The sequence below is a fragment of the Mustela putorius genome, unplaced genomic scaffold (assembly GCF_011764305.1).
Source record: "Mustela putorius furo isolate JIRA1106 unplaced genomic scaffold, ASM1176430v1.1 tig00001618_pilon_pilon_pilon, whole genome shotgun sequence".
Classification (NCBI taxonomy): domain Eukaryota; kingdom Metazoa; phylum Chordata; class Mammalia; order Carnivora; family Mustelidae; genus Mustela; species Mustela putorius.
Window position 1 is genome coordinate 1,222,825 of NW_025421819.1, and position 141,732 is coordinate 1,364,556.

The 141,732-nt window shown below is 50.3% G+C and overlaps 3 protein-coding genes across 8 annotated transcripts; 2 read left to right on the forward strand and 1 right to left on the reverse strand.

Annotated features, from left to right (window-relative positions):
- Positions 1 to 19,887: 19,887 nt before the first annotated feature.
- On the forward strand, positions 19,888 to 28,194 carry ALKAL2 (ALK and LTK ligand 2). The gene is made up of 6 exons (XM_004745710.3): positions 19,888 to 20,236; positions 20,932 to 21,227; positions 22,523 to 22,576; positions 22,656 to 22,736; positions 25,374 to 25,439; positions 27,499 to 28,194. The coding sequence occupies exons 2-5, from the start codon at positions 20,975 to 20,977 to the stop codon at positions 25,436 to 25,438; spliced, it is 453 nt and encodes a 150-aa protein (XP_004745767.1). The 5' UTR covers positions 19,888 to 20,236; positions 20,932 to 20,974; the 3' UTR covers position 25,439; positions 27,499 to 28,194.
- Positions 28,195 to 30,154: 1,960 nt separating this feature from the next.
- ACP1 (acid phosphatase 1) lies at positions 30,155 to 45,608 on the reverse strand. Of its 3 annotated transcripts, none has more exons than XM_045087927.1 (6): positions 45,473 to 45,608; positions 39,631 to 39,704; positions 39,269 to 39,382; positions 32,638 to 32,699; positions 30,551 to 30,656; positions 30,155 to 30,408 (listed from the first exon to the last, which is right to left on the reverse strand). In XM_045087927.1, the coding sequence occupies exons 1-6, from the start codon at positions 45,513 to 45,515 to the stop codon at positions 30,331 to 30,333; spliced, it is 477 nt and encodes a 158-aa protein (XP_044943862.1). In that variant the 5' UTR covers positions 45,516 to 45,608; the 3' UTR covers positions 30,155 to 30,330. The 3 variants fall into 3 exon arrangements, 2 of the variants coding, with proteins under 2 accessions (XP_044943862.1, XP_044943863.1); XM_045087928.1 differs by lacking the exon at positions 39,269 to 39,382 and adding an exon at positions 39,430 to 39,543; XR_006608931.1 differs by lacking the exon at positions 30,155 to 30,408 and having other exon boundaries at positions 30,582 to 30,656; positions 39,269 to 39,543.
- A 553-nt stretch (positions 45,609 to 46,161) lies between these two features.
- On the forward strand, positions 46,162 to 80,191 carry SH3YL1 (SH3 and SYLF domain containing 1). Of its 4 annotated transcripts, XR_006608930.1 has the most exons (11): positions 46,189 to 46,268; positions 60,216 to 60,326; positions 62,820 to 62,933; positions 66,098 to 66,162; positions 68,745 to 68,857; positions 69,808 to 69,936; positions 71,326 to 71,524; positions 72,495 to 72,558; positions 74,075 to 74,131; positions 76,852 to 77,826; positions 79,982 to 80,191. XR_006608930.1 is itself a non-coding variant. In XM_045087926.1 (10 exons), coding segments are annotated over exons 1-10 (1,044 nt in total). In that variant the 5' UTR covers positions 46,162 to 46,267; the 3' UTR covers positions 80,173 to 80,191. The 4 variants fall into 4 exon arrangements, 3 of the variants coding, with proteins under 3 accessions (XP_044943861.1, XP_044943859.1, XP_044943860.1); XM_045087926.1 differs by lacking the exon at positions 76,852 to 77,826 and having other exon boundaries at positions 46,162 to 46,268; XM_045087924.1 differs by lacking the exon at positions 76,852 to 77,826 and having other exon boundaries at positions 71,326 to 71,494.
- Positions 80,192 to 141,732: the final 61,541 nt, after the last annotated feature.

The window sequence follows — 141,732 nt, forward strand, 5'->3', positions numbered from 1 at the left end:
CATTAAGTTAAAATATTTTCCAACTTTCCTAGTTTTTTCCTCCCTTACCCCTGAATTATTTAGAAATTTATTAATTTTTAAGCATTTGAAGACTTTTCTTTTTTTTTGTAGTTGATTTTTTTCATTTGATTCTATTTTGATCAGAGAACAGAAACTGTAAGATTTCAGGCTTTCAAAGGGTATTGAGATTTATTTTATGATCTAGCATATGGTCTAACTTGGCAAATATTTCAGCTGAACTTGAAAAGCATGTCTACTCCCTAGCTGTGTGGAATGTTCTATAAAAGTAAATTGAAAAGAAAAAAGTGAATTGAATCAAGTTAGTTGATAGCATTGTTCAAATTTTCCATATCCTCACTGGATTTTTTCCTAGTTGTTCTATCAATTATGAAGAAAGGGGTGTGAAAATCAGCAACTGTGATTTTACAGTTGTCTATTTCTCTCTCTCATTCTATCAGTTTTCTTTTCATGCACTTTGAGGCTCTTTTGAGGTATTTGGATACCTGCACATAACAATTACTATGTTTTCCTGAAAAAATGACCAATTTGCTATTGTGAAATGTCCCTCTGTATCTCTGGTAACAATCCCCGTTTTTAAGTCTACGTCGTCTGCTACTAAGTCGCCCACATCAAGTCTCCTACATTCATTGCACGGTACATCTTTTTCCATCGTTTTACTTTCTACCTATTTGTTATATTTAAAATCTCACGTAGCCTTATTTTCTATCTAGTCTATTTAGACAATCACTGCATTTTAATTGGAATATTTGGCCCATTTATATTTAACGCAATTACTGACAAGGCTGGATTCACATCTTGGAATCCTAAGTCTGTCATGCTAATGAGGCTAAGCTACACTGATAAATGAAAAACTAGATAGAGAAGAGCTAAAGAACTTCAGCTAATCATCAGCTAGCCCTTGGCCACCAGCAGACGTCATCTCTCCACAGATGAAAGATGGCCTTTCAGAGATAACTACCTCAGGCCAGAAGAACCACCCAGTAACCCACAGAATAGTGAGCTAAATAAAATGGCTATTGTTTTAACTACTAAGTTTTGAGGCCATTTGTTAACAGCCAAAACTAACTGATATACTATCTCACTGAGCACTGTTCACTTAATTAGCTGCTTGACGTGTACCTCCTCTTGTCTTTCCATTTCTAAATTAGTCCAATTGTCTCTTTGCTTGACAGTTTTCTCATGTTGTTAAACACACTTTGGGCAAAACAAAACAAAACAACGACAACAACAAAAACTTCTGCTAAATTTATTCACTGAATTATTTCATTTGACTATGTTTGACTTCTAAGATCTCTTCTCGCCGTCAGAAAGTGACGTGTTTTTTTAGGTCATCCCAGTTTGCTCACCTACATTTTCATTCTGATGAGGAGCCCTACTTTTTCAATATATTTACCCATTCTTGACTTAGCCCTTCTTTCAAAAATAAAGATCTCCAATAACCCATCAGTTATAGTTCCTTCTCCAAGCAGCCAAAAATATCTCCTATGTTTGTTTTTGAATGCTGTTATTGAATCAGCATATAGGTAGAAGTTATAATGTCCCTGTGAAAAAAATTAATGGTGCTAAAAATAAAAATATATAGAAATACATAAAATATATAAACTATATAAAATAAAAATATATAAAAATAAATATATCTGTATATTTAAATATGATGTCATGAGGTTGCTTTAGCAGAGAATAAAACTATATCTGGGAAAGAGTAAGACCTATCAAAAACGCTATTGGTCATTAATCCAAAAACCTCTTAAATATAACAAGTTTTTTAATATATCTCATGGGTGCACCATCAATGTGTATCACTGAGGAAATAAGTAAATAAATAAATAAACCTGAAACTCACTCCCATCATACAGCTGAGTCAGGATATGAATCCAAACTCTGCCACAGCATGTGAGGGGGCACTATGTTGTGGTCATGCTTCTGATACCTGTGGGAGTTCCCATGCTCTTACTTATTACTGTAGGGAGCAAGAAGATTTTACATATAAATATTTTAAGACTTCATGTATAAATGAAAAATTCAGTTGGTAACCTTTTGGAACCCTAAATTATTTTCTGGTATAAAAATCAGGGTTCCTAAGAAACAACCCAGGAGACTAGAATATTAGGTACTGCTTTTGGCTAAACTCTATCTGTTTTCATGCCCTCACATTCTCAAAGCACAATGTTTTATTTATGGGAACTCTATATAAAACTTGGAAAATTGAACAAAAACAAACAGATATGGTTTGTCTTTTGAGTCATGAGAATTCAAAACTTACCAGTTCAACAGTGTGTTCACAGGACCTTCTAGACAACATCAGGGTAGACAGAGCCAAGATGGGCAACTCACGCCATTGTCACTCCTCACCTGCGCCACAGAGTTGTTGTCACAGACCTGACGTTGTCAGGAACTCTGAGTCCAGTTTCAGCAGGAGGCATCCCAAGGGTGTGGAAAATAAGATTTCTGGCTTGTGGGTCCTGGATCCGTACACCATGAAACTTGGAACATCTGGACACATTGAGTCGTGTGTTGCAAGACCGCGGTGGAGGAGACGACGGGGCTCTGCGAGCCGCTGCCAGCCAGCTCGGCTCAGCAAGGACTCGCGCCTTGTCCATCTCCGGCCCGTGAGAGCTGCCAGCGTCACCGCAGAACTCCAGGACTCAGGCCGGCGTTAGCAACGAAGAGTTGTTTTTCACACTCACCCCTGTAGACAGTGCTCTGCAGGGTCTGTGGACACGCACACGAGGGCTGCGGGCACTGCGCGTCCCTCAGACAAGCACAGTCGCCCACACCATGTGTAGTGCTTGTGCTAGGAACGAAAGGCCAAGCCGCGGGACTCTCGCCAGGCATGAGAACTCGTGGTTAGGCAACAACTAATACCACAAACAAAACAAAGGCTTAATTTAAAGCAAAAGTGTTTCCCACGGCCACTGTCCTCCAAGCTGAGCTGCCGGGCTCCCGCGTGCAGCCTCCCACTCCCTCACGCTTGCGCTTCTCGGAACACCTGTCTCGTCCTCCGAGCCTGCGGGACATCTGAGGAACCAGAGGGGCAGTCACAGATCGACGCGGACTCCGGGACATGCAGAGGATGGAAACAAACACTCCGTCCTTCACAAGAATCCCCACGACGTTCTCAGGTCAGGGGCTTCCTCCTGGCCACGCCACGCTCCTGCTTCGGGACTAGAAACAGCGGCTGCCCTGGTGCCAGAACCATGCCACGATGCCGGGGCTCTGAAGGTCAGGCCGGTCTGCTCCTACCCCCACCAAAAACTCTGAATATCCCTGGGACTCCAAAAAAAACCTAGTTCAAAGTGAATAGACTAGGGTTCTAAGGCTCCTTTACTGCCCTAAGGGTTTCTCCTCTCAAACTCTGTGGCTTCAACCCTGCCTTGGGGGCAGGGAGGAACCTGGGACAACCCAGAGCCTGGCATCCCATGGTGACACGAGGTCTGAATGCCTTTTCACTGCAGCTTCATCACTGAAAGAGCCATGAGATGCCTTCCCTGTCCCAGCCCGGATTCAGCACTGACCATTTGTTGAAAAGGACTTGGTAATTCTGGGGGAAGCTCATGGAATCAGTGCACAAAGCTGCTGTGCCGTGATCCGAAAAAGCAAAGGCCCACGCTGGCCAGCGACAAAGCCAGGGGTTCAGTAAACCGCAGCTTCGAACCCCCCCCCCCACACCACTGCGGGCTGATGGGTCTGACTCCAACAGAAAGTCACGCAGTTGAGAAGTGAAAAATGCCCTTTACCTGAGTGAGTGGTGACTCATCAGAAGACACCGTCAACGGGGTCCCGAGAGATGTTCCAGTTTTACTTTCTGATTTCACGGTAGAGCACAGAGGCCAAAGAGGGAAAGCTGCTGGTCAGGGCCAGAAGCTAATTAGTGACTCTGGGACCCACACCTGGGCCTGCGTGTGGTGACCCCTGTCCCGCAGCCGCCCACACCTGAGACCAGCAGCTCAGAACACACGGACCTGGTGTCTGCCTTCTCGCCCAGGCTCCGTCCCACGACAATGAAGAGCCGTGTTCGGCTGAACGTGCTCCGAGTCCACGGCTCCTTCAACACTCTCAGCCCCGAGATGCGTGGTTCGGAGAACATCCAGGGCTTGGGGCGGCTGGGCGGCTCCGTCGGCTATGTGTCCAGCTCTTGGTTCCGGCTTGGGTCATGATCGGAGGGTCCTGGGGTCGAGCCCAGTCTCGGGCTCCGCGCTGGGCGCAGAGTCTGCTTGAGACGCCGCCCACCTCTGCCCTCCCCACCCTGCTCTCTCTCTCTCTCTCTCTGTCTGTCTCTCAGACAAACAAACTAAATCATCCAGCTTTCTCCTGCTGATCTGGATTGAAGTTTCCTACGATTCTCAAACTCGGGCGGGTGGTAAAGGGCCGGAACCCTTGAGCACGCACCGTCCCTACTCTGTGCACATCTGCTCCATGATGAGCCCGAAATGCATCTGAACACGATGAGGTACTATTGAAAGGACAAGCCCTAACCTCGACGCTCGGCATTCCTTCCGTGTCGTGCAGAGCACCCAGTTTGGTCCCCCACGAGAAATACACAATAGGGGCCCACGGTACCTTTCGGGTCAGCTCCTGCCGCAGCCCCCGGCCCGGGAGAACCCTCGTCTTCAGACACTGACTGCGGCCGTGATTCATCTGGCCCGTCTGGATAATCTTTCTGCGAGATCCTCCGTGACTCTACGTGAACGGCCTCTTCTTAGATCAGGACAGCACTGCCCGTTTCCCCTGGGTAAGCTCTTGGGGTTTGAAATGAATTAAAAGTCTAAAAATGTCCACTCTTGGTGGTTGAACTGAGGGAAGATAGCGATTGACTCAGTCACTCAGAAACGTTTATGGGGCGTCTCCTCTGTCCAAACATTCAGCTGAACATGGAACGGCCCTCAGAGAACAGAGCTGCTCCTGCCCTGAGTCCGCTCACAGTCCGGAGAGAAGCGCGGGTGGGCGCCCCCCACCATTTTCAGCCAGCTGCGGGCTCGCATCTCGGGTGCACACAAGCACGGTGGGTCGGCAACACCCCGTCCTTCGTGACCCCACACACCCCTGCAGGTGAGGGGTGATGGGCCAGAAACACGTACAGACGGGCACTCTGAGTTTTCCGGCCGGTCCCCAGCACGCCCCAAGCGTGGCCCGCTCTGCGGGGATCATGGACCCGGGGAAGTTGAGCAGGCCCCTTCCCAGCCCCACGGGAGCAGCCGCCCTCACTTCCCTGTGGTGGCTGCACCCCCACAAGCTTCTCGGGCAGAAGTTCATAACAAGGGTCACCACTGAGGCATCAGCTGACCTCAGGTTTACATGCAAAAGTTCATCCTTCCTCCTCCTCCCCTTCATTCAAAGACATCCTTTTTATAAAGCGCAAGGGGAGAAATCAAGCCGACGTTAAACAAACACACATGGAAGCAAAAGATGAAGAGGGAGACCCAGTGACATCCTGGGGGTCGTGGCCGTGACATCAGAGACGCCCCTGGGAGGGCCGGATGGGGCTGGGCTCGCGGATTGCAGATCCCAGCAGCAGACACCCGTCAGGAAGCTCGGCTTGCTGGTGGCCCTCTCCAAGCCAGGCCTCTGGGCACCCCTCAGGGCGAGCAGAGATGGGGAGAGAGAAGCGGGTTGCAGCCCTGCCACGGCAGAGAAGGCCCAGCTGGAAGCCTGGGCCCTGAGCCTGGCGACAGAGGAGGCGGGCAGGTGGGCACTCTGTGTCCTGCCCGCATGAACAGAAGCACCATGTCTTCCTCCTCCCGAGCCTGGGCCTCAGCAGCCCCTGCCATCTTTCTGTTTGCTCTGGACTCGTTTACGTGGAGGCTGCTAGCAATTTCGGAACAGCCCGAGAGGCCCCTTTCAGGAAGAGCTCTCCCAGGACCGGCACAGTCTCCAACAGCCAACTGCCTGGCCGACCCCTGCCCTGAAGATGTCCTACATGTAGGGTTTTTTTCCATCTGAATTCAATTCCAGATGTTTTACAAGCGATTGACTTTTGTGCTTTTCTGTGCTGTCCTCCCGTCAGAGGAGCGAGCCAGCAGATGGTGTGGGTGCCCGGCTCCGGCGCCCCCGAGTGGACCAAACGCAAACCATCCTCACGCACACGGCCTTCAGACGCGGGGGCGACGCAGCAGGACCATTGTCACAGCCTCTCTGTGACAAGTCACTGTCATGTGTCACTCGCCTTCTCAGGCCCTAACGCTCCCGCTAGACTCCCAGGGCCGGGTTTCCGTTCGGCTGCGGGCGGCCTAATGCACCAAGGGGCCGTGAGGGAGGCCTCAGGCCCGGGTTCCCGCGTCTCCACGTGGGGAGAATCAGAACACTGACTGCACGGAAGCCGAGGGAGAGCCCGTGACCCCGGCCGGCGGCACGCAGCCCTCTGTGTCTGGGCCCCCAGGATTCTGTCCCCCATGTGTCGTTTCCTCTTCTGTCCGTCACCGTTCCCCTCTCCCGCACGGGCAGACCCCACCGAGTCACTGCCGTGGTTCCAGCCCCCGGAGCAGGGCGCTCCATAAAGGTCTGTCGGATGAAGACGTGTCAGTCTGCAGCTCAGAGCAGCTGCGGGCACGCGGGCCACCCCCATGAGAGTCCAGGGCCGCGGAACGATGATGGGGTTCAGCCCCTACCCGGGCCAGGGGACCAGAGGCTCTCGCGCCGGTTACCCCAGGCCTCCATGACCTGCATCCGACCTGCATCCCCCCCTGCTGCATTAAGCTGTCCTCTGCACCTCGGTTCACCTCTGCTGCTGCTGCGGAGCCGGCCGGCTTAGTGGAAGCCCAGGCTTCCCGGCCGCGGGCGGCTTTGTTCTCTGCTCACAGCCGTCAGATGAAACCGTGGTCGACCTTCAACCTTGTCCTTGCTAGGAGAGCCCCCAGGCCATTCTGCGGGAGACCCCGCATATGGCTGCACTCTGGGGGGGGCCAGAGAGGGTGAAGGGGACCATGTCTGCTGAGGCCGTCCGTCGGTCCCATGCCCGGCCAACGTCTCTGACACGAATGGTCTTCAGAGCACATTTTAGTAAATTCCAATATTCTGCACCAAAGGTATCCTATAAATACTTGTTAATTGTTTCACATTAAAAAATACCATTCTCTGTTTCTATTTACAAATGAAAGAATAGACTGTATTTAGTTGAAGCAGAAAAGTAAGTCATCAGAAGGTACAGACTGTGGAAGTGTCTGCAGGACAGCCGGCCAGCCTCTCAGCTGTGCGCCTGGAGAGCCCCTTCGAAGGCAAATGCTGCCCCCGGTCACCCGGCCTCCTGCCAGCAGGCGGGGTCTCAACGGCCCTCCGGGGTGGGTCGTCCGGGTCTCACTGAGATGCAGGATGCAGAGGGCGGCGCTCCAAGATGCCCACAACAAGGAGCAGTGCAGATGTGCCGCAGGAATCTAGAATTGGTGCCGGTTAAATTGCCCACTCCGCAGAGATCGTGGGCCACTCCTTACTCTCTACACGCTTTCAAGGCCTCGGCCACTGCTTTCTTACAAGAAGCCTGGTTCTGCAGTAGAAGTTCATCCTGATTCACAGCCAGAAACGCATCTGAACAGCGAGCCTCCAGCCACAATGTTACACGTGTGCTAAGGAAAGCTAAGAAAAAAGTCAGCCCAATAAATTATAGTAACTATTCGTTACTAAGTTACAGCAAAAGGATATCTGTCTCCCAACAAGACTGGCCTTTCCATCAGGAGGAAAGAAGGGAATGAAGCTGAGCACTTTGGGTTAGAACTTTTAAAAGAATCACTTTTTGGAGGCATATTCCTTTCACGTTTGTAATAACATTAGGTCATTAATAACTATGGCATTGAATTACACAGGACAGAGGCTGAGCAACCATGTGGCCACGCAGCGCTGAGAGCACAGCAAGGCGGTCGCTCGAAGACACAGCATCTACCCGTCAGCGGTCATCATCTCTCCGTCCCGGGGCATGTGTTCCAGCACAGGCGCAAGATCTCTGTCCTTGAGCTGACCTTGATTCTGCTGATGTGTACCTAGAAGGTCACCCTTAAGACTAACTCTGGCCAATCCTGATCCACTAAGGAAAACATCCCACCCTGTCCTTTTGGGGAAGGAGGCTCACCTTTTTGTTGAGAACAAATTGCTTTCTGTAACTACTGACTGTCTTGCGTGGAACTGGGAGGCAGAGCAGCGCCTCACGCCGACAGCAGTGCCGCCGCGCTCCCGAGGGAACCGCTTCACGTCCTCAAACCCATGGAATCACGTCAAGGCAACTGTTAGCATGGGGTGATTCATGCACTTATCATTTTATTATTTTTGTATTTTTATGGAATAATTTAAGGGACATTATAGCCTCTAGTAGAGGAAAATGTACATTAAAGATATATTCTTCAATTAAATAGTCAACTTGTCAACGTGGATTTTCAATCAGACTCTGAGTGACGGCCGGCCAAGGAAAACTGCTGATCTCTGGATAAGCAAGAAGCTTTCAGTAGAAACATTTAGGCAAAATAAAGGAGCTGTGTTTTATTTTAAAATGTACAAAAGGTTGAAGAGTTTATATTAGAGGGAGCAACAGAGAGAGCCAGGGCCAGAGAGCAAGCGAGCTGCCCCTGTCTCTCAGTTCACACGAAACGCGTCAAGACAAGGAGGGTTCTCCAAGCCAGGAGGCAAGCAGAGCAGGAAGGAGCACCGGGTTTATTCTGTATAAACACAAAGTGTGCTTTTCTTTAACAGTGAAAAGCAAAAAGAAATGCTATATCGTACTGTGCTTCTAGAGATACTATTAGTGAAAGTTAGCCATTCACATAGCACAATAACTGTTTAGCTGTTAAAAAAAAAAAAAAAAAAAAGGTTCAGGAAGGAAATGCTGAGCAGAGGAATGGTTGGCTCTGAACCCCGGACTCAAGCCTCCTGGCCAGCAGAAAGACGAAATTGAATGCTAATTAAAGCTCCATTTAACAGGGAGGATAAATTAACTGAGTGGTTACCATGGCAACGGAGGAAGTCTAAGGGATCAGAGTAACCTGCCTCAAAACCAGGTAGCATCATGTTGATGTTCTCCTTGAATAAATTTATCTTGACGATTCCTGCCCAGAGACTCCCCTGACCACGTGCTCTGTCTGGGTAGGACTGGGCCACACAGACCAAGGCATTTTTCATAAATTGCACTAAGAAATAAATCAACATAAAATACTAAGTATATGTAAGACGGTAATTTTTCTCGGCCACCAATGGGCACTGAGATTTCCCAGAAAACCTCGCTTGAAAATTCATTCATGTCACTGAATGTCAGTGACAAGGGACCTCCAGGGTGCACCAGGGCCTTGGGCGAGTGGGGTGGAGGGGCTGGGTCTCCGGACCCCGGTCAGGACAGCCCATGCGGCAAGGCTTGGGCTCTCACGTTCGCCTCACACTGCTTTGGTGGGGACAGGGCCCCTCGTCCGTCTTTCACGCAGCTGGTCCCCCAGGAGCACTGTTAACCAGTCAGACACCCAGTTCCTATTCTTCTTATAAAATAAGCCTATTTGCATGAGTACCTTTAAAAATTAGCATAAGAAACTATGGAGCCTAGTGGAAGGGGCACATCCAAAGCCTTGAATCTTGGCCTTGATTCTGCTCCTTAAGAAGCTGTGTGATCGGGGCGCCTGGGTGGCTCTGTTGTTGAGCATCTGCCCTCCGCTCGGGTCATGATCCCAGAGTCCTGGGATTGAGACCCTCAGCGGGAAGCCTGCTTCTCCCTCTCCCACTCCTCCTGCTTGTGTTCCCTCTCTCACTGTGTCTCTCTGTCAGATAAATAAATAAAATCCTTAAAAAAGAGAGAGAGAGAGAGAGAATTAAAAAAAAAAAAAAGAAGCTGTGTGATCATAAGAAACTTAACCTCTCTGAATAAATCTCCAAAGGGAGAACATGAGAATAGATCTGTAACTTTCAACTCTTATGAAGGAGTGAAACTTCCAAAATTTTCTGTGAAGTGTAAAATTAAACAGAAACTCAATTTAAAAATGAAACTAAATTAAAGGAGGGTTGGGGACCTAACACCAGAAGGTGCAGACTTCCCCGTAAATCATGCAGCTCCTTGGAGCACTGGTTCCAAGACAGTATTCTACGACCGATCAAAATCAGGAGTAACAAACAGAGATTTTCATACAAAGACATGTCATCTGCGCGCGCGCGCGCGCACACACACACACACACACACAGAGGCACGTCTGTAAAACGGAGATACCTCAGTTTCTGATGAAAGGCATAAAAGGCAAGAGTCAACTGTAATCTAGGTTCCTATTCACAGTACCAGCTCCAAGTCACCACCATTCATGCCTGGAGGGCAGGTTGGCTTACGGACCCATGAAAGTAATCTCTGACAGGGCTAGTTGTTGCATGGACCAGGGAGGCCAGCAGCTAAGTGGAGAAGTATTTCTGCGTAAACTAGGTCGGCCAGGGTTGCGCACCCACCCCTCAAACGCAAGCTCCCAGCACCACCACGGTCCCACGGCTTTTCTGCTTCACACATCCTGGATTTCACTTTTGCTTTAATGGCTTCAACTTGGATTTTTCTTGGAGCATAAGAAATAACGTGTGTAGCCACTCTCAGATGGGTGTCAGCTAGCAAGAAGCACAGGAGACTGTCTGACCTTCTGGCCGGCTCTGCAAACTTTTCTCCCTGTGTCTGCTCCAGTGGACTCAACGTAACCCACCTCGTGACCCCTTCCTTCCAGCTTCCAGCGAGGTCCAGCCAGGGGGAAGCCCAACAGAACAGCAGAGGGAGGGAGGCAAGTTCGGGGTGCTTACCAGCCCTGTGAAGTCCTCTCAAGGTGATTTTTCCTCCCACCAAAGGTCATACTCACTGTTCCCACCTTCAGGCCTTTGGGTCTGGAGGAGGGAGAAGCTCCTGGTACTACACGAGGCCTGTGATTTCCCTGTAACTTGTCCATAACTTGGTAAATAATCACAGTATCAAACTCTTCCCTCCAGATTCTAATGGCAAGTGAGTGAGTCAGTAAAGAGCTCCCCCAGCATGGGGTCCCTCCTGACCACCAGGTACCCATACGCATCCCTCCTCAGGACCTTTACAAAATTCTCACCTGCACGTTGCTTTCAGTCCAAAGTCCTCCTGAGGACTGTAAGCCTCCCCCACTCCAGAAACCCATTTGCTTAACAGACAAAATGAGCTGCCCTCCACATTCCCAACATGCGTCAGCAGCGGAGGAAGAGAACCAGCACTAGAGTACACAGTGACCCCCAGTCGCACAGATGACCCTTTACCTGCTCCTGGGAGAAAAAACCCTCAGTCTGAGGCAGCCAACTTGTGACCCTGATGAAACGTCCACTGGACAGCGGTGCTGGACCTCACATCCCCGAGGCACTGGTGAGCCCCAGAAGCTACCGGCTACCTTCTTGGGTGTGTGTGGCTGGGCATGGAGATGTACACATACTGGGACATTATGTGTGTGTGCGTCGTTAGCATATACACTTTCAAGCTACTTTTGAGTTTTCTGTACCTTATTATGAAAATCATCACTGAATCATTCTTTCTCAACTAGGTCAGCGAGAGCCCGAACACGATATTCTCACCGGTGGTACAACTTGTCCACCGTGAAAACAAACAGCAGAGGCCCAGCGCTGGAAGTGACAGGCGAGGGAAGGGGGCCCACATGTGCAGGGTGAGGAGTCGGTGATACGAGCCGTACTGAACCTGGGAGCGAGCTGTGTGTGCTCCGGACTTGGCAGTGGAGAAGAGAAAACAGAGAAATGCCACGTTCGCACTGGACAGAGTGGAGGGAGCTGCTGAGAATCTGCACCAGACCTGAAAGTCAATAGACATTATGTAACATCATCTAATGAAATTAAAATCAGGAACATCAGTGCTTCTAACCTTTCAGGGGAACAAGGTCTTAGGAAAAAAGCAGACGCGGAAACTCCAGGGGAGTGGAGCCGGGGGTCTGCATTTCCAACAGCTCCCAGAAGACATGGAGCTGGCCCATGACTTTGGGGAGTGAGGTCCCAGATGGCATCGGTGGCAGCTGGCAGCCCCCACCGCACAGTAGGAGCAGCTCCAAGAAGGGAGCAGCCCCTAGGTCCGCTGTGGGGTGTAAACAGCAGCAGGGTGTGTGTGTGTGGGCGCAGATTCCGTTTGACCCGACTGAGGCAAGTCAGCCCTTCTTGGGGAGAATGGTGTATGCATAGAGAATGTGTACGCAATGTAGGAGTAGTCTCTCCTTTCCAGAAGATTTCATAGAGCATGATGATGGTGATGGTGAGGGGAAAGATGCACCCTGCTTGAGTAACACTAGGGGTTACAGTAGTGTAACCCCTACAGTTACTCTTGCACGTTTTTCCAAAACCCCTTGCCCTTACTGCCCAAAGCCCTAGACCAAGCCTAGCTGGAGTCGGCTTGGTAGTGATGAGGCTTGGAAAAGCAGGGTTCTACAGCAGTAAATAACACATCGCTGTTTATCTGCAAACACAGATACAAAAGATACAATATACATACAACATTGTTCATACAGATATAAAAAAACAACGTTCTTATGCAGCTTATTATAACTTTAATATTAGTTTTAGGATAACTATTGTAAAATGAAAAGAAATAATCAAAATTATTCTAAAATAGCCACAAGTGTTTTAAAAATCCATCTCTACAGTGACATATATTTAAATTCACCAAAAAAAGAAGGAAAAAATGAATTTTCTTTATGAAGTGCTTATTTTCTTTAAAAATAAATTAACCACAGATTCTTTAAATAACAAACATCCTTAGCGTATTTAAGATTCAATCCGACTTAAATTTCACCCATATTCTCAGGGATATACATTAGTAATTACAAGCATATTCTCAGGGTCAGCTCTGCAAAAACACTTCATAAAAAATTGAGCCAGTCATTCGGGCAGAGTTTCTACAGATGCCAAACATTTGGAAGCATCTGAATGATTGATTCCATTTTTCATTTTTCATCTAAATGTTTTTGCATTTTGTGGAGTAGCTATTGCTAGAGTATACCTTAGTTTCTCAAAGTTCAATGTATTTTAAAGATGGAGGAACTTATAATTACCAAACCCTACATATGGGACTATACTTTCACAAACCTGCTAAATGTAAGGGTTCAAATAAAAGTCAAAAATGTAAAGAGCCTTTTACTTCTGTACATGCAAGTTATACTAGAAAACAGCTGCGCCCAGTGAAAGCTTTTGCATTGATTTAAATTTACATCCACTATATTCCATCAGTCCGTGATTTCAGCATGCTAACAATAAAAATGGACTTTCTTCCTATTGTGATGTGTGCCTCAAACCCCTCGTCAGAAGTGCTCTCAGGACTCGAGCGGCGGCGCGGTCGCAGGAAGCAAGAACTGCCGACCACGTCAGCACCGTCAGCAGCTCTCTGTGAATTTCAGCAGAACAGATCTCTTGAAACCCTGTATTGCTAACTCTTCAACTAGAAATGCTTTTTAAATGACACCAGTCAATTCCAGAAATGACTATTTCAATCCAGACTATCATTCGATTGGTTATATTTTCATTAGCATCGTGGTTATTGATAACGTTTGATGACATTTAGTAAGGGCCCTGCCTGAAGAATGTCAGATGTCAAGGGTTCTGCATAACGAAAGCCATACTTACTTCCTGCTGGTAGATACATTTGGATTTTATTTTATAATATAAATACAGCATAATATCAATTATTGAAATGTGCAAGGCAGGGGGTGTCTGGGTGGCCCAGCTAACTGGGGGTCCGACTCTTGATTTCAGCTCAGGTCATGATCTCAGGGCTGTGGGATCGAACCCCACACTGGCCTCTGTGCCTGGCTTGGAGTCTGCTTAATCTGCTTAAGATTCTCTCTCCCTCTCTCCCTTTCTCTCTCCTTCTCTAAAAAAAAAAAAAGAAAGAAAGGGAGGAAGAAAAAATAAAACGTTCAAGGCAGTTAAAATATATTTTGATCTTAGTAAAGTCATAGCAATTTAAGGACACACAAATGAAGTGCCCTTTTTAGAGACCGGCTCTCTTCTCAAACTCAAATGTTCCTACTCTGTGGGGAGAAAATAATCACCCGTTGCCATCTGCCAAAATCCTGCTGTACAAGATATTGTTTAATTTTTTCCTGAAACATCGTTACAATAGGTCCTTCTTATCCCTACTCGGATATCTCTTAATGCGTGCTTCTGTAAACATGAACTAATGGTTCCATGGGAGGTAGCAACAGTGAAACACAACGTATTAGATAATCACGGCAGCGGCTTCCCGTCAGCTCAAGCAAGCAGAGGTCAGGACCGCCAGTGGAGGCCCGCCAAGCCCCACTATGAGCCGGGTGTCCGCGGGGATGAGGGCGCAAAATATTGGCCTTAAGACGACTTCAGGTCTATAAACCATCTGAAAAGGATCCGTTACATGCACTGGAATTGCCGCCCGACTGGTCATTTGTCAACAGAGGGGAAGGTAGGCATCCAGGGCTCCTTCCATGTTGTGCCGCAGCACAGCAGGCGCAGACACTCCCAGGCCACTCGGTGGCATAATGTTCCAAATGTGCCAGGCTTGCACATGGATTCCCTCCCCGCCTCACCCCCTTCTCCACCCCTGCAGGCCTGCAGCTCCAGCTCCACACGCAGGCGAGCCCCGATCCCCTCGGCCCTGCGCTCACCGACGGGCAGCAGCACGGAGTCTCCGGGCAGAAAGCCTCCCCTGCCAGCCTGCATGCCAGGGATGAAAAACAGGAGCAGCCCAATGTGCGGGTGAGCGCAGGGCTCTCCGCAGGAGCTCTCCCCTCCTCGGGGAGGATGGAAGGTTTCCCTTTGCTGCCCTTTGGAACTCCAAGTTCCATCAGAGCCGGGGTCCGCCTGCTTCGGGTCGGTGCTGAGCATCCCAAGTCCTCTCTATTGGGCTGCACGATAACAGCGGCAGGGGATCAGAAGCAGCATTATTGCCATAGTCAGATGTTTCCATGATTCTAAGCAAGCGTGAGGTGAGCCAACTTGAGCCAACTGCGGATCAGGCGGACGAATTCGTATCCCTTGGCAACCACACATACCTCTCACCTTCACCCCGAAGCAGGCCGTGTGCTGCCTCACGGTCCAGCTAGCCGCAGCCCGCCCTCACTGGGGTGAGTCCCCACGCTGGTATGAACCCCCATTCACGGGCGGGGGTCCTCACTCACGGTCATGAACCTTCCCGCACTGGCGTGAACTCTCACACACCCCTCTGAGCCCTCACACTTGTGTGAACCCTCAGTCACTGGTGTGAGTCTTTGTTCACCGGCATGAGTCGTCCCTCACTGCCGTGAGCCTCTCCTACTGGTGTAAACCGGCACTCATGGGCGTAAGTTCTTACTCACGGGGTGAGCCCTCGCTCGGTGCCCTGAGATCTCACGACTCTGATTACTGGGTATGTGGATACTTAACAATCCAGAATATCTTAGTCCCCTTCCTAACTACAGATTCTCTGTGTAGCTTTGAATGAATTAAAATCATGCGGCCCCCGAAACTAGAGAGTACAGGTAATGCTCTTTTTTTATGAATTACAGTAAGAAATTATGAAATACAGAAAAAGACTTAATGAGACTATACACTATGAATGATTTAGTAATAGTTAGAAATGTTCAATCCGTTTTTTTAAGGCACTGAACTAAAAGGTGGACATACATTATTGTATTTATTATTCACAAAGCCCCTGACGTGATACTACTAGGTCATTTCCCTTCTAGGCATAAAGAACCTGGGCTCAGAGACACTGTCTTGCCCAAGTTCACAGGCTGCTACGTGGGAATAAGAACTCGGGCCCATGTCCGTGACCCACAGCCGCATTCATGCTCACTCTGTATGCTGCTCTCCTGAAGGAAAGTGGACACCAGACACCAGGACACTGTCTCTTCAAAGTGTGTCTGCCTCTCATTGCAGTCTGCTCTTGCGCACAGAGAACAAAGTCAAGCCCATGCTCCTTTTAAGCCTCATTAACAATCCTCCTCCTCTTGGCCATAGGGTAAGAAAACTGAGCGAGAGGAAACCAGTCATGTCACAGAGCATTCCAATCCTTCTTTTGTGACCTTTGTTTGGCTCCTGTCCCTGCTGGACTGGCACTGCAGTGTGGCTTTGCGGGTATAAAGCATGTATCGAGAAAGAAAAAAGAGGTGGAGGACCCCCACACCCTCGCCGAAGTGTGCTTCGTCTGCACAGGAGAGAGAGGACCGGGTAGAAGGTGTATTTCGTCCATCCAGAGTGCGCCACGGGACAGCAGGCGCACGTTATTGCCATCAGAGACTGCGCTGACGACACTGACCCCAGGAAGACTCACGCTGTTAGAAACCGTGTCTTCCTAAATGCTTCATACACTTTCTAGTGCATTCACAACGTGCTAACAATGTATCGATAACAATAACAGAGCTGATGAAAGGTAAGTATTTAGTAACATTTCTTTATAGCAACATAAAGTTGTTCTTGATGAAAGGTAATATTTTCCTCTCCAATACCACCTTAGTTAGTTAAATGATTAGTTAGTTAACTTAGTTAGTTAAATGATCAGCATAATGGTTGGACAAATATAATAACTCATTGAAAAACATGTAGCTAATATCTATTTTATCAGTGTTTGAAGGTAGTTAGTCATCTCAAATGAAATTTATACCTTTACAGGAAGAGTGAAAAGTCATTGTAATTGAAGCACTGGAGCTTTATACTATTTATAAGTTGGAAAAAAATAACTTGCCCATCTTACAACATAGATCTACAATAAAAGTGGGTTAAACACAACTTTCCCCTCTCTTGTTAATTTTCTTTCTATGATCTAACACAGCTTTCTCAAAAAGGAAACAAAACTAAATCAAATCTAGCAGAAGCTACTTTTGCCAATAGAACTTAGGGCCGTGTCACTGTCTTGTCTCTTTTGAACCCTTCACAGTAGAAGGCTGTTCTGACTAAAGAAGGGAATTAAATTATCTAAGATGAATGTATCACCTCTTCTTGCATGAAAACAGATGACGAAACTCATAGTGACTATTTTAGTGAATAGCTTCAGGTCTTTGCAGGAGTACTGCTTTTTTTGTTTTCTGACTTTTCCGTAACAGAGTTACTCAGCTTTAGATTTCAGACACCATCCAACCCCACCTCTCCACGTTACAGGAAAGAAGTGCAGAGCCCAAGCCGCTTGTCAAACATAACTCGTATTTTCACGTAAGCCCGTTTACACTTATTTTGCTTTGCCTGAACCAGCATAGACCATTAATTTAGCCAGTCGGAGTGTGCTAACAGTGGATGCATAACCCGTATTTCCGGTGGCTGGAGAACTCCAAGTGGCTCTTCCTGACAACACCATAAACTGAACAGTCAGCTGAGATGACAATTCAGTGCACTTTTTTAATTTCGTTGAGAAAGTCTGTAAAAATGGTTTATACAAACTGAGTGGCTCCTGGAATCATTTCAGAACAGAGCTTTGCAAAAATGAATGAATTAAAACATGATGGTCTGATCCCTAAGTTCCAGATCTCACGCATCTTGTGAAACTAAACACCAAACAAGCACCATTTCTGTGCTTCTTGTTTACGCGCCTAAGTATCTGATGAGTTGGGCTACAGAACTGCATATACGATTGGGTGATAGAATGGAGTCATTAAAAAAAATCCATTTGTCTGTCCCATTAAAAACCACCAAAGATGGGGCACCTGGGTGGCTCAGTTGGTTAAGCATCTGCCTTCAGCTCAGGTCATGATCCTGGGGTCCTGGGATCCAGTCCACATCCGCTCCCTGCTCGGCAGGGTGTCTGCTTCTCCTGCTGACCTCTCTCCGCTCAAGCTTGCTCTCTCAAATAAATTATAAAATCTTTTTTAAAAACCACAAAGGAAAAAAGGACAGTATTAATTACTATTCTTCCTTGGTTGGTAGAATTTATGGTGCGGGGGGAGTAGTTCTAATTGGTATTTTTTAGAAAAACCTAAATTTTAAAAATTAATTCTTAAAATTAATTTGTTATTTCTAATTGAAGCATAGTTGACATATAGTACTAGTTTCAGGTGTACAACATAGTAATTTCACACGACATATACTAGAAAACGCTCACCATAAGCGTAGTGACCATCTGTCCACACACGATTACAGTATGACCGGCTGTACTTCCCATCCCTGAGGCGTATTTATTTTATAACAGGAACTTTGTGCCTCTTAATCCTCTTCATTGATTTCACCTGATTTTGTAAAATAGTATTTAAAAGGAAAGACTCTATGTAATTAATTAATATGTGATTTAACTTTAATTAATATGTGATTAGGCTTGTTTTCTTTTTTTACTATAGAAATATATATACGTACAATATGTGTGTGTGTGTGTGTGTATTTATTTATTTATTTCCCAAAGACATTTTACACCAGAATGTTCTACAACAGAAGCTTCATGTGCCCCTTCTGCTGGGTGGGAAGGAGGCTTCCTGCACCAGCCACTGCAGGTCCCCACAGACGGGAGCTTTGTCACTAGGCGGCGCTTGGGCAACAGACGGGCACCCCTCCGTCAGGGGAAAGGGAAAAAGGAAAAAAAAATCCTACTTTATCTGAGCAAGAACTGTTTGATAAGAATCCCCCTCCCCTTGTTTTTGAGTATATCTTAGCAGAAACGTTCACATTTTAGTCATATGGCCTGCCAAAAGAAGGGCTCACTGAGAAATAAAACCATTTCCTTTTAAGGAGAGTGCAGTCTACACATCCCCCAAAGGTGTGGAGGGAATTTGGATGATCACATTTTAGTATCTTCTGTCTCTATTCTGTTTACCCCAGCTTCACTTTGACAAACACCTACAGAACTAGTGAGGGGAGACAGAGACAGAGACAAAGAGACAGAGACTGGGCCAGAGAGACAGCAGAGACAGAGACAGAAACAGAGACAGAGACTGAGACAGGGAGCAGAGACAGAGAGACAGCAGAGACAGACAGGGACACAAAGAGACACAGACTGAGAGAGTTCCTTCCCTGGGGGTCCGCGCCCCTGCGATCCGAGAGCACCCGCTCAGGGGTCCGCAGCGCCGGCCGCCGCATCTCCGCCGCGGCCCTGGGTGCTGGTTGCGTTAAGGGTGAGGCTTTTAGTTCCTGCGCGCACCCTCCCTTCTGGCGTCCTTCTGAGAACACCTTTCCCACTCAGATCGCTGAGTTGGAGGATGTCCAGCTCTTGCCCAGAAAGCGCCAATAAAATGGGAAAGCGCGCAGTTGATTGATAATACATTTTACAAGAAAAAAAAAAAAAAAGAAAGCAGATAAGCTGTGGAAGCCTCACAAATGTGCCTGCCTGTATCCAAAGAACCAAAACTTTCGGAAAGACAGGGCCGGAGGGAGGTGTCCCAAGGTCTGCCGCGGGCGTTTCCGAGGAAGGGGAGCGAGCGACTGGTCCCCAGAGCCCGGCGTGCGGGCCACTGTCCCCTGCGGGAGGGGCTTCGGCTCCTGCGTACGTGTTGGTTGGGGGGGTCTGGGGGGGGCTGCCACGTGTCCTGCCCGGTACCTGTGTGCATCCCCAAGTCATAGGGCCTTGCTCCTGTCCCGCCCTTAACCCAGCCCCCTGCCCTGGGGGCTGCCTGGCCTCGGGGACCTGGCCTTGGGCTCCAGACCCTGGGGCGGGGCCCACCTCCTGGGGTCTTGACAGTGGCCCCCAGCCGCGCCGGAAGATCCCTCCGAAAGGACAGACGCTAATTGAGTTATTAAATGTCGAGGCAATCAGGCAGCTCCTTTTTTAATAGCCCAAGATCTACATTTAGACAAAAACAGATCCGAGTTCCTGGTAAAGGCGTTTCTTCTCATCCTGTCACAAGTGACAGGAACGGAGGGAAACAGACTGAGGGAGCGCAGGGGGAGGGGAAGACCGAGGGGAGGGAGGCGCGCGGCGGGGGAGGGGAGAGGGGAGAGCCGGGGTGGGGAGGGAGGAGATGACGGAGGAGATGGGGGAGGGGAGAGCGCGGGGCGGGGGGAGGGGGACAGTCGGGGGTAGGGAGAGGAGGGGGGTGTCTGACGAAGATCCGCACCGGGGTACGGGCACTCGAGCGGCTTCTAATTAAAGCCCCGCGCGGAGCCCTCGGGGACCGGCCTGACGTCGGCGGGCGCGGGCATAAGAAGCGGCCGCGGCCGGAGCGCAGCCCAGGCAGCCGCGCGTCCAGCGCTCCGAGCGGCGGAGCCACCGCGTCTCCATCCCCGCGCGTCCTGTGCGCTCCGCACGCCGGGTCGCCGCGGGCCATGGAGTAGCGGGGCGCGCGGCGGCTCCGGGACGCGGGGACAGACGCCGGGACAGACGCCGAAGGACGCCCGCGGCGCCGGAACACGGGGACAGGTAAGCTGGCCGCGCTCCGTCGCGCAGGTGGCCCCGCGGGCGGCGCCGGGCAGGTGTGGGCCGGGGTCTGTCCCCTCCCCGAGGGCGGGCGGGGGCTCTAAAATCTGGCCCAGCGCGCGGCTGGCGCGAGGGTCCCGGGGCGCGGGGCCGTTTTGGGGGGACACCCGGCCGGGAGGAGGCGGCGACCACCACACAAAGGCAAACTTGAGCGCGGCCGCTCGGGCGGGGCGCGCGGCCCCCACTCCCCGCAGAGCGCAACGCCGGGGGTCGAGAGGAGAGAGGGGCCCGGGCAGGACCCTCCCCGCGTCCCCCGGCCGCCCGGGACCCGAGGGTGCGCGCCCGGCCCGCCGCGGAGTGGACGCGGCCGCGCCGCCGGGCTCGCGAGGTTGAGAAAGTTGTGGCGGTGGCGTGCGCCGCGGAGTGCGGGCGGGCGCGCGGCCCTCGGAAAGTTGGGAGGCCGGCGCGGAGGCGGGCCGGGCCGGGGGAGGCGCGCAGCGGGGCGGCGGCGCCCGAGGCCCGGCTCTCGGCTGCGCCGCGGCGGGGCCTGCGCGGGCCCCGGGGACACCGCGCCCCAGCCTCCGCCGCCGGCCCCTGGTCTGCGCGCGGGGGCGGGGGGCCGCGGGCTCCGCCGGAGGGGCCTCCCCCGCGCCCCGCCACCGCCCGCCGACTTTCTCCCCGGTCTCCCCCGCACGCAGCCCCTCCAGCGAGCCGAGCTCCCTCCGGCCGAGCGAGCGCACGATGCGCGGGCCCGGGCGCCCCCTCCTCCTGGGGCTGCTGCTGGTGCTGGGGGCGGCGGGGCCCGGGGTCGCCGAGCCCCGGGAGGCGGCCGACGGACAGACCGTGCTGCGGCTCATCGTGGAGATCCTCCAGGAGCTCAAGAAGTACCACTCGGGCGAGTCCAAGAGGCTGCAACTCCCGGGCCCGCACGACTACGCTCTGGGCCGCAGGGAGGTCCCGGACTACCCGGTTTATCCCGAGGAGCAGCGAGTGGGTGAGTGTCCTGGCGACGGGCTCGCGGACGGAGGGACCTGCGGGCGAGTGTGCGCTGGAGAGGGAACCCCCGCGCGTCTGCGTACCTGTCAGGTCTCAGCAGAACCTGAACTCGCGTTTGCTTGGAAACAGAACCGACTTTGAGAAAGCAGATGTGTTTTAATAAGATAAAACCGTTTCGAGTGCTTGGAAAAAACTAGGCTTTTTTTTTTTTTTTTTTTGAAAAAAATAGGTGGTGGGTACAGGCTGATGCCTGGCGTGTAACTGTCCCTACCCCACTTGCAAGACACGTGAGCTGTTACCTAGGTCGGGAGCTTTGGCACAGAACTGTCATCTGGTATTTAGGAAATGGAAATATTTTCAGCAAAGCACTTTCAGCCCAGACAGAAATGTTTCGGAGCCACCCCCTCCCCTCACCCTCTCTGCCAACGGCAGAGCCTTCCCAGAGTGGGTGCCCCATGGGAAATTTCCAGAGAAAGCGCGCAAGCTTTTAATGCTTTCCTGACACAATTAGGTCAAATGTGATAAGGTCAATTTCATACAGACTGACATTCGGGAGCGTCCTAGGAAATGTTGCCTCCTCAGATGAGCAGTGTTCGAGGTAGAACAAAGTGTGACCACACGCAGTCACCGCTCAAGTTACCACCCAGAACGAGTGTGTGAGAAATGCTTACAGGTGACTGCGAGGAAGAAAAACCACGCCCAGAAGCAGAAGGAATGAGAGCCTTGCTAGCTCCCAAGCAAAAACCGGGCGGTCTACGGTAATCTCACAAGCCAGTTAAATGTCTCTTTCCATGCATTTACACCAGCCTTCGTAACAGGTGGTTTTGAAGGCATTTAGTCCTTTTTCTAAGTATATACCTAGAAAAAAAGTCTTATGACAATTTTGTTTGTTTGAAGCATTGGGAACTTTAAGAGCTTGTATTTGATTACCAAGCTGTTCAAAATGAAAGCACCTAAACGCGATTTATAAATCAGGAGCTAACTATCAACCACACACACCCCCCACACACCTCTTCACCCTGATCTAACTTCATGGTCACTGTCCTCATACTAGTGGCAGAGACAAGACAATATTGAAGCTTTGTGAATAGCTAATACTTTATCTGAAGAAATTGGGATCTGATTACAAGTCTTCACACTGGGTCATGTACAGCGATTGGAGGCTTCGAAGTGTTTTACACAGTGCGGTGTGACTGGTTAATGAGGTTTCTGAGAACCGTCTTCAACATGGAGAGCACATGAAAAAATGCTTGTTTCAAGCAATGCGGTAACTAGCCTCTTTCCCTCAAACAGAAATTGTTCCTCGAGACCTGAGGATGAAGGACAAGTTCCTCAAACATCTTACAGGTAAGCGTCATTCCTTCGCCTGTGCCCAGGTCCTGGCCTCCTCAAGGCCTCACACTCTGCTTCTTCTTCCACGTTCCAGGTCCTCTTTACTTCAGTCCAAAGTGCAGCAAACACTTTCACAGACTTTACCACAACACCAGAGACTGCACCATCCCTGCGTGTAAGTGACTGCTTGGGAAGACCAGCGCGGGTCCATGTGTCTCTCGTGTCCCCCGCCCCTCCTTCTAAGTCTGCTCTTTGCCAATATATGTTCCCTTCTAACTGTGGGGTTAAGGGGTAGGGGGACCAGCCCGTAGAGGAAGGTGGCTGCGTTCTGCTAGTGCCGAAGGGGAAATTATTCACATTCACTGGAACTGACCAACTCTTGGAGTGGGCTCAACTCTTCCATTCACATTCTCGTTTGGCTTATGAACCGGCATGATGTCTGTGTTTGTGTCTATGACAAGCAGACGTTAAGAATGAGCCGCTGCCCAGGCTCCAGCGCAGGGGAAGGCTCTGCGGTAGCTGGGGCCGCCCCGCCCGGAGGACAGGCTGCTCTTCACCAGCCCCGGGGTGCAGGGCTCCGCTCTCTGTCCAGCACCCAGCTGTAGCTTTCTGGCTGTTGATCTGTAACAAAGTGTATTTTATTCCCCCAAAGAGGGTTGCTAGTGCTCCTCACAAAACACATAATGATGACAAGTGACTTACTGGCTACAGTGACACCACCTAGAGACCCGAGCCCGTTTCTCCTGGAGGGGCTACACCTTCCGTTTCGCGAGAGACTCCCGGAGGAAGGTGAGGCAGACACCCCAGATGTCTCACCAGCTGCTTTCAGAGACTACCCTGAGTGTCCAGACGAGACTTTCCTGCCCTGCCTTCAAAAAATGAGAAGTAAAAAAAATAAGGCACTTTCTATGAAGTGGAAGTTTTCTGCTCAGGCAGGAAGGTTGCCCCAAACCATTGGTGTTGCCGTGTGGTGCTCCTTGTCTGGGCGCACCGCCTTCCGCAGGGAGCTGGGGTGCTTGGCCTTCAAGCCCTCAGAGCTGCACAGGGTTCAGCCATGGCCAACAGCACGCACGTCCCACGGAGCTCGGATTAATTCCTCAGCACGGCCTCGGTCCTTCTCCTGTCTGTGCCCTGCCCTAACCCTAACCCCACTTCCTTCTGACATGGAATCATCTTCTGCCGGAGACTTCTTAACTATTTCAGGGGCCAAAAAACCTTCTCATTTTGATTGTTTAAATGTGTCTACACTTTTAAATACCATCTTACAATATAGGAGCAGAGATTCTAAATCTGAAAGTGGTCTCTGGGGGTCATTACTTCTAATCTTTTCATATATGGATGAGGAAACGGAAAACACGCTTCGGCTCCCTGTGCCCCAACACACAGACCCACACTCGACTCTGCCAACCCTCCCCCAGGACACCGTGCGTGCCCACACTCACTGCCTCCTTTTGCTCAGAGTGACTCACCCATACGCCACCCAGATCTCTGCTCACCCATTAGGAGAGGCGGCCACCAGGGCCCATCACAGCTCCCCTCAGGCCCCTCAGAAGCATGGAAGTCCGCAGGTGTGTGCACTGGGGGAGTGGATACTTACACTTTCCCATAGGGAGGTAGAGAGCCGAAGCTGGACCCCTTCTGTGTTGCTTTAGGCTGTATGGGAGAAAACTGGAATCCTGGGAGGTCAGGACGGGAAGGAACCAGAGCCTTCTCACTGAAAGCATGGTTCCCAAAGGCAGCTCTTGGGAAGAGCAGAACTTTGAAGTCTCCCCGGGCTGCACCTGGACAAGATCCCGATTGTTAGAGCTGGAGATATGCCAGGTTGGGGTGGGATGGGGGGGCTTGGTGGTCACCTTCATGGTCTCTGGATGTGCTTTACCTTGAACTCACATGACACGGCCTCCGCTGTACTCTATCGAGGAAAGCCGCATTCTAAAACATTTGGTGCAACCACGGAGAGGGGAAAAATCCCAGGAATCCAGATGACCCCGTCTCCAGCTGTCAGGCCACTCCCCCTCTGAACACAAACCATCATGTTGTGTAAATATCAGGAGCTGCGTTTTTGGAAGTAGAGGCTTGTCCGACATACTGTGCAAATTCACTGCTATCAGTTTACATTTTCATTCAGAATTTCAGCTAAGAGCATGAATTCTTCCATTTTTAAGTAGGATTCTGAGACTCTTGAGAAGTAAACGTCCGTAATTTATCAATTGCTGTAGCTTTCCACAGAACTTCAAACCGAGGAAACTCCTTTGTGGCCGTGAGGAGCGCCTCTGGGGCGGTGGAACAGGAAATTAGGTGACATATCCAGGAAAACCCATGTGTGCTCCAGAATGAGCACATTGTTTGCTCTCCCATCCAACCTGGGTCTTTCTGCTCTGTTACTTGTTGACCCACTTTCTTTACATTTTTATGCAGAGGGTTTTGTGTACGATCAACCCAAGCAGGGACCCAGCCTGCAGGAGCCCTGAAAGTTAAGTCCCATGGGGCGGGGGAGACGGTCTAGGGAGCAAAACCAGAGTCAACTGGATGAGCGTGAGGGGACACCGGGCAAGGAGACCCTGCACCTGCCCCTCCCCGCCCAGTGGCCAGTCCCATCACTGATCTCCTGCCAGGGCACCCGACAGGCCCTCAAGTAGCCTCAACGATTCAGTCAACAACTTAGAACCCATGATTTCAAATGACCGTCCGCGGCTCACTCCCAGGGAATTCAGAGTATTTAAAGAAATCAATGTCTTTAGCAGTTGATATAAAAATACTTCAGGGGTTGTTGATGTCACTGACAAGGGTCCACAATTTATGTTCCCTACAGACTATAAAAGATGTGCCCGGCTTCTTACACGGCTGGCTGTCAGTCCAATGTGCATGGAGGGCTAAGGTAAGCTGACCGCAGCCTTGCGGGGACACACACCATGGACCCAAATCCCGTAAGGGACATGAAAAATTCATGGGAGTTCAGAAATACTCCTTTGGCTTAAGTAGGCTTCCTTGGAGTAAGGTCGACCTGACACGCACGTGGGCCGTCAGTAAAAGGCGCCCCGCCAGCCTCTGCGCGGTGCCCCCGGCGGCGGCTGCAAGCGACTCCCGGGAGCACTGGGCGGGCAGAGGGCGCTTGCTGGAAGCGCATCCCCTGCTCGACTAATTTCAGCACATGACTTCATGCATAACGAAGACACAGCTGAAATCCTGCTTGTTCACTTTTAGGCTTTCATTCACTCACACTCATAAGTGAGTACATGACTAACCACACCCGTGCAACCTTCCAGACAGATCTGGCAAATGCGTGAGTTGGAATCTATCGTTATGCCGGAAGCTCATAAGGAACAGCCAAGAATAGCTCTTCTCGCTGTTTCTATCAGTTACTTTCCCACAGCCTCCAGCGGTAAAATATAAAAACATATTGAGTTTAGGAACTAAATTTTCAGCCTCGGCTTCTTGAGCGCTGATGCGCACCAATGACCAGCCGCGCAGCCGGCTGGCTGCGCTGACACAAAGGCGTGGGCTTCAGGCACGAAACGGTCACTTCATAATCTCACACTGACGATGTGTCTGGTGTGCGCAGGGCACTGAGAGAGGCCACGTTTACCCCCACAGATAAGACCCGCTTCTGGTCCTTGGTGGCCATTCCCGGGAAACCTACAGGCTGTCCAGAAACGTGAGCAGAGGGGACGTGATACCATGCAGGCCGTGGCTACCCCGTCCGCCTCGTGTGCGTGGGCGCGGGAGTCGTGTTCTTTCCACACAGACACGCTCGCTGTGGGAAAACCTGTGCCCATAAAGGTCTGGACAGTGCCCAGGGGACTGAGCCAAACCCCGGCTGCCGTCTGGGCACGCAGGCACAGCCAGTGCCGTTGCCAGCACCGCCTTCTCCCCGTCCAAGTCCCACCGCTAAGGACAGAAACGTGTGGTTTAGTGCAGGACCGTGAGGCTGGATCCCTGCAGGTTCACAGAAGCGTCCACGGCCTTGTCACGTGGGGGAGGTGAAAGCATGGCTTTTCACGCCAGAGCTGAGAAGTGCCGGGCACTACCTTGACCTCCACCTTCACCTCCCATCCGAGTCCTGTGTGGATTCTCTCACTGCCTACAAGGCACACAGAAAACCTCTTTCTAGAGCAAGGGCCGGATTCTCTTAAGTGTCTGAAGGTGACATGCTAGGGGAGGTGGGAATGTTCTTTTTCCTAAGCCCGCCTTCCTAGTGAGAGCACGGTTTCCAGAGATGAACCAGGCATATCCTCGGAAAAGAACGTCCATTTGCTTACAGGAGGGAAGACCAATGTTCTGCGGTCCCTTCCAAAGTAACTCTTGTTAACTGTCTCCAGCCAAAGAAACACTAGATTCCCAGCTTCTCCCCCAGACACACACACTCGGGACCTCTCGCACGCACCGCTTCATTGCCTAGACCTGCAGCTCAGTTAAGTTCAAAGGCTCAGGTAAGTTAGAAATGGAATTCTGAGTAACAAGTAGCCAGTTCAGTCCACAAAATGCAGCTTAAGTCCAGTGACCCCGGAGCTCACCAGGGTTTCTAATATTAACGAACAGTGTACCAGTGGTTCGGGCGTACTGCATGGGGCGCTAGAGGAAAGGGTTCATTCTTGGTGTTTAGTTTTGCAAATGCTCGTGCAGATGGAGGCATAAGGGCCACTGAGTGGTTTCTCAGGACTGCCAGACTGTCCGTCGCTGTGGCCCGAATCAGAGGACCCGCCAACACATGTCAGGACTGCGGGCTGCTCCTCAGACTTGAGGAGGAACCGAGTAGTGACCGTTCGGTTGCCCCAGTGATGGTTTTCATTCCTTCAGCACAGCAGGGGTGTCCCAATGGTAGAACTTGGTCATTCCCACAGGAAGACAGATGACACTTTGGAACAGAGAGAAATACACATGCAGACTGTGATCGCTTGTGTTTTCAGACACATTATGTTATATCCTTTGACACACAGGTCTTCTAGAATCGATAAGAAAGTGTGGAGTTCTACGAGACCAAATGTGTTTTTCAGCAGTGAGCAGAGCTGCAGAGGACCGAGAGCCCACGGACCATGAGAAGTGCCTTGGAGACCAACAGGGAGCAGAACCTGCTGCCTTCACGAACATGACCCCTGTGAACAAGAGATTTATTTTTGCAGACAGACTCTTCCATAGTCCCTTTAACTTGAGTTTTATAAGTTGTCGACACTGTTGGCAGATGCGTACTCAGTAGATCAGCGTCCCTGACGGTAACACCTGCCGTCCGTGCTGCTGGGAGAAGCGAGGGCTCCGCATCCAATGCGTAGTGCCATATCCGACAGACAAAGCTATTTCATCCTCCTCAGTAGGTGAAATCTCAAAGAGTATTTCTTTAGAAACATAAACAGAATCTGAAACTATATTTTCATACAGCATTTGGTATGATTTAATATTTTTGTTACTTTTACAATTAAATTCCCAGAGTATTATTTGGAACTGCATGGAAAACAAAAACAAAAACAACCCACAAAAAAACTTGTTGCGTTTTGGAGACAGTGGAGTGTAAGTCTGTGAACATATCCAGGCTAATTTCATTTGTCCTTTGTATCATAAATGTGAGATAGTATCCGGATATCTGTGCAATATGTAAATGCTGTAAAGAAAACAATAAACCAAGTGTTTGTGATAACCAAGTCTTCCAAGTGACTCTACTTCTAACAAGCTTACCAGTGGGAATTCATGACTTAACGGCCTATAACGAGATCCTAACACCGGCAGAACGTCATGGGATAGAAGAGCATCAACCCCTTCCCAATGAAAGGGGAAGGCTATGAGTCCTCCGAAGGGACAACTAAATTGGTGTTTTTAAAAGGAGAGCTACTGTGTCATGGCGGCCATGTGGTAAGACAGAGGCCAATACGGGGGTGAATACTTAAATGAGGCTGCCTCTGTATCTTCCTGTGTGACTGCGTGATCAAGAAAAAGCTAAGAGGTAAGACTTCTAAGCAGCTGATTTTGACAGGTGATACATTTTGAACAAATATGACTGCGTTCTATTTACGACAGGTGAATTCAACACTGAGCTTCTCGGCCCACAGGACCTCTCGTCTGGACACAGCTGCACGGCGAAAGCCGACACAACTCCCAGGAGAGGTCTGAGGTCCGTATTTGAGATACAGATGCAAACCGTAAGGAAAACCGACTTCGGGGATTTGTTCATGATCCTGAAGGGACAGACTATGGGGTTATCTTGAGAAGGACTGGGGCAGAGCTAACTTGGCCGTGCTCTTAGTCCTATTTCCTAATTACTTGATCTTTTCCACTCCGTTCTTCACTTTTTAGAACACCGTCACCAATTTCTCAATCCATGTGGCCTCTCACATTTCCCGCTCGGCTGCAGAGGTTTTCAGGTAGGCCTGTCTTTGGGAAATCCCACAGGGAGCCAGACACACGTCCTGGAGGGGTGCTGACAAAGTCATCACGATCACCCTCCAGGACTTAAAGCCCCCACCCCACCCCCCACCCAGGACCCCCAGGTTCTGAGGACAGGCAGCTCCACAACACCCAGAAGCAGCCATCCGGATGGGGCAGCCCTTCCTCCAAAGTCCTACTTCTGAGTAAGGATCCACTTGGGCTCTGGAGGACGGCGGCCCACACTCCTCCCTGGACTCTGGGCCAGTGGCTGGGAATGAGGAGGCAGACGGGGAGCACGGCAAGCTTTCGTTCACCTCCCAGGAAGGCCCAGCCTGGACAGCCAGCTCCAAGGAGGAGACTGCCGCACTCCCCAGATGGTGGGGTCAGCCAAGGACATGGGCATGGCCGCACGGGCCTCAAACTTCTTTCACAAAGCAGCAGAAGCAATGGACCTTTGTCCTTTGACTCCCTAACACTGAAGACAAACATACACACAGAAACTCACAGGTCATCGGAAACGGACAAGAGAGCCACTGTTTTCCAATTCTTCTTCACATATCAATAAGAAAGCAAGCAGACACCATACTTCGTAGTTGTATTTTTATAATATCCCCAGTTTATTTTTTCTGCCACAGTCTTTTCTGCCATATGGCCATATGAGTTTTAGATCAGTTATCTCAAAGTGCACAGAGATCACCTATTTGTCTGGACGCACTGATGAGAGAACACTTCCTGTCTCGATATTTAAGCATCCCAACATAAACTTTTCCCAACCTTTTAACTGTTTTTTCCCACTAAGCTAATCTCTATTTGGCATTTGAGTTCCACAGGCTTGAAAAGCAGACACGTTCCTCAAACTGACAGGAAGACCGACCAGCATACAGCTTCCTTCTTTCTGGCTGTACACTTCGAGGGGCAAAACGTCCGAATGCACTCAAGCTGGCGTCCTGATGAGCCGGACCGCGGGCAGGAAAGCTGCGCACCACCGCATGTAACCAGCGCACCGTGCGCACCGGCGAGTCTCGGCTGCGGGGCCGGCCGGTGCAGACAGCGGAGGCCACGGCCCCCATCGGTCGCGCACAACCTCAGGGAAGAGGTGGGGCTCGTGCGCCAGAGGGACGTGGGGTGTCCTCATGCCCTGGTGCCTGTGCTATTCTGTTTGCTCCACCGTTTCTGAAACTGGGACAAAGTGGGAGGCTCAACGGGTCTGAGAACACTTCACGTACCCCATACACCGTCTGCATGAAACATTTTTATTTATTTGTCTGTCAAACATAGTAACTGATTTCCATCTACAATGACTTAAGGTAAGCAACTGAGGGTCGAGTGGAGGAGGCATGCGGTGGAGGAGGCATGCGGCCTTCCAGGAGCGCCTGCGGGGCCCAGCGGGGCAGGAGGGAAGCGCGGGCGGGGCCTTAGCGGGCCTTCTCCAGGAAGGCCTTGCAGCACCTCACACACTGCTGGTAGACAGTCTCGAAGTCGGACTCATTCCCCTAAAAGCACAGGGAAGAAGAAAGAACAAAACCCACATAAGCCCACGCCCCGAGGAGAACTGGATCTGTCGCTGCGGGACACACAGCAAGTCCCCACACTGCCGCTCGCATCGTGCCGGACCGGAGGGAGAGGCGTACTTACATAATAGGGGTCTTCGATAATGAGTTGGTTTTGTGGATCATAGCTCCCAAGTAGCTCAATTTTAGCTTTGCAGTTTTTAATTTGATTACTTTTTCTATTCAAGTCTCTGTAAAATTGAAACATGAACTTAGTTTTCTGATCGATGGTTTCAGGTTAAACAGGGACATCTGCTAGGGTTTTATGAAACAGCCGTATCAGAATCCGGCAAGAGTGACCTGATTTACAAAGGAAACCAAACCCCTGTGGACCTGCGTGACCCTCGCACCACAGGTTTCCGAGACCAGCGAGAGGGTCTGTAATGGTGGCATGTTCTCATGCTTTTACCCAAAACACGCATCCCTCAGTCAGAGCAGAACTCTCTACCCTCTGCGAAGTGTACACGGAGACGATGACATCACAAAGCTCCTCTTCCAGACATTAGACAGGCGGCAGCACGGGACTCCGAGAGCCACGTGCAGTGAGGCCCGGAGGGCTGCCCATCCCATCCCCAGGCGTCCTGACACTGCATTTGGCGCCAGCCTCCCTGTGCCACGGCCGAGCGAGCTGCGGGCACAGCTCCTGCCCGCCACCCCTTCCCCCGCACGCGCTCAGCCGTGAGGAGAGCGCCAAACTCCTGGGCGGCCAAACCTCTGCGGAGCACCTCGGACACAGCAGACACTGCTGGTGCACGGGGAAGGCTGGCCAGGCCTCCGAGTTCCTGGACGCATCCCCCCGCCACCGGGGCAGACATGTGGACTCCAGCCGCTCTGCATGGAGACCCTGCTCGGGACGCCCTCCCACCCTGGAGACCCGGCTAAGAGAGGCCCCTGCTGACAATCCCCGCCTGTGAGAAAAGTGAGGATGAGGCAAACCAACAACTGAGAAACAAGAACAGAAATATAATAAATAAATAGAGAAAATGCATGTATTCGGTGACGTTCCTGATTCATAAAAGCAGAAGTGGAGCTAAACACGCCTACAAAGGCAGTTAAAAGCAGAAACAGTTTCTATTCATAAAACGCGTGGAGTCCTGTGAACTAGCACTGGTTCAGCGAGATCCCTGCAGTCACACCGGGGCACGTCCCGGGCCTCCTCTGCGCCGGCAGCGCGCGACCAGCCAGCGGGCAGGCAGCCGTCCTGCTTCCCCGCACGGCAGACCACACACGGCCGTGTGACAAAGGCACGCAGGGCCCCGGCCTTCCAACCGGAACCACTTCATACGATCTCTCGGGTCTCACCCGCAACAGCCCGACACCTGCCGCACACACCGCGTTCGCTGGCTCCTGGCACGACCACATGGTCTCACACCGTCAGGCAATTCTGGGCTAACGCGAGGAGACCACGCCAGCCTGCACACGTCAAGGGTGGGCAGAACAACAATTCCTCATCTGTGGGTCCCCACGTCTGCACTGTGCCAGGACACAAAGCTCACTCAAGAAATGCCACCAAGTTCCTTGTCACCCAAATGCACGTCCCCACGCAAGGTGACAGTGAGATGCACAGCAGGCTCTGCCTCACAAAGCCGAGGCTAAAATTCTGCCACACCAATCTGCTCCACGTGTAACGTGACCTCTCGTGCCTCTCTGATAAGATGCGGAACAAGGGTTAAGTGCTTTGGTGTGCAGAGCACCTAATACAGGCCAGGGCGCAGTCAGCCCGTCGCCGAAGAGTCGGGCCTGATCGGGTCTGTTTTGTGTCCATGAAGGCGAGCGACAATCCGGAGCGCCAAAAGCTTCCCTTTTCGCCCATCCTCCTCTTGGGGGCTGGGGCAGCAGTACCAGGATCCCACGGGAGACAACAGAACACCACAGGCCCAGGAATCACGGCGTCGCTCTCCTGTACAACCAACCCCAGCTTCCATGAAGTTGCTCACAGCCCGGCCGGTCCCCGGGCCGCACCGGCTCACCGGGCTCCCCCTCCCCTGAAAGCGTGTCTACTGCTGGGAGACAGTGCTCAGCGCCTCGCTGGTTTCTTACTACTCGAAACACAGAATTCTGTATGTTGTGACCATCACTGCTTTTAAAACTCCAAGATAATAAAAAAGTCATTTCGACAACAAACAACTGGCCTACTACTGAACTGGAAGTACCCTTTAAAAATGTGATTACCTCAGATTGCTTTCATCCATACACAGTATATAATCGAATGTGGCAAAGTCTTCCTTGGTAACCTAAAATTAAATAGAAGTAAAAACCACAGAGTTTATAACAACCAAACCTAGAGGATCCAAAGCAGTAAACAAAAAATTTGCTATATTTGAACCTGTTAACTGACTTAAGTTAAATAATTAACGGCATTTTAAAGTTAAAATAGAGTTAACCTATTTTGTGACACTGTACTGCAAAGAACTTTAATTAAGTTCCTTGGAATAACCCTAACAGCATACTATGTAAACACCAAGTTTATAATCCCCCGCAATTTCTTAGTAACAAAGTTTGATTCACTTAACATACTAAACTGTCCCACGTTTAACCCCCTCACTGTTCTACCCCGTTTTTCATTCTGCAAGAAGGGAACACCCTAGCCCCAGTGACAAACACCCAAAGAGCCGGGTGACCGTCCCTGGGGGCCTCCCCCCAGCACAGGGCAGGCAACGCCGGCACGGCCGTGTGAAGAGCCCGGGGGAGACGGGAAACAAAAATGTGACCAGGGTGTCCCCAGGAGTCCCCGGGAAGGGGAGGCAAGGCCTGGACGCGTGCTCCTTCCCTCCCCTGAGCACGCACAGTCTCAACACGACACGGAAGGGAAGGCCACTCAGTATTTTTACTGATTGGGTCAATTTGTTGACGTCACAGTTCATCAACATAAACCCACTAAAATGTTAAGTACGGAAATTACTTGATGATTTCTGCCTTCATAAACACTGGCAGAATCAGAAAGAAAGGAACGCAGACACGCCACATAATGGACGTAGAAATAATTTCTAACAATGTAATTTTCAGTAATAACCTTCCCCACTTAAAAAATCATCTAAAATACAGGAGTGCTAGGAAACTACAAAGAAGATATTGAAACTTTTTTTTTTTTTTAAAGATTTTATTTATTTGTCTGACAGAGAGAGACGCAGCTAGAGAAGGAACACAAGCAGAAGGCCTGGGTGGCTCAGTGGGTTAAGCCTCTGCCTTCAGCTCAGGTCACGATCCCAGGGTCCTGGGATCAAGCCCCGCATCGGGCTCTCTGCTCGGCGGGGAGCCTGTTTCCCTTCCTCTCTCTCTGTCTGCTGCTCTGCCTACTTGTGATCTCTCTCTCTGCCAAATAAATAATAATTTAAAAATAAATTAAATATATAAAGAAAGAAGGAATAAAGAAGGAACACAAGCAGGGCGAGTGGAAGAGAGGGAAGCAGGCTTCCTGTCGAGCAGAGAGCCTGATGCGGGGATGGATCCCGGGACCCGGAGATCATCACCTGAGCTGACGGCTCAGGCTTAACAGCTGAGCCCCCCAAGCGCCCCAGAACCCTTTTTCTTAAAATGAGTACTTTAAAAATTTTTTAATTTAACAGAGTACTGATACTATTTGTAATGATCAGTATAGCAAACGAATAATAACTATACTCATTGTTCTGTTAAAAATTTAACTGTGGCTCTTAACATACACTTGCAGGAGTTCTTAGTGAAGCACGTCCAAGTGCTGAGGACTGTATTTTGTTAACACTCTCAAGGCACTAGCTTATTTCAACATCTATTACAATACTATAAGCTATTTCCCCAGTTTATGAGAAACGTGCTAGGATTAACACTGTTTTTAATTTTAGAATTACTGCAATTACGGATCAAAAGACAGCCTTAGAACTGATAGCTACCTATAAAAACCATACATGATCTTTAGATATTAAAATGATTGAGAGGGGCACCTGGGAGGCTCAGTGAGTCAAAGCCTCTGCCTTCGGCTCAGGTCATGATCCCAGAGTCCTGGGATCGAGCCCCGCATCGGGCTGTCAGCTCGGCAGGGAGCCTGCTTCCTCCTCTTTCTGCCTGCCTCTGCCTACGTGTGATCTCTCTCTGTCAAATAGATAAATAAAATCTTTAAAAAATATATTAAAAAAAAAGGTTACTTGCAATACAGAGTAGGAAAAGAAAAATAGCTGTAAACTTTTATTACTCTGTTCCAGTCCACTGGTCAGCCTGACATTTTGAATGGATCCTTTACTCACGAATAATTTTGACCTCCTGGATACTTGGAGAATTTGAGGGCAGTGATTCTCAAAGTGGGGGCAGTTGGCAATGTCTGGAGACATCTCTGGTTGCTATGCTGGGGAGCAAAGGGGTGCTCCGCACCCAGCGGGAAGAGACAAGGGATGCTGCCAAACATTGCCCAGGGCCCAGGACAGCCCCACAACAGAGCACCACCAGAGGCAGGGCCAGCGGTGCCGAGGCCAAGCGCCTGCTCCAGAAGCCCGGGCACAGGGCCGCTGCTGGAAAAGAGAAGCTCCAGGGACCAGGTAGCAACCCCAAAGGCCGGAGAAGCAGGACATAAGGGCTGGTAGGACAGAGAGCCCGGCACTCACAAGCTTTCTTCTCAAACCATCTGCCAAGTTTGGGAACTACTCAGGGCAAAACGAAGAGGCCACGGGGAGGCTGCAGCAAGCCCGTGAGGGAGGAGGAGGAGCCCTGCTGGCGGCTCACGGGCTGCGGGGGATCCCCATGCAGGGGTCCTGGAAGACCCCGCCCAGGAGGGGGAACGGTCCAGCGCCACGGACACCCCCCGAGCCAGGACCAGCAGGCGGAAAGGAGGGAAAATGGAGAAGACAGCATCAGAGGTTTATGTCCAGACTACAGCGAAGTTGATCTCTGAAGAGAGCGCGAAGGAAAATACAAAAAGAAAACAACACAGACTTTTCCAAAACCGATGGAAACTATCCGGGTGCAAATTCAGGATGCATACTTGGGCTTCCCACAGTAAAACTGCTGGGAAAAGACAAGAAAAAGAATCCAAAAGAAAAGTGTAAAAACAGCAGAGAAAGTAAGGGCAATTTCAAGGAACAGCAGCAACTGATTCAATGACCCCTGCACAGCCATTAAAGCAGAAATACTGTCAGCGATCAACCAACTTCTTAAGAGAACAGAGAAAGAGGGAAATTTCTGACTGGTTTAATGAGGCCAACGCCCGACAGGTGCGACACCGGGTGTGCGTCCAGCAGAGCTGCACACAGGTGTACCCGCCACGGCTCTCAGCCCAAACAAGCAGCAGCCCAGTGTCCACCGGGTGAGGCACGGTGCGCCCGCGGCGGCCGGACTGGAGCAAGGTACTGAGAGCGGCTTCAGAGCAGGAGCTCCAAGACAGGCCACGGAGACTCTCAGAGAAAAACCAACAGAAAGAGTCACACACAAGGATTCCAAGGCCACACACTAAAAAGGCAGAAAGAATGTGAGTAGTGACCTCTGGAGAGGAGGGAGCGTGACTGGTCCCAAGACCCCACTGATGACACGTGCAGGTGTCAAAGGTTTGTGGACAAGAAGGACAGGGTAACACAGTGAACGTCTCCACAGAACTAACTGGCTGCAATCAGACACCCAAAACCCCTGATGCACCCTAAACATATTTTGTTTATCAAACCCAGGCTCAAGTAGTATTAGGAAAATTAAAATTAGGAAATTTTAAGAAATGTAACAGAATAGTTCCCTTATAAATTCTGACAACTGCTAAAGAGAAAGCCTGCATGGACCCCTGGGGGGGCTCGGTTAGTTAAGTGTCTGCCTTCAGCTCAGGTCATGATCTCAGGGTCCTGGGATCGAGCCCCACATGGGGGGCTGGGGGGGGGGGGGGGTCCCTGCTCAGTGGGGAGCCTGCTTCCTCCTCTCTCTCTGCCTACCTGTGTGTGATCTCTCTGTCAAATAAATAAAATCTTTTAAGAAAATATGATACTAACTTACAAAACATACTACCAGTTTTTTTTTCTTTTTAAGATTTTATTTATTTATTTGACAGAGAGAGAGAGATCACAAGTCGGCAGAGGCAGGCAAAGAGACAGAGAGCGAAGAAGGCTTCTGGCGAGCAGACAGCCCGATGCGGGGCTCGATCCCACCTGAGATCATGACCTGAGCTGAAGGCAGAGGCTTAACCCACTGAGCCACCCAGGCACCCCACCTTACCAGTGTTTTGAAAAGAAAAAAAAAAAAAGAACAAGAAATTTTTCGTAAAAGGAACAGGGAAAAAGAAACAGATTGTGTGGGAATATTCTAAAACCAACAACTACAACTGATCTCTAAAAATGAGAAGTTTCTAGCTAAAGACATGTGTATTTAAAATATTTCATTTTTGCCCAAATTATGTACTTCTGTACAAAAAACAATCTGATCCTAAAAACAGAAAACATGGAGGTGTAACTGAAATCTGAAATCATGAACTCCTGAGAATGAGTTCGCGTTCTCTAAGACAGAGGAAGTAGAAACGGACAAGGTGTGCAGCTCCTGGAGACGAGGACACGTGACCTACAAAATGTGCACTATTCTGTCCAATGAAGATTCGATGCTGGAACAGGTCTGGCCTCAAGGCAGCTAACTTAGTGAACATACAGTCATCTGACAGCCAGAAATGAGAAGTTCACAGATTCCAGAGTAAATTTATCTAAGCCAAAATAGCATGCGTCACTAGCTTCTGAGACATTGTTAACGCATCAGAAGTGTTTCGGTGGCACTTTTGTGAACTTCCTGGCTCACAACTATATATGTTTTTATTAAAACAATCAAATAAGCCTATGGTCAAATCCCAGTTTTATGCCTCTGAAGCTGGGTGACGTTTGATAATTTATACCTTTTCCCTCCAGAACTGTTCCTCCATGTGCAGAACAGGGTCACCAACGACTCCCTTCCCTAGCAAGGCAATGGAGGACAGAGGGAGACGATCAGAAACAGAAGCTCAACGCTCAGCGGCAGAGCAGTGGGAGATTTCGGGGAAGGTAACGGAGGTAACGACGACCTGTCTCTGTCCCTCCTCCACAAAGTTCTCGTGCGAACACTAAAACTACACTGTAGCTCGCACGCCGCCAGCCGTACCTCCGACCAGGTACAAATCTGACAACTGACTTCCAAGGCAGCCGGCGGCGTCTCCGCGTAAAGGCCTCTCATCCCTGGACACAGCCTGTTGCTTCTGATACCGACCCGCAGCCTTGCTTGGTCCTCAGACCCGCATATTTTGTGAGGCTGGACACAAAAGAAGTTAAAAGACTCTAACTTCTAACTAACTCTTTTCAAATGTTTCTGGAAGATTTATTTGAGAGAGTGAGCGAGTGAGAGAAGAGGCAGAGGGCGAGAAAGAGGGAGAGAAGCAGAGCCTGCTCAGTGGAGAGTCTGACATGGGGCTCGAACTCATGGCCTTAAGATCACGACCTGAGCTGCAGTCAAGAGCTGGACGCTTCACTGGGCTACCGGGCGCCCCGGCCGGGATTTGTAAACATCCAGCTGAGTATCCACAAAGTCGTGAGAGTGATAAACGTAACCTTCCTCGCATGACGGCCCACGAAGCACCCTGTGTCAGAAACGAAGCTCATCTCTTCAGCAGCCGGTCCCCGCGGTGACGGAAGGGGCCAGCGGCACTAGCGGCACTGGCGGCACGCTCCGAGCAATGGCGCTCTGCGGGCCTGCCCTGAGCTCTGGTGTCCCACGGAGGCTGCGGTGGCACAACCCTCACGCTCCCCGCGGCCGCTGCGTGTGAATCTTGGAACCACGCCGCCCACTGGGCGCCCACCAGATCCAGGCGGCTACTCAGGTAAGTTAACATGTGAACTTCAGTCCCTCCGCCCCACGGGCCGCACTGCGAGTACAGTGGAGCCACTAGTGGCTTCCACACTGAACGGAGCAGACCCAGTACACCTGCCTCATCCCACAATGTTCCTCTGCACAGCACGTCAGAATCCCACAGCCCAGAAGTCCCACTGCCGGCCTGCAGGACGTGCATCGCTAGTGGGACCAGGATACCCTGGGCTCCTACGTCACCTGACAGTTGAGACACACTTATTCTAGCAACAAACTTGCACCATAAGCAGACTAGTTACCAGGGCTTAAATGTTTCAGTCACAGACAGAAATGAAAAAAGAAGACTGTAACTCAGATCTCTAGGTCCTAGGCAGGGCTCTCACCAGGATCACTCATGTGACTATAAACGCATTTTAGCCTTTCTCTTTCCACCCTCTTGGGGCCTAGGGAGGCCTGCCGGGAGCTGCACTCCTAAAACGCCGAGTGTGTCTGGAAGGCTGTGGTCCGAGGCCATTTTTGCTGGCAGTAAGTGGGGTCTCCAAAACTAGAGGGAGCACACAACTCTTCTTAAAAACGGAAGGTGTTTATGCTCAAGATGAAACTGAATTCTAGACGGCAAGAGATGTGCTTCTGTGCACAAGGCAAACAACAGCACAGTGACTCCGGGCAGCAAGCCAAACAAAGCCACAGTAATCGGGGAAAAGTGACCGGAGCTCAAGGAAACAGTGGCTCCCATCAAACTGGCCCAGAATCCGTGTGAGGCTGAACCCCCAAGGATTTAAGCTTAATGAAAAGAAAATAAACAAAGGTGTCGATTTGTTCTCTTGTATTGTTTAAAAAATAAATAGATAAAATAAAAATAAGTCAATTCCCAGATCATGCCGACCTTTCAGAACTGTGAAACCAGCAATGAAACAAAATGGGGAACCCGTGGCTACGTCAATGGACCCAGAATAAACACTCGTTAGCCCGTCAGTGTGGTTAAGCTCACGAGTTCTCAAATTAGGGGACTCCAGGATTAGAAAGTAAATGAGATCTCTTCTACCTGTCTTGCCTTATGGGCCGTGTTAATGCCATGATTTCTGAGGCAGCTCAGAGTTCTTGGATCTGGTGACCGGCCCACGTTCCAGTCAGAAACAGCGCCGCTGTCAATGACCCACTGCAACACAGAACACACACGGGTAGCTTCAAGTTCCCGCACGGTACCTGCCGGGCAGTGTGACTCATGGGGATGCCATGCTTCTTCATGCAACTCTGCCCTCGGTAATCGGGAGGGTTTCCTATTTCGTACGTGGACGTCGCTGCACTGTCTATCCTCCACTGCAGGAGAAAAGAAGAATTTTTTTCGCGATTTCCTGCCACAAAGGCAGTCGGCTTGGCCTCTTTAATATGGAGAATGGTACTTACATGATCTGAAAGCTTTTGGTCAGTGACAAGTTTTCTGAACACTGCTTCCGCAATGGGTGACCGACAGATGTTACCTTGAAAAGAGGGGAAGGCAGAGCGGGTGTCAGGGCTGACGCTAGGGCAGAATCCAGCAACCACGTCACCCACGCGACACACAGCAACTGCACCTCCCTTAGGGGAGCGGGTCAGCTTCCCACCAGTGCGTGCACAGCAGGACCTCCGGAAACCGCTGACCAAACCCCCGCCCCATGACTCGACACCCGCTGCCCATGCGTTCAAAGTACGAAAAACCAAGAGGTAAAAAAATCAATTACAACTGCAATCACTGTTTTTTAGGTTGCTCTCAGTGACCCAGAAGTAACTCATGAAATCAATGAAGTGGGTTGCAATAAGCCTATTTTAAAATGAAATACAACAGGGTTAAAATATGTATTTTCAAGTTACACGTAACGATTAGTACTGTTTCATAAAATACACACACACACACACACACTTCAGGATGCAGTCTGTTGGGTCGTCGGCTGGCTGTATTAAGGGTGCTGCCCTCCAGGTCACCAAGTCTGCCCAGAACTTTCGACATCAGCTACAAGTTCAGGGAATCCCCAGGACCACCCTCACTTCGGAGCAGCAAGCTACGGATCCGTGAGTCCCCACACATTCAATAATTCTCTAGAAGAACATATAAAATTCAGGAAAATGCTAGACTTAGGATTATAGTTTTATCATAACAAAGAGATTCAAAGCAGATAGGGCAGATTCTGGAAGCGTTTTGAACCTGAAGCTCTTTGGTCCTCAGACACATGTCACCCTCGTCATCCAACAGGGACAGTACTCAGGGTACTGTGATCCAGGAGGCTCCCTAGAGCCCCAGTGCCAAGGGTTCACCGAGCTTCCTTAGGTAGGCGTGAGTGAGGGAATTATGGGTCTGCAGCTGAACTAACTCTCCAGCTCCCCTGTCCCCAGCGTGGGGCTCACAGACCCCACCCTGCCTCACCCTCCACGCATGAACACGTACAGACCTCCTGGAGTAATAAAACACTCCCATGACCCTAAGGAATCATGCTAAAATCAGAAACAAGTTAATGAGAAAGTTCCTCATCAGAAAAAAAGGGAGACTGGACCTGATCTCTTAGGGAGAGGATTCTGCTGGACATTTAAGTTAAGGGGTTGTAGGAACAAGCGACAAATGTGCACTGGTGGGTCTGGGTTACAGGAACCGTAACTGGGCCCAGAACGGGCACTCAGAGGGCCGAGTGGGAAAGGAATGTCCAGCATTCGGCAGGACGGCGCAGAAGCCCAGCACCGGGCAAGGTCTACAGAGACCATAAGGTAGGGACACTGAGGCCGGAGAGCCTGGAATCACAGGCGGAGACAGCCTACACAGGCCTACACAAATAACCCCAGGAATAGACACGAGCTGAGTTAAGAAGACACGGGTCAGTCTTGACTCACGCTCGAATCTTTGGGCTTGTGATACGCATGTGGAGCTGGATCTCCCAACGGGCTGTGAGACCCAACTGACGCGCTGTTACATGAACCCAACACTCACTCTACTGCTCAACTCTTCAGCTTCCACGTTAGTCTTGGGCCTTATAATGTATCTATAAAGGACTTGTCTTCCCCAGAGACCGTGGTTTCCACAGCAGGGAAGTCTATCAACCACTCAACCAGAAACGGACAGGAATTAATCCCAACGTCCTCTGTAAGCTCGTCTGTATTGTCAAGTTTCTTCCTACCACATTCTGAATTTCGGTTTAGTTTTTAAAATAAGTATTATCATCCCCGCTATGTTAATTACTGAAAGGCTCCAACAGATGTGTAACTCTTTTATCTGTCGCCATACACCCTGGGAATACTTTTATCTGCAACCACTCTGTTCAGTTTAAGACAACGGTTATTATTTTAAAACTCTAGAAAAGGGGCGCCTGGGTGGCTCAGGGGGTTAAGCCTCTGCCTTTGGCTCGGGTCATGATCTCAGGGTCCTGGGATCGAGCCCCACATTGGGCTCTCTCCTCGGCTGGGAGCCTGCTTCTCCCTCTCTCTCTGCCTGACTCTGCCTGCTCGTGATTTCTGTCAAATAAAAAAAAAAAAAAACTTAAAACTTCAGAATAAACACTTACAATCTCATAAAACTAGTTTCATCCCTTTAAAAATAATTATTAACTGCAAATAACAGCTTTCCCCACAAAACAAAAACTAGGTTTATTTACTGCCTTAAAGTCAAGGCATATTCATTCAGATAAATATTTTTTCCCAGATAGTTATATTTACAGCAAGATGCATGTTTAAGTTTAAGTAGAGATGGGAAGAAAAATTACTACTATAAAACTTGGAAGTGATACTACTTATGAAATTAGCAGAATCCTCCTTCCTTGTAACTTGATCTCTTGTTTTCAAAAGTTGGTATCACCAAATTAATGCAGTATTTAAAAACAGAGCTCATAGTAAAACACAGTAATCCAGTTTCCACCTTTGGAAAACTTAAAATGTCATCTTCAGATTTCTTTAGAAAAAAGCTCAATCTGTTAAGTCTCAGTTTGTTTCTTCCATATCAGGCAGCCTGATATGTACTCAGTACCTGAGCCTCACAAAGGGAAAAAACGAAATTCTCCAAGGGCTGGGGCTGTGTCTCTTACCCCACAAGGTGCAGCACATCTGAAGCACCGATGAGTACCGGTTAAGGAGTATCGGGTAACCTGGCAGCACTCACGGTTACCACGTCCTACCACACTGGCTGTGGCACAAACACCTGTGCCTTCAACAGGTCAGTGCATCTCTACGGCACAAAACCATGGGACGCTTCCAACGATCTTGCCAAAATGAGGAGAGCAGCTCTTTCCGGCCACTAGCCCTACCAAAGGAAAATATCAGAAACTCCTCTCTACACTTCAGTGTGAAAAGAGCCCAAATAAATGCTTTGAAGGAATATTTTTTTTTTTTTCATTTCAAAAAATACACCATTCTTACTGCTCTCTGTGTCTATAGGGTATCATGAGAACAGCACTCATGGACCCCTCAAACCTGCCCAACATAGGACCATTCAGCACTTCCACCCGTGGCGCCCTCTCGGACCCAGCACACACTCCTCTGCACCCTGGCCTCAACCCTGGGGCCTCACTCCTGCTCAGTCTAATCTCAACATAGCAGCTGAACACGTCTTTCGAAGTGCTCCACCTCTGATCAGTGGCTTCATCCCCCAGTGGTTATCTCCTTCCGAGTAAGCCCAAGCCCTCATGGGGACTCACCAGACATGTCCTCGACGGGCCCCAGAACAGCATCTGAAAACCATGATCCATGCTCACCACCTCTGTGTACGGCCCACAGAAGCAAAAATGATTCTTACCTTTCAAACAGCTGTAAAAACTTACAAGTAGAATAATATCTTGTGACATGAGAAAATCCCATGGAATTCAACCTGCAGTGTCCACACGTGAAGTCTACCGGGACACAGTCACGCGTTATTGTTTATGTTTTGTCTAGGTCTGCTTTCGCAAAGCACCAAATATTTACTTTCTAGTTCTTTACATAAGGAGCTCACAGACTCCTGCCCCAGCGTGTTCATTTTTACGTAAGGAACGAGCTTCCCTATGCACCTGGAACACTTCTAGTTATGTATTTATGGCAGCATCGACAAAAGTCACTCAAACTACCTTCGAGTTCAGGTACGAAGAAAGATCTCGCTGAAAAAGCTATTGGGTCTCTAGGCCAGGCCATAGCGGTTTCTCTGCCAGTACGAACCAGATCAGCACTCTCATTTCAAAACCGTTCACCCGCTTTCTTCCGAGTCCTGGACACCTTTCCAAAGACCCAAGGCTTTGCCTTCTCAACTCTCAAGTCTTTACCCAAATGTCACCTTGTAGGCAAGGCCATCCCTGACCGCTCTACTTACAAGTGCGTTCCACTCCCACTCCCTCCCCTGCTCTACTGTTCAAGACACAACACCAGCTTAGTGAGTAACCAAGGGCTTGGCTGTAGGTGACAGATCGTGAGCTGTGCAGAGGCAGAACTCCTGTTTTGCTCACTACCCATCCCTAGCACTCAGAAGAGTACCTGGTAATACAGCAGTTGCTTAAAAAGAAAAAAAAAACTGTACGGAAGATAAATACACATTATACACGGCACACATCCCCGCTAATAACCACCATGAGCATTATGTCCGCATAACGACAGCACTAAGTAAAATAAGGCAATGACCCCGTCAGACGCACAACATGAACTGAACAGCCACTGAACCAATCTGTTGATCCCGTGAGTCAGTCTTCCATGGGGAGCTTAAAAATCAGTGGATGCCCACTACCAAAGTGAAGCGAGGTGGCCCTTTTCCTTTCTCCCCTGACAAAAATTCAATTCTGCAAATACCTACTTGTCGTCACAAATTGTCTTCAAGCTGGAAATGCAGAAAAATAAGCCACAGTTACTGCCCTCAAGAGGGCTAATCCAGGTGTGACCCCAAGAGGCTATCAAGTAACATGAGAAACTGATATAAAGAAAGGTGTCCACAAAGGGTTATAGGTAAACTACTTCCACTCAGACGATCTGGGAAAAGCGAAGAGCATATCCGGCTCTAACCTTACGGAAAGTCTCCCCAAGGAACGCGCAATATGGGTTCCCAGAAACAACCACACGAAGGTGCCTTACGCCCCTGAACCGCGGGGACACAGAAATCACAAGGCACGGGCAGGGAAGGGTAGTGGAGAGGAAGCGGAAACATGGGGCAGACTCGCGTCTCTTCTCCAAGGGGCGAGCCCAGAAAGGAAGGGACACTTGGGTGCTCGGGAAATGCAGCCTCATCAGAAGACATGGAGGAACTGGACAACTGATGACCCAGACCTTCCTCTCTGGGGGACAGGGCGCGGACCCTGAGAAATACAACCCCGCGGCGCCACGCAAAGGAAGAATCCCGAACCCGAAGGGAAAGTGAGTTCTAATTTGGAAGGCGGGCACGCGTCCCGTGACACAGACACTGGAGAACCGGGTCTCCCCGGAGGAGGTCCAGCTCCTCGCCGTCCCGGCCGCCGGAGCTCACGCCGTCTGCAGGCGGGGACCGAGAGAACCAGCCAGCGAGCCGGGGCTGCGATGGGTCTGGGGGCACGCGCCGGCCCCGCGGCCTTGGTCCACTGGAGGAGGGAGAAACAGGGTGCTCGGCGGCAGCAGTGCGAAGGACCCCGGCTTGCGGGATCGGAGCCGCGGCTGAGGGCGGCGAGGTGCGCGGGCTGCGGTGACCGGGACCCCCGCGGGCTGCGGTGACGGGGACCCCCCCGGGGTGCGGTGACCGGGACCCCCGCGGGCTGCGGTGACGGGGACCCCCGCGGGCTGCGGTGACGGGGACCCCCGCGGGCTGCGGTGACCGGGACCCCCGCGGGCTGCGGTGACGGGGACCCCCGCGGGCTGCGGTGACGGGGACCCCGCGGGCTGCGGTGACCGGGACCCCCGCGGGCTGCGGTGACGGGGACCCCCGCGGGCTGCGGTGACGGGGACCCCCCCGGGCTGCGGTGACGGGGACCCCCCGGGCTGCGGTGACCGGGACCCCCGCGGGCTGCGGTGACCGGGACCCGCCCGCACAGGACTGCGCCGGGGAGTGGCACCGGCCCGGATGGGGCCGAGCGGGTGAGAGGACCCCCGTCCGCAAACGGGCAGGGGAGGCAGAAGCTCGCCCGGCGCGGGGAGCCGCCGGCAGGGGCGCGGGGCGGGAGAGCCGGGGCGCTCCACCCCAGCCTCCGGTTTCCCCGTCCCAGGCCTCCTCCGATCACCGTCCGTGGCCCAGCGGCGCGGCCCAAGACCCATGGGACGCGGCGCCAGCGTCTGGGGAAGCCGGAGCGGGGCTGGGCCAGCGCGGTCTCACCCAGACACACGAACAGCACCGACTTGGGCACCGGCTCAGCCATCTTCCCGCGCGCACGCCCAGGCGCCCGCGGAGCGCGTCGGCACGTTCCCTGCGCGACGCATGCGCACGTCCAGCGACCCGTCCCGCGCGCCTGCGCAGTACGGCCTCCGCGCTTCCTCGGGGCGCGCGTCCGGGCCTTGCGCCTGCGCAGTACTGAGACTGGGGGGACCGAGGTCCTCAGGAGGACCCAAGGCGCACCCGGGGAAAAGGGGCGGTGTAGGGGCGGGGCAAAGGGTCGGAGGTGGGAAGAGGGACCTTGGGGAGAGGGAGGTTCTTGGAGGAGAGGGTCGGCCAGGGGGCGGGGCCGTGAGTTAACTGAAAGGGGGCGGGCCCAGTGGGGGTTGGACTCGGGTCGCCTGAGGGCGGGGGAGGGCGCCCGGAGCCCGCCGTGGGGGTGCGCGTGGCGGGTGACCCATCCCCGAGGGCGGGGTCCCGGGCGGGTGCCCGAGTGTCAGGACTGTCCCCCGTCGCCCCGCACCGCGAGCCGGGGGTGAGCGGAGCGCGCCCGCGCCCCGAGAGCCCCGCCGGCCCCCCTGCCCGCAGCGGTCCGCTCGGGGCGGCGTCGGCCCGGCTGGGCCCAGTTCCGGGACGCGCGCTCGAGGCGGGACGGCGTCGCCTCACCCGCCCCCTCACCTGCCCAGGTGCGCCCCGCCCGCGCCGCCCTGCCCCGGGGGGCGGGCCCAGCGCGCAGCCCTTCCTGTCGGCGGCGGTTGTGCGCGGTCGGGGCGCCGAGGGCACCTGCTCGGGGTCGCCAGTGAGTACGGGTGTGGGCGAGGCCGGCGGCCCCCCGGACTGGGGTCGCCCCTTCCCCGTGAGCCGGGCCGCGGGGTCCCCCCGGACTGGGGTCGCCCCTTCCCCGTGAGCCGTCCGCGGGGTCCCCCCGGACTGGGGTCGCCCCTTCCCCGTGAGCCGGGCCGCGGGGTCCCCCCGGACTGGGGTCGCCCCTTCCCCCTGAGCCGGGCCGCGGGGCCGGCGGTCGGCGCGGGAGGGCGGGGGCCGGGGTGCGTCTGGGACGCGCGTCCGCTCGCAGGTCGCCCCGGACCGGAGTGACCGGCCCCCGCCCCGGACGCGGCCGCTGCGGCTCACGGACTTGAGACTCGCTCGTGACCGTCGAGGTCCGAGACCGTCTTTCCCCGTCGGTTTCGGGAAGGGACGCGGCGAGGCGGGCGCGCCGGACCGCGGGCGGGGACCGGCCAGGCTGGGGGGGGGGGCCCTGGGAGTGGACAGCCTCCGGGGGCACAAGGGGCGGGCGGGGTGGCCGCTCGGCGCCCGGGACGGCGGGGCTGTCGGGGCTGCGGCGGCTTCTCCGCGCTGGACCGGGCGACGGGCGCGCGGGGCCGGGGGTGGCGGCCAGGACAGGAGGCGCACCTGCGGCCGCGGGCGTTTCCCTTCGTTTCCACACGCGTGTCCGCGCCGTCCAGCCGCCGCCGGGCTGCGAGGGGAAGGAGGACCCGGCCCGGCCCCTGCGCCCGCGAGTCCGAGTCTGAGGGGCCCGGGACGATCTGGCGGGAGGGGACGGGGTTTCCGGGTTTTCTTCCGCCTCCCGGACACGCGTGTCCTGCATTCTCGTCGTCGGGGCTGTGGTCGTGGCCCGGGGCCCCCGATGAGCGCGGAGGTCAGTTAGGTCAGCGCCCTCCAGACGAAGCCGGTGGCCTGGAGCCTCCGTCCCTGGGGAGCTGCGCGGGACATGAGGGTAGCCGGGTGTCCTCGGCTCCCGCCGGGCCGCCTTGTTTATCCCGGGAACCGGCTGTGGGGTTCGCGAGTGTGAGCAGACTCCGTCCGAGAAAGCCCTCACCCTCACCCTCGTCTTGTGCGACACTCGGAAGCGCGTCCGTCTCTGCGGGTCCGGAGCCGTCCGGTGCCCACGTTCGCTGAAGACCGCGCGCCGGGGACGCTGGTGCGGTCCGGCGGCTCCGGTCTTAGACGTCCTCGACCCGCTGCCTTGTCGGCCAGTGTGTCAGGGTAGGACACGGTCCTGCGCGATTTAAAACCGAAGCACACGTTCTGTTTTTGGGAGAAGAGCCCATTGCTTGTACCTGCGGGTCAGACGTGCATGGCTTCCGGCCGTGAGCCAGGGTCGCTCCTCAGTTTGAGAAGATGAAGCGGGTGTAAATCGAGGGTCTCCACGCTGAAAGCTACGTCCTCTCCGCCCCATCTGCGCCTGGGGCCGGGGGGAGGACAGAATCGCAGGGCGCACTAATGTTTGGGGTTCAAACAGCCAAAAGTATGGACACACAAAAGTATGGACACTTTAAAGTAAGGACCAGGAAGGCTGCGGATGTGACCGGAGAGACTGGATTTGGTTTCTGGAACTGACCAGTCCCGTCCCCTAGAGTCAAAGGAAGTCGTTTAACCAAGGCCACAGAGAGCTCAGAATCGGCTTGAGAAACAGTGTCCCTCTGTGGGCAGTGGCAGGGGCACTCAGGACAGTAATGTTGTAACAAGGCTTCTGAGCGAAGGGCCATACACCAGAGCCTTCTTGAAAATTTCGTACATGTATGAAGTTTCCTTTGACTAAAATTTAATCTAATTGTTCTCTCTATTTCCTTAGCAGCATTCTAGTTCCTTTGATTTTGGTTAGGGTTTTATCAATTCAGTGAATTAACCTTTATTTCATGTAAGTTATAAGGCTTAATATTTTGGTCAATAATTAATGGGCATTTGGAAAACCATTTCTAAACTTTGAACTTTTTTCTGTAGGTGCCTCTCTCATAGCATTGTTGGTACTTGTTGATATGAAGGAAAATCTGGGGAGCCCTGGCCTTGAGAAGTGGGTGCAGGGTGCATAACTGAGGTCAGTTTCTCTCCCTAGGTGGCAAGTTGGCCCCAGCAACCCAGCACCTAGTTTACTGCCTATGATTAATATGTAAATCATTTCCCTAGCTTAAGCTCCTTTCAAGCTTTTCAGGTTTCCAAAGTAAAAATTTTCTTCCCAGTATTTTAGAAACTTAATTTAAAATAAAATTGTCTTATTAAGGACATTTTCAGATGTTTTAATCAATTTTTTAAAAAGATTTTATTTATTTGACAGAGATCACAAGTAGGCAGAGAGACAGGCAGAGAGAGAGGAGGAAGCAGGCTCCCTGCTGAGCAGAGAGCCCGATGCAGGGCTCCATCCCAGGACCCTGAGATGATGACCTGAGCTGAAGGCAGAGGCTTAACTCATTGAGCCACCCAGGCACCCTGTTTTAATCACTTTTTAAAGAAAATTTTAAGCTAAGTTTCTTAGCTCAAGGTTTGGCAATCATTCACTCTCAGGAGGAAACTTGGATATTCTTAGAGATTTGGCTTCACCTTGGGATTCCGAGACTCAAAACTTTTATGAATGTTCAGATGCTAACTATGATTTAAAAGTTAAAAGGCCTTTTTAGTAATGACCTGTATTTTCATAACTTCAGGGTCAGAGTGATGCCTCTGGAGCAGACGGTGCTGTCTGTATCCCTTATGGTGCAGGAGAGAAGTGGGTGGGCCATGATTTGATGCTGAGGACAGGAAACGGAGGGCCATGTCTAAATTGTTATTGCTATTTGCTGACTCTGACAGAGAAATTCACTGTAGTAGCTACGACCAGGCAATTTAATAAAGTCTGTGCTAAAACAAAGTATCTGGAGTCTCGTGTAGTCCAGCTGAACCTGAAGGCATCCTGGCCGTGACTGGGCTGCTGAACCCCCAGTGTACAGGGCTTTGAGACCCACTCTGTGGTGTGCAGGCCCTGCAGGCGAGATCTGAATTCCCAAGTCCCATAGCCCCCTTTCCGTGTTTACAAAAAAGGCTTCGACCTTTCTCCGCAGCAGGATGTTTGCAAGAGCAGCTCTCAGCTGTGGAATTTGCTTACTTGACTGGCTCAGTTCTGCTTGCTTGATAGGGTTCACAGCAGAAAGTCTTCGGGGATAAGATTTATGTACTATTTACCGAGTTTTAGTTGCTTGTGTCAGAAAATCTGATCCAAGTTGGCTTTAGCAGAAAGGGAAGCCGTGCTGGGCCAAGTGACTGGGCAGTTCCGCGCTGCAGTGGATTTAGCTGTTCCCTAGTCCTGGGCTCCAGCCGGGCCAGCAGAGCCCCACTCTCTCCGTAGCTCTGGGGCAGGGCCCTTCTGCATGGCTGTGCTCTCAGGCTCTCCCCTTGTGGTGACAAAGTCTTGGAGCAAGTCCAAAGGGACGTGCCTGGAAGAGAGGAATTCCAGCAGCTCTGCACAAGCCTTTGCTGAGATGCCGATGGTTCAGCTTTGGTTTGAAGCTCTGCTGTGGCCCAAGATTTATTCTGATTTGCACACTTGGGTCACCTGCTCCATTCCAGAGATGGCGTCCGTGAAAGAGGCGACCTGTGCTGGTTCTGAAATGAGACGGAGGCCTTCAGGAGGAGCAGGAACACATTTCTGCCCCAGTCTGCTAATCCGGTTCAGGATATTGTCGTGGGCGCCCAGACATATGCACGAGGCGCTGCAGGGCACAGATCAGTCAACCTCCTGCTTCTGGCCCGTGAGGCTTGTAGTTTAGTGGTGCGAAAAGAAAAAGTTGGGAGCACAAGGGAAGTAGGAAGAGAAGCTAGTGGGGCGTGTGAGCTTCAAATTACAAACTCAAGTGCTGAAAATATGGAAACGTGTCTTGAGCCCTGGTTTTCTGTCCGATTTGTGTGTCTGCCTTCTCCCTGGAGGAAGTCGTGTTTCAGGCCAACGCCAGGCCTGGGCTAGCACTGTCCACTCAGATTTGCTTTGGATCCTCAAGTGCTACTGACCCTGGGGACGCTGCCGAGCTGCCCCTTGCTGTATGCGCAAGGCTCTGACAGTCCTGGCCAAGAGGAGAGTGCAGTGTCCTCCTGCGGGCAGGACTGCCGGCTCTCCCATGCCTCCTGGGCCAGCAGGAGCTTCATGGGGTGAGCCCTGTTGGCCCTGGGCATGCAGGGGCTACAGTCCTGGTCCCATGGCCATCAGACCCCCTTGGGTCTCCTTCCCCATTCTCTTCCTCCCTTTCTTTAGAGGATGTGGGAAGGGCTCCTTGAAGGCACTGCACATGGACCTGTCCCTTTCTTCCCTCTGGCCCTCCTCTCTCATGAGGTTGGGGAAATATTATAACATCTGAGAGACAGAGAAATGTTCTATTACTCAGCACATTTTTTTTTCTAAATCCATTGGATTTTGTATGTATGTGAACTCCATCTAGTCCTCACAGGGATTTGACCTCTAATTTCCAAAAGCTGCATGTGTCGGGTGTCGGTGTCCAGCCTCGGCAGGTCCAGGTGTCCCGAGGGAGGGGCAGTGTCGGCAAGAGGAACGAGAGGCCAGACAGTGAGTTCTGGTCAGTGGTCAGGCACCTCCGGCTTATTGCCGCTCAGTGAGCGTCTTATGTAGGCAGCTTACTTGGGGCAGGGGGTTACCTTCATGCAAAGGACATCAGAGGACTCAAGCACTCATCAGACAATTTCTCTTTGTTCAGCACATGTCATTTAGTTAAGCTATAGTGGGTACAGGCTGGCGTCAGGGATAGGAGACAGGGTCTTGCTTCTTGAGTAATCATGTCCCTCAGAAAGCCATGGGAGGTAGCACAAATATGTGCTTTTTGGTAACTTATTCTGGGGTCTCCAGGAAAACAGGGTATAGGTTAATGGCAAACGAGAAGCTATCTGGAGAAGCTAAGTATATAGGAGAGAAGTAGGGCGAAAAGGCTTTCCCTTTGCAGCAGGCAGGGGGTGTATCAGTGGCTCGGCTGTGAAGGCCTTGGACAGACATCAGCCCAGGGAGGAAACATCTATCACAGTGCGCACCTAAAGTTCTGCAGTGTCCGAGGTGCAGAATAATTCTTCTCAAGGCTGCTCCGGCCTGCAAGCCCGAGAGATGTTTGTGGTCGATCAGCAAGGGGCTCTTTGAGAGAGAACCCAGGATGAGAGGAAAAGGCCAGAGACTATCAGGCCGTGCTTATCTGCCAGGCGATCCAGCCCTGGGCAAGATTAGGCCTGCATCAGTTCAAACCCGAAGCTAGTGGGGCAATGCCCTCGACCAGGCCTTCTGGCTCCCAAGTCGGCTGCTTTACCGTGTGTCATGATGGCGTGTGCTAGAGATGCCACAGGTAGTGAGATCGTCAGAGTACTTAACCCTCGTGCTTGCCTTGTGGTGGAAGAGACGTACAAGAAAGACTATGATAGGCAGACGGATGAGAGGGTGGACAGACAGATACGTAGATACAGACGACAGGAGTCCCTGGTTGGCAGATGTGACAGATACAGGTGCAGACAGATGTGTGCGGTTGACCTACAGCGTAAGGATATAGGCTGTGGTGCAGACTAAAGATGATGGGAAAACTCGGAGGTAAGCAATGGGGTGCCATTCTCTGAGCTGTTACTTAAATGGAACATTTCTGTGGAGAAGTGACCATAGGGGTTCAGGACGAGGAACCAAGAAACCGGGCAGGAGGCTTGGGGTAGCCGCCCGAGAACTGGTCACCTTTGGGCCAGGCTGGTGGTGAAGAGGAGGAGAAGGGTGGAGGCCGGGGGCCGGGGGACCTGGCGAGACTGAGGACGAGGCCCGGCCCCTGGCTCTTCACGCTTTCCTGCGGGTGCATCAAAGCCGTGCCAGCAGCCATGGTGGCTGCCGGGTCCTTGTGAGAACCCAGAAACCAGACCCAGGGGCAGGTTTGTCCCTGGGCTCCTCAGGTCCCTGCCTGGTTGGTGGGGGCCCCAGTGGAGGAGCTCTGCAGCCCCGGGAAGGACAGCCTCGGGGGCAGCCGGAGACGGAAGGCTGCCTCGTCGACCCACCGCCGCGTCCCTGCTCAGACGGCCCGTCGCCGCACTCAGCCCCGGCAGGAGCTCCGCGATCCCAGGGCTGTGCGGGATGGTTTCACTTAGAAGCAGCGTTTTAAGTTGGTCTTGACAAATGAGTTACATCTCAAGAGGCCAGAGGTTGCCCATGGTTTTCTTTAACGGGCCGGATAGTACGTATATTAGGGTAAACAAAATTTGAGGTTATATGTAGACACTTCCACAACAAGACAGAAAACAATGACCAGTTTTTTTAGTTGATAAAAAGTGAAGTACAGTGATTGAGCAATTTTCTTTGTAATGCAAGTCTTGTGAGGAGTCAGATGTGATTATGTGGAGAACATGTTGCTACTTGAGGTTCAAAGTTAACGTTCCTTCTCATCAAAGTAAATCACGCATGTTCAGCCAGAACTGATCTCACCGGTTACATCCATGAGGATGTGTTTTCACACAAAATATTATTATCCTTTTGATTTAATTTGTTTAGCTGGTAAAATGTAAGAGTCTTCTTACCTCCCTGCCCACAGGTGAATAGATGGTAGCTGGACTTGGCCCAGGGCTACCGCTGGCCGACCTCGAGGGGGTCCCCTTTCCCACTTCCTGCCCCTCAGCTCCCAGCGTGCCCTTCAGTGTGGGCTCCGGGATCAGCAGCAGCAGCCCTTAGAGGATGACTCCTTTCAGGCAGGCACAGGGACGACCTTCCCCAGTCGTGGCCGTGGGAGGGACATCACCAGAGACGGAAAAGGTCAGCTGTGTGGCGAGAGGACGCCGGTAGAGCCACCCAGCCGCAGGCCCAGGAGAGGCCCCTGTACTCAGAAACGAGAACTCACAGCTCCTGCCGGCGCCCAGACACCAACCACAGGCCCGTGCCAGGGGCTGCGGACGGCCTGTCCCCCCGAAGGTGGCCCACCAGCCCCAGAGCAGGTCCAGTCTGGGAGAACGTGGCTGTCCTCCCCAAGGAGTGTGCACCTCCCCCAAACCCGTCCTGGCTGAGCGCTCCCTCAACCCTGGGCGCATCCAGGGCGAGTCACTCTCACCGCCGACCGCCCTCGCAACCTGCTGCTCCCGTTCTTCCTCCCGGCTCACCCCGGGCTGAGCTCTGGCTCTGGAGGGCAGGGGGGTTGCCGCGGAGCTCAGGCGCCCGAGGACAGCACGGAGTAGGGCCCTAGAGCTGCCCGTCGCTTTCGGGGCACACTGAGAGGCGTTGGTGTGGAGAAGGTGCATCTTGTTACGTTTTACGTTTAATAGGCAAAGCTGCTGCTTGGCTCCTCTTAGAAGGACGTGCACTAGTGTGTGAGGAAACCCCGTAACCGAGCACGTTAGCGGAGGCCGGATCGTGCTCGGTGTCGGTGGTCACGTTCCCGCCTCTCCAGACCAGTGAGCGGACAGCACGGATGCAGGACAAGCCAAATTAAGTCCAGAATGAAAGTCGCAGGTTCTTCCCCACCATCTTTCTTCTTCGGAGAGCACAAGTGATGTTGGAAACGTGGTGATCGGGGTGATATTAGCTGCGGTAAGAAGCCTCCAGATCTCAGTCACTTAGCCCAGCAAGAGCCTCTCCTTCAGGGACCGCCGTCCAGTGTGCGCATTGGGTCCGGGCTGCTCTCCCCGGGCACTGACCCGGGGACGTTCTGTCCATCCCCCTTGGGGCTGTGACAGCGACAGGAGAGAGAGGGTGGAGAGAAGTGCCACGGGGACACAAGGACCCATGTGGGCAGGCGGCCGGCCAGCCCAGCCACACAGCCTGCGACACGGAACCTCTGGGCGCCGCTGGCCCGTCCCGTGAAAGGTGCGCTGCGCTGCCCGGTCTCCGGCAGCACAGGAGTGAGGAACTCAGACACCCGTCCGTTATGCTGCGAGGGACAGTGGGGCGTGTAACTTAGGGGCAGGCGGCTCTGTGGTAGTTCTCCAGTTCCATCTCCCGACTCACACCCCGTCTCCTCCTCAGCCACCAAGAGGGAGACGGAGCCACTGCTGTCACTGTGCGTGCTCACCTCGTGGCTTTTAACTCCTATCCGCTGGCCCCGTCCTGTGCAGGAGATGTGGAAAACTGGAGGCTGGAAACGCCCCTTGCCGTATATGTATTTTCTAGGTCACGGGGAATACATGAAACAATTGTGTGTCATTCGTGTGCCAGCTGGAGTCAGGGCTAAAAACTACCTCCATAAAATGGACTTTAAAGGAATTTTTCTAGTTTGTATTTTTTCTGAGACCCTCTAAATCCAAACTGTATAATCAAAGCATTAATAATAGGACAGATTTAAAGATTGCTAGTAAGTTGACATAATTTTGACGGCTGTCTGAAGATTGCTTCCCTGTGCTTCTGAAGATTCTTCTGTGTTCATTTCTGTGCTTAGAAGGAGCCATTGCCAATAAAAGGAGCCGTCCCAAAAGACTATCAGCTTTCAGTATCTCAGTACCGTCCTGAAGATGGGATAGTTTTATTTCTAAATAAGTACATGACTGAGAAGATGAGGAGTAACTCTCTGTGAGCTCCTAAAAGTTCAGATTCCAGAACTGTCCGTGTCATCCAAATGCAAACCACAACAAAGAAGTGTTTAGTGTACAGCTTCCCTCCCAGGCTCCCCTTAGAATTCTGCTCAGGCCTGTTGGCCTGTGTGTGCGGGGCCGGGGTGGGGTGGGGTCTCTGTGTGTGCACAGGAGTGTGTCAACGGGAAGCGCACAGTTTCTGCTTTTCCATGCCTCTTCATGCAACGAATGCCGTGGCCCTGCGAGGTCAGATTCGAAATGATAGACAACTTATGGGGTCATTACCTGTAATAGAAATGTTTACAGCAGGGTCATAAGGTGCCTCTAATATAGCAAATATTTAATTACATAATATTCCGCTTCTGCCGACCAGTCTTCATTATACAATATCTCAGACCCACAAGGGACTATTGAGGACAGCATAACCGACGCGCACGGCCCACTACACAGGGAAGGGAGGAAGATACAAGCCCCTCCAGACGCCTTCCCCAGGACCACCCACCCCCGGATCCAATAGCATTATACTTCGATTATACATATGTATATTGTATACATAAGTTTTACACACAAATATATGTATTTTGTTATAAATTCTGTATTTTGTACAAAACATATTTTTGCTTGTGCCTCAAAACGTTGCCGTGGACGTCACGATGCCCCGTGTGTCTTCGTGCAGCCGTTTTGCTTCTGTTGTTCCCATGTTCCCTCCGGCGTGTGTCTGCCAGTTGGTCGGTATCTATGGAGCACGGGCTTGAGGCCACACCGGACCGTGTTGATCAGCCTCTTCTTGAGGGAAATCGTCCTTCCTCGAATGTGTGTGTTTCTTCTTCGTTTGCTAGGGGAGCCCTGCCTCAGCGACCCCTCTGCACACGTGGTGCTGGTTCCGGGCGCTGCACACTGGCGGGAACTGATCTGCTCTGTGCAGGGCCAACCCCCTCCTAGGCCTGCGGGGCCCCTTCTCCTGGGCTCTCGGGCATGCGGGGCCCGGAGGTGCTCCACGGCCACTGTGCTCCCTCCTCTGTGCCCCACAAGAGATGTGTGTCCACATCTCTGATTCAGGTCCACCCACCCGGGTAGCCTAGGAGGAGCGCCCCTTGGGACCTTCGTTACATCTGCAAAGACCCTTTTTCCGCACAAGGTCCCATTCTCGGGGTTCAGGTGGACACGAATTTGGGGGCCAGAATTCAACTCACCACGGCCTCAGTGAGCACACCTGGGGACCTGTACTGGCGACTTCAGCGGGGAGCGAAGTACGCGGGTTGTAGGGACGGCCCCGCCTGCCGTCCTCCCTGGGGTCCTCCTCCTCCTGTCACGACCGCACACGCACCGGCAGACCGTCCCGCGCCTGCCGGCCCGGGGACTGAGCACTGGTGACTCACGATGGCCTTACGGGGCACGTCCAGCTTTTCAGGTGGTTGCTGGCCCCAGAGTTTCCCTCTTCTGTGAATCAGCTGATCGAATACTGTGCCCAGTTTTCCGTTGTGCTATGTGTGTTTTTACTGAATTTTAAAGATCTCTGTGCATTCTGAACCCTAGATAGCTGCCCTTTATTCATATGACAGATATCTTCCAACCTCTCCCTTGTATTTTATTTTCAAATGTATGTTGACACACTTTTTCTTGACTTTACTGTAGCTGAATATATCTGTAGTTTCCTATTATAGTTGTGCATTGTTTAGGGCAACCCTTCATTGCACAGAAAATAAAGATATTTTCGGTTACTTTTATTCTAAAAGTATTAAACTTTGCCTTTAGTATTAAGGCAATCATGTATTGAATTTTTTTGTATGATGTGATATTATAATATAAATTTATTTTGTTTTTATTTGAATGACCATTTGTTCCAGAATAATTTATTAAACTACCACATCATCTCTGTCATATATTTTTAAGTATGTGAGTAAATATATGAATATATTTTCCTTGCTTTTGTCAAGAAGGTGACACTTTTAAGTGCTGTGGATTATTCAGTAAGTTGTGTTGTGTATGTAAAAAATATGAGGTTCTTCCTATCCTATGCCAATGAAAGTTTGAGATGGACCAAATATTTAATGTAAAATAGAAGCTTGGGTAGAGAACGTGGAATATTGGCTGTATCAGTTTTGGTTTTGTTTTTGTTTTTAATCAAGGCCTTTAGTCACAGTAGTAGAAAGAAGAAAACAGTAGAAAACTCAGAGAAATATTGCCATATAAATTAAAAACAAATGCTGAAAACTCTAAATATTTTTTTTTTTTTTAAAGCAAGTTGAGACATAGACTTACAACATGATTAAAATTATGGGCAAAAGGAGTATGGAACCAGAAAAAGTCAAAGTATATGAACAGAAAATATGTGAAACAGGAAATATAATCAAACAAAAGGAAAATTTGCTAGTATTCAGGTAAATTCAAATAAAATTTGTCATCCTGTTTTTCTGATGTACAGACTTTGCCTTTCCCAGTGTCAGCCGTAACAGTGGAGTTTTTTATGGTGCTACTCAGTGGGGTATCAGCCAGTTAAACTTGGGTAGTATTTTGGGGGGACAGTTCGGCAGTTTAATAAACAGCTAACGGATCTTGAGTCTCTCTGATTGCTCAGTTCCAGCGTTTAGGGCCCTATCTGAAGACAGTCGCCAGTGAACGGCTCTATCTACAGAAGCTGGAAGTGGAAATAGGGCACACGTTCAGCAGCAGGGGTCAACGAGTGTCGGGCAGACAGTAGTGCGGTGGGTGCCCAGAGTCGGAGGGGCCGTTTCCCTCTGTGTTTGCATGTGTGTACGGTTCCCTTTTGGTTCACAGTATGCTTATGCCATAAGTTCTGATCATTTAAAAATATAGACTTTCTTTGGTCATACCTAGGCCTTTTGTACTATGAATTTGAAAAGTAATTCTCATGTAATTTCTGGTTCTTTCATGGTTTGATTTTGGGCATTTCAAGTCATTGATGAATTTGGAGTTTACAGCGGTCTGCTATATGAGGCAGTGGATGAATTTCCCCAGAGATCACCAGTTATTGTGTAATACAGCTTTTCTGCAATGATTTAAGGTGCTGTCTTTATTATGTAGTAAATTATTTTATATGTTCGAGTCAGTTTTTGAATTTTCTGTTTTGTAAAACTGGGTTTCCCGCCTCTTTTTGCCTCTACGGTACAATACGCAGGCATCACCGTACGTTGCAGCTTCTGGCAGAACTTGTCCCCCTCATTCTTCTTTTACATACTTTTTCTCTATATTCTCTTGTTTGTTTGTTTTTCCATATGAACTTGGGAATCATTTCGTTTAGTTAGAGACACTTGTAAAACTTAGAAGAGAAGGTGAACTTGATTTCATGAAGACAGAAGTAGAAAAACCATCATAAGGGGCAGCTGGGTGGCTCAGTCCGTTAAGCGTCTGAGTTTGACTCGGGTCGTGATCCCAGGGTCCTGGCCTTGAGCCCCACTCGGGCTTCCTGCTCGGCAGCAAGTCTGCTTCGCACTGTCCGCACCCCTCTGTCGAGTGAATGGATCTTTAAAAAAAAAATCTTAAAAATCTTTTTTTTTTTAAAAGATTTATTTATTTATTTATTTGAGAGCGAGACAGAGAGCATGAGCGAGGAGAAGGTCAGAGAGAGAAGCGGACTCCCCGTGGAGCTGGGAGCTCGATGTGGGACTCGATCCCGGGACTCCAGGATCATGACCTGAGCCAAAGGCAGTCGTCCAACCAACTGAGCCACCCAGGCGTCCCAAAAATCTTAAAAATCTTAAAAAAAAAAAAAAAAGAAGAAAAAACATCATAAGAAAATTCAAAAGAGAAATGGCAAACAGCAAATCAATATTTGTGACTTATTGTCTAGAAAAAGATTAATTTCCTTACTTTACAAATGAATACGAAACAGAACAGCGTTAAGAGACTTGACGGGACGCAAAGAGACTTCCCGTTACTCGGCCAGTAAAAGCTGGGGGGTTCGTGACAGAGAAACGCCCTGCCACTTTCTGTGAACCCTCGAAACTGGGCAAAAGAGAGCGGGTGTGTGCTTGCACCCGTGGGGTACCCGGTGAGCGTGGCTGGGACCTCGGAGGAGGCCAGAGCCAGGAGGCCGCCTCTTTTCCTGCCCGAAGGCACCTTCCCCGGCTGCTGGGCCAGGATGTGCTCTGGGGCCCGGGCTGCGCTGTGTGAGACACTCGTAGGCCCAGGGGGGCCAGGGCGAGGGCGAGCTCCGGCACTCTGCGAGGGGACCCCACAAATCCCTGTGAGTGCCGTGGAGCCAAGAGCCACCACCGAGGAGCCAGGATGTGACCAGTTTTCAGTTCAGCGCTGGAGGGGCCGCAGCTCCGGCACGGGGTGGCGGGGGGTGAGCACGTGAAGCCCCAGGACACTGGGAGAGCCCGGAGGGCCGCACCTGGCTGCAGGGCTCCGTCCCCAGCACACGACAGGCGCCCCGGCTCCCGCAAAAGCAGGCCTTGGGAAGACTGAGCTGACGCAGGGCTCCTGGCACTGCCTGCTGCCAAGGGCATCGGCCCCAGAGACGACGACAGAGTCTGGACCCAACATGCAGCGTATTCACTGGGTCCGGCAACCATCTGGTTTTGCCAGAAGTGGGTAGAAACAGGAAAATCTAACCCATAACGAGGAGAAAGATCTGTCAAAAGCAGATCCTGAAAGGCCAGAGATGATGCAATTATCAGACAAGGATAAAAAAACACCCTTTAAAATATGCTCAAGTATTTAAGGAACAACCAGCATCTATTGAGAACAGAAACGGAAAGAACCGAAGCAGGTGAACTTCTGAGCTGAAAACCTTGTCTTTGCAATAAAAAAGGCATTTGATGGCTTGAGCCACAGACTCGACATCTGCGCCTCGTGGGCTCCTTGGCTCTTCAGATCGCTTTTCCTGTGAGAAGGGCGATCTGTCCCCACAGACTTCGGGTCTGGGAGGGTTGTCTGTGCATTTTTGGGGACAAACACTGCTTGCGTGACTTGAGGACACCCAGGCAGGCCTGAAAGCTGGGGCTGTGCAAACACAGGAGTGGTCGCTCACTTCCCAAGTCTCAGAATTTTATTCACAAGGAGAATCTATGCAGATAGTTCAGTATTCTGACAAAAACATCCAGATAAATATTGTATTTTTTATTACACACAGTTGTAAGTTACATCTTTTGTTAATTCTTCAGATTTTAATGTCTTTTAACTAGTATTGAGGTGAGCTAAGAATTACAGAGAGCAGACACGTAATTAGGAGATTGGACCAGACTTTGTTTAAGATCTTTTAGAATCCCAGGATTTTATAATTTCTGGGGTTTTGAGAATGTAGGGTTTCCCAATCTCAGAGTGAATTGATGTTATCAGGAAAACAGAGATGAGACAATAATTTGAGGGTCTTCAGGTCACTTATTTTGTCTAGAAGGATGGAATCGGTCAATGCTCAGAAAAACTGAAACCATAATACATATCTAACTCCGTTTACTAGATTTTTTCATTAAAATCTCCTTTTTTAATCTTTCAGTGAATAATCCTATACCTTCCAATTTGAAATCGGAAGCAAAAAAGGCTGCTAAAATTCTGAGAGAATTCACGGAAATAACCTCCAGAAACGGACCTGATAAGATCATTCCTGGTAAATAAAATATGTGCCTCTCGTTTCTCTGGGTTGCGTGCGTTAGTTGCTGGGTGCACTCAGATGGAGGCCCCAGGGGCAGCAGGCCCGCAGAGCACTGCTTTCCTCCTGGTGGTCTGCCGGCTGGGCTCCTGGGGCACCCCCGCTCCCCGTAGAGACCCCTTCCGGCCTCCTCCTAGTTGTGTCCCGTTGGGCTTCCCCAAACTCCCCTGTCATCGTCGTCGGTTTCTGAAGCCTTTGCCAGCTTATCTTGCAGAATCACTAGCCAATCTCAGAAACCAATTTTAACTTTGGGTTTTCTTTTTTTGAGGTCAGGTATTTATGTTTTGTAGGGGTTGGGGAAGACATGAGTCAATCATTCCTAACCCAGCTGTGCATGAGATTCTTTGGATCATGAAAATAACAGCACCTCTACCAGCCCCCCCCCCAATCTGCCCCATACACCCTGGGAGCAGAGCGGCCTGGGCAGGAGCAGGAGGCCAGAGGCTCGGATGGGCTTCGGGGAACCGGCTGCTCCCAGTTACTCCTACTGTTCCTACGGCTGGTACCAGGAGCAAAGATTCCTACGCAAACTGGCTTGGGGGCTGCTTCAGGCTGCTTTCGCTCTTCATTAATCATGGGCCTGGGAAACAGATCCTGCATCACAAAACGGATTTAACTTCTTTTTTTAAAACTAGTTTAATTTCTTACACCAGATTTTTTTAAAGTTGTTTAGCAGAACTTTAAATGTTAAAAAAGTTTAATTTGCTGTTGTAATAATATTATTATATTTAATATATAATACTATATAAATATTATTATTATCATTATTTGGGTCTGGACACTACTACTGCCATCATGAAGACAGGCTCCGAGGAGCCTTGCTACCCCACGTGCAGACTGGACCAGCCACTGGACATCCCCTGGGTTCTTGTTAAAAACGCAAGACCTCAAGGCACCACTGAGGCCTAAGGGGTCAGAATCTGCATTTTTTCACAAGACCTCCAGTGATCTGTCCGCACATACCAGTTTGATAAGTACTGTGTTAGGGCCTGAAGAAAATTCAGCCAGAGAAACGGAGTCTTCAGTGGCGATATTCTGGAACAGGAGACAGCAGACATTTCTGACATGTGTCAGCTGTTTCAGCAAACACAGCCTGCTCGCCCAGTTTATGGGCAAACTGTATTTCCCGGCATAGCAACATCTGAGTATGGATCATTTATCAAGCAGTTAGTACAGTAAAATTCCATCAGGGAATCTGTAGTCAGTGCATCTATATTATAAATGAAAAGCTAATTCACAAATTATTTAGGCATTATTGGTATTTTAGTGTCCCTGAATTTGGATGGAAAATCTCTAAAAACAAACCTGACATTGAAAATATGTCCATCTACTTTTGTTCTGTCTAAATAGAGGCAGTCCTGACCGTACGGGCAGAGAGTGGAGAGTGAGTTGTAGGAGCAGATGTTCTGCCAACATGTGGCTGTAGAAATAGCCCTCTGTGACAGACAGTAAGGTTCCAGCCTCATACGGTGCACTTGGAGCCTCGCAGAGTCCCGGAGGAAGGCAGGCGCAGCCTCGTTTGCTGTTCGTTGCTGGGCTCTGAGGCTCCACATGTCCACGTGCAGACGTCATGCTTGTGAGCATGTTATCTCTGAGACACTGCCGTTGACATTTTGAATTGGCGTGCATAGTTACACGAGAAACGTCGTGTTTTCCAGAGCCTCCTCAAGAGCATTTCCTTGTATTTGAGTACAGGTCCAATGTGGCTTTCTTGGTGGAATATTTGACCAAGGACAGTACATCAAGCCATCTCCCCTTGTTATTGGGAGATGCAGTATTGTGTGGGGGAATCCGGGGGGGCAGTGTTTGGGGGGCGCGTGTGCTGATAACTCACTCTATGTGATGTAACCAAGTGTGTAATCTCTGTCCTCAGTGCACTGGGACGCACGTGGTACTTAAATACTTGAACGAAAGCTAAAACTCTTCTAAAGTGGCGAATCACTTCGTTTTTCTGTGCTCACATGTAATTTTCGTGTTGGTAAAAGGTGAACCAGCTGTGCGGCTCTGAGGCCCAGGTTCTGCCATGTGCAGGTCACCCTTGCTGGCTTTCTCCTTCGTACTTGGTTCCATATGGATTGCATTTCCTTTAACATAGTAACCTGTTTTTTATGGGTTATATTCTCAATTAATTGAAATTTCCAAATCATTTGTCCTGCTAGTACACGTCAACTAAAAGAATCTCATCACGAATCCCATCTGTTGCCCATTGTGGGCGTATCTGGGCGTTGGTTCTGTGGGTGTTGGAAACAGCACAGGGAAGGATGGGGCGGTGGGGCGATCGGGCCCCCGTGTCGCTGGCGAGTTGTTCTTTGGCCCACCGGTGCCACTGAGACGGTCCTGAGAAGCCTGGGGTCCTGCCCGTCAGAACTTCTGTGCATCCGTCTGCTTAACGTCGTCTGTTCAGGCAAGTCCACTCCAGACCTCACCTGCCTGATGTCTTTAATTTTGCAGCCCACGTCATCGCTAAAGCGAAGGGCCTTGCCATTTTGTCGGTGATAAAAGCTGGATTTCTAGTAACTGCTAGAGGAGGCAGTGGGGTCGTGCTGGCTCGTCTTCCGGACGGAAGTAAGTTGGCTGTCTTCATTTTGGACACCCCTGACTGCTGTCACCCTGGAATGTGCACTCTGCACGTCCCGTCCACAAGGCAGGGGTTTCCCGTTCTCTTCTCCTCTTAAAATGCTAGATGACACTTGCAGGCGTACATCTGCTTCGTCTTACGTACATTTTGTACTTCTTCCATGGAGCAAATACTGAATGTGACAATATCTGCATTTCTGGTGTTGAATATGAATCTTATTTTCAGCTTTGTGGTACAACTTTTATTTTGTTCTCTGGGAGTTGATAAGAAGATCAGAGCCATCTGGAAACTTCCTGCTATTCCTGTAGGAAACAATAAAACCTGAAAGTTTTGTTTAAAGCCTGTGCTTTAAAGGTGGAAGCAGGTCAGGACAATACAATTCGGCTTTACTTTCTGGGGTGGAGTCTACCATCTGGCCTGTCAGAGGTGAGGTCAAAACACACTTTACTTTCTGGGGTGGAGTCTACCATCTGGCCTGTCAGAGGTGAGGTCACAACACACTTTCCTTAATTCCCGAAGATTTAGCCGGCGTCTACAGCGACATCTAGAATGTACGCACATGCGCCATGACCGACTGAAATGCTTTTTATACTGATTTAACATTCTCATTTTGCTCATATAATTGAATATATTTCTCTCTTAATAGATTTTTTTGGTGTAGGTAAGTTAATTTTAATCTGGAAGAGAGTGTAGAAAGATGACCGTAGATACATCTGGGAGTATGTGGGGCGTGTGGCCACTGAACCTCGGTGGTCAGGTCCACTGTGTCCTATGATGTGTCCCCAGAGTAAGTTGGAATCTCTCCCCGAAGCTGTGGCCCAGCATTTCGTGGTTTAGTCCTTGCCGATGACCTGGAAACAACCAAGTTCCCTTCTTCTCGAGCACTGCACACACTTTCCTGAGAGACCTCCGGGTCACACCAGACAAAGTGGAGGCCCACTCAGAGGGTCTTCAGTGTCTGTGAGCTGTTACCCCCGGGGGTGGTCAGGGGCGCCATCTGCAGAGGGGGAGGCCTGACGACCTCCGGGGTCTCTCAGAACCTCAGGTGGCCTTTTTTTTAAAAATTATTTATTTATTTGTTTGTTTGTTTGTTTGTTTATTCATTTGACAGAGAGACACAGCGAGAGAGGTAACACAAGCAGGGGGAGTGGGAGAGGGAGAAGCAGGCTTCCTGCTGGGCAGGGAGACCGATGCAGGGCTGGATCCTGGGACCCTGGGATCATGACCTGAGCCTAAGGCAGATGCTTAACGACGGAGCCACCCAGGCGCCCCATAGGTGGCCCTTTCTCTCCATTCCCTCCCCGCCATCCTGAAGGCCAGCTGCTCCGTCTGTAATTGCCCGGATGAAACAGCAGATTCCCCAGATCCTGGCCAGATGGGCAGTCTTCAGACAGGGACTGTTCTTAGCATAGGAAATGGAAAACAACTTGGGATTATATGACACTAATTTCTGTAATCGAAACTCCCCTAAGCCTGGTGGATTAGTTCTGAATATATCCAAGCAATATCCTGTTATCTAGAAGACAAAATTAGGTTCGGAAGCCAAGAAGCCTTTCAGAAAGTCCTTTATCTACACAATCTCACACTCCCCCCATCAAATTAATTTTTTTCCCTAATTCAAGTGGAATTATTGTACTTAGTTTTCAAGTGTAAGGAAATTTATCTTGTTAAAATCTTAATAATCTTGAATTTGTAGGCTATTTCTTGTTCTACTAGGTACAAAAAGACCAGTTTTTGTCCTCAGAGATTTACAATAGAAACAGTTTATTATTGTGTTACCCTTAAAAGTGATTATAATAAACTTATCTTGACTCCTTTTGCTCTCTTATATCTATGATAAAGCTCTAACTAAAAAATAAAATTATACACCTCAATTATTTTGTAAAACTTATAAATATTGAAAGTTGCAAATGCTATATGTGTTCAGTACGGGAGGGTTCCACAGTTGGATGAATTACACACGTTTATAAAGATTAAGGGATGTGGATTTGTGAGTCTGTCAGCCTTAATATCTAATACCTTTCAAACATTTTTTTAAAGATTTTTTAATGATTTATTTGACAGAGAGAGATCACAAGCAGGCAGAGACACAGGCAGAGAGAGAGGGAGAAGCAGACTCCCCAATGAGCAGAGAGCCTGGGGTGCAATACGGGGCTCGATCCCAGGACCCTGAGATCATGACCTGAGCTGGTGGCAGAGACTTAACAGCTGAGCCACCCAGGTGCCCCAGCAATGTCACATTTCTTAAAGTTGTTTTGTCAACATTCTGTACATTGAATTTTGATGAAATAGATAATATCTTGTTCACAAATTTGTCTATGGTAATTGTCATAAAAATATACCTCTAGTTTCATAATTTATGTAGCAGTTGGTGAAGGAACTTTAAAAAGCTGCTTCATACCGCAGGAAACAATGACCCTTTGAACTTCACCCATGGTTTGTTCCTAGGTGCCGGGGGTCTGGAGGAGGGTGCTGTCTGTGTGCAACCTCTGAACAGAAACCCACCCGCAGAAATACGTTATTCTAATTCCGACCTTAGTACCTTTCAGTCAAAGCAAACGCAACTTGAATCAATTTTTTTCAGTAGTTTGACGACAGAAGGGTGAGTGTAGTAGATGAAAGCTCTTAGAAAGCTTTAAACCTGGGGGCATCTGGGTGGCTCAGTGGGTGAAGCCTCTGCCTTCGGCTCAGGTCATGATCTCAGGCTCCTGGGATCGAGTCCCACATCGGGCTCTCTGCTCAGCAGGGAGCCTGCTTCCCTTCCTCTCTCTCTGCCTGCCTCTCTGCCTACTTGTGATCTCTGTCTCTCTGTCAAATAAAGTCTTAAAAACAAAAAAGAAAGCTTTAAACCAAACTGTGGTCTTGTACCCTGATTTAATGGTGGTGTTGGCTCTTCCATGCATGTGGATCCTTCATTTGTAGACTTGCTCTGTGAAATGCTGCTGTGAATTGATATTATAATCAGTAAAATACTTTTAACCAGATATATATACTCTTATTAAGTAATATTAAAATTGCAGGGAGAAATGCCACAGTCTCATTATTTTTAAAAGAAACACTGTTCATTCTCACTGTAGCATTTTTCCTACCCATATTTGTGTGCCAAGGGGCTTTAATGTTAGAGTAACGTCCGTGTCTCTGTTTTTGTTAGAATGGTCTGCGCCTTCAGCCATTGGGATAGCGGGGCTCGGCGGAGGCTTCGAAGTGGGAATTGAGGTAAGTGTGGAAACACACAATTGCGGTTTTCTCTAAAACCAGCTGAAACTTACTGCACAGAACTGGCGAGAACCTCCTGTTCTCATTTCACCACCGACACAATCCGTATTTCATTTTCCGGAGAGATGCCCTCTTAGGACTGCCCGGTGTCTCCCATGTTCTTCATGGGGAGTAGAGCTCGGCCTGTCCATCCTGTGCTCTGTGCCCACCTTCCGCGCATCTCTGGAACAGATACGCCTCACAGAGACCACATTGTCCTTGGCCGCCTGTGGCTTGGGCTCGCAGGGCTGCTGATGTCCATGTTGGGCTGTAGAGCTCCGGCCCCGGGTGCACCAGGCTTCACACAGTCTGCCTTCAGGTTCGGTAGCCCCACGGTTGTGCCCCGTCTGGCCTGCAGATTACTTCAAATGCCCACTTTGCATGGTTTCGTTTTGTGACTTGGCTCCTGGTGATGACGGCCTCTCGGGTGGGCTCCCGGCCACAGCACCCTGTTCCTGGGGGTCGTCTGGGGTTAGCATGCCTCCGCCAGCTTCTCCTGCAGGGGGATCGGGCTTGCTTCTTTCTTTAACGAAAGGGTTAAATTTAACGGCAGAGCTGGCATCTTACTCAGTGACACCTCACTGCAGACCTCCTAGGAAAGCTGACCCCGTTTCCGGGTGTCTGTCTTACACTGTCTACTTGCTCTCTTGCCAGTTTTCTTTCAGGGAATCTGTTTGCTTTTCCTCTAAGTTGTGGAAATGAACCTAGAGTCTGGCCCCTCTCCCACCTCTGTGGAGCTTTGACCTGGTTCCCTCATAAGCGACATCACCAAGGAACACAGGGTCATTTTACTCTTCTTCAGAGAGAGCTGAATTGAGGTGACCCAGAAAATTAAAGGGTCATTTTTTTTTTTTCTTAAACTGACTTTTAGAGTTTTCCCTTAATTATACTGCGATGCCACAGGTGCAGAGGACAGTACCAGTCAGGTATTCACACGGTCGGGGCCAGAGCTGTGCGCTCTCTGCGTGTGTACACACCAAGCACTGTGCAAAACAATTTTATATGTATTACTTGAAAATGCACGTAAGAGATAGCTCACACAATCATGGGAAAAATTACTTAATTTTGCTTAAAAATGCTAGGTAATTCTGTATTATTTGACCCTGCAGTCTTTAGAAACTGTCCACATGTGCGCTGGAAATAACAGTTCATAGGACTCACGGTGAAGTATTTCCTGGAGGTCAGTTTGCTGGTGTACTTAGTTCATGCTGTGGAACTCAACTGTATTTTTTTTTTATAAAATGATCCAAATTAAGCATTTTTAAAAGAATCTACTTGTGCGGTCTCTTTTGGTGGTATCTTCTGTAGGTCCCATGAAAAATTGATTTGAAAACATTAGAAAACATTAAAGAACTATATGAACTAAGTAATCTTTGAAACACCAGTTTGTTTGGCCTTTTCATGTTTTATTGAGTTGTGGTGAACACACCAGGCTTTACAGAGGATTTCAGCTAACCCTTTACACATCCGTACGCGTGTCTCTGCACGTGCCTGCGTGTATGCAGAGTCTACGTACGGACGTGGCTCCTGTTATCATACCCACCTTAAAACAGAGGAATGAGCTAAGGTTTCAAGATGCTCAATTGTTTGCCTAAGATCCCATGATGTGCAAGAGGCAGAAGTTGAATTCACACCCAAACAGCTAGATTTTTAGCCCAAATTCTTAGCCTCAGTCAGTATGCCTTTCCTTTTCTAGGGTGTATGTGACACACACCCTCGGTCTTCAGAGGGTAAGTGAGTGTGCGCAGGAACAGGTGAGAGGTGCAGAGTGGTCAGAACGCCGCGGGTCAACCAGCTCTCCAGGAGGGGGCCGGACCGGGCTCGGGCCTCCAGCCCCGAGGGCTCTCCACACTTCTGGGCTCGCACTGGGCTCTGTGCAGTGGTGGGGAGCACCTCCTCCATGCTGGCTCGTCTGGGGCATTATTCCCACATTCTGACTTTTGCTTTTACTTAGAGAATTAAGTCAGTAGGGGCATGAACTAATAGTTAACTAGCTTCCTTCTGTTATTCTGAATTTCTGCCCCTAAAAGAAAGTGGACAACATGCTCTTTATCAGTGTAGACACGTGACCTTGCCAGGGACTTCAGTGTGGAAATGTCACTGAGGACCCTGGATCTTACGCCCTGAGTCCTAGCTGGTTGCCTTTCTTGGCATGTGTAGTCGAAGGGAGTACTTGTAATCTTCCTGACAACCTCTGTCGGATCTCTTCCGGCTCTCACCGTGACAGTCCAGTCACCTCACTAGACCTCTGTCACTGCCTACATCACAAGCCTGCCGAGGACCGGGAATGTGCACGGAGCCCCCCAGTATGGGTTTGGTGCATAGTGAATGCTCAGCGGTGTTTGCTGTGCTAACCCGTGGAAAGAGCCATGGCTTACGTCCTCTGCTCAAAACAAAAATGATTCTTCTTTCTTTTTCTTTCACTGTCTACACTGAAATTCTTGCTACATCATATGGTATATATTTTGAGTTTTAATCAGCATATATTTTAAATGACATTTGTGCATAATTATTTTTAAAGAAATGGGTCTCTTCATTTTCAGGTATCAGATTTGGTAATAATTTTGAATTATGACAGAGCAGTAGAAGCTTTTGCAAAAGGTGGTAACCTGACCCTTGGAGGGAATTTTACTGTGGCAGTTGGGCCCCTGGGAAGGTGAGTACCATAAAGTACTTTCTGGACAGCTGTTGGATAGTAATGGTTTAAAGATTATACATGGTTTTGCCCTAAGAAGAAGCTTCAATTGAAACGAAACTGGTTTATGGTTTATATATGTTCTGGAGGGTTTGAGGTTGTTTGGAAATAAGAAATTTGTAAAGTACAGCCAGTGTGATAAAATGAGAAAATCTGAAACTGGAACAAACAAAAAAAACTGAATACTTCAGAAACGTAGGCCATTATATCGACCGGGATGGAACATAAAATTTACCTTTAAGCTCTGAAGGAACTAAGTCCAATTTAATTAACTGGTAAAAGGCAGCATTGATCAAGAAAGAAAAAAGACTTTCTTCAGACTGAATTATGGAAAATTGGAAATAGAAGCTTTTCACTAGAGTAGTATGTATAGTACATAGAGTGCATTTTACCCCTCTGTTAATGGAGTTTGCTGGTGTACTTAGTTACAACTAAGTAGTTGCAACTAAGTAGTGTACAACTATTTGGGGGTCATTCAAGCAATATAGAAATGCTGAAAACTCAGAACATGCAGTCTTCTAGAAAGGTTTCTAAATTCCATGAAAATACTCAGTGTAAGAAGAACCCACAGACCTTAGTACTCTTAAAAGGTACATTCCTGTTTCAAGAAAGGGAGACAAAGTTGGAAAGTATCGGCCTTTCCATGTGTTTGGTACAATGTAGTCCTCGGAATCAGCACGGCCTTTTATAATGGTTTTACATACCGTGCCCTCTCCCATGCCCTGTCCCTGCTCTAGCCCACGCTAAGCACGAGTAGCCCAGGAGAGCAGGAAGGACAACAGAAAGGCACGTGACGGACGGACAGGACAAGATCTGTCCTTTGAGCGAAGTGACCTGCAGTGCAGTGCTGCGCATGCCATCTTAGGGCCCAGCCCGCCGGACTCCAGGACGCAAAACCTTCTCTTTTGCAGGAATTTAGAAGGAAACGTTGCCCTGAGAAGCTCTGCCGCTGTCTTTACGTACTGCAAATCAAGAGGGCTCTTTGCTGGCGTATCTTTAGAGGGCAGTTGTTTGATCGAAAGGAAAGACACTAATCGGAAGTAAGTCAGGCCAAGTAATTCTCACCGGTTTCAGGAAAGCGTGATGAGAAGAGTGACCCCTCCGAGGTCTGTGTCGTGGCTCAGAGTTTACAGAGTAACCTTGTGTGTTCGTTTTTAACACAGCATTCGACTCCAACTGTGCATTTATTTATTTAAAGATTCGATATGAAGTAACATGTACTTAAGAAAATATAGAAGAGACAAAAAATTATTTAAAAAAAAAAGCCATTCTACTTTTTTAAGAGTAACATGACTCACTTTTAGCTTTATTGCCTTACAGTGTTTTCCTGAGCATCCGTTCCCCTTGTTTGGCCACATACGATTCTGGTCACAACAATTACGAGTCCTTTTCTTTCCCACTTAGCGGTAGAAGAATCTTAAATATGAGTCGGTGGCTCCATAATATTCACCAAGTTTGTTTCATGCACCTTGTAGGTCAGTCAGATGTTCCTAATAGGAGAGGCTGTCTGCTATGACGCTTTGTCTTTCTTGCATAAAACTGAGACGAATTCTGATTTTTACGAAGGGATTGAGAGCCTGTGGCGCGCACTGAGGGGCACGGGGGTGGCGCCTGAACAGGGACCCTTGGGACACTGAAAGGAAATGTAAAAAGGGGAGATTTAGACATTCTCTAACGGGTGAAGAACTTGTACTCTAAACTGGCTAGTTTTTCCCCGAACTGTGAGTCCGGCTGCCCCGACAGACCGAGCCACTTCCCCAGAGCCTGTCCGCGTCCGGGGCTGGGAGCCCGGGGTGGGGGGGGCACAGCGAGCCCCGGACGGGAGCCTGCGCGGAGGCGACCGGGCCGTCCCTGCGAGCTCCCCAGTGCCCGGTCCGTCTGTCCGTCCGTCCGTCCGCGCGGCCGCGGGAAGTCGGAGGAACCGGACCACCGGGGTTTGCGGAGGTTTTCCTTCTGGTGTGATGAGCCGGAGGAACGAGCAGGGGAATTCTGGTAGAAACTGGATTCTGGGCCTTTGGGCGGATTTCCCGTAATCCGGAGTAGACTAAAGCGAACGCACGTCTTCGGCCGCGGGGCGAGTCCGTGTCGTTCGGACCGAGGAAGCGCCGTAGGGACCGGCGGAGCCGCAGCTGCGGCGTCGTGCGGCGCTGAGATGTCGAAGCCTGTACAGAGTGTGCGCTTCGAGGTGCGTCGGCTTCAGGGGGGGCCCTTGCACACGCGTGTGTAAGTGTGTGAGCGTGTGCACGCGATCGCGACGCGCGCCCGGGGACTTCCGGGACGGGCTCCGAGGGGCGCGCGGGGGCGCGCGGGGGCGCGACGAGTTCGCGGGAGCGCGAGCGGCGCCGACGGGCCTGTGCGCAGGGGCGGCCCGACCCGGACTGGGGAGAAGCCGCGGGTCCCTAAGCGCCGCCTCCGACCCGCTCCACCAGGTTTTACTGTCGCGACGTCCGAGCCTACGACCTGCTCTTCGGAGAAGCGCCGCGGCCGGCGCAAGCGGACGAGCTCTATGAGGTCCTGGACTCCTTCACCGCCAAGTACGAGCGCGACGGACAGCGAGCCAACGCCCGGAGAGCCGCGCGGGAGCGGAGGCGGGCTGCGGTGCGTGTCCCCGCGGCGCGTGTCCCTGCGGTGCGTGTCCCCGCGGTGCATGTCCCTGTGGTCCCGTGTCCCCACGGCGCGTGTCCCTGCAGTGCGTGTCCCCGGGGTGCGTGTCCCCGCGGTCCCGTGTCCCCGCGGCGCGTGTCCCTGCAGTGCGTGTCCCCGGGGTGCGTGTCCCCGCGGTCCCGTGTCCCTGTGGTCCCGGGTCCCCGCGGTGCGTGTCCCCGCGGTCCCGTGTCCCTGTGGTCCCGGGTCCCCGCGGTGCGTGTCCCTGCGGTGCGTGTCCCTGTGGTCCCGGGTCCCCGCGGTGCGTGTCCCCGCGGCGCGTGTCCCTGTGGTCCTGGGTCCCCGCGGTGCATGTCCCCGCGGTGCGTGTCCCCGTGGTCCCGTGTCCCCGCGGTTCCGTGTCCCCGCGGCACGTGTCCCTGTGGTTCCGGGTCCCCGCGGTGCATGTCCTTGCGGTGCGTGTCCCCGCGGTCCCGGGACGGTGGCTTCGGAGCGCGGGCCGTCCCGGACCTCAGCCCCCCGGAACCCCCGACTTCGCGCTCACGTCCAGTCACATGATGTCCTCGGGGACACGTCGAACTCGGACGCGTCCTCGGTGGCAGCTTCAGGGCGAAGCGTCGCTCCTCTCCCGCAGTCGCCTGCCCCGGCGTGTGGCTGCGAGCGGGAGACAGCGACGCCCACGACGGCCACGCTGAGGCCGCGAAGGGCAGGGGCTTTGGGCGCGGAGCCCCAGCGCGGACCCCGTGGCGCAGCGTGCCCGGACGCGCGGAGCCTCCGCTGACCCTGCCCCACCCCCCGGACCGTGGCTGAGGCGAGCTTCCCGCGACAGGAGAGTCCCCCGCAGCCCCATCGCGTGGCCCCGGGTCAGCCGAGTGTGGCCCCGAGGAGTGCGCGGGCCATGCGGGCGCTCTTCTCCGCAGGTGAACCAGGTTACTCTGCCCTTGGATGCGCCGACGTGAATTAGTGCTTCCATGTTTTCTTTGTGCTGCTGCAGGCGACAGACGTGCCTCCCACGCCGACGCCGGGACCGCAGCCGCCCCCCGCACGAGGCCCCCGAAGTAAGTCCTTGGTCGCGACGCAGGCGCGTTCGTTACTGCGCGTGGTTGTCCCGAGGCTCTGTCGTTCCACTTTGGGTCCGAGGGGGGGGACGGACGGGCTGAAGAGAAGAGGGACTGCGCGGCCTCCTCGCCGTCGGGGACAAGGCCCGTTGCCGGAAGCTTCTCCCGCAGAGTCTGCTCCCCCCAGAGGCCGACCCCCCTCGGGCGGGACGCGCCGGGTTGGAAGCAGCCGGTTTCCGGTGCGCGCCTGTCCTCGGGAGCTCCGGTGTCCCCCGGGCCGTCCACGTCGAGCCGACTTGCAGGACCGCAGGGTTCGGCCTCCGCCCCTCGTCCCTCGCAGGTCCGTAGGACGGTCACTCCCGGGGTCCTGCCTCCCTGGCGCAGAGGGTCGCATGCCCGGGGCCACCGCTGAAGGGGGCGACGCTTCCCGCGAGCCTCGGAGCGCGGAGGCCGGGCCCGACCCCGGCCGGCTCCGATCGACCGTCGGTCAGCCGCAGAGAGACCCGTGGGCGGACATGGCGGCCCTCGCCGGGGGAACCGGCAGGTCCGGGAGGAGGCGCCGAAGGACCCGAGCCCCCCGCTCCCTGCTCCGGCGCCGCGTCCCACCCCTTCACGGGGCCCTGGCGAGGCCGCGCACTGGCCTGAAGGGAGCCCCGGGGAGGTGCCCGGGACCAGCTGCTCTTCGCTCCCGCCTCGTAACCCGCCTCTAACCCCGCACCTCCTGTCCGCGGCCGCGCACTGGCCTGGGTCCGACTCCGGTGCTTACTCGTCCGCCTGGACTCGCCTCTGAGGAGGGAGACGCCCCCCGCGTCGACGTTTGTTCGGACCCTGGGCGGCCACACGCGGTCTGACCCGCACGAGGTCTGACCCGCACGAGGTCTGACCCGCACGCGGTCGGTAGAGCCCGTGGCGTTTCCCAAGTCCCGGAAGACGGACGAGCGCGGGGAGGTCTCCCGCCGCCCGACGGCACTCCCGCCCCGGCGCGGACTCCACAGGGCTCCGTGGCCTGCGGGGACAGGGGCCGGTGCGGTTCTCTTCCTGCTGTGACGCCGTGACCCGGGGGCGAGGCGACCGCCAGGCTTCCGCAACTGCCGCTGAACTCGGCCCCGGAGGCCGTCTGCAGGTTTTAGGGTCCCGTTGAACCGTTTGGGTGTTACTTAAAAATGTGCGCGAACAGGAGCCGTTTGAAAATTAGTTTGAATTGAGCAGACGAGGATGTCGGAAAACCGCTGCCCTGGGGGCTGCACCCTCGGAAAACGCGCGGGTCGCTCGTGGTCGCTTTCGGGGAGAAGATGCGTGTGTGCCCCGCGACCCTGGAGCCCAGGTCAGCGCAGTGGTCCGGCGTTTCTGACCCTGCAGTAGCAGAGGGCGACCCCTGCCCGATGGCGGGACTGCTTTCTGGGGTTAAACTGTGATAAAGTAATGTTTCCAGCGATCGTCGGGAGTGAAGATACGGCTCTTAGGTGCGATAGGCTAACCCATTTTCCCGATGCCGCCCGGTGTCCCTGTTTTGCAGGTAACGGACACAAGTGCAAGCTCTACCCTGAGCTTCCCGGCCTTCCGCAGAGAGTTGGTAAGTACGACATCTGTGCGATAAAATGACTCACCCGCGTCCTACGGTCGCACGCTAAGGACTCGGCGGTGTCTAAGCTCTGGGACGGCAGCACCTCGGGCCACGCGCCTCTCCCTGCTTCGTAGGGAAGTGCTTTCGCTCTCCTGGTGGCACTCGTCCGCGGTGAGGAGGGCGACGGGACTGTGCGGGGCACCTGCGCAGGTCCTGCCGGCCGAGGGGCTGGCACCCCAGCTTGGGATGGAGCCCCTCTGACTCGCAGGGGCCGTGGGAGGACCAACCGCAGGATCTTCTACGATCTGGTCACCATAGAATGACAAGGCTTGTTCATTGTGAATTGCAACTTCATCATCATCACATCTTGTCCGGGTTTTAGCCCCGTGGATATTTTTGTATATTTTAAGGATTTTTTTTTTCATGTTCAGATATTTTGCCGTTATTGGCAACTACCTAAAACTTACTAGGATGTACTGTCTTACTTCAATATTCTTAACAAAACGTTCCTGGGGAATTAAGCAATTATTTAGAAATGTGAATGGGACACAAAATGAGGGCAAAGGTGAACCAGTTGTCGCATAGCCTGTTTATTTTCTCCCGTCACCTTTTGTCACTGGAGTCACAGAACCCCATACTCCTGGGAAAGTAAACTACGGGGCATCACTGCTTTCATGGAAACGGACCTCAAGGTAGCTAAGTACACATTTTGGTTTTAATTTGTAAAGATATTTCAAAAATGTCTGGTAAGCACAGTTCCTTCCACGGAAGTGATGCTTTCCTGGTGCAGTCGCTTCTGACTTCCCACATGCTTTCAGCCTGGCTCCCCCGGTGTGGAGCCCGCTTCCCGCCGGGCGGTGTCCAGGAAAGCTGCGGTCGCCCTGCGTCTGAGGGGCCGCTGCCGGGATTGACGGTCTGAGCACGCTGAGCCGTGGTCTCCCGCACAGCGGGAAAACACTAAGAGGCTTTTAAAATGTAGTTTGCTCTCTTGAATGTGATTTGCAACCGGCTGGAGACTATTGACCTTGCCAGTAATTTGACCGTGGGACACACACACCCTTCAGAAGCAAAAGGGGCGAACATGTAAATGCTTATACCCAAGTAGCATAGACGACTAGAACTTTATGTCGCAGTCTTTCAGGAGACTCTGCTGGAATTAGACCTACACTTAGATAGCTTGCAGTTAAAGCGGTTCTTAAATTTGAGGTCAACAGACAAGCTGAGTTGCTGAGGGAGAGGGGCCAGCGGGGACACCGAAGGACAAGGGACAGCGGAAGTAGAGGTGACCCCCTTTCCACAGGGTTCTCCAAGGGCCTGTGCCCGCAGGCTGGGTGCCTCAGGAATGTTAGAAACACCCCTCAAAGGCACTGAGGGCGGTGTGAAGTTAGAAGCAGCAAACCCTGAGTGGGCTCTGGAATCAGGCTCGGACGTTGAGCATTGGCCATGCGACCACAGACAGTTCTTGGCCGATCAGGTTTTGTTTATATATTTGAGTATAGGGTGAATTAATTTGTACAAACAGTGGGTACTGGGATAACTTTCTCCAAATATAAGGGATGTTGAAAAAAAATGGAAAGGAAGATTTAAAGTCTATTTTTAAAATAAAACTTACTTTACATGATTGTGGGGTTTTTTTTTGTTCGTTTGTTTCGTTTTGTTTGTTTTGTTTTGTTTTTTTAAAGCAGCTGTCAAACCAGTTCAGTTCTTAGCAAGGACTTTCTTACATCCTGGCCAAGCACTGCTGCAGAGAAAAAGCACAGGGCACAGGCCTGAACCTCAAGTTAAACACGACCTACCAGGACGTCCAGGCTGCCGCGGGCTTGCTCTCTGCCTGACCCATACACGCTGACCAGCTGCACTTCTGCATGGCTGTTGGGGAAAGCAGTGATTCTCCTAACTGCGTGTACTTTTGTTCTACCCTTTGGAAGCTCCAGCTATCTGGTGCTTGGGTGTCTCAGCGAGACAGCCTTGCAAGTGCACAGCCTGATTTACTGTACCTTGTCCCCGTGCCCTCCTGTGTCAGTCTTCACCATCCACCCCCCATTCACCCTGTAGTTGTCAGTGACAGTCTGGACACGTCCACCGTGGGGGCCATCCTGTGCTGCAGGGTGCCCTGGGCTGAGTCAGTCTGTGCCGATAGGACTCCTGCCCCAGTTGCGACAAGCACAATTGCCCCAGATGTTATCATCTGAGAGCGGCTGGTTCTGGTGGACTCACCTTGTGGCCTTGTCTGCCTCAGTCCCCAGGGACTGTCATCCTCTTCCAGAGGATGTGGTCCCCACAGTGATAGACCCCCACCCCCGACCTGGAGACTTAGGTCAGTCATGCAGCTCACTACTGTATTAAATGTACCCCAAACCGAGGACGTGTCTGTGCTCTTACTTCCGCTTGCCTTGAGACGCCCTCCCGAAGGCTGGGATTCCTTTCCTGAACCATGTCGGGGCCAGAGACGCTGCTTACCTATGGCTACATGACGCAGAGCACGGAGGAAGCAACAGGGAAGGACGCAGTGAGACCCAGTAGACGTGGCCTCTCTAATTAGAAGCCTCAGGGCAGCTGCCCGTCCCTGGGGCCTGTGATCTGTTTCCTGTTGTGGGTCTGACCTGGGAGAGAAGAGTAACCTGTGTTTGAATTCAAGTTGGATATGATGAGGAAAATGGCTAATTGCTTCAAAGAGCCTCCATATTTCTTTCTGTCTTTTTTTTTTTTTTTTTTAATTTATTTGACAGATCACAAGGAGGCAGAGAGAGAGGGGGAAGCAGGCTCCCCCGTGAGCAGGGAGCCCGATGCCGGACTCGATCCCAGGACCCTGAGATCATGACCTGAGCTGAAGGCAGAGGCTTTACCCACGGAGCCCCCCAGGCGCCCCAGCCTCCGTATTTCTTGAGCACAGGAATAGGAAACTGGAAGGCCTGGGTCACTCAGAAGGGAAGGCATCTGTGAACGCCAGATACTTTCATCAGCAGTGGGGCCGTGGTCCCTGGGGGGCTTTCCCTTTCTGAAAGGTCCAACCCCCCTCCCGGAAGAAAAAGGCCCACTTTTTTTTTTTTTTTTTTAATAAGCTATTTTGTGGGCATTAAACTTTTCCTTGTGGGAAATATCCCGAATATTTACAGCAAAGGAGAGCTTTAAGTCATTTTGCTGCAAGAAGCAGCAGTAGGGCCTGGCCTGCGGGGCCTGCAGGCTGCGGCCTCCAGGGCCCTCATTCGGGCTGGGCTCCCTGCCTCGTGTTCTTGTGTGTGGATTTTCCCCGAAACGGCTTCAGCTTCTGAGTCTTCTGGGGCTCCCCCCGGCTGCCTGTCCTGCCCGTACTGCCCCTCGCTCTACCAGCCACGATCCCCGCCCCTCTGCCTCATGTCTGCCCAGAGTTTGGGTCGGGGAAGCCCCGCCGTGCCGCCGCCTTCTCTCGAAACCACTGGCTCTGCCCTCGCACCACGTTCCCATCAGCACTTTGTCCTTCGTGCATCTGGAAGGTACAGCTCAGAGGCAGCACCTGTCACCATTGCCCTTGTCCCTTCGGATGTCTTAATGTTGTGCGACACGTGGCTGCTGAGATGGCGATGACTTCCAGAACACTCCCTGATGCTCACTGGGGCTCCTCCAGTTGTGCTTTGTGTCATCCGAGACGTCTGGAGACGGGAGAGGAGGAGTCTTGAGGGTGTCCGTTAACTGGGGTTGAAGAGGTTGAGCTTCGTGTGTGGGCGGTGAGTAAGCTGATGGGAAGACGCTGTTCAGAACGACGTTCCCTCTCACACCAGCTTGCATTCCTCCGGTTTAATGACAGAGAGGCCTGTTGTGAGGACTGGCTCGGTGTCCCACTGCGCTTGTCACATGCAGAGGAACGGAGGGCTCGTTAGTGTGTGCTGGCTGTCACTCCGCTGGTCTCGATGATGCCCAGGCTGCATCAGGGCTCTTCTCGGTGACACACGCTTGTTCTTCTTCCTTCAAACGGGCAGACCGCAAGTTCACGTGGTACGAATCACAGAAACAGAGCATGTCTGTGGTAGAAAAAATAACGACCCCCGGAGTCTCTGTGATGTGACCCTGGGTTGCTGCTGGGGTTGTTTCCGCAGGACTCGGACAATCCCGGGGCACCGCTCTCACAGGAAGGACTGTCGCACGCCGTGTGTGGGTGACACACGGCGAATCTCGCTCAGTACGGTGTAACTCAAGTCTTGACTTTTTATTTCTTACCAACAAGCCAAATTTGGTTTATCTTTTATTATAGTATTATCGGGTTAAATAACTGAGTTTCAGAATTCGGTTATTTATGTTTTCAGTGTGCCTCTACTAAGACGCATTTAACAACCATCGAATTGCCTAAAATGCGCACGAGGATGAATGAACAGAAAGTATCTGTTTCTCTATATTTCTTTTGCTGGTGCACAGTTCGTAAAGTTACTGTATTTTACTCATAATAACTCCTCAGTTCTCAAAGTATTTTCTTCCTAACACAATATAAAAAATTTTACAGATTATGTTGAAACTCTTATTAAGGAGCACCTGGGTGGCCCAGTGGGTTAAGCCTCTACCATCGGCTCAGGTCATGATCTCAGGGTCCTGGGATCGAGCCCCGCATCGGGCTCTCTGCTTGGCAGGGAGCCTGCTCGCCGCCCCAACCCCGCCTGCTGCTCTGCCTGCTTATGATCGCTGTCTGTCAAATAAATAAAATCCTAAAAAAGAGAGAGAGAGAAACTCTGATTAAGCATAGGCAGACCTTCTTCTTGCGCTGGTTTGAGTTTTGTCTCTGTTCCGACAGTGTAGAGCGAGCAGCCGTGAAGCCTGTGGGGAAAGCGCTCCTGAACCGGCAAAGTGCCTGGGAGTCGGAGCCCTCAAAACCAACGGCTCCTGAGCGCGGCTCCTCTTCTGTTCTCTTTAACATTTTGTGTTATTTTTCAGCACGATACGTGTTCTCTTCAATCCCTGTCCTACCCACTGCCCCTCGGGTAACCGTATTTCTCTAGAGTTTAGAGTCTGGGTCTGTTCCTCGGTTTCTGTGTGTTTCTCTCTCTTTTTCTTCCTTTGCACATTTGTTTCTTAAATTCCACATACGAGTGAGCTCATAGGATATTTGTCTTTCTCTGACTGACTTATTTCCCTTAGCGAAATAACATCTACTTCCATCCTGGAGCATGGTTTTTCAATTAAATCCTGTATGATACAATCGTGACCATAAATGTGTTTTTCTCTAACAGCTACAGTTCATGGAAGCCACAATGACCATTCGATTAAAAGGGGGAAAATGTAAATACAGTTGACCTTTGAACATGTGGGGCGTGGCATTTGGGGGCACCAAACCCCAATCAGCTGAAAATCCACATATCACTTTTGATTCTATGTCCTGGCTCCTGGGACCGAGTCCCGCTCGGGGCTCCCTGCTCTGCGGGAAGTCTGCTTCTCCCTCTGCCAGTGCTCTCTTGTGCTGTCAAGTCAATACATTAATTTTTTTAAAAAAAAGGAAAGAAGGAGAAAATACATTTATATTATCATACTGTTAATCACAAAAACATTCCATGTGTAAGCGCCCACCGTGTTCAAGGGTTGGCTTGTGGTGGTATCCTGGAGATCATTCAGAAGTCCAACAATTACAACCACAGATATTTGCTAAATGCATAGTCAGGTATATAATAGTATGTAGTTTGACTTGTGTGGATTTAGGAAGTGTTATTACCAAACACTTGCTCTTTTTGAAGAAGAAAAACACGAGTTTAATAATAGGATGAAAATCTCACAGACCCCATGTGCGAAGGCATTAGAGTATCAAGTAGGGAAGTTAATTTACGTCTTAGCCCCACACCCTTCCCAGGCTTTCCCATCAGACGTGTGCGTAGTCTAAGTACCTCTGCTTGTTTGTTCTAGGCTATCTGGACGAGCCCGTGGAAGTGACGGCGTTGTATTCTTTCGAGGGACAACAGCCTGGGGACTTGAATTTTCAAGCTGGAGACAGAATCACAGTTATATCAAAAACAGACTCACAGTTCGATTGGTGGGAAGGAAAGCTTCGAGGTCAAACTGGCATTTTTCCAGCCAACTATGTTGCCATGAATTAAAGTTTATATTATTTTCTTCTTTGAGAATTATAAAACATTTATTTCTCCACGGACAGGATTTACTCTGCAGTTAGGCAGTGTTTAATATAAGTTTTAAAATACAGCTCTTTTTCTTAAACTTTTATCAAATATGTAAAGATTTTATCTCTCTGTATAGCTGGTTAACTTACATACGTTTCAATACTTCATACTAATTTTATCACACATCCTATTTAATAGTTAATATACTCCAATTCATATGGTCACAGTCCTTCTGTGTTCCTTTTCAAGCATCGCTAAGCCCACAAGTGGCTCTGTATGTGGTAATTGCTTATTCTAACTGAGGATCTTAGGGGCAGGCTGTGAATACCGACTCATGTATTTCTATTTGCAAAGTGCCTAGAGAAGAAGGAATCTGCTTAAGGAAGGTATTTAGTAATCCTAGTTGTAGGTGCAAGCTAGAGTGTGAATCCTTAAAGATGATCTTTATTTCCTAAAAACCACCTCTGTGTGTGTTGGTGGCAGAGACCTGCTGTTGCGAATTTCAGCCACTCTGCATTGAACAAAGGTGACATTGACTTTTCTTCTGCATGAGGTTATGTTTATTCATTTCTAGTAGGAGAATCAACTTATGTTGACATGGCCTAGTTGTGCCTAAATAAATGTTCTTTAAATGATAAGTTAGGGACGCCTGGGTGGCTCAGTTGGTTAAGCAGCTGCCTTCGGCTCAGGTCATGATCCCAGCGTCCTGGGATCGAGTCCCACATCAGGCTCCTTGCTCCGCAGGGAGCCTGCTTCTCCCTCTGACTCTGCCTTCCACTCTGTCTGTCTGCCTGTGCTTGCTCTCGCTCGCTCTCTCTCTGACAAATAAATAAATAAAATCTTAAAAAAAAAAAAAAAAAGATAAGTTAATGTCTTGTTTTTCGCATTTTCTCTGTGTAAAGTAAGAGGTCCTGTGGTTGGCCTGAAGGTTAAAATCCAGCACGGTGATTGGCTGCCCGACTTGTTTTCTTTTTGGGTTTACTAATACATGCTTGACAAATACACTGGTGTTTATTTAATAGTAGTAGCAGTAGTAGTAGTAGTATTTAAAGACCACAGTGTGATGGTTTGATGTACAGATGCACTGCGGAAGGTCCCACCGAGTTAATTAACCCATCATCATTTCAAGTATTTTATGTATTTATTTATTTTTTGGTGAGAACAGTGATGTTCTCCTCTCTCAGCGGATCTCAGTTATCGAATACAATATTACCGAACTTAGTCACCATGCTGGACACTCGACCTGGAACTTGTTCCTCTTATGCCTGGAAATTTGTAGCCTTCGACCAGTATGTTAAGTTCCCCCATCTCCCAGCCTGCGGTGACCCCCACCCCACTGCTCTCTGCTTCTGTGAGCTTGGGCTTTTCTAGAGTCCCGTGTAATTGAGATCATACAGTGTTTGTCTTGTACGGATTTGTTTCACTTAGGGTAATGCCCTCAGGGTCCATCCATATTTCCTCAAACTCCAGGATTTCCATATATATCTCTCTCCTCACATTTTCTTTAGCCATTCATCTGTTAATGGACACGGGGCTTTCTATACACAATAGCTTGTCACCTGCCAGCGGAGGTTACTGTGCTTGTCCCTCCCCATGTGGCCTTGAGTCATTCCCCAACCAGAAGTCTGTGTCTTTCACTCGCGCTTTGTTTTCTTGCCTGAGTGTCCGCACGGGACTCCCAGCACTGAGTGGAATAGAAGGGCCAAGGGTGAGCACCCTGATCCGTACCGATCCCGGGGACACACTTCCACGTCTCCCTGTGGGGTGATGACGCCAGCGGACGGGTCCCGTGTGCTTCTCGTTTGATCTCTACATATGGACGGATTTGCCAGTTTGTTCTTGTACTGGATTTCTACGGCTGCACCACTGTGTTCAGAAAGGGTCTCTGGTGGGATTTCGGCCTTATCGAATGTATCAGGCCGTGGTTCGGGGGCTGATCTGTCCTGGAGAATGTGGCCTGTGAGTCCTGCCGCCGCGGCACAGAATGTTTGTGGGTTCGGCTGCTCTGACAGTAGCCCAAGTTCAAGTCCTCATGATTTTCTGTCTGGATGCTGCATTCTGTCGCACGTGGGGGTTGCCCCCTCCCCGCCGCTCCCCTCCCCCGGGCCCGCACTGCAGTCTCTTCCTCCTTCAGGTCCACCAGCCTCGGCCGTGTGCAGTCAGGGCACTCTGGTGTCGGTGCGTCGTCACAGCTGTTCCCGGGCTCGGCCCGTCGACCCCGTTATCATTACGTAGGGACCCTCGTCTCGTTGCGGTCCTTGGCCTGAAGTCTATGCTGTGTGACAGAAGTATAGGGACCCAATCCCGCACTCGTGGTCTGAGTGTGTCCTCACGTCTGAAGTGAGACTCACTCGAGTCTTTTCAAGTCCCCTCAGTCCCGGCAAGTCTCCTGATGGTGACTTCAGTCCGTTTACCTTTGCAGTGATTTTGGAATGTCGCGGACTTACTATTAACACTTTGTTCGTTGTTTCCTGGCTATTGTGTAGTTCTGTTTCGCTTCTCTTGCCTTCCCCTTTATGATGGTTTTCTGTCACGGTCAGTATGCTTTCATGCCGTTCTCTTTGTTTTTGTGCATTTTCTGCGGGTTTTTGCTTGTGGTTACCCTAAGACTTACACAAAACAGAGCGACAGCTGTGCACTTTACACTGATAACAACTTGGACGCACATAAAAGCTTTTCTAAACCCTCATTTTCTCCTTGATGTCACAATTTATATTTTTTACAGTTCATATCCATTGAAACTATTGTATAGTTACTAATACTTTTTAAAATTTTTTAAAATTATTTATTTGACAGAGAGAGACACAGAGAGAGAGAGCACAAGCAGGGAGAGGCAGAGGGAGAAGCAGGCTTCCCGCCGGGCAGGGAGCAGACGCGGGGCTCCGTCCCAGAACCCTGAGACCATGACCTGAGCTGAAGCGGATGCTTATCGACTGAGTTCCCCAGGGGCCCCAATACTTTTCTTTTCCTCTTTATCCTAGAGTTTTGTGATTTTCCCATCCTCATTATAGTATCAGAATATTCTGAATTTAACTACATCGTGGACTTCACCAGCTTTCCCGACAGCCGTATGTCACACACACGTGCCAGCGTCTGTTCAGAGTCAACTCTGAAGACAGGAGGAAAAGCACAAAGACCCGCGTTTTTGTCACCCAGCAGGAAACAAAACCAAGTGTACCCCCCACCCTCCTGACCTCTCCTTCCTCAAAGGTCAGCGCCCCCGAGCTTGCTCATTCCCAGTCCCCCATGTGGCTTTATGGCTTTCTGTGTGTGCGTGTGTCCCCGGGCTCTGTGTGCTATGGTCTCACATACTTGTAAGCTTACAAAATTTAAACTTCTAAACTTACAAAGATGATACAGTGTTCCTTTTCCATTGAATTGTCATAAACAAGTGATGATGTATACATTCAAGGATGAAAAGGTGAAGTTACGGTATGTTCGTACAGTGGAGTATTACTCAGTCATAAAAAGAACAAAATCTTGGCACGTGCAACAACGTGGATGGGACTAGATGGTATGATTTAAACAAAATAAGTCCGTCAGAGAAAGACAGATACTACAGGGTCTCACTCATACGTAGAATGTAAGAAACAACCCAGATGAACATAGAGGGACAAAGAGAGGAAAAGCACAAGACAGACTTTACTACAGAGAACAAACTGCTGGTTGCTGGGAGAGGACTGGGGTGGGGGCGCTGGCTGGTGGGGACGAAGGGGCACTTGTGATGGCCCCTGGGGGCATGGATCAGCAGATTCTTCCTGAAACTCACACTGTGTGCCGACTGGCTGGGATTGAAAGAAAAATTTGAAACCACACACACACACGATAAAGCGTAAAATTTAACAGAAAGTTGATATAATAGGAGAAAACTAAATGGAAAACTTGGAATTGAAAAAAAAATAACCCAAGAAGATAAAGAATGGATTGAACAGTAACTTAGGGGCGCCTGGGTGGCTCTGCCTTCGGCTCAGTCGTGATCCCAGGATCCTGGGATCGAGCCCCGCATCGGGCTCTCTGCTTGGTGGGGAGCCTGCTTCCCACTCTCTCTCCGCCTGCCTCTCTGCCTGCTTGTGATCTCTCTCTGTCAAATAAATACATAAAATCTTGAAAAAAAATGATCAAAACAGTAACTTAGACACAACAAAAATAGAATTGCTGTGCTGAAGTTCAGAAACATATGCTTGTTTAAACTGCAGGAAAGGGGCTCCTGGGAGCTTGGTGGGTTCAGCTCAGATCTCTGTGCCAGGGTCTGGGGTTCAAGTCCTGCAAGGAGCCTGCTCAGCAGGGCGTCTGCGTCTGTCCCTCCCCCTGCTTGGGCTCTTTCTCTGTCAATAAACGGATGAAATCTTAAATAAAGTGCAGGAAAGCTGCGGCTGCTTACTCATTTCCCACCACAGGCTAACCAGGTGACAAGAGGTGATGTCCCGTGGTAGCCGTGACCAGCAACTCCTCTCACTGCTTTGCAGGTTTCCCAGCTCTTCCGCTTGTTTATTTCCACATGTGAACTTTACAATCAACTTGACTATCTCCAGAAAACAGACTTAGTATATTTTTTAGTGGAATTTTGTTAAATTCGTGTTTTGACGTAAGGAACACTGGTACCCTTATGATTGTCAGTTGCCCAAGCGAGGATAAAGGACATTTCTCCATTGGCTCAAGACTAATTTTGTTGTTTTTAGGGATGTTTTAACGTGCCCTCGTGTAACTTGCATATTTCTTGTCACGTTTACGTTTTCACACATATTTTAATTTGCCGTCTACCTACTTTAATTACTGCCCCCACACCGCATACTGCCAAGTGCTTTGGTGGGGAGAGCTGGGCCCAGTGCTGGGCCCAGTGGTCTGTCTCCGAAGGGACATCTAGTTCCCAGCTGAGCAGAGGACAGAGAGAAGGCCTGAGAGATTTAGAGCGTGCCCAAGTTCCCTGCTTTTACCAAGACCTGGACCCTAGAGCACTCTTCTTAGTCTATAGTCTGGACTGAAAAGAATTCAACCAAATCGTCCAACCATGAAGATGTTTTACATTTTAGACTTCACTAAAAGGCAACTTTGGTAAAAAGATAAACATTTTCCCATCCAAAATGCTCATGAGCATTTCTTCAATATTATCTACAATTGGGAAACTTTAACAAAGGTTTCAATTAGAATTAACAACATTAAAAAAAAAAAAAAGAAAGAAAGAAAGAAACCCTAACCCAGCAGCAAGAACCACTTTGAACTGGCCGTTGCCGTCTGTGGGGTAAAACACACATTTCCCATGTGCTCTCTCCTAGATTTCAGCATTCTCGGCTTCCTGTTTACTCGATTACCTAAGTAGTCTAGGTTCGCACTAGGTTGGTTGGGGACTGGAGACAGCATCGCGCGCTGTCCGTCGGAGCTGCAGACACTTACACATCGCAACGAACGTTAGCAGCTCCTCGCTAAGTTCCGATGTCACCGCGCCAATCCTTTTTGCAGAATGGTCTTAATTTTGTTTAAATGTGGTTTACCTTACTGCTTCTAGGAGAGTTCAGATGAGGCCACAGGGTTTCCTGAAAACATCTCCAACAATGTAACACACTCTAACAAGTCCGTCAGGTGAGAGAGACGCCGGCTGGGACCCCTGTTCTCCGCAGTGAGGACGCTGTACCCAAGAGCTTTGGACATGATGGATTTTTCAACCAAAAGTCAGATCACTCTGCCTAAAACTGAGGCAAAAGTGAAATTTGACTGTCCTGTGAATTTATGAGATGGCTACCTCTTCCAGAACTTTGAAATGTGAATATTGGCCTTGGGCAGAACCCTCACGTCCTTTGACATGGTTTTGCAGGCCGACAGTGGACTTTGGACTTTGCGCCCACCGCACACTGTGGCTGGCAAATGACTCCCTGCGACAGGTTAGAATTCACTCGGCCTCTCCAGAACACACCTGCCCTGCAGGCCTGGGAGCAGGGACGCACGCACCGAGGCTCTGGGCCGGGCGTTTGTGTACTCCGCAAGCAGCCCCCGAAGCTTAGCTCCGATGATCGCAGTTACTAGTGTTTCTCTGCCACCGGAAGAATCCCAGATGCGCTGGCTTAACCTGCGCTTTCAACTCTTCTCTGGCACTGAGAGTTCGGATGAAGTACATTGGAAAGGGAAGAAGCAATTTTATTCTGCTCCCAGGTGTGATGCCGTATGTATACAGAAGACGGCCTGGCTCATGCAGAAGCTCGCGGGGCTCTTCTCTCTCCGTCTACACACAAGGCCTCCTTGGGATACCAGACTGCGAGCCTGAGTTCTTCTCAGGGTCCCTGCTTGCAGGTTCCTCGTCTCCTCGGTGGTCATCCCTGTAGGAATGAGGCTTCCAGCCCAAACTGACTCACGCCGGCCAGGCCCACCTGCACGGGAAGGAGTCCGCTGCCTGAGAACAGCGGCCCGTGGGGGAGACTTTCGGGGTCCCCGGGTGCGTGGTTTTTCTTTGCTCTTTGGCAACTCCCTCATCTCCAAGGCGGACTCAGGTGGTTTGTGGAAACACTTTTCTGAGGGCCTCTTTTGCTTGGTGTTATCGGCGTGCTGGGGATACGGGCGAACGGAGCGAGTCTGGAGGATGCACAGTTCCTAGGACATAGAACAAGAACCACCACAGTAATTTTAGAAAGTGAGAAATGCTAGAAAGAAGACATAACGAGTTCCTGGACGGGGTAAGAGAGCTCCTCAGGGGGTGCAGAGGTCTCTTGGAGGTGAAGATGCTCCCGTGGGAAACAGGAGGAGAGGGTGGTGCTGGGGGCTTTGCGGGAAAGGTCTCCCGAGCAGAAGTGCCTGTGGGCACCGAATTCCCTGAGAAGGGTGAGGTCGGGAAGCGGACGCCCTCTGTCACCGGGAGGGACTAGCCCAGGCTGGGGACAGTTTCAGGAAGGCTGCCGGCGGCGGGGTCGTCCCTCCCTCCTGGCTTCTTTTCTCGGCAGGAAGCCTGCCAGGGTCTCAAGCGAGGCGAAAAGGTGTGTGGCTGGGAAGAGGGTGGGTGTGAGCTGGTTTCAGTGGATCTCGGGCTGTGGGCAGGAGGAGGGTGGCTGCAGCATGTCCCCTGGGTTAGCCTTGGCACCTGCCCAGAGACTTCCAGATGGAAGGCCTGGTGAGGGACAGAGGCCGAGCCAGGACCCCCCTGGTCTCTTGAAATCTGGGGTGTCTGGAGAGGGACCTGTAAAGAAGTGGGAAGAATTGGGGACTAGCGATAGTTGCTGTGCGGGGTGTGGTTGGCACAGCACCCTCGGGGGAGCTTACAGGGCCGGACGCCGAGACAAAGAGGGGGAGATGCGAGGAGAAGACACGTTTCCTGGGACGGTGCCGGGCGGGGTGAGTAGCACACAGGCTCCAAAGCTGTTCCCTGGCAGGTTTGAGGACGGGGTGGGAAGCGGCGCCCGCGGGCAAATGCTGTGAGCACCCAGCCCGGAGCGCTGTCCTGGCCCAGCGTCCCACGGCCCCGCAGCTAGGGGGCGCGGCTTCCGTGTTTACTTCCCGACGGACCGTGTTGTGCTCTGCCCATCCTGTACCCAGCGGGCTCCCCAAGTCAGTTTTTTCCTCATTTTAATTTTGCTTTTTTTTTTTTTTTTTTTTTTGAGTCCTGCAGTTTCTTTATACATTTTGGATAAAACCAGATATCCCACGTGCAAGGATTTTCTCGCGGCCCGCGTTCCCATTCTCGTCACAACGCACTTTAGAGTGCAAGCGTTTTGTGAAGTCTCTGTCGATTTTTCTTCTGTGAACCTGAACAGTCTCCGCCAGACCCTCAGCCTCGAGGAGTCTCTCAGGGGTTTCCTTGCAGCATTACCGCTTGGGGTTTGTGTTTAGGTCTATGATCCATTGCAGCCGTTTTTGTCTGTCCTGAGAAGGGATGGAGCAAAACCCTTTGATCTTCAGTGGGTTTATTTCCTTAGGATGAGAGCTCCCTGGGCTCCCTGGACCCAAGGGCTGCCTTTTCAACCATTCGGAAACGTTCTGAGCAAACGTCCTTAAAGTTTTGTCGTGTTCTCTCGTTCCCTCTTTTTCCCCGGAGCTCGCAGAAGGGCCAGCCTCCTCGCCGTGGCCACGCTTTTCGCGCGTCTTCCAGTCCCCTGGTCTCATCAGACTGTGCTTCGGAGAATGTTTCCAGACGCGACCTTCTCTGTTCCCTAAACTCGCCTTCAGTTGTGGCCGCGGTTCAATGCACCATCGAGTTTTACGTTTCACTTCTCCCCACTTGGTACTCACTGGACTTTCTGCAGCCGGATTTCGAGATGTGCTGCTTCTCCTTGTCAGTCTCTTGTGCTCGCGTCTCTCCGCTGGCCTCTGCTGTGCTGGTGTGACCGCTGGGGCTCCACCTCTCACGTGCGAGAACTCCGGCGCTGAAAGTCCTTCGTGAGTCCTTTACTCTGCTCAGTTCTTGGCTGTTTCTTACCCGCCATGGCCTTGGCGATTTTTTGATAGGAAACAGATCAATTTCCTGGCAACTGTGTTTGTGTCTCGGCTTCCGGTTGCAGACCTGCAGAGAAAGTGTGTTTTTGCCGAGGGCCTGCCTGCTCTGACAGTCCAGAAGTACTTCCCGCTGAAAGGCCCCATCCAGGGTCCCCACGCGTGGTGTGAGCCTGGACGCCAGCCGGGCCGTGTGACCCAGGCGTCCTTCCCCTTCCGTGGGCAGAGCTCATTCCTCACCAACCCTTTTGGCCACGTGTGACCGTTTGGGGTTTCCGGTTATCTGGGGTCTCCTGCCGGCCTCGGCTGCAGACGTGGCTGCTTGTCCTGTGTTCCCATGCAGCTCCAGCTCCCACTGGAGTCCAGTGCGGGTCTGGCTGCTCAGGGGGTCCATCCCACAGGATCCCTCCATCTGTTTGCCTGCCGGACCCCTTCTTTGGGCCAGGCCCGCACTGCTTCCCCGGCCCTCCTGTTTCTCCTCGTTCTGACCCCATCACCACAAAGACTTTGAGGCCTGACTCACTGTTGGAAAGTCTTTCCAACCTTTCTTCACTTGCTTCCGGCTTTCAATTTTCTGCTTTCTATTGAGTTTCCTGAGGCAACTCCTCACCCAGATGCTGCTTCGGGGTTTGTCACCATGTCGGACGGGACCTTACTTCTCTGACTTCTACTCGCTCGGCTTCCTCTTCTGCGCTATCTCACCGTCTCGCCCTGAAGATTGTGCTTTTCTGCTTCTTGATCTTCTTTTACCACAGCACTGATTTTTGTGGTCGACGCACGTTCCGTCGCGGTTCTCACCCCCTGGAAGCCATGTGGCTGCTGCTTCGTTTCGCACGTTCCTTCCTGCCTGCCTGCCCCCTCCCCGCCCCCCACGCCCTCCTTCCTTCCTCCCTTTGTTAATGTTGTCCCTTTCCTTCTATGTCCGAATCACCGAAGGGGTGGGGGTTCATGTCCAGCATCTTCTAGAGTTTCCTGTGCGCTGAGAGGAGCTGTACTCTTCCCCACGTGGTTGGCACGATGCAGAAACTCACGTTCCTTCTGCTGCTTTCTGCCCACGGGGTTTGTCTCCGTTCCTTGGGACACCTGTCTTTTGTGAAGAGGGCTGGTGCGGGGTTGGGCTGGGTGTCCGGCGAGCCTCCCCAGGGGCCTCCTGTCCGCTTCTGCTTCTCAGCACCCAGAAGTGTGTCTGCTTCTCCACACCTGCCTCCCGCCAGGTCCGCTCTGCACGCCGCCCGGCGTCCGCTCTCTTCGACATGCCTTAGAGTTCCCATGGGATCCGCAGATCACACCTGCTGATGTGTTTTGTTAGAAATGGAGTTTTCATCATTTTGTAAAAATGCATTGCCCTTGTGGCTTTTTAGTGATTCCCCAGAGGACAAAGGGGGAATGTTCACTTATTCAGTTACCTTCAAACTGAGAGTCTGGACTGACGTGTGCAAATGTTAAGGTGTCAGTATTTTTGTGTGAGTTAGAAAAAAAAATGAAGATATCACAGCAAACACATTGTTTCATAAACTTAACTAGTTAGGGTAAGACAAAAGATGGTATTTTAATAAAAATCTACATTGTGTAAATTATACAAAATATAGGCACAAGCACTTACAAATGTGGATAATACTTAAGGATTATACTTAAGGATTTCAGTAACTAAATCATCTGCTGCTCATGTTCTGATTTCTGGGTAGTATGAATAAAACCAAAGAAAAACTGTATTTTCTAAGCTTCATTTCCACTCACACCCTGAGATGTGTACCATGAAGCCGGCTGAAGATTTAAAATGACAGTGAACATTGTTATGCTCAGAGCAGAGTACTACATCCTCACGCCACAGAAAGTCACCGAAAATATTTCAGATTGAAATAGTTTCCACATTGTCATTACGTCATAAATATTTCCTCAAACCAGGTGGCAGCAGAGGGAAAAATGGGTCTTTTCGTTTTCTTTGTGGACATTGCAGAACGGCCTAGCAAACAGAAGAACAACCCATCACTCCTGGTAACAGAAGGATTTTTAAAAATTTGTGCTTGATTTTGATTATAAATTAATGAGAATTTAATAATGAGAAGAGGAAAAATAATCGTGATTTTTCAAACACACAAGTTGGTTTTTGGAGATCGACTTAACATCAGAACTAAAAAATTGAATTCTCTTCTGAAATGATCGATGTTTGAGAAATAGTACTTAAGAGATCTCGACACCCACTTTCACCAAAACTGGGCGCCTCTCTGTGGTTCGTGGGAGTCTTAACGCGAGCGCTGTGGAAGGATGCGGCTGCTGCGGCGCGGGCGGCCCGGAGATCCCACAAAAGCGCGTGTGCAGCTCAGTCTGAGACAGACCTGCCGCGAGACAGACCTGCCGCGTGCGAGCTGTGAACACTCTGCTGGCTTCCTTGCGCTCGGCTGCTCCTGGGGCTTGAGCAGGACCCTGATCTGAGAGGGCGCTGCTGGGCGCCAGCACAGAGCTGCGGAAAGCGTGAATGGTCGTCGGCCTTCCCAGGCCTGTTCCTACTCACAGTTTTCACTAGCGCGTTGGGTTTCACTGTAAAAGTCTGGATTACCACATTCCTGATTAAGCGAATGTGTCAGGGAGCACAAGTACGTAAAATGATATTTCAGTCTCCAAATATCTTTACAGACTAGAGCCAAGGCCAAACCTGATAGGATATAACTCAAGCAGGGTGAAGATAACTCGGCCTCGTCTCCCTCCCCACACCCCTCCTTGGACCGAGTCAGTCGGGGTGCGGCAAGGGAGGAGGTCAACGAAGCAAACCCGGGGTCTGAGACGCTCCGTACCCGGAGCTCACAGTCAGTCTGCAGTGGAATATCTGTTTTAGGCAAAGGGAAGGAAACATTTTTGTCTTGGCCGGGGACAAGCAGAATGGCGGCGTAGAAGCTCAGGGTAACTCTCTTCAAAAAGCCATGAAAAAGCTCAAAGAAATTGTCAAAAACGACTATTCTGAACTCTGACAATTAAGCATAAGATAAGCTGAGAAGCATTTATCCAAGGAAAACCACTGACCCTTGATAAAAACAGAGGGTGATGCCGCGAGCCCCGCCTCCCACACTTTCCCTGAAGAGCCTCTGCCCGGGCGGGGGGAGCACCTCCTCACGGAGTCCGGCTCTGCCCTGAAAACCATCAGGGAAGGTCAGGCCCCAGCAGCTCCAGGCAGTGGGATGGTTGGAACGACAGACGAGCCATAAGCCCCACGGATTCCTGTAGGTCTGCACGTCTGCACACACCCGTCATCACAAACAAACTTCTCTCCTCATGGCAGCCCCTGGAGTTTCACCCTTTAATCTCTGCTGGACCTTGAAACTGCCCTTGTCCAATGTCCAGAGAAGCAAACCACATAGATGAAAGTGTCCCTGTACGTGGGGAGCAGCCAGGAAAGGTGGATGTGTCTGGCTTGGATGACCTGCAGGTGGCCTTGTGCCTGTCTGGGGTCCCGTCTCTGCTCCGGGCACTTTCAGAGGTGTTTCTGCACCCCGCGGGAGCCCAGGGGGACACTGGCCACGGTGCCAAGACGCCCACGTTCTCCTCCAGGGCTGTCTTCCACCAACCTCACCAGACGTCTTTGGAACGCCACCATGTAAATAAAACTTCACTTTAAACAGAGCCAGAGATCAGGAAAGTGACCTAAAATGACTGGAAAACCACACGGTAAACTTGCTGTCTTACGAGGGATGGTGTGTGTCAGCCAGAGGGCCGGGAAGGGCGGGAACTTGCCGGTGTCTCTCTGACAGCATTCTGATCCCATAGTGTGAATGTAGCAAAGAAATTAAAACTTGTACACAAGTACTGTACTCTAGTTGGTAAATTAGCTGTTTAATGGTATCGGATAAGCATGAAGAAAGACTCCATGTGTGTACCAGGGTCGGAGAAACAGGAAGATGCCCTGAACATATGAGAGCTGTGCCTATCTCAACCTTGGAGAAAGAAGAGGCAAGCACAGGCCAGGGTCAGGAGTAAACCCAAGTCTCAGATTAGAATTAGGGGCGCCCGATGTGGGCATCATGGGTCAGTCAACACACGTGATGACAAGGGAAGCATCAGAGAAACCCAGCAGAGGCTGCCACAGCCGAGGGGTCAGCGTTGGGGTCTTCAGTGGTAAGATATTGAGGGATGATCTCAGCACATCCCCTCATCTCATGAGCGGTGTGGAAAGACTGAGGGCCGCGGACGCCGTGAGGACCAGGGGGTTTTGGCAAGAGAGGCCGTGTGGGGCCTGAGCTGGGTCCCGGGGCAGTGAGGGCAGCGGTGAAGACTGACCTGTTATTCAGGCCGTAGTTCAGACACTTGCACTGAGGTCCCATCAGATACTAACTTGAGGGGAAGACGGGTATGTGGGAAACCTATGTATTATTTTTGTGAATTTCCCGCAAGTCTAAAGTTATTTCAAAATTTAAAAAATACAGACTTGCATTTGAATTTTTTGCATAGAGTTTTGTTTTGTTTTGTTTTTAAGTTTACATATTTTTAAGTGCTGTTTGAATAAACCTTTAAGGCCTGAGTCTGTCTTTGGCATTGTTAGGGGTCACGGCTAGACTGCTGGACTTGGCTGGGTCACTGTTGGGTTTGGCTTTTCTGTATGTTTTATATGCACATTTGCATTATTTCATAATTGTGTTTTTATTATCAAAACAGTGAAAGCAAATCTGTCTCTCTTCAGACACAGTTCCTGTGGGCCACGTCAGCGAGGGGGGGCGGGTAGAAACAGCGACGGCTTCGCATGAGGTAAGGGACCCTTCTCACTGGGGTTCCCAAGCGCCACCTGAAGTCCGTCTGCAGCCCTTAGGCTGTTGGCTCATCAAATACTAAAATAATATTTCTGGGAAAGTTACTCAGACTTGGACATAAGTTTGAAAAAAAAAGAAGCTGGTTCTGAGTGATTTCTTTCTTTCCTCAGCCGGGTCAGAGCCGTGCTGAGAGCACGCAGCCCCGTGCTCCGCAGGTCCTGCTGGCCCGTCTGTCCAGACTTCCTCCGGCTCCCAGGTATGGGAGGCTGGCGTTCCTTGTGAGCTCAGACCCACACTCACTTAAGTTCTGTGGGGCCAGTGCAGATTCTGAACGGCTGATCTCTCCACCAGATGCCCCCCAAATTCCTGCTGGCCACAGCGTACGTCAATACAACACGACTGGTGTCATACGGAGAAGAAGTGATCAAAGAGTCTACGTAAAACATCAATAAAACACAAAGTTAGAACTTCTATAACTGCATTCGTTAAAAATGGTGAACAGTGTTTTTCTTTAAAAATGTCTACGCTGTCATCAGATCAAATGAAAGTGTTAACGTGTGTGTCTCAGGCTTCATGGCTTCACAGCTTACCATTTGTTTTTAAAACCTTTCTCTTGGGGCACCTGAGGGTCTCAGTCATTGAGCATCTGCCTTCAACTCTGGTCGTGATCCCGGGGGTCATGGGATCGAGCCCCATGTCCGGTCCCTGCTCGGTGGAGAACCTGCTTCTCCTCTCCCTTGGCTGCTCCCCCTGCTTGTGCTCTTTCTCTCTCTCTCTCGCTGTCTCTATGTCAAATAACTAAATAAATAAAATCTGTAAAAAAATAAAAAAGAAAACCACTCTCCTGGGGCCCCACGGCTGAACGGGTGCAGGACTGTTGTGCGAATACTGGTGGTGAGGACTATCTGCAGCACTGTCTCGAAACCACGCAGGGACAGCGTGGGGACCCTGTGGGGACCAGCTCTTCTCCGCCGCGCTCTTGGCCACACCCCACCAGCGCTGTTCCCCGGTGTCCATCGAGGGGCCTGCTCTGTGAGTGGCTGCATCTGTGCACGTCCACTGGAAGCCCCTGCGCTGTGCTGTGTGGTTAGACGAGCCCCAGATCGCGAGCCCAAATGCCGGGTGGGACACTGGCCCTGGCGCCCACCAGCAACAAGGCCCATCTGAGTGACTTGCTGTCTTTGAATCCTGGTTTCTCATCTGCTAAGTAGGTACAAGACACAACAACGAATGCGAGGGCTGGGCACACAGGAGGTGCTCAGCAGCCTCACGGAAGCGCCACTCCTGTTGCCCCATGAAACCTCCCACTCGAGCGGTGATCACCATCGACCGTCGACCAACAACAGGTCGTTCAGTTCCAGGCACGAGTGGAGACAGTGCTCTGCTCGGCTTCTGCTGCCATCCCACACGGTCACCGGCAGACCTGCCTGCGTCCCTGAGCAAGCTGTAGGAGCCCGCGGAGCACCACCCAGGGTTGTGAACTCAGGAATCCCTGTGCCGAGTGTTCTGACTGGAGTTTCTGTCACACATTTACCGAGGATGGGCCATGAGCTCCGTGCCTGGAGGTCCTCACTCCGACTTAGCCGCCCTCTAGCTCACATGATTCTTTCTGCGCCAGCTTCCATGCCGTGTCTCCCACCGCACACAGTAGCTCCCTGGAGGGACATAAACCGTGCTGTCGTGCCCACTGGGCTCAGGAGGCTAACTGAGGTGCAGGAAATGCCCATAAATAAGTGGGTGTTGGGTAAGTTTTGTAGTTCCCATGTTCAGATTTTATACCATCTTGTCTACTAAAACCACTTCCTATAACCACTTCCTATTTACTATGAGAATCTACTGTGTGACACGCCGGTTCTATCATCCATTGATTTGATCGACAAGTGTCTGTTGTCAGCTACGTTCCAGACGCCACTCCAGGCAGAGAACGAAAGGGACCAGTGTCCTGCCCTGTGCGGCGGTGGAGGGCTCCTGAGAAGTACCCCGAGGCTCTGTGCCTGGTGCACAGCAGAAACTGCTTGCATTCTCGTCACTTGCCAGGGCCCAGAAAAGCAGCGCCAGGCCGCCTCGGAAGCAGGACTGGGCGGACTCACCCTTGCTGAGGCCATGCTACGAAATGGAAGTGAGACTCGCCTGGCTTCGCTTATGTCTTCCCCACCCCATGCAAGACAGGCTCGTTCCTGCCCTGGACCCATGGAAGCCAAGCGTGTCCCACAACTTTCTCCTGTCTGTGTCCCTCCCAACACTGGGCTCCGATGGCAGGGCTGTCCCGGTCCTCCTCTCGTCAGGGCACATGTCTAGTCAGCAACAAGCTCAACTGAACTGAAGTGAGTCTTTAGCTTGCTTGCACCCTTGCAAGAAAAAGCGTCAGAGAAATTAAGGCTGAATAAGACCTAACGGCCTGTGGGGTCTGTTTGAGCCACTCAGAGACGACCAAACAGGCTGGCCGGGTTCAACTGTACTCAGTGTTTTGGGTTTTTATTTTCTTAACATTCTAAAGCGATGATGATACTGCTTATTCCCCCAGAGTAAGCACAGACAGGACCTCTCCTTGCAGCCCGTGGCAGTTGTGCTGTGCATGTCCCTGCTTCCTCTGAATTTATTTTCCTAATTACATGCACGTTATCTAAAAAAGAAAAACCAAAGAATGTGGGAAAGGATAAAGTTTAAAATAAACTTTAAACTGTGGGAATGCAGGGGACCCTGAGAATGACAGAGAACGAGTCTAATATCTCTGTTTCCGTGCACTGACCCAGCAAGGCCCAGGCAAGGGGGAGCTCATGTTGCCGACTCGACAAGAAGGATCCAGCAATGAGATGGACGGATTTCCTTGTGGTCTATTTAGTGAACTGTCAAGTACACAAGCGTAGGCTACTGTGGCCGTGCATGTCACACATTTAACTCTCTAAATGCCTAAGGCTTCGGGTTGTGTTTTCCACTGTGGTACAATGTTGTGTTGCTCACCGCCACACGGACATTTTATTTATCAGCATGGAGAAACCTACCTGTGACTCAGCCATTAACGCTGTGACCATGACCGTCAAATACCAGCACAGCCGAGTGCATACTGTCCGGAAGAGACCGAGCTCCCCCAGCCCTGTGTGCATTGTGGCCGCAGCTGTGCACCTGCCCAGAACCTGGAAAGAAACTGGAGCTGGAAATGTTTTGTGTGTTGGGTGCTGAGGTTGTGCATTGAGACTTTTTTGGTCCAACATTGTAAAGCATGTCGTATTTTCTTAGTAATGGTAACAGCTACGATAAGAATTCAAGTAGAATTAATTTTTTCTGAAGGACAAAAATGAACACAAGCACGGTATCACTTGGTCTTGCTTTGTTCTGGCTGAGCTTTGCCAAACTAGCTGGGACGTCTCCCCAGCACTTCTAAGGGGATTATAATTGCAACGTAAATCCTGAAAAAGAGACCTACCTGTGAAATCACATTGGTGGTTCCTCGAAACAAGGTCAGTGTATCACACTGTGGACAGGTTCATGTTACGAAAGTGCTGAAACGAAGTTAACCAGGAAACCACCCTCCTCAGTTCACACCTGAGAACCACTTTCTCGCAGCATGTGTCCACGGATAACTTTCTATTTTATTTTAGAGATTTTATTTATTCATTTGAAAGAGGGAGAAAGGAGACCAGCAGAGGGAGAAGCAGAAGGGAGCCTGACGCGCGGCGCTCTCCAGGAGACCGGGGATCTTGGCCTGAGCCACAGGCGAAGCCCCCCAGGCACCCTGATCGCCCTTAATTTCAAATGATTAGAAGCAACTGCCTTTTACCCAATAGAAGTCACGGAGAAGCACAGGGGTTGCTTGTGTGTCCTTGTTTTGTGTGGTGGACTGAAGGAGGAACCCTTGCCGGACCCCCTTCTGAAAGCAGCAGCGCTTGGCCCAGGCCTGACTGGGGGGCTCCAGTGCTTCTGTGGGGCCCACTTGGACCAGGCTCTTCGTCTGCACAATCCTGGGAGGGTTTCTTAAACCTTGGACTTCAAAAAGCTGTCCCATGTTTACTAGAAAAAGATCAAGTGTGCGATATATGCCTACAGACACACACCACATAATTACAGAAACAAAGTAATTAAAACCCTTAACTTCTGCTTCCTGGGGTCATCGAGGTCTCACTGAAGTTCTCGTGTTCTGCGGAACGAGGTCCATTTTCAGTTCAGCCCCGGGGCAGCGGTGTTCTTTCCACCGAAGAGGACGCTCTGTCCGCCCACCTGTGCCATGTGCACAGCTGACCCGGCAGGGGTCAGGCACCCCCAGCAGAGTTACAGTCGTGCCAGGGGCTAATTCTTCTGTGGTCGATGAGACAGAGCTGAGATAAGAACCCACAGAATCCAGCACAGAGAAGTGCGCGGACGTTAGACCTCGGACACAGGATGACGTCTACGCTGGACAACGGTTCTTTCTGTAGCTGCTGGAGAAGTAACCTTTACGCCCGCCCATGCTCCCGGAAAAGAGCAAAGGTAAGGCAGCCCCCCTGTTCCGAGACAGAGCCGCCTCCTCCCCCATGTCCTTAGTGGCTCTTGGTCACCAGTAACAAGGCCAGACGCACACCCTCCAAGTTCCCATTCTTGGTCCCATAAATGACGTAGCTGAACTGCTCTGTCTCCACTGATATTTGGAACAAAATCCTTGTTAGCCAAACCTCGGCTAAGATTCCCCCTTAAGAAAGGGCCTTTGGGGGACGCCTGGGTGGCTCAGTTGGTTAAGCAGCTGCCTTCGGCTCAGGTCATGATCCCAGCGTCCTGGGATCGAGTCCCACATCGGGCTCCTTGCTCGGCGGGGAGCCTGCTTCTCTCTCTGCCACTGCCTGCCACTCTGTCTGCCTGTGCTCACTCTCTCTCCCTCTCTCTGACAAATAGATAAAATCTTAAAGAAAGGGCCTTTGGCCTTCCCTTGAGCACTGGAATGAGGAACAGGCCCCCTCCTGCTTCCCTGGGGAACGGCTGACCTTGCAACCAACATTCTCTGACCTCCTGCCCATCAGGCTCGTCCACTGCCCACCCCGTTCTTCCTGGCCTGCTGATTCCTCCTCAGGCAGGAAGAGCCCCAGTGTGTTGGACCGTGCGATGTTTGAAGATGTCGGGGTCAGAGAGCCCTTCCTATTGCTATGAAGTCCCCCTGCTTCATGAAAGAGGCTTTTCACATGGACCCTCTCCTCACCGACTCAGGGATGCATGTAGAACAATTGCATTCGTCTTGCATTTCATTGGACTAAACTGGTTGAGAATGACACAAAGTCCTTCATCACAACGAGCAACAAACGGTGGAGAGAGGGCTCGCTCCAGAAAACATGGCGTATCCGTGGACCAGGGAACCCTCCCCAGCCCAGAACACACAAAGATGCCAGAAAAACATTAAAGCAAACAAAACATTAAAAAGTTTATGGCTAAACATGTGGAAACGTAGAGTGAGCCTATCAGCAGAGGGGCTCTCGAGGTCAGGACGCGTGCATTTACCAGACGTAAAGCACAGAGGAAGGGTCAGGTCCGGGCAGAGGTCTGTGCCGAACTGAGCAGGACTGCGGACGTGAGTGGTCAGCAAAGCCAGGAAGATTCAAGGAAAGGAAAGCTGAGGAAGAAAAAGTAGTTACAGCGAGAGGCAGCCACAGTGAGGCCAGTGGCCACTGGGACGGAGGAGAGGTCCTTGGGTCACTGGCATGGAAGCCATGGACGGTCTTGCCAACAGCCATTCCAGGGGTGAGCTGGGTGCAGGGTGGGGGTCTCACAGACCTCACAGCTGTGAAGGTGGCGACAGGAAGCAGGAGCAGGGGGCAGGGAACCAGGAGGCCCTTCTGCAGGGGTTCGATGCCGGTGGTGGGGGCACACTGCCGGAATGGAGGCCCAGACAAGGGCGACTTGTCCCAGACCAGGCCACTGGCTCTCTTGGGAGGCAAGACGAACTCTGAGTTCAAATGCTGACAGACTGGCAGGTTTGGAGCTCAGAAGACCAAGGCTGTCCTGTCTGACTTCTATTCTCACAAAAAAGAAAGAGCTGGCTCTCTGAGAGAGAGAAGAGAGGTCGGTGGCTGTGGAGACTGGGAGGCAGTTTTAGGGAAATGGAGTGCAGCTGTCCATGACGGTCTGGGGACGAGTCCTCCCTGGGCTGCCAGAGGAGGCCCAGGGGGAGCGGCCTGGCAGACAGCGTGGCTGGGGGTGGCCACGGCAAGGGGCGCCAATCCTGAGCCAGCCGGAAGCTTCTAGGTGATACGTGTGGGGCTGGAAACAAGCCAGCCTTCAGGGCGCAGGGAAGGGGAGGAGGGGCCCGGGAAGGGCTCTGTTGAGAGGTGAGAAACCCCGCGTTCCTCTGCCCCGGGGATGAGGACGGTGCCAATCACACTTCAATCCCTTAAACATGCATGAGTTTGGAAGACCTGAAGTCCGCCTCTGACATCAGCTGGTTAAATGTGGGACGCGCACCTCAAGAAAATAAAATGAGAATGAGAACGACTCAAAGGGCTCAAGTCAAGACGGGATATCATGATGCGGCCTGAACGTGAGCGTGAGAGATCATGATGCGACCTGAACGTGAGCGTGAGAGATCATGATACGGCCTGAACGTGAGCGTGAGAGATCATGATACGACCTGAACGTGATACGACCTGAACGTGAGCGTGAGAGATCATGATACGACCTGAACGTGAGCGTGAGAGATCATGATACGGCCTGAACGTGAGCGTGAGAGATCATGATACGACCTGAACGTGATACAACCTGAACGTGAGCGTGAGAGATCATGATGCGGCCTGAACATGAGCGTGAGAGATCATGATACGGCCTGAACGTGAGCGTGAGAGATCATGATACGGCCTGAACGTGAGCGTGAGAGATCATGATACGGCCTGAACGTGAGCGTGAGAGATCATGATACGGCCTGAACGTGAGCGTGAGAGATCATGATACGGCCTGAACGTGAGCGTGAGAGATCATGCACAGTCACTCTTACGGCCCTTGTGCGAGAGCCCGGACACCCGGCCGCGGTAGCAGGACACTGGGTTGCTTGGAGGACGGAGCGCAGGGAGCGCCGTCCCCGGATACTCGCTCCAGGCAAGGGCTCGAATAGGTAAACGGGATTCATCCGTATGAACAAGGGATACGAACAAATGATTTGGGGTAGAGAGGATTTGAGGAAAAAGAAGGAATCCGAGGGTTTTTTAATGTTACTGTTTCTGCGTTAGTTGCTCTTTAAAGCTCTACACACGCTCTCTCCAGCAGGCTGAAGTGCGAGCGACTATCGGAGTGGAGGGAAATACAGCAGCACCCGTGTAAACCTGCTCGGGCACGGCCGTCAGCGTCTACACCGTCCTGGCCTCCTCCTTCGAAGACCAGTAGTTGGGAGACTGTCGTAAGCGACCAGAGCCAGGCTCCTGGCCCTCGAGGGCCTGCCCACCCAATTCCCGTCTCCGAAACCTACTGAGCGTCCCAGGCTGTGGTTCCCATCTCCTGACCCTGCTGCGTGCCCAGAGCCCATCAAAACAGGGTCCCCGTTAAGAACTCATTTCTCTTGATTCTCTTGTTCATTAAGCACAGGTTGTGAGCTCATAGGAGAAAATACATTTTAAGTCTTAGTGGTTTTTCTGTCGAGCTTCTCCTCGGGCTCATGGTATGTTATTAGTTATGGGAAAATGTCCACTTGGGCCACAGAAGGGCCAAGACTGTGTAAAATTGGAAGGTTAAAAATAATTTCTAAAATAACCCTCTCTTTCTGTGCCTCCCCCAGAGCTAGAAAACTGTAGGAGTCAGATGTTTTCTGAAGGGAATAATGTCCTAGGAAGGACTGTTTATGACTCTGAGCAGCAGAGCTGTGCCTTTGGCCTATTTATAGTCACCCTGGACTCTGGGTGAAGGAAGGTGCCCAGAGAGGAGCTTTTGGAGGCGGCCGCGAGGAGGCGAGTCCAGGCGTCCGTGGGCGTGACTGCGGACCTGACGCCTTCGCAGAGGCAGCCCAGGCTGGTGTGGGTCCCATGCCCAGCGCGGCGCTTCTCCAGACGACAGAGTGGAAGGCCGTGGGGAGGGGCAGACAGTTCGGCCCATGAGGCTGTCAAGCAAGTCAAGTTCTCCGCTGATCTTCCGGAACCGGGGATCCTCCAGACCCAAGCTTTCCCGAGAAACGGGGCGTGAAGGCCACGTGCGGAGGCCGTGGGAGAGCGGGGGCACGGTGCGAAGCCCTGGGGTCCCAGCAGTCAGGGAGACGCACCTCTTCCAGGGGCTCTTTCTCCGGGCAGGCGCTGGGTGTCCACTGTGAGGACGAGCACCGTCCACTGTCCACGTGGCCGCTGACAACACACAGCGCAGCCACTTGTCTACGTTGTCCCAGTTCTGCAAGGTCAGACACATCAGCACAGTGACCAACAATCCGCGCTTAGATACCTACCTGGGAACATGGAGAGTGTCCTCTGAGAGTAGGTCGTATATCCCAGGGCCAAGAAGAAAACGTGCACACGAATGCTTACGTCAGCTCTACTCACGATCCCCCAGCTGCAAACAGCCCAGAGGTCCCCTGAAGAACACCGTGTCCAACAGATGGGCAGTGGTGACGCAACGGCCAGGGCATCCCCTGGTCTGAATAGGAGACAATTTGGCTAAAATGGAGAAACTGCTAAGGATATCCAAGCAGCTAGAGGCCCTCGACATGGGGAAAGCACAGAGGTGGGACAGGAAGGCTGATTGACGGCAGCCCCGTGGCCCCAGGCGAGGCCCTCGGCAGCTCAGGCCACCAGGTTCTTGCACGGGTTCGGAAGAAGTACCTGCAGCGGGCGGGTGTCCAGCCGACGGTAGATGCTTCCCGTTGCCTTCTCCGCTCTCTTGCCGAGAAAACTGTGCCGTCTTCCCTTTGTTCGCTCCTTAGAGCCGTGACCCTGCTTGCAGGAGAGCCTTGTGGAGTGGGCTGCCCTCCTGTGCCCACGGGACCGTTCACTCTGGTCAGTTCTGGCAGGAGTGGCCGGCTGGGGCGTGGCAGGGGTGGAGGCAGCTGGACAGAAACAGGTGCAAACGTGGGCGCCTGGGGGGCTCCGTTGGTTAAGCAACTGACCTCAGCTTGGGTCATGATCCTGGAGTCCCAGGATCGAGTCCCACATCGGGCTCCCTGCTCGGCTGGGAGCCTGCTTCTCTCTCTGATGGCCCCTTCTCATGCTCTCTCTCTCCCATTCTCAGTCTCCCTCAAATAAATACATGAAATCTTAAAAAATAAAGAAAGCAAGGAACAGGTGCAGACAGAGGAGGGGAAAGCCGGCCGTGATCTGGAAGAACAGGAGGTGGCCACGTCCACAGAAGCAGCTGTGGGGCAGCTGTGGGCGTCCCTCAGCCCCTGCTGGCTGCGCTCCCAGCCCCCAGCGTCTTGGGTCTGGGAGGTCATGTCTATGACTGCATGGGCACGTGCACTTTTTAAAACTCTGAATTTCACTTCTAATTGCTATGAGGGTCAGAGGACACTCAATTTGCCACCCTAACATTTCTAAGTCCATGGCTGAGGAGGGTTAAGTAAACCTCTGTCGTCCGGCGACTGGCACTCGGGGCGCTTTGACCTCCGCCCGCCCCTTCCCTCCCCAGCCCGGGCAGCCGCCTCTCTGCTCCGGGATCTGCAGACTTTGCGCACCTCGTGGCAGTGGCTCAGCAGCGTCTTTCCTCTTTCCTACTTCACTTGGAGCAAGACCCGAGGCTCATCCATGAGGCAGCCTGAGTCACAGCCTGTTTTGCTTTGTTTTGTTTTGTTTTAAGCTGAACAATATTCCGTCGCACATTTTCTTCATCCGTTCGTCTGTCCGCGCATGTGAGGCTGTCTCCGCCTCTTGCCGACTGGGAACAGCGCTGCAGTGAGGACGGGGCCTGCAGACGTGTCCTGCGGATCCTGCCTTGAGTCCTTTGGGTGCTGCCCAGAGCGGGATGCTGGACCGTACGGCCGTTCTGTCCGTAGTGATCTGAGGCGCCTCCGTCCTGTCTCCACGGTGGCCGCGGAATTCACAATCCCACCGGCAGGGCCAGTGGTTCTAATTCTGATTTCAGTCATTGATATTTTCTACTGACCTGATCAGGATCTGAGCGAGTGAAGGCTGTTCTCTCATTGTGGTTTTTACCTGGTTTCTCTGACGCGTGGCTGTGCTGCCTGGCCATTTGCGTATTTCTCTGTGAAAATGTCTGTCCAAGTCCTCCGCTCTTTTTTTTTTTTTTTAAAGATTTTATTTATTTATTTGACAGACAGAGATCACAAGTAGGCAGAGAGGCAGGCAAAGAGAGAGGAGGAAGCAGGCTCCTCGCTGAGCAGAGAGCCCGATGCGGGACTCGATTCCAAGACCCTGAGATCATGACCTGAGCCAAAGGCAGCAGCCCAACCCACTGAGCCACCCAGGCGCCCCGACCTCTGCTCATTTTTAACCAGATTATATGTTTTGTGGTTGCTGCTGCTGAAGCAAATGTGCTTTTAAATCACACAGTTACCACATAGTTAGGTTAATAAAGAACTCTTCCCTTAAGAGATGCCTAAGACTAGAGTCTGTCTTCTGGTATTACGGAGTATACACAAGTGAAAAAAAAATCAGAGAGAGAAAAATGTATCATTTAATTAAATCTCTCATTTAATTCAGGGTTTCTCAGCCTCAGCACTGCTGACATTCTGACCTGGATAACTCTTTGCGGTGGAGGCTGTTCTGCGCAGGGTTGGGTACCGGACGGCAGCATAGCCCGGCACCGGCCGGGTGCCCCTGTGACAAGCGGACACCGGCCTCTCTTCGGGACTGAGGACAGAGCACCCTGGGGGGGAGTCCCGTGGTCCTTGTGGGGACGCTGGTGTCGTTGGGACCACTCGTCTGGGTTTCGCCCAGTGCGGTGGAGATCGCGGCTGCCTTTCGCCCCCCAGCCCTGTCGTGCACCCCAGCCCTGTCGTGCACTGCAGCGAAGGTCTTTACACCTCGTGAGAGAAGCATAGAACAAGGACAGCCAAAGGTTCTCATTCCAAAGATTCTCCATTGCTTAAAGTATGGGGTGCAAATGGCTCTGAGAGAAAATTCTGGTGTTGTGGAGGAATTTAAAGTTTGTTTTTACCTAAAAAATCTTATCAGCAAGTGGTTTTAAGCCAACAGGGAGATAACGATTTGTGTGGAAAACAACTAACTTAGTATTATTTCAATTATGTTTGACATGTGTACCATATTCTATAAAAATAAAACATCTCTCCAGACCTTTTATAAATATTCTTAGAAAAATAAACTTTCTATGTAATCGCTCTTGAATTCTGGCACAAATGCATGTTCTTTAAAAATAACAACAAAACTCTCTTTAAATTTTCCCCTGGTGTCCACTTTAGCTAATTAAATCCATACTTTACCCCAAGTTTTTTGGTTTTTTTTTTAAGACTTTATTTATTTACCTGACATAGAGAGATCACAAGTAGGCAGAGAGAGAGAGAGGAGGAAGCAGGTTCCCCACAGAGCAGAGAGCCCGATGTGGGGCTCGATCCCAGGACCCTGGGACCATGACCAGAGCCAAAGGCAGAGACTTTAACCCACTGAGCCACCCAGGCGCCCGCAGGTTGTTTTCCTAGTAGCTATTATCAGTACGGACCAGAGGATGGTGCAGTGTTTTCAAAATCCTGTTCCCTTTGATCCACTGGCCAGAGCTTCCACATGCTCTAACATGCTCACATCTAATCAAAAAATAAAAGCTCCATAGTGTATATGGACCACATCTTCCTTATCCATTCGTCTGTTGAAGGGCATCTTGGTTTTTTCCATAGTTTGGCAACTGTGGCCATTTCTGCTAGGAACGTTGGGGTACGGATGGCCCTTCTTTTCATGACATCTGTATCTTTGGGGTAAATACCCAGGAGTGCAGTTGCTGGGTCATAGGGAAGCTCCATTTTTAATTTCTTGAGGAATCTCCACACTGTTCTCCAAAGAGGCTGCACCAACTTGCATTCCCACCAACAGTGGAAGAGGGTTCCCCTTTCTCCACATCCTCTCCAACACATGTTGTTTCCTGTCTTGTTAATTTTGGCCATTCTCACTGGTGTAAGGTGGTCTCTCAATGTGGTTTTAATTTGAATCTCCCTGATGGCTAGTGATGATGAACATTTTTCATGTGTCTGATAGCCATTTGTATGTCTTCATTGGAGAAGTGTCTGTCCATATCTTCTGCCCATTTTTTCATATGATTGTCTGTTTTGTGTGTGTTGAGTTTGAGGAGTTCATTATAGATCCCGGTTATCAACCTTTTGTCTGTACTGTCATTTGCAAATATCTTCTCCCATTCCGTGGGTTGCCTCTTTGTTTTCTTGACTGTTTCCTTTGCTGTGCAGAAGCTTTTGATTTTGTTGAAGTCCCAAAAGTTAATTTTCGCTCTTGTTTCCTTTGCCTTTGGAGGCATATCTTGAAAGAAGTCACTGTGGCTATTGAAGAGATTACTGCCCATGTTCTCCTCTAGGATTCTGATGGATTACTGTCTCACGTTGAGGTCTTTTATCCATTTTGAGTTTATCTTTGTGTATGGTGTAAGAGAATGGTCGAGTTTTATTCTTCTACATATAGCTGCCCAGTTTTCCCAGCACCATTTATTGAAGAGACTGTCTTTTTTTTTGTCTTTTTTTTTAATCATATGGTTTCACTTATTTGCGGAGCATAACAAATAGCATGGAGGACATGGGGAGATGGAGAGGAGAAGGGAGTTGGGGGAAATTGGAAGGGGAGGTGAACCATGAGAGACTATGGACTCTGAAAAACAATCTGAGGGCTTTGAAGGGGGGGGTGGGAGGGCGGGGTACCAGGTGGTGGGTATTAGAGAGGGCACGGATTGCATGGAGCCCTGGGTGTGGTGCAATAACAATGAATACTGTTATGCTGAAAAGAAATTTAAAAATTTTTTTTAAAAAGTAAAATCTTTATAAAAAAGAAAATTAAAATCAAAAAAATAATATATGATGCTAATTAATGAATGAGATAAAGAAAAATTAAAATGAAAACTTTTAAAAACACAGTAATTAATGTTAATAAAATGTAATTTATAAAGCTTGTGAGATATAAAATTGGTGTTTTGGACAAGAAAAAAATAAAAGCTCAGTTTTTCATGTGATTTCTTTTAAAAACTTTAATTAAGATATTTTTATTGAGGTGTAGTTGGCATAGAGTGTATTAGTTTCAGGGGGACAAATTAATGATGTGATATTAGTAAACGGTGTGAGATGATCTTTGAAGTGTCTAGTTATTGTCACCTCACATAGTAACGAAATGTTGGTTTTCTTGTGAATTTTATGGTCTTTATATATTTGTTTATTCATACAACTTTGTTAGTAGTCACTTTTATAAATTTTAAACATCCCCTTCTTAAACTGATTTTCTACCGAGCCTGATGGTGATTTCGCACTGCGCCGTCGGCAGGTCTCAGGCCGCTCGGGGACCCCCGCCCACAGGCCGCCCCTCGCCCCCGCGGCTCCTGTCCCGGGTCGGTCCGTCCGCACGCGGGCGCTTCGGGGCCTCGGCGGAGGACGCTGGAGGCCGGGGTCGCCGCGTCTCTAGACAGTCCGGGTGTCTCGTGCCGAGCCCCGGGCCGGAGGCGGGAAGGTCACGTCGCGCCGAGAGTGAACCAGCCCCAGGCCCGGTGGGTTTCTGCGCTCCAGGCCCGGGAGCCGGAGCCGCGGGTTGGCCCGGAGCCGCGTCGTCCTGCGGTCCGCACGGGGTCCCCGCGGCTCTCACCCGGACCCCGAGGCTGTCGCCTCCACGCGGGCTGCCGGGCCGCGGCCGCACCGGCCTCTCCGAGGGCAGCTCCCTGCAGAGGCGCGAGGATCGACGGCAAGAGGCGGCCGGAGCCTCTCCGCGGCCGCGGCTTGGAACGAGCTCGCCCTCGCCGGGGCCCGTGCCGTTCACCGCCGCAGGTCTGGTCGCTGGCTCAGGCCCCGGAGGCGGCGTCGGCGGAGGCAGCGCGGCGCGGCCGGTCCCAGGCTGTCCGCGCGCAGGAGACCCCGCGCCGGGGCTGAGGCCACTCCCCGCCCGGGCGGCTCCATCTCCTGTGCTTTACGTTACAGAAACCAGCGAAATGAGAACTAAGGTACCTTCAGGTATTGACAACAGAGACCCAGTTCTCACATCAACCCTTTGTGGACAGTAGAGACCCGGTTCTCAGATTAACCTAACCTGGCGCGCCAACTTCCATCGTGCGCGGCCCCCCCAGGCAGGAACAGCGGCTTTCCGGACACGGGAGATCGTGCGCGTTCTGAAAGCTCTGCCGCTGTGTTTGTTTGCCTGTTCCCCAGCCCTGGGAGCCACCGAGCTAACCACGGAGGCCCCCGCCGCCCCTTCACCTCGCGCTCGGGTCGACCCGTGGGTCGCTTTCTCCGCCGGCCGCGGAGGGACGAGCTCGTTGGCGGAGCGGTGACCGTGCGCCCGGAGCCACGGGGGCGCGGCGGGTGGTGTCCCCACGGAGCGTGCGACGCGCCGAGGCCCACTGGGGACTCCCACGGCAGAGCCTTGAAGCCTCTGAAACGGTTCATAGGTCCGCGTCGCGTCGCGTCGCGTCTGCTAATTCGCTCCATTCACCCTCCTACTCTAGAAGCACTTGGGGGATGGGTGAAGGCAGCCTGCGCTTAGGTGGCTCTTGGGTTAACGCAGGAAACGAGGGTTTGTCTACACGGAGTGGACTCGGGGCTGCTGTTGTGCGCAGGTGACCATGGAAGACGGGATCCAGGCGAGTGAATTCGGCCATGGGTATGGCACGCCGGGCCCTGCCGCATCCGAGTCCTGCTTGCTCCTACCGTAGCCCCTCTCCTCACGCACCTCGGGGACACCGCAGGAGGGAGTTAAGGGCAGCTCCCTGAAGTTCTGGTACCTTCGGCCCTTCCTCACCCAGCGCCTGGTACGGGATGAATCCGTGTCCTGATTCCTCTTTCTGGGCCACACCTCATTCCAGGCACCTCACCGGGCAGCACATTTAATCCACACATTGGCCCTAACAGGTTAATATTGTGATTTTCTGTTAACTGGAAGGAAACCGAAGTTTGGAAAAGTATGCCCGTGTTCTGGAGCCTAGTGCAGGTGGGACGGGGCTCTGGGTTCTTTCTGCTCAGGTCCAGAGGCTTCCTGACCCACACGCTGTGTCTCACCGGTTCCATGAGCCCAGGTCCTCCACAAGTTCCTTCCAGGAATCAAGGTCACCTTTTCGTAACTTTTATAGTGAGAAAAATATCTGAAGCCTTTGTCAGATGAAAATGTTGATGTTAAAGGTGTGTGTTTTTCTAGAATGCACTGCATTTAGGAATTTATGACTCAGTAATGAAAACTTCATCTGGCACAGCCGGAGGCATTCGAGCTCCCAGACCAAGAAAGATTTGTTTTTCCAATAGCTGACCAAACCTGGCTTGATTATGGTGTATAGCAATGCAGCCCCAAAAAGGACCTTAGCAGTTTGGAGAATTTTGTTTATATTACCTTAAGCCTCAAATGACCTTAAATTCTAAATAAAAGTTCCATGGGCAATTTGTATAAGAAGCTTGTTTAAAAAATTAAATTACATGACAGGTTTATTATATATATTACAAACTAGACTGATGAGCATTTTACTCAACATTTAAAAATCTTTAATTAGGACCTTACAGTGCATAAAGCTTACATAAGAAAATGTAACAACAATCTTTAAAATGCAAACAGATTTCTGAAAGAAAGAACGGCACCCTGTGAACTTACAGACTCTCGGGGCAGCTGCTCTGCGCTGAGCCTTCCTCCCCGAGTCACCAACCCGCGTCTCCGACAGCGTCCGCCCAGGGGCCCTCCACAGCGCTGGTCTTGCGGTGTTTGGCAAGGAAGGTCTGTTTAATAAAAGGTGTCAATAAAATCAAGCTTATGATGTCTAAAAATAATCAACCCTCTTTCCCAAGACTGCACGTTTCAGTTTGTGTGCTCTACGACCTCTGCTTGGATCCATCTTCGCAGGACCTAGAACACAGCAAATGGCACTGCCTTTTTTTCCAAAAGGAGAAATAAGCAGCCTGAGGACTTGCTGACGTTTGCGAAGTTTAGAACAGGCTGAGAGCCGTCCAGCCATCCTTTATTCTGCAAGGAGGGGAGTCAGGTGCCTGAGAGCGTTGCCCTAGGTCGTTAAGAGCTGTCTGCTAATACTGAATGTTGTTTTCTTGGGATTCAGAGTTTCAACTTGTTTTGTTTTTACATTTCCAAACAGATCATTTGAAAGATCAAAGATGTTTCATTCACTTGGGATGAAAAATCTGAACCGAGTAGCGGAAGTTGGGTGTCAGAGCACAGCTTCCGTGACCATTCTGCCGTGTGCCTTCCCAGCGATGCACAGAAGAGAGCTGCCTGCGACCTCGAAGGGCCTGGACTCGACCTACTGTGGGCTGGGAGTCCCTCTCCCCAGAGGAGGAACGAGCGTCCTCACGGACATTCTGGTCACCCCAGGTGCCGGGCACAAGGAGCACGGAGCCCTGCCACCTGCTCGGGGGGGCGGAGACGAGGCAGGTGCTGGTTCCCACAGCCTAGCCAGAGCCCGATGCTTTCTGCAGCAGAGCTGGAGGTCTATAGGTGGGGAGGGAACACAGACTTCCTGCAACCCTCATGGACCGGCATCAAGGTGGTTGCGCTTCGTGTCTGGGTCTTGTATTTTACTGTGATCTGTTAGTCGCCATGCAGTACGTCATTCGTGTTTGAGCTCGTGTTCCACGATTCATTGTTTGCAGGCAGCACCCAGTGCCCTCCTTAGAACCCATCACCGGGCTCTCCCATCCCCCACCCTCCTCTCTGCAACCCTGTTTCCCGGAGTCCACAGTCTGTCATGGCTCTGATTCCTGCCCCACCTTCACTTCTCCTCTCCATCTGCCCATGTCCTCCGTGTTACTCCACAAGAAGTGAAACCGTATGATAACTGACTCTCTCTGCTTGGCGGATTTCACTCAGCATCATCTCCTCTAGTCCCGTCCGTGTTGATGCAGACGGTGGGTTGCATCCTTCTGACGGCTGAGGAATGAAGAAGACATGGTCCACGTGTACAGTGGAATGCGGCTCAGCCATGTCTTGGGCTTTCTTGCAGACGTCCGCCTTCCACTGCTTTGAGCCACAGGGGAGTTCACTCCGCTCGGTCTCGGTTTGCAGACTGTGCTCTCTTCTCTGTGTGAACATTTGAAAACAGTTGGTCCTGGGACGCGCTGGAAGTGACTTCCCAGGCACCGTCTCCATCCGTCCACTGACTACATTTATGTTCTCTGCCTGCCCTAGAGGCTGCACGCGGCAGAGAACATGGAGTCAGGTCTCGCGAGTCACACGGGTGTCCCTTGGCTCCAAAGGGAGCTGATTCGGATTCAGGAAGCTCAGGTCTCAGTGTGTGAACAGGATTCATTTCTAGACAAGGAGAACAGGAGGACAGGGAGACAACAATCCTCCTGCCAAAGACACACCCCCAGCTGCCTAAGTGCCTTGTTTGACCCATTTTTCATGGCTCATGATGGGTGTGTGCACACGTGTGCATGTATGTGTGCATACGTGTGTATTTACAGGAGCATATGCACATCTGTGCTCACACAGCTGCCCAGGTATGCGGGTGTGTATGTGCCTGTGTGTGTGTGAGTGTGCATGCCTGCCCAGGGGTGCGGGTGTGTATGTGCCTGTGTGTGTGTGTGAGTGTGTGCACACCTGCCAGGTGTGTATGTGCCTCTCTGTGTGTGTGCACACCTGCCCAGCTGTGTGGGTGTGTATGTGCCTGTGTGTGTGTGAGTGTATGCATGCCTGCCCAGGTGTGCGGGTGTATGTGCCTCTGTGTGTGTGTGCACACCTGCCCAGCTGTGTGGGTGTGTATGTTCCTGTGTGTGTGAGTGTGTGCACGCTGCCCAGGTGTGCAGGTGTGTATATGTTTGTATGTGTGTGTGAGTGTGTGCACACTGCCCAGGTGTGCGGGTGTGTATGTGCCTGTGTGTGTGTGTGCACACCTGCCAAGCTGTGTGGGTGTGTATGTGCCTGTGTGTGAGTGTGTGCACGCTGCCCAGGTGTGCGGGTGTGTATGTGCTGGTGTGTGTGCGTGAGTGTGTGCACGCTGCCCAGGTGTGCGGGTGTGTATGTGCTGGTGTGTGTGCGTGAGTGTGTGCACGCTGCCCAGGTGTGCGGGTGTGTATGTGCTGGTGTGTGCATGTATGTTTCCCACATTCGCTGATTTGGTCTCCAGAAAGCTGAGGAGTCTTTTCTTTGCTGTATTTGCTGTGGGCATATGGATTTTGATGTCTTAACATGGACATTTTGCAGTTATGTGGGTCATTCTTTCCAAGTGAGGGTTTAATTGCTTCGCATCTGGAATATCTCAAGTTGATCCTTCCTGGAATCAGTGTCATGAATGTTTTCCCCCTGAGCGTTGGAGAGTCGCTGCCAGCACCAGGCTCTGTGATTACAGGGATCCGTGCGACTTCTGGCTCCGCGACAAGAACTCCTGGGTTTCGGGCTCGATTCTCCCCGTTTCAATATTGTCCTCCACCCTTCCGGCCGCCTCTGTCTCCCGGTGCCCCGAGTTCCCATCTCTCCCCATCACTTCAGGGCAACGAGTCAGGCACCTGGAGCTCTGGCCCCGCCCCCACCAGTCACTCGCCGGGGCAGAGCTGCGGGCTAGCGGCAGTGGCACTGAGTCAGTCTTGCATTGCTCGAGACTGACTTACATGTAGATTTTTGCATATATTCATAATAATCATGATTGCAGAGTCGCTGAAAGGTCAAACAAGACACTGTGCGTCAGCCTGTTCTGTAAACTTTAAGCTCAGATCTTGTTATTCTTCGATGATTTTAAAACCCTCCAGTCCTGTTTCTTCCTTGGTTGCTGACCCAGACCCGAGTTAATTCCATCCTTCTATTTCTTTTAAGTTGTCAAACATGGGAAACGGGCAATGTTAGACTCTTTTTAGCTGTGAGACTGGCAATTTCACATGCTTTATCCTGCCAGTGAAAACACGGCAGCGCGATGTATGTGCGGGGCTGAAGCCCCGAACAGGCCGGACGGGCCGCACAAGGAGCGCTGCCGGCGTCGAGGGCCGGTTTCCGGAGGACACGCACCTGCGGGTGTGCGCTCACGTCCTGTTCCCTGCAGGCGGTTTCCCCGAATGTCTGGTGATCCTTTACTTTCTGTTCACATTTTACAGTACCCCATTACTCAGGTGGGCACGGTCTATGCTACCATCAGTGAGAGCAGCTCAGGGCCTTTCTCTGGGGTAATTTGGCAGGGAGTACACTGTTACTCTGGATATTTCCTGAACATCAGGAAGTGAGGTCTTTGGTCTAGTCAGTGTCCTTTCTTGGGGAGAAAAGTTCTTCTTCTTCTCGCTGGAAGGCAGCTGCCTGCTGGCTGGTGTCCTACATGCTACCGGCAGAGAGGGCTGATGTGGGCTAACGAGGGGCCCCACTGAGTCCAGATTTGAATCGGTCCCTCCATTTCCAGGTAGTTGTCCGCATGCCCCTCCAGGCCCGTGGCCCGCAGCCTCAGGCCCAGCGATCAGGGCCTCGTCTCCACAGGCTTCTATGCTCCAAGCCCGTGGCTCCCTTTGCCCGTTGTGCTGTGGTTTCTGGGGAAGGAAGGACAACACGTGTGAATGTTTGGTCTAATGCTGTTTCATTTTTTAAAAAAGATTTATTGGGCACCTGGGTGGCTCAGTGGGTTAAGCCTCAGCCTTTGGCCCAGGTCATGATCTCAGGGTCCTGGGATCGAGCCCCGCATCGGGCTCTCTGCTCTGCGGCGAGCTTGCTTCTTCCTCTCTCTCTCTGCCTGCCTCTCTGCCTACTTGTGATCTCTGTCTGTCAAATAAATAAATAAACTCTTTTTTAAAAAAATAAATATAAAAGATGTATTTCATTTATTTGAGGGAGAGCATAAGAGCGCGAGTTGGGGGAGGGGACGAGGAAGAGGACCTCAGCAGAGAGGCGGGCTCCGTCTCACAACCCTGAGATCATGACCTGAGCTGAAACCAGGAATCGAACACTTAACTGACTGAGCCACCCAGGCTTCCCTTGGTCTGTCATCATCAACTTGGAAGGCCTTTTCTTCTAGGCGTGGGGAAAGCGTTTAAAAATACTCAGTAGCTCAACTTTTGGGGACAATATGAACGTCCCCAAAAGTTGCACTACTGAGTATTTGTCCTGAGTTTCCTGAAAGTAATGATAGGAGAATAATTGCTTATTTAGCCTCTGCTTTGTTTTAAATCTATTACACAGGTGTGTGTGGTGTTATTCACACTCAGAAAGTGCAGATTAAATTTAGATATAATGTTTTCTTTGAAGAAACCACTAAGCTCTAGGACCATCCTTGTGGTGCCACCAAAGCTTTGAGACAAAATGGACTCTTCTTCTCTGTAAGAATGCAGATAGTGTATTTTGAAAAAAAAAATTATTTGGGAATTCTGTTATCTTTCTTGGTTTTCTAGAAGATTTGGGACGCAAGAATAACCAGGTGACTCACTGTGTCGCTTCTCGTTCCGTCGCGCCGGCCGGGAAGTCACACGGCTTTGTTGCTGAAGACCTCGGGGAGGGTGGCGCCCACGGCTGCCCTCCTCAGAGCCGGAAACCGAGCTTCAGGAGTGTTCTTCAGCGGCTACACTGAGACCAGACCCTGGATTTCTGTTCCACAGGTAATGTTCTTCTCTCCTACGATGTGGCATCCGTCCTTCTGCGTGGATTTCTTTGCTTGGCCGGCTGGGGGCAGATGCCTGCTCTCACGTGCTAACCCCGCATTTCTTTCTCTCTCCCTTTAGTGCGGGGTGGCGGGGCGGCGGGGCGGAGAGGGGCCCGTGGCCCACGTCCTGGGGCTTCTCGAGGACAGGCCGAGCCTGCCTGGGTCCTTCCCCGGCAGCGGCAGAGGGCCCCCTGGTGGCCACGTCCCAGCGCCGAAGGGACCTGCCCGAGGTTCCCAGGAGGACCGACCCCTCTTCTGTGAACACACCGGCCTCCATTCCATTCAAACACCCCAGGGAAAGGTAAACTGCCCGCTTAGGTTAGGGACACGTGAGAGGGTTACACGCCTCTGACATTGTCAGAGCCTGTGGCTTCCCGATGTTTCAAGAGAACTTCAAGGAGCTTCACGACCTACACAGTTTCTCTTTAAACTCTGCCTAACAGGGTTTCAGCACTTGATTCTCTCCATGCCGGGCATTGTTACTCATATTGTATTTCTGAGGTCACAACACATCGTACAACAGCTGCTCTGCACTTATTGTGACGTCTCTCTCGTGGCTCTGAAAAACGCGAGTCCACCGGCGTGAAGTTCAGGACCTCAGACTCAAGAACATCCAGACGACAACCACTAACCTGAACGTCTGGACGACGACCACTAACCGTTCTACGATGTTTAAATGCGCAACGATTATGTTTCTTTTCAAAATATAAACGAAGCTCCGTAGCAGAAGCTTCCACATACCAAGATGTGGGAAACTCCGGTTCACAGGTTTCCTCTTCCCGGTCTCCAGCAGAACGCTGGCCCTTGGGTGACCCACAGCAGGCTGGCAGGACCCTCTCTGCAGCCTTCCTGGCTGTTGTCTCCTGTCCCTTGCTACGCCGCCAGGTGGTGGTCTGTCCGTCAGCGGCTGCTACTTCGTGCTCTGAGTCGCCACGTCCGCGCTGCTCCATGACTGCACAGCGCACTTCTGTCATCAGACCCTCGGGAAACGCCAACAGTTAGAGAGCCGAGGTAGAAGGGAAACAGGAGCGCTAAGAAAGCAAACCTGAACAACTTATTTTGGCGACGTGGCATCTCCGGGAAACGTCACTTTCTGACAATGCGACAAACCCAAATGGCTGGGTGCGCGCCGGGCGGTGCCGGCTTCAAGTGCGGACGCGTGTCTGATTAACCGAATTGGCTGAAATGATTCTGAGGGAACCAAACACCCGCCAAATTAGCAGATGCGCATAGAAGTTGAAAATGCATTTTAATTTACAATAAGCATTTGCCCAGGATGCGATGTGAATTCACAGCTGTAAAGCCACGTTCGTCATTCACAGAGTCATACCTTGGACAAAGCGCCACAGCACACCACCCTCAGGCTGGACAGCAGGGACGCCCCCCTTGAGACGCGCAGGGTCCCCCGGCCGCAGCAGCCTGTGCCGCTCCCGGAACCGAGGCCCCTCCTCGCCTCCGCAGCTTCACGACCGTCTTCCCACTGCGCCCCTGGGGGCACCACGAGCTCCGGGGACGAGGCCCGGGAGGACAGGAGCTTCTCAGAAGAGTCACGTCTCTGCGGCCCCGAGCCTCGCGCTGCCGGTCCTCGCTCCTGCTGCCCCGACTCTGCTGCGTCTGCTCTGGTTCTCGCGCCTGCAGGAGTGGTTCTGCCTCATGGTAATCGCGCGCCGTTTTGTCCTTTTGTCTTGCGTTCCGCAGAGTTCTTGCCGCCCAGCACTCGTGGCCGTGGGATCCATGTTCGAGCAGAGAAAAAACAAGTTATTTTAAAATTAAAGTGGGAATGGTACGTAATTTACTACTTCATGGGATTTTAGTGAAAAGAAACCCCTCTGCCCAATAAATCTGGCATTCCTCCTGACCCCTTTGGCCTTCCAGAATCTTTACCAGATCGGCTTCGTGGAGGTGGGGCAGCTGATCCTCACAAGGCTGCTCTGGGAGAGATTAGTTACAGCCTTTGACTAGTGAAAGAAGCGAATCAGTTTGACTTTTGCAAGGACATTAAACATTTTTTTTTCAAGCGCAGAGAAAATTTGGAGGCCCGTTTCCTCACAGACTTGGAGGCGTGCCCCACAGGAAAGGTGAATTTCTGCTTTCTATTTTTTCACCAATTTCAAAACAATGACTGATCATTTTTAATGTAACATTCCCAAAAAACACAACTAGTGGTTTTGAACATTGTAATTAAAATTTGGAAACAGCTACGTATCAACGAATTAAATGCTAAGTTCCAAGGTGTAAGTCTGATTTCAAAACATTTCCACACTGGAATGGATACTTAATAATGCAGTCGAATATCTGACTTCTCAGGAACATAGACAATGACTTTTTTCTTGCAGGAGCATGTGGGTCCCCAAACCCTGACTGTGTAGAAAAGTCTCACGGACGTTTTGTGGGTGCACAGATGCCTGCCAGTGCCCGCTTCAATGCCACCCTCGGAAACGAACCCAGCAGTTAGACTTGCCTTGACTGGCAGTGTCTCTCCCCTCCTGATCTGCCTCAGGAGCCCCGAGGGGCACACAGCAAATGAGAATTCTACCAGGACCACCGTAGATGAGAACGGGGTTAGGCTCCAGCCACATTTCAGTGACCTCCGTTTAGAAGGGAAAGAAAAATCCACATGACATTTGTGGTAGCGCCTAATCCACAGGTGTGGATGTCACGTCTCCCACTCTGTAAAGATGCCCAAATGACATTTCCTATAGTTCTTGGTAAATAAGTGGAAAATACATAATTCTGAATAAAACTGCACTCAATTTAGAAAAAAAATTCAAGTTCTAGGGCGCCCGGGTGACTCAGTTGTTAAGCATCTGCCTTCAGCTTGAGTCATGATCCCGGGGTCCTGAGATCGAGCCCCACATCGGGCTCCCTGCTGGGAGGGGAGCCTGCTTCTCCCTCTCCCCTCCCCGACTGTGTTTCCTCTCTTGATCTTGCTCTGTCAAATAAATAAATAAAATCTTTTTAAAAAAGAAAATTCAAGTTTTATAGTTCAGAGTTCGAATACTGGAATCTTTTCCAAAGTTTAACATTTTATGACTAACCTAAATATAAAATTTAAATTGAAAGCTTCTGTTAAGAGAATGAAAAGACAAGCAATGTAATGGGAAAAAAATATTTGCAAAACTAATCTATGAAAGGATCTGTATCTAAAATATACAAAGAGGGAAAACAACAATAAGCAGACAGAGAACTCAGTTCAAAGGAACAGGTGTGCGGGTGACAGAGAAGCGCAGGGGAGAACAGGAGCACAAGCCGTCACCAGGGAGACGCACATTAAAAGAGCGATGAGCCAGCACGCCACGCGGAAGGGACCGCTCAGCCCCAGAATGTGGACACATGGTGGGGTGCGGCAGGAACGCTGCTGTGTCGCCGCTGGGAATGCAGGGCTGCAGGCCGCGTGGAAGGGAGCCCCGCCGTTTCTCAGGAAGCTCAGATAGATTTGTCGTCTGACCTGGTAATCGCGCTCATGTCCAACCAATTGAGTTAAAGAGTTATGTCCACACAAAACCTGTAGACAAACGTGTGAAGGAGCTTTATTCATAACGCTGGAAACTAGAGGCAAGGGAGGTGCGTCCATAGGCGAATGGCTAAGCATGACGGCCCAGCCGCACAATGGAGACTCTCTCCACAGAAAACACGCGAAGCACTCACAAAAAGACATGGAGTATCCAAAAATGCGTATTACTGAGTGAGGCAAGACAATCTGAGAGGGTTGCATCGTGTCTGACTCCGACTCTATGACATTCTGGGAAGCCTAAAACCATGGAGACAGCACAATGGTCAGTGGTTGCCGGGGGACTGAAGCGGAAACAAAAATCGTCTCTGGTTCCCACGCAGCGGCGCTTGCACTCATGGAGGCGGTGGGCATTCATCCCGTGGCCCGCAGAAAAATGGGGCTTCGCTGGCAACACTCATTTCGTCAGTGCTAGATTTTAAAATACACTCGATGAGCATGTGTTAAATCTGTTATTTCAGATATGCCCAGTGTTACGGGCTGAACTACCAGAGAAATGACTGATTCGTAATATTTTTGTGTGCGCTTCGCTTTACCTTTCCCATTCTCCAAATCATTTCCCAAAGGCCGAGATGTATTTGTATAAATTAGGGCTTTCTGTTACACACACACACACACACACACACACACACACACAGAGGGATTTGGAGGTTCAAATAAGAAAAAAAAAATGCATGTACGACTCTCACCAAGGTCCTTCCTGAGGAGATTTAGTAAGCAAATACAAGGATTATTATTTTTATTACTTCTATGACTCTTAGATCTCCTGGAAGTTAGGCCAAACGATCTTGCCGTACTATTGTCAGTTGGGGTCCAAGTCTACCAACACAGATGTGCCACAGCAGTCTATGCTGGAGGCCACGGAATTGAATGTGCTCCGGACCAGGGCAGGTTAGGGACTGTTGAAGTTGGCTCGGTGGACAGCAGGCAGATGGGTACGTTGACCAGACGTGCAGAAGAAAGGGACCTCTGGCAAAGAACAAGGTCTTCATCCCGCTTGGAGAGACCCAGAGCTGAAGAGTTGCGCGTACACCGTGTTGGTCACGACAACAGCATCTCAGAGTCCTAGTCAGCCCTCAGGCTGCTAATGTGTGACCCTTGACCACTACTCAAACTTCCTGGATCTCCGCAAATGTGTTTGCTTACCAGACTGATTTCACCTCCTCCTCCTAACTCCCGCTCTGGTTTCTGGTCTAGATCCTACATGAGGTCAGGGAGTAGCCTGTTCCTCCCCTGTGGGGCCCTCATGGACCACTGTAGCTCCCAGCATGCCAGCTTTCTCAGAATTACATTTTTTCTGATTCTCCATTGTACATAACCACCCACTGTTTATTTCACATTTCAAGCATGTTTACTTGTCAGCTCCCAAACTGTTCAAGGTGTTCCATAGGAGATCACCTTGTCACTTACTGTCTGTGTCCCTGACCCTAACAGGTAATCCTAAATCCTAGAACACAGCATGGGGAAGAGCAAAGGTTCAGAGTCATGCAGTCTAGGAAAGCATCCCAGCACTGTCTCCTGACAGCTGTTTCCGGCCTGGAGAACTTGCCGGTCACTGGAAGCCCAGCGTCCCCAGTTGCAAGATGGGAGTAACAGTTCTCACGTTGTGGTGTTGCTGGGAGCAAATGGAAGTGCAAGTACCTCGCACACCATCGAATGTGTATTAGATTTCCAACAAGTGGGGCTATTGTTAGAGCTGAATGCATCAATGGAAGCTAGGTTTAATGATCCAAAGAATCGAGATTGTAAGGACATTTTCAGGCACATCTGGCATTTACGTACCACTGATAACATAGTATCAAAAATTTTTTAAAAATCTGCTGCAAAATGTGGGAAATTACCTTCTCATCCAAACACAGCGTAAATGAAGCTGTCACGGGTGTCTTGTGCAGTAAGAATCTGGAGCACTGAATTCTTACGTTGCCCTATTTTATGCGCTTTAGTCTATCTACCACGGACAAAAATGTCTTAGGAAATCCACTAGGGGTTGTTACTGAGTAAGCTTGCTATGTGGTGAATACAAAATGATATTTGTCTTTAAGAAAAACAACCCCTGCTCTTGGACTTATTTTTTTAGCAATACAGAGGATCTAAGGAGCGTGATAAACTAGAAATAGAACCCTAACGACTAAAGTGACTAATACTCAAGTTCTGATTGTTTTTGGCTCAGATCTAGAGAAGAAGTTTTTTAGAACCAGAAAACCATAAGAACAAAAGTGCTTTCATTCAACAATACCTAGAAGATCCGAATTCATGGGGAAACCCTGAAGGTGGTTTTGTAGTTGAAAACTGCGAGCTTAGCTTTCTGATTTCTCAACACCTGGAGTCAAACATCGTTTTCAAAGTCCTCTTGGCCATTTTCACAGATAATCGTTGAAGCCCGTCTGTCAAATAATTCTAGAAAGTTTAGGTAGGAAGGCATTGGGAAGAAAACCTGATGCAGCCCTCTCCTTCAACAGAGGAGTGCCGAGGGGTTTTCCGAAGTCCTGTCGTTGTTCAGAGGCGAAGCTCGCTCTGCAACCCGTGAGTCTGCCCGCACCAGTTTCTCCTGAGAAACGCCCTTCACGCAGCCCTTTGGCAGAAGTCTCTTATCCTTTTCCAAGTTCTAGGCCATTAACATGAACAAAAATAAGTTGGAAGGACTTTTGTATCAACGTTAAAGTGAAGAAGAGAAGAGCAAGCAATCACCCTAACCTCTTGCGGAAAGGGACGGTCTCTGAGAACTCCGGCACAATCTTGTTTTGATTCAGGTGTTTCTTTATATGTGACAAGTCACACAACCTGTGGTCATGTGGTATTTTACTCCCTCGGGCACGCTTGGGCTCGGGCCAGGTGAGTCGGCCCACAGCTGGAACTCCTTCTAGACCGACAATTGTCTTCCTCTGCGCATCCCGTGATACCTCCCCGAGCCTGACACCTCCTGAGTCACCGTGTGTCATCTCTTGTGTGCCCGACTCTGCACTGGGTTTTCAGGGCACTAACGTAAATAAGACCTGGTCCCCGACCTCCAAGGGGTTAGAGTCCAGCACCCTCAGTGAGCAGCTATTGACGTGAAGTAAACACTTCCCCACAGTGCGGCGCGCCGGCTGAGAGAGTCCTCTAGAGCCCAACTGCCCAGGACACCGATGCCGGCCTTTCCACTTCCTGTCGGTGCTACTTGGCCACGTCCTCTGTGGTCTGAGCTTCAATTTTCTTGTAACTCATAACAGCCAGTGGGCATTTCCCAAGTGCTGTACCTATGTTCACTCCTATTTTTCACGTCAGCTCTGTGAGTTAGGGGCTATGACTATCCCCACCTTGTAGCTGAAGAAACCAAAGCTCCAGAACTTTAAGCAAAGAAAAGGGCAGGATCCAAATGCTCTGTGCTCCTCTTCACCGTTGAACCCCTGGAAAGAGCAGCCACAGGCGACTCTGGGCTTTATAGTAAACGCAACCACAGTGCCCAGCTCTAGAGTCAGCATTCAGTCGTGTAGGAGATGACGAAGTTTCTCAGTCACTGGGAATTTCCTGTGAGATCTTACATTATTCATCTCGCCGGAGGCTGAGGTCCCAACAATTCATCTTGGTTGGGACCACTTTCGTCAGAGCACCTCCTATGCCCATTGCCTAATCTCGAGGTGCCCTGATTCAGTCCTGGTGCCGGACAGCATGGAAAGTTCCCGGACATTCTTCAAAGGGAACTGTCAGAGTCGACACTTGCTAAATGATGTATTTATTCTCAAAATAGAATGAGGGAGTTTCAGTATGTGCCAAGCCTCTTACTCAGGATGTACCACGACTGCAGACATTGCCAGCAGAGGCACATTTCCATGGCTCATTCTCACATGATGCTTCATTTCATACTAAAATTGCCCTTTTTCCAAAGAAGCATCACACAGACTTTCTTTCTTACACCATAAACACATGTCTTCACACTTCGTTGGGCCTGTGGTCCAACTTTTTTTTCTATCGTGATCTCTGAGCCTTAGGCCGAGTGCTGGGGTGGTCTTCTGTGAGGCACCGGCTTCACCCAGATTGGCCCTGGGTGCCCCGAAGTCTCGGCAGCCCAGGCAGGCTGCGTCTCTGGTTGTCTGCATGGAGGTGGGTGTAAGTCCCTCTGGCTTCCAGCCACAGCCAAGCCTATGAAACTAAAGGCAGAACAAGGTATTTCCCCCATAGCAATTGTTTTTAAGTTTGTTTTTCAGAAGTGGTAATAGTAGTAAAATACCGTGTGGGGCTAATACGTGGATGCCAACGGACACTGTGAGGCAGGTGCATGAGACAACAACTTGCACCAGAAAAGTCCTAACACAAGTGCTTAAAATCTTCCCTTAAATTTAGCTCTTTTCATTCTGATTAGTGTTTGAATGAACATGTACATTGTCTGCTTGATTCAATTAACAGACTATGCTTTTTATTCATTTCTGTCTTCTTCCAACACAGTCTGTGACATCAGTAAGATTCTCAAATATTCATGGAATTAAAAACACACACTGGTTGATACTTGAGAGGGGGCAAAAGCTTAATAGATTCATTTACAATTTTTTAATTATATCCTCAAAATACGCCATTGAGACTGATGGCCTCAGGCCTCACAACTTTGAATCTGGTGTTATGTAGTAAATATTTTTGGTTTGACCACATATGACTATTTAATTTGCCATCCGGATGACAAACGTGTTTAATTTAAATGCATTTTCTGCAGTTATGTCTATAAAAATTCTGATTTTGATCATTACAGGTTCTGGAGTTGGAGCATTCGATATCTATAATGAACTTTCTTTTTCCCATGTTACCACAACAGTTCTCTACCTGATTTGAGGTGGGGAAACAGTCCTGTGCAGCTCACAGGCCAAAAGTCACAGGTTGTCCCAGACCCAGGCCACAGTTTCTAATCCTACGTAAGCATTGTTTGATCTTCCACTGGGTCAGCAGGATTGTTGCCAGGACAGCAGCCCTCCCTGAGAAAGGGATCGGATTGTCTGGTCTTCTCAAGTTTCAGGGATGTAATGGGTTTGCTTAGAAGTATCCCTGACCATCCTGAGGCAGTCTGTGATTTATATTTTCAACATGTAGATTCATTTAATAGTTAGATTTATTTTTTAATGTATTGGAATGGAGTCTTGGGGTCACGACTGTGGTCACCCTTCTCCAAAGTGTTCCATCTCCAGCTACCACAAGTCGGCAGAAAGGGGGTCCGCTAAAAGAGCAAGTAAACGAAAAACATGCAGATATGTCGTCTTCAAAATAACCAATAATAGAGATAAATGCACCAACATGAAGAGAATTCTCAGAAACTGCACGCAGCCGTTGCACACAGCAGGGGCCGTGAGTACGGGCAGATTCCTTGTCACTCGGCGGGAACGCTTTCGCCGGATTCACTCACGGGAAGATCTCACTGGCTAAGGCAGAAGGTCCGTCAACCATAGCTCCAAGGAGAACACGCCTGCTCTGTGGAAGCGCTCTGCGAAGCAGGCCTCGGCCGGGCCCCTCCAACCTGAACCAGTCAGCGCGGAGCGCGGAGAGGAGCGCAGGCCCTCGCCCGGGACGCACAGGCGGGGCACAGACGCGGGTAAAGCCCCTATTAACCGCCAACCCCCTACTCTCCGTGACCCGGGGTTGTGGAAGCGTTTTGATAAAACTGGCAGAGCACGGAGGGTAGTGCGGAGAAATGCAGCCTCACTCCCCTGGCTGCCGACCCTGCGAATTCTTCAGACCGGCTCTCTCTGACCTTTTTTTATGTCAGAGAAATAAATAGAAATATAATATATAAATAGAATAAATAAATAGAAATATAACTTGTTCATGTGCTTTTTGCCTTTAGGAGCTTATGTCTCGACGTTGAAACCGGGTCTCGCCGTGTGTTCAATTATCCACTGGGTCGTCCGTTTCTCACACTTTCCGTGTTCCACACCCGAGAGTGTCCCGGGCTTGGGCGTCACACACGGGAGCGCGGCAGGCAGATGTCCCTTGGCTGAGCCACCCCCGCCCCGGGCCACCTCCCGGTCCGCTCGGGCTCCGCGTGGGGTGTCCGGTGCGCGCGTCCTGACCGCGGGGTGCGTCTCTCCGCGCTTCCTCCCGTCTCCTCCGGACGCTCAGCGCTTCTTCCTCCTGCTCCGCTGGCGGCTCCCTGGGAGCCTCTGCCCGTCTCCCGGGCGCGGGCGTCCTTCTCCGCACTCGCCTCTGCCACGGCGCTCCCTGCCCTGCCCGCCGGCCTCGCTGCGGGGACGCGGCTTCTGCGCGGCCGGAGCCCGAGACCCGCAGCTCGGCCGCACAGCGAAGCCGGACGCGCCATTCCCGAACCGACGCTCAGTGTCCGCGAGGCGGCCGCCCCGAGCCTGTTGGACTCCGGCCTCGCCGTCTGCACAGTCCCCGCCGGGGTCCCTGCCCGCTGCAGGCCGCCCGTCCGTGCGTCCGTCCGTGCGTCCGTCTCCCCTGCCCCCCCCCCACCATCCAAATCCTGCCTTTAATGTTGACGGGGCCCGTGACGGGGCGGGCGCGTCTCGGAGCCTCATCTTCTCCGAGGACGCGGGGGTCGTGTGTCCCCGACGCGGGGACCCGGGAGCCCGAGCCCAGCTTTGGTACGTGTCGGCTCCGCCTCGGAGGAATGAGTCTGAGGGACCCCGGGCTCCCGCGGAGGACGTCGCTCTGGTGCCCGCGTCCACGTCCCCCCGAAAAGCCGAGCTCTGCGCTCCCGAGAGCCACGCCGGGGGTTGCCCGGAGCAGGGATCCCGGGAAGCCGCTTCAGTTCGGTCTCCACGGAGTCCTGGCGCCCGCGGGGGCAGCTGCGGCCTGGAGAAGCTCACCCGCCCGCAGATGGCAGATGCCCGGCCGTGCGCTCCCCAGTCCCACCTCCCGGGCCCGCAGGACTCGCGCAGGGCCGTGCGCTCCGTCTCACCCGCGGACCTAGGGCCGCCCGGGGCCTGGGGACAGCAAGGCAGGGCCAAGGCCTCTTCCCGGCGCTAGAGTTGCCTTTCTTCTTGGGAAGCGGGAGCAGGTGTCATTTTGTGTATTAAAGTGAGCCCGAGACAAAGAAGGAAGACAGGCTCCCGGGTTGGTCGGGTGTGAACAGAGCTCTGGGGCCGGCGCTCGCCGCAGCCCGGGACGTGGGTGACACGCGGCCTTCTGTGCTCCGGTGCTTGCACTTGAAGTCCCACGTGTTGACCCAACAAAGACCTAGTTTACTGAGTGTTTGGAACCACATGGTTACAGTTGGCTGACGGATACCATACTTCCAAAGAAAATGACCGCCTCGAATTTATTTTATGAGAAATTGCACGTTCTGGCTTATAAGTGCAGATATCTTGAACGACAGTCCCCATGGTTGCAAGTCCTGGGTTTTATGCATTCTCACGGGAAAAGTGTGTGCTCCAGGAGAGAAAACTTTACAACCTGATTTTAAAGTAGTTTGGCAACTGACATAAAATTTCAACACAGCTTTACTAAAAAAAAATATGTAGTAATAAACTGGCAGGAAAACTTGAAGTGTGTAAATAGCAGACATGACCAGCGGCCCACGGGGCTCAGCTCCGGGGGCTGCGGCCGACCACCAGCCGTCGGGCTCTCTCCGAGGAACACGTCATCGCAGCAGGAATTCGTCCGTCTGCGAGAACAAAGGACAGCACCGTTTATAAGGCTCTAGTGTGTGTGTGTTATCACGTTCTGTTAGTCGCCATACAGCACATCATTGGTTCTTGATGTCGTGCTCCGAGGTTCGTTGTTTGCTGTAACACCCAGTGCTCCGTGCGGACCTGGCCCTCCTTCCTACCCAGCCCCGGCTCGCCCCTCCCCCACCCTCCCCTCTGTAACCCTGTTTGTTTCCCGGAGTCCACAGTCTCTCAGGATTCATTTCCCCCTCCGATTTCCCCCAACTCCCTTCTCCTCTCCAAAAGACATTTTAAAAAAATCTCATTTACTTATTTCAGAGAGAGCGGGGAGAGACAGAGGGAGAGGGAGAAGCAGGCTCCCCACTGAGTCGGAGGCCAACATGGGACTCGATCCCAGGACCCCGGAATCATGACCTGAGCTGAAGGCAGATGCTAACCCACTGAGCCACGCAGGCATCCCTGGGAAGACCAGTTAAGTCATCAGAGAGGAACCAAAACGAAGAGACAAAGGTGGACACTGCTAACAGGTTGTGCCAAGAACGCTTCTAACCCTGCGTGATTAGTCTCTGCTTCTCCTCTCTGAGTCTGTCCCTCAGAGGCCAGCTGTGGGCTGAGGCTCTATGTACCTCACCTTCAATATGGGCAATTGATTTGTACTAATAGAAAATGCACAAACTGCACGTGTATATTTATCTTTTTTGAGTTTAGGACTATAAAGTAATTTCTCTTCATTAAGCCAATGTTCATATGATTCGTAGCAATTGCCTTTATCTCAGAGAATACTTCTCAGATACCCAAGCCAATATCTGAGAATCTGACTCTACCTTTAAACTCAGTCGGAAGTAAACAGCCTGTGCCTCTGTGTCCACAATGACACGCGCTGATAATGACAATAAAGGTACACACCATTTCAGATACCTTTCCATTCCCAAATCACCACTGGCCTGCGTTAAAATGAACATAGAGGTGGCTCTTTCTGCTGTCAACAAGCTACCATGTAAGCTGGTGTTCTGGAGGGATCTTGGAACTGAATGAGGACATTAAGGAAAAATTAGGCAAATTTGAATAAAGTATGAGTTTCAGTTAATAATCATGTATCAACATTGGTTCATTAATTGTGGCAAATATACCACACTAGTGTGAGATTTTCTAATAAGGAGAAACCGGATATTGGGTATATGAAAACTGTATTATTTTCACAATATTCTATAAAACATAGATGATATAATGTATAAACACTCGTTGGCTATAGTACATTTATTCAGAAAACACCACTGGAGGTGACATCAGCCTTGGGTGTTAGTGTTAGAGGGAGGGAGATCAGACATGGTAAACAGATTTAAGGGTTACGATGCGACATGAAATAGCGCGTATTTCAAATCCTGGAAGTAGTTCCCTGAACTCAGGGCTGGTAACATCCAGAAACAAAACTCTGAGCTCAAACTGTGTGTGCGGTTGATTAATTCTTCAGCCACATGCTAGAGGCAGGGTGGCTCCTCCTCCTGCTTTTTAAGACATCCCAGTAGTGTGCACCCCTGCATGTCTCTGCTTCAGACCCTCAGTACACTCAGGAACACAGCATGTCCCCTTAGTTTATGGACTCGTGAGGGTACTTCTCTCTAAAACACTGGAGTATAGCTCCCCACTCCTTAGACGTGGGCTGTGTATGATGACCTTTTTCAACAAGTATGCACGGAAAGTGGGGGAAAGACTAACTTCACAGCAAAGAAACCTGAGAAACGTGACCTCAACCAGGTGACGTGGGTCGCATCCCCACGATGTCACATTGACCACACCCATTCTTGATACGACATGGTGAGCACGACTGCAGCGTCTTCCTCCCCAAACCCTAGTTCCAGTCTAATCATGAAAACCAGGCGTAGAGACTCCAAGCAAGTGACATACGAAATACCTGAGCAGTCCTCCTCCAGACCATCAAGGTCATAAAAACAAGAGGAGATTAGGAAGACATGACTACCATGTAAGCTGGTGTTCTGGAGGGATCTTGGAACTGAATGAGGACATTAAGGAAAAATTAGGCAAATTTGAATAAAGTATGAGTTTCAGTTAATAATCATGTATCAACATTGGTTCATTAATTGTGGCAAATATACCACACTAGTGTGAGATTTTCTAATAAGGAGAAACCGGATATTGGGTATATGAAAACTGTATTATTTTCACAATATTCTATAAAACATAGATGATATAATGTATAAACACTCGTTGGCTATAGTACATTTATTCAGAAAACACCACTGGAGGTGACATCAGCCGGACACCTACAGTCTTCACTACCAAGGGTGTCCTGGTCTTCACTAATGCTGAACCCATTTGAAGGAGGCACCCTGCGTCCCTGGGACCAGAGCTTGTACTATGCTGACACCTGCCCCAGAGGCCTAAGCTGTTGCTGTCCCACACTCTGTGGCCGTGGGATCCCCACGTCCTCACCATCTACGGACCTGCAGTGCTGCTGCCTGGGCCTGGCTCCCAAGTGGGGTTTCCGACCAGCTGCACTCGCACCCTGGGCCGAGCTGCTGTTGGGCCCTCATTCCTGGGCCCTCATTCCCGGGTCCATGCCAATGGTGTGTCTCATCCCAGCCCCAGACCTGAGTCAAGGCAGTGAGCCCCAGAGACCTGCGGCCCCGCTGCGTTGGTGATCTGTACACGCTCGAACCTCACACAGCAGCTCCCCCACCATAGCAACTGTTGGTTCTCGTGCCCTAAATCCCAGGGGCTACAGAAGTTCCACGCACCCCTGACTCCAGCTCTAGGGCCCCTCTCTGCGCTATATGCCGGACCCCATGCCAACAGGGTTCCCTTGGCTTAGCTCTGCCCCCCATGGAGGAAAAGTAGAACGAGGCGACTTCAGAAGCCTCTGCCGCCACCACTGAATGTCCAGAGATTCCCCCAGGACCCCGGCAGTCGTGGCCCCTGAGGACCCCTGCAGTGTTCGGCAACACTGACCTCAGGGCACAGAGCCTCACAAGGACGGCAGGACCATCCCCCTGCGAGCGGGTGCCCGCCTCGCCGATGGCAAGGGACTGTCTCTCCCTACGGGGTTAGCCCAAAAGGCTGGGAGAGAGGCTCTCCCTTACGGCACAGACATGAGACAGTTTTTGTTTCCAGGGAAACCACATAACAGGGTAACTCGCACACGACGACTTTGACGCGTTGTGAGGACAGGCCCGTCCACGCAGTGACGGCACTCAGCACGAGCCCCAGAGCCCCACCAGCACACCTCTGAGTGTCAGCGCACAGGCGGCGATGGAGAATCCGACCCTCCGCAGTTGCAGCAGAGGCGGCAGGGAGGCCACGTCGGCCCGTAAGCTGCAGACAGCGAGACCCACGAACGCCCCAGTCCTGAGCCGTTGTCTCGGGAGTTCAGCCCCTGGCTCCGTGCTCTCCGGGCAGGGAAGGAGACGCAGCCCGCTGTCAGTGACTACTCTGGTGGCCGAGGAGAGTCTCCTCCCTGGCTGTGACCTGTCAGGCTCCCTCAGCCGCTGCGCTCGTCTCGGGCGGGAGCACGTCTCCAGGGCACATGGGTGCCAGCGCGAGAACAGCCTCCGATCAGCAGCCGGAGGCCCTGGAAGAGGCTGGTCGTTGAGCAGAGAAGAGGCGGCGTGAGCACAGTCGGGCGAGAGCCGACGTTTCAAACTGCAGGACAGAGGGGTTAGGACGTCTCTTCAACGAGGACGTCTGTTTACAGACGGTGCACGGAGGGTGGCGAAAGCATTATTGATACGTCAGGGCATGGTGCGAACTGACACGCTGCATGACCGTCTTTACATCACCAAGCTCTACCCCAGGGTAGCTGCCACGCAGTCTCCGAGACCAGAGGCAGAGGCTGTCCCCACTCCTGCCTCTCCCTGGGAATCCATCCGGAACAGGGGCCTGGGGCAATGTGACCCACAGTGCCTGTGTCTGTGGTCCCCGGGCCGCAGGGGCTGCGTGGGGCTACGGCTCACCACAGCTGCTGAGCCCGGCCCACAAGCGTTCAGTCCTGCATATTGACTTCTGGGTGTCCCGTGCACATGCGTGAACACACACAGGGCTTATTGGTGAGAACTGTGACTAGCATCAGAGTTCCCACCAAGTGTCTGCGTTGGCACCTGGAACCCTTCCTTCTCTCTGTCCGAGCACTGTGAAACGAAAGCTCTAGAATCGTCATGACTTGGTTGGGATCTGGGCTCACCTTTTAACGGACTGTGTGACTTCAGTTACCAAAAAAAACCTAACGAAAATCCCACTGTTACTCTTAGGGAACCCATACTAAAAGTAAATCAACAATGATTGGGGAAAAGCAAAGCAAATTTCACCTAAAGGTATGGGATCAGAAATTCAGTTCCCAGAGTATTAGGTAAATGAATACGGAGCATTTTGTTACCTCCATGTCAGTCACCGTGCCAGCCGTGAGATAGCAAGTGCGAACATCAGTCATGATCCTTTCTCTCCTGCGCTTTACTGTCTAGTGGGAGAAACACGTACTCATCGAAGAATCACGAATCCAAATAAATACATTTTCTATGATGATCAGTGTAGTGCAAAGTTAAGTACAGGGAGCCGTGAAATATGAGGGGGTTCGAAGTAGTCATGATCACTGAAAGGTCCCTAGAGGAAACCCTAACGACAGGAAGAGGGCAGGGAGGCAAGTATTCTTGGCACACAGAGTAACAGGTTGGAGAAGAGGAAAGGCACCGAGCAAATGGGGGAAAAAACCACAGATTCAGCTATGCCTAGGGTTCTGGGGGCTTCGGTTAGGGCCCCTCTACCCTTTTGCAGGACCCCAGCGACCTGGAGTCTATCTGCAGGATGACAACGTGGTGGGGGCGGCACTAGGACCTGCACCGTTTTAGGAGTGGTTGAGGAAGTCTGAGGCAGTCTGCAGAAAACTAGGATGACCTGAAGTTGTGTAAAACTCTCTGAGAAGAAACAAGCTTTCTTGGCACTGCTCCCATGGACAGTTAAAGAACAAGCGGGTAGGACACGAATCAGATGTGTTTTCTGTTCCACACAGGATTACCGTTAGGATAAGTCTGGTGGAAATTTCTCAGTGTTCCCATTTGGAGATTTCTACATAATTTTATGAAATGTGTTTTCCTTTTACCATAGTTTTTAGACTTTTTTATTTCTTCAAAATTTGATATGAGTATTGTCCTTCATGAAATACATAATTATTTGTCTAAAATCCGTATCTACTTATTTTTTCTGTCTTTCCTCAAAAAAGGTAGAATCTCAAGGTTTTATTCTTGGAACTAAAATTTAAATGAAGTAATTCATTAAGGTCATTTCTTTCTTTATTCATTTGATATTTAAAACAATAGTTATGGAGTCCCTACTATGTACCAAGCACTACGTCAAACGTTGGGGATAGAGTGATAAATGAGGTTGATACTCTTGAAAATAATAATTCTGGGTCAGTTTGCCATTGCTCAGACTTGAGGTTCATACTCAGCCTGAGTTTCCTAATCAACGGGAACTCATCTCTTCCTAGTATTACATTTAATGCGATGCAGCCTCTTAATTTAATTAGCTCTGTGGAGATAAGTCAGTCCATACCCAGTATAATCTGACCAGTCTTTGCCGACCAGTCAATATCAGGACACCATTTTATCCTGGTGAATTCCTCAGCCCCACTACTAGTTTGGAGGATGCCTGTGTGCAGAGAGCCAGACAAACTTAGGAATCGCTTACTACATTTTATAGGGAAAGAGAAACTCAAGTTTTGGTAATTCTTAATTCTGATCCTTGGGTTCTATCTTTGGCTATATTTGTATCTCAAAAGTGAAACAAATCTTGCTGACCAAATTTTTTCATCTTCCTATGCAATAACATAGCAACGAATACTTTTAACACTTCATTTCATTCATTCAGCAAATATAATTCTAATCCAGTTCAGGTTTGATGATGATCTTAATTCTAATTTACTGCCTTTCCCTGAAAACATCACAAAAGGATAGTTTGGTGGGTTGGCAGACATACTGCTTTACATCTTGCTTAAGTCATTCACACTATTTTATGAACGTGATTTCTAAGGAAAAATGTAATGTGCCAAAATGCTAGAATCAGTGGAATTCCATTTTTATGCCTGGGGCAATTTTCAGTGCAGCATCTCTTTTAGTGAGGTTAAGGGCTAAGCTGTTCACAGTCCTGGGACTTAAAAGAAAATACCGCTCACCTAACACAAATACAAAGTTGAGAAGTTAAGCCAGACGTCTAGACGTTTTGTCTATATAAATACGAACAGGTAATAATTTGGAAACATATGCATGTCTGTGGGAATTTTTTTATTTTATCTTATTTCTTTTCTTTTTAGTGTTCAACCTCCGTTGAATTACTTGGAGTAATGCAGAAACTATAAATTATCAATCTCAATGAAGAATATTTCAAATTTTGTCCTGCCTTACCAGATGGTGTGGATTTTTCTGGCACATTTGATTTGCTTTCAGGAAATCATAAAAATAATAGGTTTTGCTAATTTCTTAGCTGTTCTGAACTAAGTCTAAAGTCAAGATAAATTAAGGATGAAGACCCTTCCAGTGCCTGGATAAGTTGACAGTCAGCCTGTAAGTCGTTATTTCAAAGTGCACAGCAATCACGTGTGTGTATAAGCAGGTTTTCAAGCAAACATAGCCTCTACCATTTACTCCAGCTGTGAGAAGTTCTGTTAGTGTAAGGTCTCGGCACAGCCAGCACTGGTTTTTGTCAGCTCCTAAGTGTCTTTATCTTGGAAAGTTTATACTATTCCTCTGTGGACACTCTCTTACCTTTCTTTCTTACCAAAGAAAAGAAAACAAAACTTCTTAAAATGTTACATGCCCAATCAAATCACTAACAAAAAGCTTATAAATGGTTTTCCTAAGAAAGTATAGCAGGTGGTTCAAGTCCCTAACTTAATAAGATAGTAAAAATGTCAGCATTTTGCAGTTACTTCACAGAAATGCATTTTATGGTTAGTTTGCACACTTCCAACTTGTTACATCACTGTGTCAGTACAAGGATCAGAAGACAGTAAAAAAGAAGTCACTTTACAGAAACAAAATTCTAGACTAATATTTAAATATTGTATTTCTTTTTTCTTTTTCTTTTTTAAAAGTCAGTTTCCTTGTCCTTAGTGGCTCACTGACTAATATTTGTTTGTATTATTGATCAGTAATGAAATGCAGCACAAGCTGCCAACAGTTCCTGATCACAATGATACCAGTTTAACAATTAGGGAGAGTTTTGCTTTAAAATATCCTAAAGAAGTGTCAGTACAATTTACATGGCAAGTATGGGTCTTGTTTAGTTTATGAAGACACTTTACTCTCAGCACTCAATGAGACATGATAAGATTTGTACAAGTAAGTGTTCAAATATCTGTTTTAAAATTTAGTCACAGTCATCTAGGCAAAAGAACAATAGAAATAACCCTAATAAAGCTAGTTGTATGGCTTTATCATGCCTTCTATAATACAGTCACGTGGCTAAGGGATATGGAGGCCAGATCTCATTTCGTCCTCCCAACATGCCTGTAAGGTAGATTTGTTTCAGATATGGAAACTGAGGTACAGAAAATTCAGTAGCTTGACTTGAGAGGCAGCTCCTGTGGTATCTCTACATCTCTACATGGACCAAGGGAAAGTAAGTCCTGCTTTTTATTTATTTATTTATCCTTATCCTTAATACTTGCATCCTTAGTACCACACCATGAGTGGTTTCTCAGGAAAAGAACTGACGTTGCCATGCTGGAACCTGGTAAGTTAGAGGTGGCAGGTTTGAAGCTAGAGAAGTAATTCCCTCCTACTTAATTGACACACTGCTAGCATATACTGTTAGGGAGAAGAAAATCGAATGCCAGGGGAGGACCCCATGGATTAAACCATAGGACTCAGATTTTAAAAAGTGAATTCCCCATTTTCTTAAAAAAATAATACAATTTTAGAAAAATAGAGTTTCTAAACAGAAGCAATATTATTGGAGCACCTGGGTGGCTCAGTTGGTTAAGCCTCTGCCTTTGACTCAGGTCATGCTCTCAGGGTCCTGAGATGGAGTCCTGCATCAGGCTCCTTGCTAAGTGGGGAGCTTGCTTCTCCCTCTGCCCCTTCCCTCTGCTCATTCTCTCTCTCAAATAAATAAATAAATAAATAAATAAATCTTAAAATAAGAGAAATAATATTATCAAATACTGTATTTTAAACAAACAATATCTGGTCACAATTGAAATCTTCTAACTAGGGATTTAAGCTCCATCTAACCTTGTCGTGGTCATTGGAACTCACCTTGAATCCTGTTTTGGAGTCATACCTGTTCCTGTGGTTCAACTCCTGGGGTTCATGTCACTTGCCATGAGTCATGTCTGAGCAATATGTCATTTAATTCAATGAGTTTAGCCATTTAGAGTTGATGCTTCTGGATATTTTAGCTTAAAGCATCATTTCATGGAACAATGGTCTTTTACAACCGCCTCCCCAACCCCTATAGGAGCAACCATCCACAGATTTAAGCCTGAACAAAAGAAAAATCAATTTAGTGGGAAAGAAGTGGAAGAGGAGTAGGAGAGGGCGGAGGAGGGACCAAAGAAAAAGGGAGAGACTGAGAAAAGTCAAACAAGGAAGTGATGTCAGTGTGGCTCTCCTTTGCCAGATTGAGTCTAACCCGGCATGGTAACCAAAGGAACCAATGGTCAGATCACCCCTCCCAAGTCTCAGCCTGCAAGACTGAGGACACCCCAGGGCTGTCACTGACTTCTTACACCCAGCGGCCATGTACCTACCTTTACTGAACTCTTTATTTCTCAGTAAGTGTTTCAAGTCTCTGTCTAGTGTCCTTTCATTTCAACCTGCAGGATCCCCATGTGAATTTTTCCCTGTAGATCTAGTGGTCACAAACCCTCAACTTTTGTTGGCTTGAGAACTCAACTTTTCCATCACTTTGGAAACATAAATTTGCTATATGTAGAATTTTTTGTGGACTCTTTTTTTCTTTTTAGCATTTTGAATATATCAGCTCACCACCATCTGGTTTCCATGGATTCTGATGAGAAGCCTCCTTATAATCTTATTGAGGATTCCTTGTATGTAGCAAATCAGAAAAGGTTGTTGTTAAATAGAGAAAAGGTAATCCTTGGGATTAAAGAATTTAGAGACTTAGAAAATTCTCTGCTTATCTGTATTGCAAAGAGAGGGAGAAAAATTGTGTTCTAAAAGAACATAAGAGGTGTGGTTGGACAACCATTTGATAAGATCAGTATGCCTGTGAATTTCAAATTTAATTGGCCACCTCAGCAGACATCAGGAATGAGAATGGATTCTATGAGCAGAAACAATGCCAGTTCTGACGGAAGGAAATGGAGATGTGACAAAATGAAGGAAGTCTATTGGATTCTGAGACTCTGCAGGACAGACAGAAAGCTATTCAGCTGTGACTATGTGCTGATCTACAAGGGGCTGTCATCTGAAAGTTGGAATGGGGCTCTAAAGCTGGCACTGGCTGTTTTGGAGGCTTTAGTCCTCTGCCCACGGACCATCTCTAGGATGGTGACTGGGTTTTCCAGAGAAAGCAATGCAGCAGGCCAAAGTAGGAGTAGTGGTGCCTTTAATAACCTCCCCTTGGAAGTCACACATTCCCTCCTTATTACATGGGTTAGAGAGGGCCGGCCCTGGGTCAGTGTGGGAGAGAACTAGTCAACGGCTAGTGATGATGGAGGCATACATCACTAGCGGCCACAGGTCATTATATTCATATCTCATAAGCAATAATAACTTTCACCTGTCTAGAACAAAAACTTCTATATAACAAAAATAGTCAATGCCTTAAAAAAGTCCTTATAACCCTTGGAAAGCATGACTACAGACGTCATGATTACTCCTATGAGGAGTCAATCTTAAGAGGGTCCCCACAATTTCATGAGATTTGCCTCCAGAATTTCTACCAGGTACTCACAGAGAAAACAGGAGGACAATTCTTTACATTCCAGTAGACAGACAAGATAGTAAGCACTTTGAAATACGTCTGGGGAAAAAGAACCAGGAGGAGGTACACCCAGAGCATTCTGCTCTCCACCTGCCCTCAAGGAAAACTCCTTTACCACAACAGCCAACATTGGGAAGGGGAATACCAACTCCAGCCTTCCTGTTTTACCTAGGGATGAGAAAAAGGCTGAGAGCACACGTGAAACCTGCAGCCAAGGGAAACAGGCTCCTGGAAAGGCTACGACACAAGCACAGTGTGACGGGATGTGTCCTCTCCACCCATGCTTCGCCATAGCAATAGGCTCCCTTGGGAGAGGACAAGGGAAAAACCTGGGAGGCTCAGAAACTATTTGAGAAGTCCAAAGAAGGGCACCTGGGTGACTCAGTAGGTTAAAGCCTCTGCTCAGGTCATGATTTCAGGGTCCTGGGATCGAGCCCTGCATCGGGCTGTCTGCTTAGCAGGAAGCCTGCTCCCCCCCTCTCTCTGCCTGCCTCTATGCCTACTGTGATGTCTTTCTGTCAAATAAATAAATAAAATCTTTAAAAAAAAAGTCCAAAGAAACCCAAAGACATCAGGGAAGACAAAAACAGGGAAACTAGAGAAAATTCTAGTTCTTACATCTTCAGCTACAGCAAGTAACACTTGACTCCTAGGCAGACACACACACGTTCTCATACTCATGGACTATTTACCTCAATTCCTTTTACTATGTACATTACATCCAGCTTTCACCATCACATTATGAGGCATGCTAGAAGGCAATACCCAGTCTGAAGAAACACATGAGCCTCAGACCCAGACTCAGATTTGGCAGAGATTTTGCAGTAATTAGACTGGAAGCTTAAGACAGCTATGATTATTATACCAGCGGTTCTAATGGGAAAAGTGTACAAAACGCAGGGACAGTTAGGTCATGTAAGCAGAGAGGTAGAAACTACAGGAAAAAAAAATTTTAAAGAAGGAGAAAGAAATGGTAGAAATATTAAACATGGTAATAGAAATGAAGAAAGCCTTTGAAGAGGTTATCAGCAAACTGGAAACAACCAAGGAAAAATAAGTTGGCTTGAAGATATGTCAGTAGAAACTTCCCAAGCTGAAAAGCAAAGAGAAAAACAAACAGACAAACAAAAACCTAGAAAGAAATGGAACAGAGTATCCAAGAACTGTGGAACGACTAAAAAAGGTGTAACACAAGTATAACAGAAATCACAGAAGAAGAGAGAAAGGAGCAGAACAAATCTTTCCAGTAATATTGATCGGCTGAGGATTTCCAAAGTTAATGATAGACACCAAACCGTAGATCCAGGATGCCGAGAGAAGGCCAAACAGGATAAGAGTACATCTAGGCATATCGTGTTCAAACAGCTCAACACAAAACAAATCTTGAGAGGTGCTGAAGGGGAGTTAGAGACACCTTACCTGTAAGAGACAGGGACAGGAACTGCACGGAGCCTCTTTTCAGAAATGGTGCTTGCAGGAAAAGAGTAGAAAGGAGACGTAAAAAGTGTAGAATTCAATATCTAGCAAAATTATTTTTCCAAAAGTGAAGAAGAATTATTCAGACATGCAAAATCTGAAGAAATTCGTAGTGGAGCTGACTTGCAGGACATGTTAAAGCAAGTTCTTCACAGAGAAGGAACAATATATAGATCAGAAACTTGCACCTACATAAAGAAAGAAAGAGCATTAAAGAAGGAATGAATGAAGGTAAAATTAAATCTACTTTACTTACTAAATTTTTATCTTCCTTAATGCTAAAACATATTGAGCTGACAGCCTTTTTCAAAGTAGTAATAGAATAATGCCTGGGTTGTTACAGGTCAGAGAGTGGAATACTGACGGCAGTGGCAAAGGCACAGAGAGCAGGAGTGGGGTGCTCATAAGAAGACCCCTGCGCTGCCTGAGAAGCACGTCGCGTCGAAAACTACTGGTGTACTTTATGGTGACTAACATAACACAATAAAAAAAGGAAACTTCCACTCCTTTCAAATGTATATTGAAAACTCTGTTGCAACTACTTAAATGATGTTCTAAAGGATGACTAATACTCTAAGAAAAGAGAGAAGTTGGAGTCATTTAAAAGTCCAGAATTAGGATTACTGGCTCATGGAACAGTTCTATTTTTGAGTTACGAGGGACCTTCACACTGTTTTCCACGGTGCCTGTATGTGCCTATCCCAACTAAGATGGGATTTCAGTTCTTTTGGGTAAATATCCAGAAGGGAGATTGCTTGAATCATGTCATATATATCTACACATCATGTCATTCCCATATATAATCATGTCATTCATACATACACACACACACATACACACACACATACACACACACATACACACACATATACACACACATACACACACATACACACACACATACACACACACACATACACACACACACACAGTTTTTTATTAGGAACCTCCATGGTATTTTCTACAGTGGCTGTTCCATTCCTATCAAAGTTCCATTCCTATCAATAGTACACAAGGATTTCAATTTCCACCAACAATAAGCTTTTTTTTTTTTGTAATTACAATTCTAACATGTGTGATGTGATGTCTTTTTTTTTTAAGATTTTATTTATTTATTTGACAGAGAGAGATCACAAGTAGGCAGAGAGAGAGAGGGAGAGAGGGAGAGAGAGGAAGAAGCAGGCTCCCTGCCAAGCAGAGAGCCCAATGCAGGGCTCAATTCCAGGACCCTGAGATCATGACCTGAGCCAAAGGCAGAGGCTTTAACCCACTGAGCCACCCAGGTGCCCTGTGATCTGATGTCTTAATGTGGTTTTGGTTTGTATTTCCCTGATGATGAGTGACGTTGAACAATTTTTCATATACCAGTTGGCCATTTGTATGTCTTTTTTGGAGAATGTTCCTCATTTGGGCTTATCATGTTCTTCCTAATTTGAGTCATATCATACATCTTTGGCAAATATATCACAGACGAGATACTATGTCCTTCTTGGTTCATCCTATGGAATGGCATATGATTTCAACTTTTCCCATCAAAGTTTATGTCAACTTTGATTGCTTGTTGAAAGTCATGTCTTCTGCGTTTCTCCACTGTAAATTTGCTTTTTGTCCTTTAAGGATAATAAGCACAAAATAATTGGTCTGTAATCTTCAAAAGTGGCATGTGTTAAAAGACATGGTTACAAAAGATAAGCAAAAGCTGAGATTCTTGAATTTGAAAGTAAAATAATATCTACCTTACTTAGCCAACCTCTTTTTTGTATATGGAAACCTATTTCCAGTGAATACAATGGTTTTACTAAGCAATGTATTGGGGCTTTTATTTTAGGACAATATATTTCATGTTTTCTGGGTTCTTTGAAGTCAGACCTTGCAAAAATTGTTACATTCTTTTCATACAACTGTAGATTTTTGTCTCTAAAGTTGTGATATTTGTTCACAGGTATTCACAGAAGGATGTCTTTATCCCATACATGGAAAATAAGTTAAACTTCCTGATCCATAATTAACAAAAATATAAAATAAACCATTTGGCCTCCTGAAGAAACTGTTATTATCACTAACAAGGGGTTAGATAAAAATATGTTAACAATATGTATGTGTGTGTGCCTTTTCTAAAAAGGAACAGATGTCCATGGCATTAATGACATGAGAACTTTCCAGTTGTTCTGGTATCTGATAAAGAACGCTGATTATTATTTTACAGTCTATGGTTCCCCAGGTTCTGGGAAGACTGCATTGCTGTTCGGCCTATGGTGCTTCATGGCTCCTTCTTAACCAGTAGTCTTGGATTTCAAGCTCCTGCTGCTTGAGTCTTCCACAGACGAGCAGGGCTTTCGAGAGTCTGACTCAAAGTGGTCCTTAACCCTGCCTCTCACATGGCAGCTTGTGAGCAGAAGGCTAACACTAAAGGAGGCATGGTTTCAAATGACCAGTAGGCCATGGCCCAGGCTCCCTATGGGAGCTCCGGGGGCTTGTCCCTGTGGACTTGGGTTTCCCCAAAACAATTTCGTTCTGTTTGCCTTTGACTCCTGCTTCTGATCTGACATTTTGTTGAGATACAGTTTGGGCTCGGTACCTTACTCACGAGTGTCCCACCGGCACTTTGTCTGTGATCCAGCCCCTACCTCAGAGTGATCCTGTTCAGGAACTTAACCATCAACCTCAACAACTTCCCCTGCTCCAGTGACCCTGGCTCCTTCTTTGGGCATCCAAATCCTGAAGGCTCTGATGGAACCCCTGTCATGTTCTTTCTCCACTGCTTCCTAAGCTCTTCCCTTGAGCCATCGCTGCCTGGCTTGTAGCACTTTTCATGGCTAACGTAACCATGCAAGACAGCACCCACCTGTAGGTGTTATGGGTCAGAATAGGTGCTGTGCATATGTTACTCATTAGTAAAACTGTCTTTGGACTGTGGTTCCTGTAAGCAGAACGTGATTGTCCCCAGGATTCTGTTCAGTTGACTTTATACTGAATGAATGATAGTGGAAGAATTCAAGACAACTCACTTGTATTCTACTAGACTGTTGGAGAAACAGCAACATAGCAGAGTGTGTTAGCACAGACTTTGGAATAAGAAGGGCCTGAGTTTGAATCCTGCCTTTGGGACTAACTGGTGGTTTAATTTTGCACTGTTTAATGTCAGGATCCTTCTTTGCCAATCCGGAATGTCAGCATTTGGTGCATAGCACTTAGTACACATTAGATGCCTAATTAGCATTTGATAAATAATATATGAATACCGGCGAAGTGCTCTTGAATCAACAAGCATGCACCTGTGTTTGTGTGTGTGTGTGTTTCCTGGGGAAAAGGTCTGTAGCTTAATCACAAAAATTAAAGTGCAGATGAGAGCAGTGCACACGAAGGACCCAGAAAGTCCTCAACAGCTGGAAGCTGTCAGGGTTTCATTTGATCTTATGATGAGAAGTAGGTGCTCAGAGGGTGGGGAAGGCAAAAAGTCACACATCTTCTCAATTTTAGAGTCAGGAAGGTAATCGTGGCAATTTTTAAATTTAATTCTTTCTTTTCACAGATAAAGTTTACTAATAATGTCAGTGAGATACAAGTAAAAGGAACATTACAGAGGTTCCAAACACAAGAATGTTAAATAGTTGATCCTCATAACCATCTTGGGAGTTGGGTAGAACAAATGTTAGAATCATCGTTTATAGACGAAAGATGAAGTTTCATCTAGCAAATGCAGAGACCGGTCTCAATCTCAGTTCTCTGACTTAAGACCCGGTGCTCTTGGGGCACATGCAGGGCTCAGTCGGTTAAGTGGCTGCCTCCGGCTTGGGTCATAATCTCAGCATCCTGGGATCAAGCCTCCTATCGAGCTCTCTGCTCAGTGGGGAGCTTTTTTTAAGTCAAGAAACACTAGTTATTTTCACCTTTAGCAATAATTCTATGTCTCTATTCCTAAATTAAAGTTACCATATATCTATTATTGTTTTGTCTTGTTCTTCCTACTTATATAATTTCCCCAATATCTATCTTTAGAAGGCTGCATTGGGGTCAGGTGCGGGCTCAGAGGCCTGGAGTCAATGACTAGATTCTGAGAGCGGTGATTGCATTACATGCATATTTTCCTCTTGTTTTGGTTGGTGTGTAATGGTTTTCCACTTCAGATTTTCTCAGATCATCCTGAAATGCTAACTAATAGCAGGACAACAGGCGGCATGGCTGGAACTGCTGGAAAGCAGAGTGTTTAGTGACGTCTAACTTCAGTACTGACTTGGGAAGCAGGCTCCAGGACAGTCACACTCAGACTGCTAAGATCTTGACCCAAAAGCCACAGCCTTTGGGCTATTAGGGGTGTAAGCTTTGTTCTTCTTATCTTTTTTTTTTTTTAAAGATTTTATTTATTTATTTGATAGAGAGAGCGATCACAAGTAGGCAGAGAGGCAGGCAGAGAGAGAGGAGGAAGCAGACTCCTTGCTTAGCAGAGAGCCTGATGCAGGGCTCGATCCCAGGACCCTGGGATCATGACCTGAGCTGAAGGCAGAGGCTTAACCCACTGAGCCACCCAGGTGCCCCTCTTCTTATCTTTGTATTGTAGTGCTTTCCCTGCATGAAAATGAGAGTGTTCAGGAAAATAGAGCATAATTCTCCTTAGGAAAAAAGCCTTGAGTTATTGGAGTAAATCAGAGGAAGAGACAAACCCTGACAGACTGTGGACTCAGGAACTAACTGAGGGTTTTGGAGGAGAGGGAGATGGAATGTTGGGTGAGCCTGGTGGTGGGTATTGTGGAGGGCACTGGGTGTGGTGCATAAACAATGAATCTTGGAACATGAAAAAATAAAAACAATTCAGTAGAACAGTGGTAAGAATATATATGTTTGGAGCGAAAAAAAAATAAAGTTCGGTTTCTGGCTTTAACACAATAAATGAAATTGGGCTAATTGCTGAACCACTCTATGGTTGAATATTCTCACTCTAGTTAAAACAATAATCATTACATAAGACAACAGCACAGTAAGATTCATAAGTGTAAGGTAGAGAAGTTCTGTAAAATACGCAGCAGTTGACCAAGAACTCACTGCGTGTTCTCTGGTGTCACCCCCTTTATCCCCAGAAGCCCTCCTGGCACCATGTTGCTGGTGGGAGTAAACCTGAGTTCCACAGCCAGTCGCATCCAAGTTAGCAGAAGGGGGCACATCTTTTGACCATGCGGATTATGGGTTAGCTGCCAATATGGTCAATAGAGAAGATATGTTTCATATGGTTTTGAAGCAGATTTCC

Excerpts from the sequence above, each read along its gene's own strand:
- ACP1 (XM_045087927.1), bottom strand. The coding sequence starts at position 45,515 with ATGGCTGAGCCGGTGCCCAAGTCGGTGCTGTTCGTGTGTCTGG. Across the intron at positions 32,700-39,268 it reads CGGCCCATAAGGCAAGACAG|GTTACCAAGGAAGACTTTGC; the intron begins GTAGAAGAGATC and ends ATTTAATTTTAG. Across the intron at positions 30,409-30,550 it reads TTATCGAAGACCCCTATTAT|GGGAATGAGTCCGACTTCGA; the intron begins GTAAGTACGCCT and ends CTGTGCTTTTAG.
- ALKAL2 (XM_004745710.3), top strand. The coding sequence starts at position 20,975 with ATGCGCGGGCCCGGGCGCCCCCTCCTCCTGGGGCTGCTGCTGGTGCTG. Across the intron at positions 21,228-22,522 it reads TCCCGAGGAGCAGCGAGTGG|AAATTGTTCCTCGAGACCTG; the intron begins GTGAGTGTCCTG and ends TCCCTCAAACAG. Across the intron at positions 22,577-22,655 it reads GTTCCTCAAACATCTTACAG|GTCCTCTTTACTTCAGTCCA; the intron begins GTAAGCGTCATT and ends TCCACGTTCCAG.
- SH3YL1 (XM_045087926.1), top strand. Across the intron at positions 62,934-66,097 it reads GGCTCGTCTTCCGGACGGAA|AATGGTCTGCGCCTTCAGCC; the intron begins GTAAGTTGGCTG and ends TGTTTTTGTTAG. Across the intron at positions 71,525-72,494 it reads CCGCGGCGCGTGTCCCTGCG|GCGACAGACGTGCCTCCCAC; the intron begins GTGCGTGTCCCC and ends GTGCTGCTGCAG.